The 104,976-nt window shown below is 38.4% G+C and overlaps 1 protein-coding gene across 3 annotated transcripts; it reads right to left on the bottom strand.

Moving 5' to 3' along the window:
- Window positions 1-3,889: 3,889 nt before the first annotated feature.
- Window positions 3,890-90,391, bottom strand: KIF27 (kinesin family member 27). 3 transcript variants are annotated; one of them, XM_038526969.1, is made up of 18 exons: window positions 90,238-90,391; window positions 84,848-85,232; window positions 74,697-74,924; window positions 71,434-72,392; window positions 65,025-65,168; window positions 60,502-60,708; window positions 50,881-51,050; window positions 50,361-50,455; window positions 48,929-49,084; window positions 45,319-45,524; window positions 40,705-40,902; window positions 32,943-33,056; window positions 29,115-29,291; window positions 22,073-22,288; window positions 17,252-17,458; window positions 14,120-14,318; window positions 11,465-11,629; window positions 3,890-6,840 (listed from the first exon to the last, which is right to left on the bottom strand). In XM_038526969.1, the coding sequence occupies exons 2-18, from the start codon at window positions 85,143-85,145 to the stop codon at window positions 6,362-6,364; spliced, it is 4,218 nt and encodes a 1,405-aa protein (XP_038382897.1). In that variant the 5' UTR covers window positions 85,146-85,232; window positions 90,238-90,391; the 3' UTR covers window positions 3,890-6,361. The 3 variants fall into 3 exon arrangements, with proteins under 3 accessions (XP_038382897.1, XP_038382899.1, XP_038382898.1); XM_038526971.1 differs by having other exon boundaries at window positions 74,697-74,897; XM_038526970.1 differs by lacking the exon at window positions 90,238-90,391 and adding an exon at window positions 89,311-89,617.
- Between the last annotated feature and the right edge of the window lie 14,585 nt (window positions 90,392-104,976).

Raw genomic sequence — 104,976 nt, 5'->3', positions numbered from 1 at the left:
CGCATACTCTTTAATTCATAACTCAAATAGTCATGAAGCACTTCTTATGCCTATAAAATACTCAGCCAAGTCTTTATTTTCTTTGGAGTATAGATTTCACATGAAACTTTTCCAGAGAATACTATTATTTCCACTGTTGCTAACAAATATAACTAAAACTCAGAATTTGTTTAAAAATGTTTTAGGATATATGCATGAAATAAGCAACCACATTTGTGCTAAAACATTATCCCATTTTGACAGCCAACTCTATGGAAAAGCTACTTATAATTCCATCATAAACATATATGTTTTAGTTTTCAAAGTGCTTTCACATATTTATTTGATAAAGTAACAGATTATTTGCCTTATAGAAAAATTAGCAATTTCCCTCCCAATTAAATGATTACTTTGAGTTGCATTTGAAAGATAAGATTTTTATTTAAAATGCGAGGGAGTGGGGGCACCTGGGTGGCTGAGTTGATTAAACAACCAACTCTTGATCTGAACCCAGGTCTTGATCTCAGGGTCATGAGTTCAAGCCCTGCCACGCCCAGTGCGGAACCTACTTTAAAAAGGTAGGAGAGGAGCACCTGGACAGCCCAGTCAGTTAAGCATCTGACTCTTGATCTTGGCTCAGGTCATGATCTCAGGGTGGTGAGATTGAGCCCACCCAGCTCTGGGCTGGGTGTGGAGCCTGCTTAAGATTCTCTCTCCCTCTCCCTTCCCCAAATTAAAAAAAAAAAAAAAAGTCCTATAAAATGCAGTAGAGTGATTCATAAATTGTTTTTTTGTTTAAAGAACAGGCTGGTGTTTCAGAAAAACATCATTATTTAATGTACTCCCATTAAAATTATAACCTGGGACATTCTGGTCATGTTGTGGTCATGTTTTACAGCTGGTGACATCTGATGCTAGCTGGGAAAATGTCCAGTGAAACAGAGAGGCTTAGTTCCATTCCAAGCTTCAACTGGAACAATTCAGATGCTGCCCAACCCCCAGGTGATAGGAATTTCAAAAGGAAATTGGCCTCTCGGTATACAAATATGTCGCCCTGTTCCTGTTTTTCCCATCTAGGAAAAAAATCATGCTAGAAAAGTAAAAACAAAACTTTGACCATTTTAATACTTATGAATTATTAAATAAATAAGCCAAATTTCAGATTAATTCCTCATTCCTTTTTATGGTAGACAGTTAAATGCCACCGCAGGCCACAAACAAAAATGAATAACATCAATTCAGCCTCTCAGGCAGGCCAATAGCTGCTGGTTTAATCATGAATAGGAGTCTTTTATCCAGAGGTTTTTCAGTAAAAAAATTCGGGGATATTTTAGCAGAGAGAAAAATTAAGCAAAATGGTTATGTATTGCATAAATCCTGGCAATTTTGCCTACAGTGTTTGTTTTGGCATATTATTCATGGCTCTTCGATGGTAAAATCACTTGTTATCTTTTCTTTGGTTTATGTCTTGGTTGTTGAAATTTATCCAAAACTGTTTCTTCTAATTCTCTATTGAATCATCCCACAATTTCCATTCAAATTATCTAGGGTGGCTTCTTTTCATATAATCCTGAATTTTAGCAATCATAGGAAGAGGACCCAGTATAACAACTAGGATATATATTTTCAAATGGCAAATCCAATAGTAGCGGGGAGCATTCTTCAGGGTTTATAGATAGCCACAGATTGAACTTAAATTTTAATGTTGTTGCCAGGAAATAAAATATATTCTCTCACAATATTTTTGAAAATTCTTTGCTGGTCTGTAGAATGTTTTAAAATAAACCTTTTTATCTTTTGTTCTTATCAGAACTACTTGAATCCTGGAACACTGTGGGGAACGAGGGGTAAGTAAGTCATAATTGTCATATAATTTGTTTTTGGTAATTGGAGAGGAGAAGGTGGAGACCAAGGAGTGGTTCTCTTAAAAGACCTGTCAGATCAAATAAATTCTAGCAGTATTTAGCACTTTGGACTTGAAAAATTATAACTCCCTTTGTATATACTGTAATAAACTTGAAAACACATTAATATACATTATTTCAAAATATATTTTTGTGCTACTTTAATTATACAAGTATTAACTAAAAAATGGAGTTTTAAATTTCCAACAATCATTAAGTGTGAATTTCTTTTTAATGTTTAAATTGTTTTCTACTCTTCTGTGTGAATGATCTAGGTCCTTGGCCATAAAGGATCTTGCTCATTTTAATTGTCTATGAGATTGTTGTATTTTTTTTCTTTTAAAGTACTGTAGAGATAACTCAGCAGAAGTGTGTGTAATAATTTACCAGTAGAACCTAATAGTCTAAGTCAAAACATTTAGGTTTAATCATATTGCACTGCTAGTATCTCACATACTATCTATCCTCTTGATTCACTGTGGAAATTCCTAGGGAAAAACAATATTAAAAGGGACAAAGAACTATGGAAAATATCCAAACTTAATAACATCAAGTTTTTCTGAGCTTTTTAATAATTTCTCTTGTTCTAATTACCTCCATGTTGGGGTATTACTGGAGTCTATAAAAATCAAACACCATTCTAGTAGTTGGTACCATGTATGTATATACACTGCATTCCAGAAGCAAGGAATGGAAGCAGTCATTCCTGGTGCGGGTGATAAAGGGATGCATTATTAGTAGGGGATTTGAAACATCAAAACTTATGAAAAGTCAGTTTGCTTTTTACTGTCAGCATTAAGGTAAACAACGAGTGACAAAATATTTCTCCCTATTGGGCAAATGTCCTACCACACTTTGAAACATGACTCCCATACGAGCTAAAAAACATTACAAATCTAATGCATTTGAGATGATTATTATGGAAGGATTTCATTCCCACCTTCTTTTTCAATTTTTGAAAATAGAAATCTAGAGGGCGCCTGGGTGGCTCAGTCGATTTGGCATCTACCAGGGTCCTGAAACCCAGCCCTGCACTGGGCTCTCTGCTCCTCAGGGAGCCTGCTTCTCCCTCTCCCTCTACTGTTCCCCCTTCCTTGTGCCCTCTTGCTCTCTCTGTCAGATAAATAAAATATTTAAATATAGAAGAATGTGTTAGTACTAATGAAGGCAACCCGAGGCCAGTTATAAATTGAAATGTAAAATATACGTAATTAGTATTTTTTAATATTCCAGTGAAGTTGAAAGAATAGTGGACAAGTGGACACTGAACTTTCAGATACTGGAAGATACTGCCATGTTTTAAATAGTTAACAGATATGTGCCTAAGGAAATAACTGAAAGCAAAACATGTCATTCTGGCATTTGGTGAAACTTATGCAGACAACAGAATCAAACTCCTACTAAGGATCTGACTCCCTTGCAATTTACTCTAAGATTTAGTATAAAACCTTTATTAACTTCTTTCATACAAGACACCAATTCTTAAATGAGCACTTATGTTATTGACCTGAAAAAAAAAACATCAGAAGAAAACGAACATTAAAGCACCAAAATCACCTTCACTGATATTCTTGCCACCCAAAGTTTCTGTACTTACCTAATTCTCCAGTTCTGTTAGCTTTAACACTCTGGAGTTAGAGAAGGCACTAGCACTTTACAGAGGCAAGTATATTCCCTTCCAAATGCTCCATTTTAACTGGGGGAAAACCCCATAATGAACAACAACAAAAAAAGAAAACCACAATGATATTTTATATGTGTAAAAAAGGGGCAGCCCTGGTGGCTCAGCGGTTTAGTGCTGCCTTAAGCCCAGGGCCTGATCCTGGAGACCCGGGATCGAGTCCCACATCGGGCTCCCTGCATGGAGCCTGCTTCTCCCTCTGCCTGTGTCTCTGCCTCTCTCTCTCTCTCTCTCATGAATAAATAAAAAATAAATAAAATCTTTAAAAGAAAATGTGTAAAAAAGGCAAACACAATGACAAAATGATTAGACTAAGGAAAGCATGTGAAACAAAGTAAAATTTATTACTAGTATATGTAAAAAAAAAAAACTTACTTGCCTTGGGGGAGGCCCCTTAATTTTTCTTTCCTTTGTGAGAGCACTAAACTGGAATGACAAGAGGTTCACTTCCAGAATGTATTTATTATTCAGGACATTATTTATGTGTGTGTGTGTGTGTGTGTGTGTGTACATGGAATCTACTGTAGCATTTAAAGGATGTATGTTTAACCCAAAGGAAGAAAAAAATTGTACCTTTCTTATTTAGAAGTCAGTTCACATTTGCATTATCAAATCTAATCACTGTTGATTTGACATAAATTTTCTTGTTTTGTGAGTTGGCTTTTAGAAAATGTATTTCCAGAGGTAAAACAAGCATGTGTCAATTTCTTAGGCAAGCAAGATTCTAGGGTTAGAATATATTCTTATGTGAATAGTTTCTAAATTACTTAATCTTATAAGGAATTTACAGTTAGGACCTTCATTAATAAAAATATCATTGTTGTGCTCTGTGAAGGCCTTAGTGGCCTTTGCCACTCTATATAGTATACACGCACACACACATTACATATGATATATATATATATATATATCATGATGATATGTATATATATCCACATATACATATGATACATATCATCATGATATATATATCTCATACAAACTAAAGGCAAAAAGAAGAAGCTAGTTTAAAACCAGAATCTGACTTGTAATAGTCTCTCCCAAAAATATATTTTTTGAATTAGTTTGTAAATTTCTAGTCTAAAGCAGTTTCTCAGTGGGCCAATGCTGTACATTGTGGTTCAGTTCCCAGGTAAGCCCATGGCACAGTCTATTTAACCCACAATTTATATGCATTTCAGTACCATGCTTAAGAGATACAGAGGCTGTTCACCTATTTAGAAGTTTGTTTTGGTTTGGTTTTCTTCTCCTCTAGGAAGTGGTTTTTAGCAATGGAAACAAGGAACCCTACTCCCTCAGGCCTAGAAACCAGAAAAGAAAGCCCTAAGTATTTGAGCACAGAGTGACAGTTGGGGTCTTAGGTAAGATGGGTAGGGTCAGTAACAACAAAGAAAGAGGATACAAGAAAAATATTAGTAGCCGCAGCACTGAAGAAAAACTGGACTTGGCAAGGAAGCAGGTGACTCGAATTGTATATGTGCTGCCAAAGCGAGCACAAGGGTGACTCAAATTGAATAGATATCCACATGTCAGGGTGGTTTTACCACCGCCCCACCCTTACAGTAAGTAGTTTAAGAAACAACTCTATTTTACAAGTGAAAATTTGGAAAAGTAACTAGAATAACAACACAAGTAACAAAAAAGTAACAAAATACCTCTGGTCATTATAATGGGATGTTTTCTGTGATTAAAAAGTATGATGAAAAAGTACAAACTATTTATTGGGCAAATCAGTGTTTTAGTTCTTAATCCCAAACTGAAGTTTATATTATACAATATGATTTAGACTAAAAAAATCTCGAAGAAAAATTTCATTTACATATTTACAGCTCCAATGCAGTCTGGCCTGCCTGTGCTAACCTGAGTAAGCAGGCTGTAGAGAAAAATCTCCGATTAGGCCCATCAGATTATTAGCTAAAGAGCCTCTGGCGAAGGCTTCAAGCTTTACAGGCATACTCCATGTGAAAGAGAAAAGAAATGCTAGAATGCTTTACAGCTACTCTATCATTATTTCCCTGTGGCATGGAACTGCATTCTTTTCCCCAAATCTAGTAGCCTAGTGAGAGAGAGAGAGATGTTGAATAGACAGGGTAGGAGTGAGATGAAAACTTACATTCCATAATATTAGCAAACCAACAATAATGATATTCTAAAAACAATCCCAGAAAAAGAGCAGAGTACCATGTTTAAAAAGTCACGACTGAGCACTCAAGTTCTGTGGACTCTGAGGACCATAAATTAACTTCAACCCATAAACTTCGTCAGTTGTCTTAAACCCACAGACTGCTTTTTTGGCAGAGATTTTCAGCTGTGCCAAAAGATATGCATGCAGTAGGTGATTCCCCCTCTCATACAAGCAATATTTAACTGAGTATCTTCAAAATAACAAATATATTTGAGAATGACAATAATATAAGCTTATGAGATAGAATTAATGTATTCTAACATACTTTTATACTACATAGCAATACACATTTGATGGATAGTTTACTATTCTACTCTTTGTTTTGTTCTCTATATATGCCTGGATTTTAAAAGTGGAAATATTTAAATGTTCCATTACTTAATAGTGTTAGAAAACAGGTTCATTTAGTTATTGTAGAAAAATCTGCAAATAATTAAAACTCCTCAAATATACCAAAGAAGATATACACATCTCTAGTATACAAAAGGATTCCTTCCTCCCTTCCTTCCTTTATTCTGAAGGAAGAGCTAGTGAGCATATGCCTTAATTTCTAACAGGTCAGACAAAAGAATCTTATGCCTCTACTAAATTAAAAGTTCTATTATTAAAAGCCTAAGTTTTTAAGTCACTCGGTTTCCTAGCTACTTCAATGGAATCAGCAGTCATAGATCCAACCCCAACTCCAAGACTAGAACGCCGTAATGATAGTTCCAAGGCAGAAATCTGACGTAACTCTTTACGACACAACTTTACAGAAGTGACACCATGAAGCTGTCCCACATTTCCCACTAGCTGAATGTGGGGTGATGATTCACTGTGAGATTTTGTAAAATGATTTTCATCTATTTTATCCTCACTGTTCAATAAATGCCCACTAGTGGGTGCTAAAGAACCACAGATCGGAGGTAATTCTGGGTCATCTTCCCAGAGCTTCTGAGGATTGGACTGTATTCTTAAACTGTTTGCTGAACAGTCTAATTCTCTTTCTCTTCCACTTAATTTCATAGTTTCAGTTCTGGATGCCCATTTTAATTCTTCTGGAACCATGCCTGCTTCTTCAGCATTTGGGACTCCATCCCCAGCATCATGATCTAAAAATAATACAAAAAGCAAGAAAATAAATTAGAGATTTTCTCAAAAGCATATATTTTAAGCGTGGTATCCCAATATAGCTATATTATTATCACTCAATGTCAATGATGTTTTTCAGATTTTTTGTTGTTGTTGTTAAGTGACTTCTTTTAGACAATAGAAGTTTCACTTAAAGGCATTTTGCCTGTAAAAAACTGAGAACTTCTAATTCAAGCACGAAGTTAAGAAAATAGTCATCTAGTGATTTGTTTTTCTCTGGAAACACAGGAGTCCTTTGGGCTTCTCTGGTGTCCTTCTACACCTGCCTTCCACTGGACTTGCCACTGGTGAATCAAAGTCCACACAGTGGCTAAGTGAAGCCAGAACTGCAGAATACTGGCTCCATGTCCAGGGAATCTTTGGGGACATGGCATCATGTATGTGAAAATCTAGTCTTGGTCAGAACTCCCAGCATGATGGTGGTAAGGTTCTGCTCTCTGAAGGTGCTCTGGGGATCCACCATCAAAATGGAGAGCACAGTGCACTCCCTCGGTGGGATACCCTGCTGAAATGAGTGAAGAGCTCAAGGCTTAGTGAGTGAAGTGAAGAGTGAAGAGCTCAAGGCTTAAGGTCCTCAAATCATAGAATTATCTAATATCAAAGACAAAAATTTACTTAAGACAAGTCCATATAGGCCCAAGACCTAATATGATAAAAAATGCCAACTTCAACATACACTGACATGTGATTAATACACTTCCAGTCCTATGAATACCAAGTACCCTGGTAGTCCCTAGCCAAATCTGGCCCACAGACATGTTTTATTTAACCTCTGAATAACATGTGACCCCCAATTTTTTAATTGGAAAGTTTCATATAAAAATACAGATTTCCATCTTTTCTAGACAAAACAAGAACTGACAACTAGCAACAGCAGCTGGAGCAGAGCTGCCCCTGCCCGTTTAGACAACTGCTACATTATCTACTGCTTGCTTTGGCTCCCTGGCTACTGAAGGCTTGTGACCCGTGGTTGGAAGCATAACTGATTTCCTAATTTTTAAAATACTCTCACAAACCAACCACTTGAGCTAACAAATGACATAGATCCTCTCATGGAACTGGCAGATATTCACAAAGTTGACCATTGACGGTGGTTCCCTAACTGCCACACATTAGTCACCAGGAAGCTTTTAAAAACTGAGGCTCCAGGGGATCCCTGGGTGGCTCAGCGGTTTAGCACCTGCCTTTGGCCCAGGGCGCAATCCTGGAGTCCCGGGATCGAGTCCCGGGATCGAGTCCCACGTCAGGTTCTCGGCATGGAGCCTGCTTTTCCCTCCTCCTGTGTCTCTGCCTCTCTCATGAATGAATGAATGAATGAATGAATGAATAAATAAATAAATAAATAAATAAATAATAAATCTTAAAAAAAAAAAAAAACTGAGGCTCAGGAAGCCCAGGTGGCTCAGCAGTTTAGCGCCGCCTTCAGCCCAGGGCATGATCCTGGAGACCCAGGACTGAGTCCCACATCAGGCTCCCTGCATGGAGCCTCCTTCTCCCTCTGCCTCTCTCTCTCTCTCTCTCTCTCTCTGTGTGTTTCTCATGAATGAATAAATAAATATAATCTTTTAAAAAATGTTTTTAAATAAATAAATAAAAACTGAGGTTCAGGTCCCAGTATCTGGGGAAGGGAACCACCAAGCATCTTATTTTTTAAAGCTCAAATGTGAAAGAGCAGAGATGGGCTCACTGGAGAAGCTAACGCTCTACCCGACTTGGATATTTCACAGTGGAAAGTTTCCCTCTTCCAGAATTTTACCACTAAAGAACAAACCAGAGAAAGAGTAGTTCACCTGAGGTCACAGAGCAAGGAAAAGAAGTTAGGATTCCAATCCTCACTCTTCTGACTCAAGCATCCTCACACAGAATTTTATAGTGATTTAAACTGATACAAGGATAGAGTTTTAAATACTAAAATAAGTACACAGACTGCATGTCCATATAAACTGATTTTATCCTCACATCCTAATGTATTTGTTAGAAAACAGATACACTATATCAGAGGCATGACTAAGAGGTTACCAAGATATTTTAGTCCAAAGATGAATCTTTCTGCATTTGAAAATGCTAAAAATACTCAAGATAAATAGAAGTGTGGTATGCAGACAATGAAAAGACTATTATCAAAAACCAATGAACTGAATACCAAGAGAGTTAACTATTAAGATCACTAATCTTAATGTGAGTAATTCTTTTTAGGAACTCAGAATTTGATATAATTGCTATATTTGTAATTCAAACAAACCTTGTTAAATGTCATTATATTAGAGTAGCATTTTGAGATAGTATATATATAGAACAAGCTGTATCTCCAATATGATTCCATGTAATTTTTTTAAAGCATGGGGACAAGACTGAAAAGAATTATGCTAAATGTTAACAGTGGTGGGTAGAATTATGGGTGACTTTTTCCAGTTCTTTTTCTATATTTTCAAAATTTTCTACAATGACTATTATTTTTTACAGATGCTTCTAGGTGGAACAGCAAGGTAGCTGAAATATCTTCAACATTAGTATCAAGACTAGATTGCCTGGGGTGCCTGGCTGGCTTAGTCAGTAGAGCATGCAACTTGATCTCGGGGTCATGAGTTCAAGGCCCACGTTGGGAGTAGACTTTACTTAAAAACAAAACAAGACTAGATTCCCAAATAAGTTGGTCAGACATGTCATCACTTTACATAACTCCAAGATTACTTAACTTTTTCAAAGTTTTTTGCATTTGTCTCATTAAAGAGCAGGATGAGATATTAAACCTAACACCCTACCACAATGGCATTTTAAGAGATTGATTCATACTATAAACATGGGCCATCTAAACACTAGATATCTAATTTCGGATGTCTCAAGTTTGAAAGTGGATGTTTTTAAAGCTAAAATGTTCAGTTTGTTCTGTTGCTGATTGTCCTGTTTGCTACTTAATGCCTGTGTACATTTTAATTTTTTGTTAAGTCATGTTTCAAGGAAAAGGTTCAAGCTATACAGTGCAGGCAATATTCCAATTAAGTGTTTTAATTACATTAGTACCTCTGCATTACTACACTGAAAATCAGAAAGCTTAGTGTCTCTGGCAGGATCTGTATGTTTGTATCACATCTCTGGCCTAAAACAACTGTTATCCTAGAGTATTAAACCAGAAATCATAAGATGAAGGACCTTAGACCATGTTCTAATTACCGTTATGTTTATAAGTTACTTGACCTAAGTTTCAATTCTCTTTTCTAAAAATGACATTAGCAGACACTAACCTACCTTGGGTTAAATAGAACTACTTGTGAGGGGCGCCAGGGTGGCTCAGTGGTTAAGCGTCTAACTTAGGCTCAGGACATGATCCGAGTCCCAGGATTGACCCGCATTGGGATGTTCGCATTGAGCCTGCTTCTCCTCCCTCTGCCTATGTCTCTGCCTCTCTTTCTCTATGTCTCTCATGAATAAATAAATAAAATCTTAAAGAAAAAGAACTACTTGTAAAAATGTCTATTTTATAAATATCCTAAGTATAAGGCAGCATTAGAACTACTTTTCTAAGATATTACTGTTTTAAACTTTAAAGCTATGTTAGTCCTGCTTACATTCTATACTCAGCATGTATCTTTTCATTATGCATACATAAAGTTTTTACTGGTTTCTTTACAGTCTTGTTGTACCCATCTTAAATGGTCTTCTTTATTAGGTACAAAATAGGTCTATGTTCCTAACAGGTTGTAAAGTCAGCTTTGCATAAGCCATACCTAACTTGGTAAAAGAATACTTTCTCTAAAGAAAGAGTAATTCTTTAATAAAATATAAAATATATTATGTTAGAAGTATTGATTCTTCTCTAATAGGCAGACTTAAAGAGGGTATATTTTAATCATGGCACTTTCCAGTTTAGTTTTGTCGTGTTTTAGGCTGAAGCAGACAGTTGTCAGGCAGACAATTATTTTTATTTATAGAAACAAATACAAGTTCAATATCTAACTCTAAGTAACCAAATCAAAACATTTGTTCTGTTTCTTACATTCCATATAGGTGTGAGATCATTTCGTATTTATCCTTCTCTGACTTACTTCACCTAGCATTATCCCCTCTAGATCTATCCATGTCCTTGCAAAAGGCAAGGTTTCATTCTTTTTATGGCTGAATGAATATTCCATTAAAAGTATATACCACATCTTCTTTATACATTCATATATCAGATACTTGGGTTGATTCCATAATTTGGCTATTGTAAACAATGCTGCAATAAACACAGGGGTGCTTATATCTTTTCAAATTAGTGTTTTCATATTCTTTGGGTTTGGATTCCCACCAATAGCACACAAGGGTTCCTTTCTCCACATCCATGCCAACATGTGTTGTTTCTTGTGTTGCTGGTTTTAGCCATTCTGACAGGTGTGAGGTGATATCATACTGTGATTTTGATTTGCATTTCCCTGATGATTAGAACGAGATAACTATTTTTGTTTATAGAGACAAATATGAGTTTAATATCTAATTCTAAATAACCCAGTCAATTGGGAAAGGCTAAACTATAAGTGAGGCACAACTTCACCAAATACTAGATATACATATCCTATTAGCATGACAGGTTAACACTAAAGGTCTTACGTTCAGATGGTACTAATTGCCGTCGAACTGCTTCCCCTATCAATTCCTTAAGTTTCTTCTTAAGATCTCTGCTGGTCTTCTTATAAAAATAAAGATCTTTTTCCAGTTGCTGGATTTTATCTTCATATGCTCTTAATTTTTCTATAAGTCCTTCTCCATCTTGCTCTATGAAACAGAGATTTACATTTAAAATCAGTTTAAAGGACCAAAAATTATGTTCTAGCCCAGTCTCCAGACTATATTTAAAGGGTCAGATGTATGTTACATGTACCTACATGGATTTGTTTTCAGCTACAGTTTGGATTCTTCTGCCCTGAGTCACCTTCTCCACCCTTCCCGCTGCCAACTACCGCATCTTCATGATTGATTCATAAACAATTTTTGAGGGCAGCCCAAGTGGCTCAGCAGTTTAGCACCACCTTCAGCCCAGGGCCTGATCCTAGAAACCCAGGATCGAGTCCCACATTGGGCTCCCTGCATGGAGCCTGCTTCTCCCTCTGCCTGTGTCTCTGCCTCTCTCTTTCTCCCTGTGTCTCTCATGAATAAATAAATAAAATCTTTTAAAAATATAAATAAATAAACTTTTTGAGGAGCACTAACTAGATTTATCCTTAGAACAGCAGAAATAATGTGTTTTCTATAAAAAAAATTCACTTTTGGAACTCTGTCCATTGGGTGCATTGATATCTTTATTTAAGGGAGCTCCTGGGTGGCTCAGTCAGTTAAGCATCTGCCTTTGGCTCAGGTCATGATCCCGGAGTCCTGAGATCAAGCCCCACTTTGGGTTCCCTGTTCATCACCTGATGAAGAGGGAGCCTGCTTCTCCTTCTCTCTTTGTCAAATAAATAAATAAAATCTTTTTTAAAAAAAATAAAAAGTTCCTACCGGGAACTGTGGATATATGGAAAGTCATAGGCTCAGGCTTATAGGCCCAAGAAATCTATAGCCAAAAGACCCTAAAAACCAAAAACCTGTCAAAAGAGGGAGATTACAAAAGAAAACACCATATAAAAAGAGGGGAAATAGCATAAGTTGTAGTTTATGCTACAATATAACTTAGAGCTTCTAACTAATATTTATGAATGTCTGAAACTATCCCTACTGGGTAGGTGTTAGAACCAATAAAACCTCGTTAATTGACCTTCTAAAAATACTACTCTCAGATACTCTTTCTTATTGGTAAATTTGTAAAATGATCCTACTGGTTTTAATGGTCTTTTGCTGTAACTGGCTGTTTTGAAAATTTTATCTAAGTATATTGGAGAGTTTAAATTAACCCATTAAAATTTTTTTAAAAATTAAAAAAATAAATTAACCCATTATCTCATATTTAAAAATACTTTAAAGGGAGCCTGGATGGCTCAGTCAGTTGAGCATCAGGCTCTTGATCTTGGCTCAGGTCATGATCTCAGGGTCATGGGATTGAGCCCTGAAGCAGGCTCTGCGCTCAGTGGGGAGTCTTCTTGAGATTCTTTCTCTCTCCCTCTCTCTCTGTGCCTTTCCACCACACACTCACTCTCTAACAAATATTTTTAAAATAAATAAATAAAAAATACTTAAATAACACCATAAATCAGAATCCCCATAAAGAATATCATATATGTCAACAGAATTTTATATAACATATTCAAGTGAAATTAGAAAATTCATAAATTATCATTTTTAGCTGCAACTTTGTTATGAAAAACTTATCCCAGCAATAAAAATGATTTTTAAAATGTTCTCATTTGGCTGTAGCATGAGCTTTTGTGGTACGATGTCAATTACTCAAAAAATACATGAAAAATTATATTAAAATATTACTTTATAGAGATGTAAGACAGAACTATAAATAAGGAAAGGAGAGCATGTTTGAATGAAGTGATGTATAGGATCCTGTCAGGAAATCCTGTCATCAGGCAACTGGTTGCTAAACTGGTTATAGAATTAACTTAGAGGTAAATTGCCTCAACACTCAAATTTATATATTTTCCAATTTTCTGCTTACTCAGGTTGTTTCTCCAGCTATAGATTCACAAGAATCAAGACTAAGCAGCTAAGCAGCCTGGACCAAAGCATCACCAGTACCGGTGGGCAATGATTCTGTTGCCATAGCAACTCTGCGTACTGGCCAAATGCCCAGGTAACATGAAGACCAACTGCTGTGATAGCTCTTTCCACATTGAACTACTGTATACTGATACAGTATGTGTCCATAGACGGTAGACTAATTTTGACCTAAGACATAACCTTAATGCATAAAATTGACAATCGACTGAAAATTATAACAAGAACTTGAACTAGAAATCTGACAGAGCCGATCACTTTAGTTATGTGAAGGGAGAGTAACTTAAATATCAAAGTACTATGTCCTTGGGAGGTAGAAACTTTTCAACCATACGCCATGAAGCCAGAAATCCCACTTTTGTACATAAAAAACGGGCCGACGACAAACAGGGGGATGTGTGGCACTGGGGACAGGCAGAGGGATGGCATTTCAAGAACGAAAAGCCCTCCGTCAAAGTCAACCAACCCCACATGTGGTAACCTAAACATGTAAAGCACAAAAACAAATGAAAGTAGTAACTATTTATTCATGTTAGACTTTTCTGCAATCAAATTCTGTCCTGTCCTCCTGTCCCAGCCCCTCCACAGCTGACCAGAAGGGGCAGGTACCTTGAAAATGATGTAACAGCAGCTGCATTTTCTGCTCATGTTCCTTTTGCTGGAGGGTCAGTCTCCGGTCACATTGCAATTTCAGAGATTCCAGGGCAGATTCCAATTCACAAACCATATTATCCCGTTCCAGAACCTTCATTTTACTTTCTTCATTCTGTAACTGTAGCTTCCGTTCGGTTTCTCGCAAATTGACCACCTAGCAAAGACATTTTTTTTATCTTTTAAGTGTGTCTTAGATAGCCAAATGTAATCATCCACTTCTCTTAGACTGCATGAAGAATCTCCTTAGTCACCATGGTGTAAATAAGCAAATGCTTTGTGACGTACCTGACAAAATAACCTAACAGCCTTTTTAGTTTATTAGGATTCTGAATTGGTAACAACTTCATTTTAAATATAATGTTGTTCTATCACCCCTCCATCATCTCTCAGACATGGTCGCTGCAATTTACATTTATAATCCTATATATAATTCTATTTCTCTAGTCTAAGAAGAGAATGGGAACCTAAAGACTCTGGTAACATCTAGATAACTCCCAGTTTTAACTCCAACATGGATGTTGTAAATAAGTAACAGAATTTTTAAAACTATAAACACAGAATTCAGTCTCAGATTATGCATTTATTTTTTTTTATTTTTTTAAATTTATTTTTTATTGGTGTTCAATTTACTAACATACAGAATAACCCCCAGTGCCCGTCACCCATTCACTCCCACCCCCCGCCCTCCTCCCCTTCCACCACCCCTAGTTCGTTTCCCAGAGTTAGCAGTCTTTACGTTCTGTCTCCCTTTCTGATATTTCCCACACATTTCTTCCCCCTTCCCTTATATTCCCTTTCACTACTATTTATATTCCCCAAATGAATGAGAACATATAATGTTTGTCCTTCTCCGACTGGCTTACTTCACTCAGCATAATACCCTCCAGTTCCATCCACGTTGAAGCAAATGGTGGATATTTGTCATTTCTAATAGCTGAGTAATATTCCATTGCATACATAAACCACATCTTCTTTATCCATTCATCTTTCGTTGGACACCGAGGCTCCTTCCACAGTTTGGCTATCGTGGCCATTGCTGCTATAAACATCGGGGTGCAGGTGTCCCGGCGTTTCATTGCATTTGTATCTTTGGGGTAAATCCCCAACAGTGCAATTGCTGGGTCGTAGGGCAGGTATATTTTTAACTGTTTGAGGAACCTCCACACAGTTTTCCACAGTGGCTGCACCAGTTCACATTCCCACCAACAGTGTATGAGGGTTCCCTTTTCTCCGCATCCTCTCCAACATTTGTTGTTTCCTGCCTTGTTAATTTTCCCCATTCTCACTGGTGTGAGGTGGTATCTCATTGTGGTTTTGATTTGTATTTCCCTGATGGCAAGTGATGCAGAGCATTTTCTCATGTGCATGTTGGCCATGTCTATGTCTTCCTCTGTGAGATTTCTGTTCATGTCTTTTGCCCATTTCATGATTGGATTGTTTGTTTCTTTGGTGTTGAGTTTGATAAGTTCTTTATAGATCTTGGAAACTAGCCCTTTATCTGATATGTCATTTGCAAATATCTTCTCCCATTCTGTAGGTTGTCTTTGAGTTTTGTTGACTGTATCCTTTGCTGTGCAAAAGCTTCTTATCTTGATGAAGTCCCAATAGTTCATTTTTGCTTTTGTTTCTTTTGCCTTCGTGGATGTATCTTGCAAGAAGTTACTGTGGCCGAGTTCAAAAAGGGTGTTGCCTGTGTTCTCCTCTAGGATTCTGATGGACTCTTGTCTCACATTTAGATCTTTCATCCATTTTGAGTTTATCTTTGTGTCTGGTGCAAGAGAGTGGTCTAGTTTCATTCTTCTGCATGTGGATGTCCAATTTTCCCAGCACCATTTATTGAAGAGACTGTCTTTCTTCCAATGGATAGTCTTTCCTCCTTTATCGAATATTAGTTGCCCATAAAGTTCAGGGTCCACTTCTGGATTCTCTATTCTGTTCCATTGATCTATGTGTCTGTTTTTGTGCCAGTACCACACTGTCTTGATGACCACAGCTTTGTAGTACAACCTGAAATCTGGCATTGTGATGCCCCCAGATATGGATTATGCATTTATTTAGTCCAGTGGGTTCTTCTCTGCACTGCTACGAAGTGAATATACTGCAATGTATGTGTCACAGAATTTGCTAATGTAGTGACCTTCTCTCTAGAAAACTACTCATTTCTATGAAGGGTACCCAGGGTCAGAAAATCCACTCACCATGGCCTGGGTGCTTTGAGTTAAGAACCCTTTCTCTAAAAATACCAGAAAAGAATTCTCTATGTCAAAGCTTCAGACAGCACTGCACCATTTTTCTGCCCTCCACTCATGCAGTGATAGGATGCATTCTTATGAATAATAATAGCTTACTACCACTACTACTACTATTACTGTCAGTAGCTACTGATAGTCATTATCCTAGAGGAGGGCTGTGTATAATATTTCCATTAATTTTTTCATCTTTATGTCACTTGTCTAACAGAACTAGAACTTTATTTTAAAAGTCCAGTGTTTTATTTTCACTAACTGTCTGATATTCCCTTAAACTGAAGATACCTTTCAGAGAAAAAGAGTTACTATTTGCTTAACACTTCACAATATATACCTTAAGAGAAGAAATTATTATTCAGGTTAATGCTAAAATCTATTATTATCTTTGTCATTGATGTAACACTTCATCTTCATTTCAATTCATAGGTATGATGATAAAGTACAGGTACCCCTACCCTATAGCAATGAAAGAAAGGGAGCCGAAACTTGGAGGGCCCTTGATTTTTCATGAATGCTGAGTAACAACAAGCAAATCTAGAAAATATCCAAGAAACAGTGACTGAGGAATATAACTTGAATTTTTAGTTTTTAAAACTATTTGAGAAAGCCTTTCTTTCAAAGGCCCTTCCAACTTTAAGAGCCTCCCAAAGTCAGGCCTACATACTTGGGATAAGCACACAGCTTCCAGATGACCACATTCAGTATTGTATGGAGAAATCATGCTTAAATCTGTAGTTGCACTATCAAATTTTTAGGACTTTCAATTTCTTAAATGTGAGATATATAAGCATCTTGACCCCTCTCCCCCCATATAAGAAAATCCTTCTAAGAAACAAACCTTATTGAAATATCTGAAAAGAATAGCTCTAATCTCAACAGGACGCAGGCAAATTAGTTTTTCTAAGACATTTGCTTCACTATGAGAGAGGTTTTGGAACGAAGCTCTGAGCGAGTTCTGGCGACTCTGGATGCTTTCATTCTTGTATTCAATTGCAGCTTCCAAAGCTTCAATCGCTTCTTCAAGTTGGAAAAGAACATGTTCCTCCTAGATATAACAGAAATCACTCATTTTAAATGAAATAATGTAACTTGGACTTTGTCATACACTAAGATCTCACTATGTTTTCTTGAATCTAATGGGCACAGTTACCATTTGTCTATTAAATATTAAGAAAAATGTTTACTGAGTGCTTGCCATGCTACACAGTGCAATATGTGTACACACACATATATAAAACATACAATCATAGAATCCTCGCAGTAAACCTTGTGTATGAAATGTCTCAAGGTCATGGAGCAAATGCCGATAACCAAGGAATATACTTGAACAAAGCCTCACTCCTCCAGGACCAGCACTATTGCCATGTATCTCCCTCCACAGCTCTTAGTGCATATTATGTGTCACAGAGATCTGGAGACTCTTTGCTATCCCTTCAAGGATCTATCAAAGTGATATACTGCCAGGAGGGAAAGAAGAAACAGATTTAGAATAATTATTAGGAACTAGTTATCAGGGACGCCTGGGTGGCTCAGCGGTTGAACATCTACCTTTGGCTCAGGGTGTGATCCTGCAGTCCTGGAATTGAGTCCCGCATTAGGCTCCCTGCATGGAGTCTGCTTCTCTCTCTGCCTATATCTCTGCCTCTCTCTCTCTGTCCCTCATAAATAAATAAATATAAAATAAAATCTTAAAAAAAAAAGGAATTAGTCATCAGAAGAGAGTCTCTAGGGAGAAAAGAGTATGACATAAAAAAAAAAAAAGCAGGGAGAGGGCACCTGGGTAGTTCAGTTGGTTAGGTGTGTCTGCCTTCAGCTCAGGTCATGATCCCAGGGTCCTAGATCAAGCCCCACACCAGACTCCCTGCTCAGCAGGGAGTCTGCTTCTCCCTCTCCCTCTGGCCCTCCACCCCACTTGTGCTCTCTCTCTCTCTCAAATAAATAAATACAATCTTGAAAGAAAAAGTGAGGATTTAAGGACATAAAACATTTCATAAACTTTCTGTAAGATGTCACTACAGAGCAAAGGCATTAAAAATAGCAACAGTATAGCATTTTTTTCATAAGCTAGGAAGATCTCCTTTGTAGGGGGGAAAAAACCCTGATGAATCCCTGTCAGAAAACCTAGAAGTTCTCTGAACTAACCAAACAATGTCTTATTGGGGGCAGAGGGTGTTCAAATTTCTGGTAAGAAATTATTTCAGACTTGGTTAGATATTTCTGTATATCTGTATGTATGGTGGAGGTTACCAAAAACTTAGGTTCCTTGAAGGCAGACCATCTTGTCTATACCCATGTCCTTATTGCCTAGCACAGTACATATCACAGTTTCTACTAAGTATCTGCTGAATGAGTTAATGAGGGAAAAGGAGAAAAAAATACTTTCACATGTCTGATTATATGACCCAAATATTTCTCTCCACTCCTTCCCCCAGTACTTCATAGGAAAATAATGTGAATACTTCTGATCTACCTAAAGAATAGAGTGACTTGCTGAACTCCTTTTCTGGAATTCAGGGAAAAAGTATGTGATAACCTATTCCAGTGGGAGGTTGAGTAAAGCCATTGGTTTTAAATGGTTTAAAAATGGTTTTAAATGGTTTTAAAAGCCATTTTATAAAAATATCCAGAAAGAACCATTTTGAAAAAAATATTCAACAACCATTTTGTTCCTCTGGGCAATTTCTAACCATCAAGAATTTGATGATTTGATAATCACTCTGTTGAGAAGAAAATAAGATGCACCTTTTTAAGAAAAACAAACCTAAGTCCTGAAAGCTGCATCAATGAATGGATAAGAAGAACCAGAAAATAAAATGATTTATTCAAAGAACATACCTGACTTTCTGAATAATGCATACTATGATATTTTACCAAAAATGTGGAAAGTGTTTGCCTTTATATATGTCTGAGAACAATTTGGAACAAATTGAGTTTCTATAGTTTTGGACCTAAGTTAGGGAAGTCCTGACATATGTCTAAGACAGTATGACTCCAGAATCTGAGGATGGCCCACTCCAGTGAGGCTACAGCATGTAAATATTCATGCTTCTCTCTAGCCAGCAATAGGTGTGGCAAGATGAATGTCAATGAAAAACTGACCCAGGATGAAAAATCTGCCATAATGCAAACAATATATTATCAAGAGTTGACTATGCTCTATCAGAGAGCACTGCTTTTTACAAATGCACCAGGGATCTTGTTAAAATGCAGATTTCTAATTCAGCAGGCCTGCGTGGGGAGGCTCTGCATTTCTAACAGGCTCCCAGGTGAGGCTGCTGTTGATCCAGAGACAACACTGAGAGCAGCAAGGACTTAAATGACCACTTAAAGCAGTGGTCTCCAAACAGTTTAGATCGCACATCCCTATTAATAAAACAAAAAAACAGGAACAAATAAAGAGAAAACTTTTAAGTATTCATTGCATATTTGTATATTTCTCCATATACTATATGCACATTCTAACAATAAAACATGAAATTCAAAGTGTAAAAGATGAAATAAACATAGATATAATAGTTCTTATGTTTTCTTCCTATATCCCACTTATTGAACTGCTCTACATTATTAGAAAAATGGGGTTGGAACTATTTTTTTAAATTTGTTTCTAGAGTTTACCCAAAACAGAAAGTATCTGTCTATATTAAATTGTTGGGTAATCTTGTACTCATATAGTAATCTAAAATCTATCACTTCCTGTTAAGGAGTACAATTATAAAAATGATTCTGATTTATTGTGGAAAGAGAAAATAATCCTAAACTGGTTTAAAGAGATCAAAATAGCAAACTATTCCACCTAGATTTTATTGATGTCTTGCGTCACAACAGAATCTCATGTTCCCAATCATCCACGATTGGCAGATCTATCTGGTAATAGTAATCCTGACATTAAGACAGTGGTGAGAGTAGAGCCCACTCTGAGTGACACTGAGAAGAACCAACTTTGTGGAAGAAGTCTGCAGAGGCTCACATGGCTAATGGAACCCCACCAACTGCAGGAGGCTCACAATTCCCTCGAACCAATCCATACTGGCTGCTAAACAGGTATTATGCATGATGCTGTATTTTTCACCACAAACCCTACAGAGTGAATTTTGGTTACAGAATTCCACATGAAAGAGAAATGTATTTCTGGATGAGGATAATGGGGCCTCTACCCTTCTGCAAACATAATTTGTTCATGCCCTTCTCTGTACCTTATTTAATGGTGTTCTACCTTACAGACGCCTTCTTTCTTCTACCAATATTATGGTTTTCATAATTGCGCCCAAGATTCCAATCCACCAAAGCTGCCTTGATGAGTCTTCCCCCCAAATGACCATTGCATTGTTTTGCATAAATAATGTAACAAGTATGGTTTTATTACATTATTATATCTTGCTTTTTTTTATGTTTAGAGTTTTCTTATATCTCTTATCCCCAGAGAGAATATGAATTTTTCAAAAGAAGCATAATGCTATTTATTTATTTATTTATTTATTTATTTATTTATTTATTTATTTATTCCATGGGATCTAGTAACAGTCCTGGGCAGGCAGGAATTCCTCAAAAACTCATATTTTGTGGTATCTTGGGCTCTCATACCTTCAAATATACAAGGCCAGTTTCCAATTCAACACCCTCAGGAGGACAGCCTGATTCTGTGATCCTCTGCACAGCTATGCAGACCCTACAACGGGGCAGTGAGGCTTATTATGCCACCCCCAATCAAGTTAGTTTTCAATTCCCTTCAACCGTGCAGGACACAACAGTCTAATTTTATGAGATTCTTGCTCCTGTTCCTCTTAACCAGCCTCCTTAACTTCTTCTCCAATCTAAAACTATCCAAGATTCAGCAAGGTGCATGATTTCCAGCTACTCACTTTCTCTTAGCAATTTTCTCTTGCTTTGGTCATGACAGGACATCGACAATAAACATTTCCAGAGAAAATTCATGCTCAAAAATTCAGACTTGTCTGATAAAATAAGTGATGAGCACCATTGCCAACTGATGTAGAATTTTGACAAAAGACAAAGTCTGAGACAATCTGGCAGCTAATAAATGTACTATCTTTTACATAGTTTTAAAAAGTAAAGGTGAGAGGAGTCATATGCTCCTCTAAATGAACTCATATTCAGAGGTATTTTTATTGGGATTTGAATTCCACGCATCTGCTTGGCTGGAACATGCTCTCGAAGGTTGGGCGTCTCTGAAAGAATTAACCTTGAATGCCCTGGCCATCCATAGTCTGTAACAGATGACCTAGTATCAGTCAAGAAAGAAGTAGAGAGAGAAGGTAGGTGCTCTCTTTGGTAGAACTGAGGAAAAAGAGTCCTTCGAATCATTATGTGTTCTGTGAGGTCACATAAGAAACCCCGGCTGAGAGGGGGTTAGGAGTTAGGGTTAGGATTAAGGGTTAGGGTTAGGGCCCTACTCGAGGTTAGGGTTAGTTTCCCAGGCCCTGGCAACGTTCATAGACTCCCGTGTGAGGATAACACAGTTTCTAGGTAAGCATGGACTGTGGCACTTAATAGGAGCCAGGTAAACTCATTATATCTGACAGTCTCAAGGAAACAAAGTTTACCAGAGTTCTCATTTTTATGTTTTAGTTAACAAGGACAGAAGAAATCATCCCAGTGACCCATCATAGAGTACTTCCAGTTCTAAAGAATACTGACTTACTTCAGGTGTTAACACACTACCATTTTTAAGTTTCTCATCCACACTATTTCTTCGTCTCTGTAGCTGATCCTTTTCTTTCTGGAGGGCTTGGACTTGTTCTGCAATCTTTATTTTCTCCTCAGCTGTGCTGTGTTGAAGCTCGGCATTCTTTTCACACAACTCTTGATCCAGCAAGTTCAGGCGAGTTGATATTTTCAAACTATCTGTGTTTAAGATCTAGAAAGACACAATCAACCAAACACCCCAAAAACAGTTACTCAAAAGCCAGACTGCATATAAATTTTAAAAATAGGGAAAATTACTAACTGAATATATTTATTTTTAGCTTCCACATTATTGTTTTCCCTTGTGGGGGTGATTTTGGTTTTTTTTTTAATCTTAAGTTAAATGCCTTAAAAAAAAAAAAAAAAAAAAAAAAAAGGAGATTCAAGGAGTGCCTGGGTGGTGCAGTCAGTTAAACAACTGACTCTTGATTTCGACCCAAGTCATGATCTCAGGGTTGTGAGATCAAGCCCAGCATGAGGCTCATGGAACCTGCTTAAGGTTCTTTCTCTCCCTCTCCCCTACCCCATGCTCTCTCTTTCAAAAAAGAAAAAAAAAAGGAGTGGGGAGATTCAAATGTTGAATTTACTGCCAAGTATTGCTTGCCCACACCAGACTACAGAATATTGGTTTTGAGAGCTAGTATTTTTCCTTTTTTTTATTATTTCCTAAATTAAACTTTTCTTCCTTGGTCTGTTACATAGTTATATGGCCTGTAACTAATAATGTAATTTCCCTAAAGGTTGAGATTTGGTTTGTTGCTGTTTAAATATACAATTTGTTTCTACTCTTATTTCACTCTGGTCAGAAAACACACCAGTTAAAGTAATGGAGATACTTGATATGGTCTAACCTAAGAGAAATCTTAAAATAAGTTTTGCATCTAAGTATGTATGTATATATACTACAGGTTTATAATTTTTTTAAAGTAATCCCCTTTAACCTGAGTCTCACTCCCCAGAAACAATCTTCAACCTTTCTAGATGTTTCTCCTGGTGTTAATGTTTCTAAATAACATTACCAATTTCACATACTGCCTACAGACTGACTATTGGGGAAGACAAGGACCTGGCTCTATCATGCCTCCTCTACTTCCCCTCCTCGAGTCTCCCCATATAAGGTATATTGCAGTTTTATGTTAAATCAATCAGTTTACATGACTTTGTGAATATTATTCATAGTTGAATTACCTAGTAGTATAAAAAAACATTTTCCATAGGATACAACTTTTGGTACTACCTACTAACTCTTCTCCAACAGAACTATACAATTCCTTTCAACACTGTTTTTTTCATTTGACCAAAACGTACATCAGGAAATTTTTGTTTTATTCTAGAAACATTTATCCCAAAGTCTCCATCCATGTGCTCCAAACTAGTTGTTCTAGAACTTCCTTTTGGTGTTATCCTGGGAATTTCCATGTTGGTCACACTTTCAAGACGCTGAGCCTTCTTTTTTCATAGTTGATGCCCTCATTTTTGTGAAGCACAGCCTCTTAGTCGTTTTCTGAGACAGGCTAGGGTGGAGATTTTTTCACCTGAAAATGTCCTTATTCTGCCTTCATATTTGATTCAGAGTTAGGCTCAAAAGAGAAGTCTTGTTTGGAAATCACTTTCCTTCTGAGTTAGAAGACTGCTGCGGGTCTTTTAGTTTCTACTAAAGAAGACTGAGAGGTCTAATTCCATTCTGATTGTTGAGATTTACAAAGGACTCATCTCTTCTAATTGGTAACTTTCAGAATCTTTTCTTTTCCTTGAGATACTCAAAACTTCTCAATGGCAAGCGTTTGGCCCTCATTTTGCTGGGCCCCTGATGACCTATTTCGATCTAGAGTCTCACATCTTCAGTGTTGGGAAATTTATGTTGCCTCTGATAATCCCCTCTCTCGTTTTCTGCTATATCTTCCTGAAATTCCTATTTCTTGGATGTTCTACTTCCTGGATTTATCTGCCAACTAAAGTTTTTTCCTCCTATTTTCTATGTATCCTTTTATTTGCTTTCTGGGATATTTCTTCAACGTTATCCTCCAAACTTTTACATATTAATTCTCATTTTACGATAAAGAGAGCATCATCTTTGAGCACCTTGAGGATATTAAGGGTTTTTGGAAGCTTTTTCAGCTCCTTCCCCTATCTCTAATGTCTCTGAGCTTCATTTTTTCTCTTGGTCTCTCTCTTTCACATTAGTAGCATTCCTGCCATGGCTGTCCCACTTAAGAGTCAAGCATGAAAATGGTAATACATTGTGTGATGGGTATGCTTTGTCACAACAGGATATATCTAGGGTCTGGCCACTTAGTTGGGGGGCCCAAGGGTGTTTTTAGGTCTTTTTTTCAGGGACGGTTTCAGAAAACCCACCAATGACCTGCTGGGAAGTATAAATCTGGCTGCCAGCATTCGGGGATCTAAATAAGGATTCAGGAAATAAATGGCTATCTCAGGATTTGTATGTAGACTAGGCTTTCATTCATTCCCTGTTTTGAGTATTTTGATTTACTCCAACCTTCTGCTGTACCTGGTTCAACCTTCAGAAAATAAAGCGTTTAGCCTCAGAGTGAGAAAAGGATGGTTTCCTGATGATGCCCTGCTTTCATCTTTATGCTTCAGTCCTGCCTTCCAAAAATCTGGATCACTTTGTTTCTGAGTCTTTTTTTTTTCTTTCAGGTTTTATTTATTTGTATAGAGAGAGACACAGCGAGAATGCACATGAGCAGGGGGAGAGGAAGGGAGAGGGAGAGAGACTCCTAGGCAGACTATGTGCTGAGTGCAGAGCCCCAGAGGGGGCTGGATCTCACAACCATGAAATCATGACCTGAGTGGAAGCCAAGAGTTGTACAGTTAATGGACTGAACCACTCAGGTTCTCCTCTAAGTCTTTTTTAATTCTTTTTTTAAAAGATTTTATTTATTTATTCATGAGAAACACACAGAGAGAGGCAGAAATAGAAAAGGCTCCCCATGCAGAGCCTGATGCAAGACTCGATCCTAAGACCCCAGGATCACAACCTGAGCCAAAGGCAGACGCTCAACCACTAAGCTACCCAGGTGTCCCATCTTTTCTTATTCTATGTGAATTCTCTCATAAAGCTGTTATTATTTTAAAAATAAAAAAAAAAAGCGAATGCTACAGTCAGCCTCTCCTTCACGATCCTCTCAAGGCACTTGGATTTCAGCCTCCCCCTGCTTAGTAAGCACTTATCTATTGCCTTCCATTTTACATTTCTTGGTAATCTTTTGTATCTTTTTTTCCCTTTATGGCCATACAGCTTTTTTTTTTTAATAATAGCTTTACTGAGAGATAATTTACATGCAGTTCACCTATTGATTGATTGATTGATTGAGACTTTTTAAAAGTTATCTCTATACCCAATGTGGGGCTCAAACTCACAACCCCAAGATCAAGAGTCACATACTCCACCAACAGAGCCAACCAGGCACCCTTAAGTCGCCTATTTAAAGGATATAATTTGATGGATCTTAGTATATTCACAGTTGTGAGTTGCACAGTTGTGCATCCATCACCATAATCAATTTGAGAACGTTTTCATTGCTCCCCAAAGTGAAACCTCATGTGCACTAGCAATCATTTCATTTCTTCCCCAATCCCTGACCCAGCCCTCAGTAACCACTACTCTACTTTCTATCTCTATGCAATTGCCTCATCTGCACATTGATATAAATGGAGCCAGACAATATGTGTTCTTTTGTGGCTGGCTTCTTTCCCTTAACACAATGTTTTTGGGGTTCATCCATGTGGTAGCATGGATCAGAACTTCATTCCTTCCTCTTGCTGAGTAATATTCCATAGTATGGATATACCACTTTATCTGTTCAATATCCATTCTCTTTATCCATGCAATAACTCTGTGTTTAACTTTTTGAGGAACTACAACGTAGTTATCCAAGGCAACTGCACCATTTTACAATCCCACAAGCAGCGTATGAATATTCCAATTCCTTCATATAGTCACCAACACTTCTCATCTTTTTTTCTGACCACAGCTATCCATCCTAGTAAGTGTAAAGCAGGGTCTCATCTATGTTTTGATTTGCATTTTCCTGATGGCTAATAATGTTGAACATTATTTCATATGTTTATTGGCCATTTGTATATCTTATTTGAGAAATGTCTATTAAATCTTTTGTCCATTTTTTAATTGAGTTGTCTTTTTATTATTAAGTTATGACTTCTTTATATATTCTAGATACAATTCCTTTATCAGGTTTATGATCTATAAAAATTTTTCTCCATTCTGTGGGTTGTCTTTTCAAAACCCACTTTTTTTGATGGTGGCCTTTGCATAACAAATGCTTTTAACTGTGATGAAGTCCAATTTATCTGTTTCTTCTGTTGCTTGTGCTTCAGATATAATATCACAGAAACCATTGCTTAATCCAAGGTAACAAAGATTTACACTTTAGTTTTCTTCTAAGAGTTTTATAGTTTTACCTCATATTTAGGTCTTTGACTCACTTTGAGTTGAAATCATAAATGGTATGAAAATAGTTTTTTTATATCATGTTCCTTGTCCAAAATGCATAGGACCGAATTTTGATTTCTTAAACACTGAAATAAATGTAATCTACTTACACCTTTTGTTCAGAAAAGAACCCAGCAATGTAACAGTCTCAAATCTCTCTTCTGTTTCATTAAAATGATCTTCAAAGAATCAATTTTGCTTTGCTCTGCTGGGGTTTCATTTATCTGTACTCTACTTATTTCAATATGGTATTAAATTTTACATCTTGTTGGAAGTAGAAAACTTCATTTTTAAAAATTTATTTTGTTGTTGTTAGATCACTAATAAACTTATTTCAGGAAGATTTTCCTCCTCATTCCTTTTTATTTTTTTGCTCTTTATTCTTTGGTGATACAGAGCATATAATAAATGTCCCAGTTTATTTTCTATTTACTCACTTGATATATTAGTTTGTTCATCTCTTTTGCTGTCATTTACATGTTTTGGGAGATCGCTTTTAAAACTTAACCCTGACAGGCAGTGTGCGCAAGCTACCTGGATACAGCACCAGCAACTAGGCTGGTCGGAGGGGCTGCTCCTACCCCTGTGTCCCACAGCCTAGTGCTAATAGCTATTCAACATGACTGGGGAATTGAAGACAGAGCAGAGGTAAATACAGGTCTCCATGTTTGAAATAGAGAGGTTAAGAACACACCACCATCATCTCAGATCCTACTGACCTGGCTGAAAGGCAGAATAAGCAGGTCACTGATCCCCTCTGTTCTCTTTCTTAACGTGTAATCTGTTTTTGGCCTACTGGGTAGAAAGTCCTCTTCATGTCTGGGGCAAGCCAGCTTCATTTTCAGATGCTACTGGTGCTATTGTTGAAAGTATCTATAGCTACATCCAAAAGAGTATCTCCTGGTTCTTCTACTCTCTCCACAATCATTCCTTTTCAGAACTTGAAATTGAGACAAATTCCTTCATAAAATCAGTTTTTTGATTCATATAACCCAAGTTCTCCAGCCAAAGTTCTTATAAAGGTCCCCAAGTTGTCATAAATTGAAAGTGAACAAATCTTAATTACATAAAATCTTTCTTCTAGAGGAACCCTGCAAATACGTAACTTTGGGTAGCAGTAATAGATCATTTTTAAGTCTATTTTTCCAAATTACCAATGCTCTCTACACAGCATCAAATGGTACAATTTATTTCTTAAATATCCACTTATAAAGAGGTTGCCAGGGGAATCTCTTGGTTCATGGTTATAGACTTTGTGTTTGGGTCCATAAAATGTTTTGGAAATAGGGTGACAGTTGTATAACACTGTGAATGTGGGGATCCCTGGGTGGCTCAGCAGTTTAGTGCCTGCCTTTGGCCCAGGGCATGATCCTGGAGTCCTGGGATCGAGTTCCACGTCAGGCTCCCTGCATGGAGCCTGCTTCTCCCTCTGCCTGTGTCTCTGCCTCTCTCTCTCTGTCTCTCATGAATGAATGAATGAATGAATGAATGAATGAATAAATAAATAAATACAAAAAAGCACTGTGAATGTAACTAGTGTCACTGAATTATATACTGAAAAATGGTTAAAATGGCAAATTTTATGTATATTTTACCATAATTTTTAAAATACCAAAAAAGATGAATGGATAAAGAAGATGTGGTTTATGTATACAATGGAATGTTACTCAGCCATTAGAAACGACAAATACCCACCATTTGCTTCGACGTGGATGGAACTGGAGGGTATTATGCTGAGTGAAATAAGTCAATCAGAGAAGGACAAACATTACATGGTCTCATTCATTTGGGGAATATAAATAATAGTGAAAGGGAATAGAAGGGAAGGGAGAAGAAATGGGTAGGAAATATCAGAAAGGGAGACAGAACATGAAGACTCCTAACTCTGGGAAACGAACTAGGGGTGGTGGAAGGGGAGAGGTCAGGGGGTGGGGGTGAATGGGTGACAGGCACTGAGGGGGGCACTTGATGGGATGAGCACTGGGTGTTATTCTGTATGTTGGCAAACTGAACACCAATAAAAAATAAATTTATTATTAAAAAAATAAAATAAAATAAAATAAAATAAAATACCAAAAAAGTTAACAATAAATCATACTTGGCAGAACACTTAACACTGGATTTCAAAATTGCAAGAGATTTTACCCGTACTCATTAAATAAACACTAACATGGAAAATACATTGAAAACCAGAAGAGTTTTCTTTTTGGTTTCTTTTTTTTTTTTTTTAAGATTTATTTATTTATTTATTTATTTATCCATGATAGAGAGAGAGAGAGAGAGAGAGGCAGAGACACAGGAGGAGGGAGAAGCAGGCTTCATGCCAGGAGCCCGACGTGGGACTCGATCCCAAGACTCCAGGATCGCACCCTGGGCCAAAGGCAGGTGCTAAACCGCTGAGCCACCCAGGAATCCCTCTTTTGGTTTCTAATTTCACAGTGGTATGATTTACTTCTTAGGAAAAAAAATCCCAGTTTCAATGGCTTACAACCACAATCAAAGAGCATAACAAAGAGAATACCTGACTTGATCTCAACTTCTTATTCTCCAGGTGGCTCTTCTCCTTTAACAGGGCCTCCTTCTTACAAACTATGGCCTCTCGCTTCTTTAAGTCTTCTTGCAGCTCCTCCAATTCTTGGCGTTGGTTCAGGACTTTCTCTACTTCTTCATCTAACCATTTCTTTTGCTCGTCCAGTTTCTATATTAAAATCCCAAAGAAATGTTACATCATTTGTTTTTCTTCTGCCATAAGATGTACATGGTAATAACATAACTTCTGATTGGCTAAAACACCTCAAGTGAACATTTTTTAACCATCTGGAAGACATTAAGTGAACACTGAATAACTCTCAGTGAGAATACTAAGACAGTGTTCCTGTCAAAACCCATCAAGAAGTGGTTCTGGTTAACACCTTGCTGTGTTTTATAAGGAATTAAGATGTATTCCCCAATATCTGTTCGAGCCTGGGATTTTCTAGGCTCACTGAGAAAGAGCTGACAATTTTCTATGTATATATTAAGAGACAGTTCTGAGAACATGCTCGGGATCTTTTTCTCTGTCGCAGAGGAGCAAGCATGCCTGCATCACAGCACTTACGCTGCTGGCTGCTCTACAGTCTGTCTCTGCTGCTTGAGCTCCTTGATGGACTGCAGAGACTGTCTTCTCTCCCTCTCTATCCCCAGTGCCTGGTATACTTCCTAGCCCATGACTGGCCTTCAATAAAATGTTAAATGATTGGATGAATGCCTGAATCCATCAATTTATCAATGAAGTGAATAAATGAATACACACAGTGGAAGACACATATGATAAGAGCATGGAAATATACTCTACACTCTAACCTGTCAACATCAAGGAATTATAAGATAAACAGAGCTGGAAAGATTTCTAAAACAAGCAGCTTAGTGTTCTCTTGAATTGAGGACACCCAGAAACAAAGAAAACAAAAATATGAATGGAATATGAACTTTACCAAGCACCCATCTGCACTGTGGACATAGTAATGAAGCAATGCCAGCTAAGCAACAAATAATACGAAAACAAATCAATACAGTACTATTTTCTAATTCTTCTCCAGATTAATAAAAATGGTGCCTAGAAATCTATATTAAAACAATGAGTGAATATGCATGAGGAAAAAAAAAGGCAATGTGGCCAATACAAACTAGATCCAGAGCTAGGTCCTCCATCCAGACCTAGATAGCATGATCCTATATGCACTATCCCATCCAAATAATATTGAAACCTAAAATAGTAGCTCTATAATCATAAGGAATAGGAAGGATATCCCAAAGCAACTACAGAAATACTTTAGTTTTGTTATATCTGGCTCTACCTTAGAAACTCCACATATAGAGACCCTACTGACAGTCTACCAATTAACTAAAACATATTCTACAAACACTCCTTGACTGTGAGTAGGATCTGAAAGATGAATAACAGGTCTTTTGTAAGGTCCATTCCCAGGACAGGAGAGAAACCCCAAAAATATGTTGATAATAAATACTATATATACCTAACTCCTAGGTACCATGTCCATAAAAATGGAGGGAGAGATTGGCTCTGTCTGGGAAATGGAAGAAATGTCAGTACTGGCCTCACAGAGTAAGTAATATTTTAGCAGTGCTTTGAGGATGGGTAGGAGTCCATATAATACATATTTTTTAGGGAAAAAATGTGAGTGGATTTTTCTGCATTTGACATAAAGGTTATGATTTGTATAATTCACTGTATCTTAGTAAGTTTTCTGAAAATTTCTTGATTTGTCTTTTTTTTTTTTTTTTTTTTTAAAGATTTTATTTATTTATTCATGATAGTCACAGAGAGAGAGAGAGGCAGAGACACAGGCAGAGGGAGAAGCAGGCTCCATGCACCGGGAGCCCGATGTGGGATTCGATCCCGGGTCTCTAGGATCGCGCCCTGGGCCAAAGGCAGGCGCCAAACCGCTGCGCCACCCAGGGATCCCTGATTTGTCTTTTTATAGCAAAGGTTCCTATTACATATTTCCAATTTTATGTTTTCTTATAAAGGAGCTTCAGAACAAATCAATGTCCTAAGCTCTTCAGATACCCACACCAATTATCTTATAATTTTGTTCTTGTTTAGGGTCAAATTCTAGAAAGTGGGTTTTTTTTGAAGTATTAAAAAAATACCAAGCTTTGTTTTTTATTTATTAATATTTTTAACCCAACACAGTGCCAGCTGTGGAAATCTTTTTATTATTATTATTTTTTAAAGAACAAATGACAATTTTTTTTAAAAGATTTTATTTATTCATACATGAGAGACACAGAGAGAGAGGCAGAGACACAGGCAGAGGGAGAAGTAGGCTCCATGCAGGGAGCCCGACGTGGAACTCGATCCCGGGTCTCCAGGATCACGTCCTGCGCTGGAGGCGGCGCTAAAGCACTGAGCCACCGGCTCTTTTTATTATTGTTTTTAAAATCTAGATCTTTAACATTTTGAAAAGCAGTTCTCATTATTCTATGCATTCCTACCTCTCCTATTCCCCAACATACCCTTTCTGCCCAGAAATGTTATTGCCAAGCAGCACAGAATGTCAGTGACAGCACTTTAACTAATGTCGAAAACACCAGTAAAATAAATAACTGGGAATATATTTATGTCCTAAATTTTACTACTAAGATATACATAAAATTAAAGAAAGAGTAAATAATTTTTTTAGAATTAAGGTGATAAGTTAGTATTTGAGTGTAATTGAAGTTTTAAGTGCCTATTTTTCTTTCAGTTAGATTTTTAGAACTGCCATTTTGAATTTACATAAAACTAAAATTTTATTTCTGTGATCAGTTTATGGTTTTCTTTCTTTCTGTCTTTTTTTTTTTTTTTTTTTTTTTTTTTGAGAGAGAGAGAGACAAAAGGAGGGGCAGAGGGAGAGAGAATCCCAAGCAGGCTCTACACTCAGTGCAGAGCCTGATGCAGGGCTCAATCTCAAGACCCTGAGATCATGACCTAAGCCAAAATCAAGAGTCAGATGCTTAACTAACTGAGCCATCCAAGTGCCCCTTGATTTCATTTTTCAAATGTGACACTAAAACAAAAATTTTTTTAATTCATCATATATGGTGCATATACAATTTGGTTATGTAGGAATGGGACGGCTCTGATTTTAGAAATTTATTGTTTCCAAAAAAAAAAAAAAAAGAAATCTATTGTTTCCATGGGAATAAAGCAGTCTTTATTCCCATATCAATCAAGTGAACATGGATTTCATGTTAACATTCTAAAACCTTCAAATAAATCCATTTCTACTGAAGTAAAAATACAGTACATTTCTGGATGAGAGTAAATTTTTTTTCAAGATTTTATTTATCTAAAAGAGAAAGAGGGATCCCTGGGTGGCGCAGCAGTTTGGCACCTGCCTTTGGCCCAGGGCGCGATCCTGGAGACCTGGGATCGAATCCCACATCGGGCTCCCGGTGCATGGAGCCTGCTTCTCCCTCTATGTCTCTGCCTCTCTCTCTCTGTGTGTGTGACTATCATAAATAAATAAAAATTAAAAAAAAAAAAAAGAGAGAAAGAATGAGTAAGGAGGACAGATAGAGAAGCAAACTCCCCACTGAGCAAGGAGCCTGATGTGGGGCTCGATCCCAGGAACCCGAGACTATATGACCTGAGCCACAGATGCTTAACCAAATGAGCCACCCAGGCACCCCTGAGAGTAATTTTTTAATGACAGAAAAGTTTTGGGAGAAATACTAGAAAATGTGCACTCAAGTGGTAAGTCTAGTGCTTAAAGATTTTATTTAGAATTCGCTACTTTTACCTCTATTTAGACAATCATCAGAGCAAAGAGAAAACTGCAAACACTAAATAGAATCGACAAACCTGGAGTTGGTCTATACTTCCAAACGAACCTTTTCTCTTTTTCATCTTAAATGCATCAGGGTCCTCAGGTTTCAGTTTCAGAGCTTCTTCCTGTTCTGTTTTTAACCTTAGTTCCTGCAGAGAACAGAAATTGAAAACACCTTACTGCTTGTACTACCTGGCCATCATTAAATATTTATGCAGGTAATCATTTTCTTAGCTTTTCTTTACTTCATTGCAAAAAGAGAAAAAATGAGTAGATGAAGGTTGGGGCTATTTGAGAAGAAAATAATGTAAGCTCCTCACAGAAGCAATACAATCTCACAGCAAAAATTAGGGTTTATTAACAAAACTAGGGTTTTGTTCCATTGTCTGCCAGGGTTACAAAACAGCATAACAGGGATAGAGTCTGAAAATTACAAATGTGGTTTTCTAGTCTGCCTTTCTGAGCTCATGACATTTAGGTGGGCCACACAAGGCACCCATCTGGACAGTAGAAATATGGAAAGTAATATTCAGTTTTGGGCATTGAGAAAGGATTTTGCAGCAGCACCTGGGTGGCTCAGTCAGTTAAGTGTTTGCCTTCAGCTCAGGTCATGATCCCAGGAATCCAAGGGTCCTGGGATTCAGCCCCATGTTGGGCCCCCTGCTCAATGGGGAGCCTGCTTCTCCCTCTCCCTCTGCCTGGTGCTCCCCCTGCTTGTGCTCGCTGTCAAATAAATAAAATCTTAAAAAAAAAAAAAAAAAAGAATTTTGCAGCATGAGAGTAGCCTTTCAAGATAGATCACAGTCCTAAGAAGAGTATTTTCTAAATTCCTTCCATTTCCATCCACATCTTAAGAGGCCCCAGGTGCTCTCCTGGGGTTTAGAGAAGATGCCACTGTCTACCACTAAGGCTTAGCAGGAATTAGGAAGGAGGCCATGAACCAAAGTGGGCTGCTCCCCATTACTATTTCTTACTGGCCCATGATGGATAAGTACAGAAATTGAACGTGTTCAGAAACCTTTGTAACATTTGGACAGAATAATTTCTATGTCTATTGAATATTAACAGTAATAAGAAATACAAAAAAAAAATGGGCTTACTACCAATTTCCAGCCTTGGGAGAGGCAGGAAGGAGAAAAGAGATGGTAAGAGAGATGTGTGTCCCAATTTTCCTGAGATCTGGCCTCTTGAGTTCTGGCCCCAAAAGAGGGTGATGAGGAATCACAGAGGGCAGAGAGAGGGCACAGATGGCAGAGCTGAGGTCCGACACCTATTCAGGACTGCCCAGCCTCACCGACAGAGCTGGAGTACAATCAGGAAAGACAGACTAATTATAGAATCCTTGGCCTCAAGTGACGTGGATCCTAAGAGCCAATGGGAGTCCGTTATTGTGGGACACTGACCCCAAAACTGAAGAGGAAGACAGGCCACTGGGCTAGCAAGCTAGACAAAAGGCCTTGCAGCCTCAAGGGGGATTTGTAATGCCATGAGGAGGCGAGATGAAGCCAAAACACTTCTGTGCTCTAAACTGAAAGCAAGATCAGACTACAAGTTATATCAACTCTGGGCTCCACTGTTAGGGCCCAGCAGAGAAAGGCAGATGAGGGAGGGCAGTCACACCCAAACACCAACTGAAATTCATGAGGTCGCCTTCTCTTCAATGCCATATGAGGCAGTAAAAGCTATAGACCCAACCATCACATACACTCGACTCGACTCAACCCTAGGGACAGAAGCACAGGGTGGAAGAGGAAAGAGGCTAAGAAACTGAGTATTCTTATGCAAGAGAGCTGGTAATTATTTAAAGAACATGGTGAAATTACCAGAGCAAGGTCTGAACAGACTGGGAAAATACATGGTTAGCTCCTCTATTTCCAGTAATTATCATGATGTGGCCTGGGCAGGGCGAGGGGTGGCGGTGTCATACAGAACACAGGTCTGCTACAGACTAAAGACATTTTCTCTGCTCACCTGCATTGCATTACAAGTGAATTTGACCCCGTTATATTTACCCATTTGTTTTTTCATGCTGCCCAGGCTCTGGTCCATAGTTATAACTTAGCCCCAGTCAGAGTCACAGCAACTCCAAGATGCGAAAATAAAGGTCCCTTGTAGTTACTGGGACCAGACTCTCTGCTATTCCTCTCCTTCCACAAATGCTTTTAAAAGTAACTGCAGTAGGTCTCATCCTCTCTGCTACATGCTGCTGTAAGCCTTATTGCCTTTGTCTTATAATATAATCCCCCTGCTATAATATTAAATAAAGTAACTGTTCACTGGGTACGACGCTAGGCTTTTCACATCTATTTTAATTATCCCCTTATATCCTCACAATAATCTTATGAAATGGAGACTATCTAAAATTCCATTCTATAGATGGGGAAATTGGTACTTAGAAATTTCTATTTCAGGGGTTCTCATACCTTCTCTTTATAGTTTATCCATAGACTTTAGTTAAGAACTGCTTCTCTAAGGAGAACCTACACAGAAGTCCTACTATTCTCTGGAAATGTTCAGTCAAATAGGGAATGGACAAACAGGAATTTTAGAAAGTTAGCTCCAAACAGAGGACTGTGAACAGGTTTTCTATTTTTGCATGAAGTAATGAAAACTTCCCTATTACCTTTGGGGAAGACTGTTCTTTTTTCTGGAATACACATTCACCCTTTAAATAGGGTCATTTCCCTAGAATGAAAGATACGGCTAGAAGCAAAACTGCCCTAGAAAAAAAATGTAAAAAGTTTAAGTTACAGGCAGATTTGCATTTCAGCAGACTATGCACTGTTTAGGGAAAAGAAAAAAAAACTTTTGTTTCAAGATTTACAGAGTGCTTATGTTTTGTTGGTTTAAACCATCGTCTATGAGAGATGAGAGGCTGAGACTCAAAGATCACATGACTGACATGCAGGCCTAATCCTCACATTGGAGGAAGGATCATAACAAGGAGACTAGGTTGTTGGCAGTAGTATTAAGAAATAAACAGATTTGATATTCAGAAGCTATAATCTTTAGGACTTAGTGCTTCATGGGTAACAAGGAAGAAGACAGAATCAGGGATGATTGCTAGTCTACCTATATGAATGGATCAAAAGATCAGGAAAAGCACATAGAAAACTATATATTCTCCCCCCATGAAGGGAGTAGTAAGAGGGAACTGTGGGAAGATAAGTAAGGAAAATCGTGAATTCAGCTATAAGACAATCTCATGAATTAGATAAAGGAACCCAGAGCTCAAAGGGCAAATCTGGGATTAAGGATTAAATTTGGAAGTTGTCAGAATTTAACTGTAGCTAGGGGAAAAGATGAAGTATCTAAGACAGTATAGAAGAAGCATAAAGCCAGAGCTTTGAGGAGTTCTCATATGTAAAGGAGTGATAGTGTAGGATGAGTTAGCAAAGATGAAGCACAAGCAATCAGAGAAAAAAAAAAAAACAAGGAAAATGTAATTTCACAAAGGCAAAGGGGAAAATATTTCAAGATGCAGGGAGCAAACTATGCCAGATGCAGCTGAAGTTTTAAGGGCTTTAGTGACAGAGAGAGCACTAGGAATGCCTCAAGAGCTTTAAGTGGATGGTAGAGCTAGGAGCCAGACTTCAGACTGGAAAGGATGAGAGAAGGAATGGAAGCAGAGGAAACAAAAACAGATGCAGTCAACTTTTCCAATAAGTTTGGTTATAAAGCGGAGAAGAAAGAGAAAAGTATTTTAAGATGAGAAAAATCTAAGATGTTAAAGAAAGAATCTAGGAGAGAAGAAAAAGTTGAAAATACTGGAGGAAAAAAAGAATTACATGAGGTAAAGCACGTAAGTATTTAGAATGGGGCAGCCCGGGTGGCTCAGCGGTTTAGCGCTGCCTTCAGCCCAGGGCCTGATCCTGGAGACCCGGGATTGAATCCCACATCAGGCTCCCTGCATGGAGCCTGCTTCTCCCTCTGCCTGTGTCTCTTCCTCTCCCTCTGTATGTGTGTCCCTCATTAATAAATAAATAAAATCTTTCTTAAAAAATAAGTATTTAGAATGGTACTGAAGACAAATGTTACTGCTATAATAACTATTATATTATTAAGAATGAGTAACTCAAGAAAATTAAGAAAGCAACTCCATTTACAATAACATCTAAAAGAATAAAATATCTGGAAATAAATTTAAACAAGGAGGTAAAAGACTAGTACATTCAAAATTAGAAAAGATTGCTGAGAGAGATTAAAGAAGACCTAAATAAAAGACACCCCAAACTCCTGAGTAGGAAGACTTAATATTGTCATGATGTCAATACACCCTAAGAACTCTACAGATTGAGTGCAATCCATATCAAAACTCCAATGGCCCTTTCTGCAGAAAAGGAAAGGCTGACCCTTAAACTCATGGAATGCCACATGGCTTCCAAAAACCAAAACCATCTTGAAAGAGAACAACTAACTTGAAGGACTTATTTCCAATTTCAAAACTTAGTACATAGCTACAGTAATCAAAACTGTGGTGCTAGCATAAGGACAGACATAGAGACAAATGGAATAGAACTAAGTTTAGTAATAAATCTGTTAAGTCTATGCCAACTGATCTTTGACAAGGGTATCAACTCCATTCAATGGGGAAAGAATAGTCTGTTTAACAGATGGCACTGGCATAAATAGATTTCTACATGCAAAAGAATGAAGTTGGATCTCTACCTCACACTATATATAAAAATTAACTCAAACTCAATCAATAACCTAAGAGCTAGGACCACAAAACTCTTAGAAGAAAACAAAGGGGTAAATCTTTGTGACTTTATATCTGGCAGTGAATCTTTAAAAGACACCAAAAGCACAGGCCACAAAAGAAAAAAATAAATTGTACTTCATAAAAGTTTGCTGCATCAAAGAATATTATCAAGAAAGTTTAAGGGACGCCTGGGTGGCTAAGTCAGTTAAGTGTCTGACTCTTGATTTTGGCTCAGGTCATGACTTTACGGTTGTGAGATCGAGCCCTGTATCAGGCTCCACACTGGGAGTGGAGCCTAAGATTGTCTTGGGGTGCCTGGGTGGCTCAGTCAATTAAGTGTCCAACTCTTAGTTTCGGCTTAGGTCATGATCTCAGGGTCATGAGATCAAGCCCCACGTCAGGCTCTGTGCTGAGGGGGGAATCTACTTGAATATTCTCTCTCTCCCTCTCCTTCTGCCTCCCCTTCCACTCACATGCTCTTTCCCTCTCTCTAAAATAAATAAATCTTAAAAAAAGATTCTCCCTCCCTCTCCTTCTGCTGCTCTCCCACTCATATGCTTGCTCTCTCTCTCTAAAATAAATAGAAGCACCTGAGTGGCTCAGTCCATTGTGCATCTGTCTTTGGCTCAGGTCATGATCCCAGGTCCTGGGATAGAGTCCTACACTGGACTCCCTGCTCAGCAGGAAGTCTGCTTCTTCCTCTCCTCCCTGCTTGTGCTGTTTCTGTCTCTCTTTCTCTCAAGTGGATAAATAAAATCTTTTTAAAAAATGAAATAAATAGGGATCCCTGGGTGGCTCAGTGGCTTAGCGCCTGCCTTCATCCCAGGACATAATCCTGGAGTCCCGGGATCGAGTCCCACATCCGGCTCCCTGCATGGAGCCTGCTTCTCCCTCTGCCCATGTCTCTGCCTCTCTCTCTCTATGTTTCTCATGAATAAATAAACCACAAATAAATAAAAATTAAAATGAAATATATAAATCTTTAAAAAAAATTCTCTCTCCCTCTCCTTCTGCCCCTATTCCCCACCAAAAAAAAGTTTCAAGACAACCTACAGGGTCGGAAAAATATATGCAAGTCATGTATGTGAAAGAGTTTAATGTCCAGAATACATAAAGAACTTCTACAACTTAACAATAAAAAGATAATCCGTTTGGGGCATCTGGGTGGCTCAGTGGTTGAGTGTCTGCCTTTGGCTCAGGTAGTGATCCCAGGGTCCTGGGATCAAGTCCTGCACTGGGCTCCCCACAGAGAGCCTGCTTCTCCCTCTGCCTACATCTCTGCCTCTCTGTGTGTCTCACATTAATAAAATAAGATCTTTTAAAAAAATAATCCATTTAAAAAGTAGACAACTTGAACAGACATTTCTCCACAGAAGATACAGAAATAAGCACATGAAAGATCCTCAACATCTTTAGTCATTAGAGAAAAGCAAATCAAAACCACAATGAGATATCACTTTACATGCACTTGGATGAGTATGATTAAAAAAAAAAACAAAACAGAAAATAACATGTGTTGGCAAAGATATGGAGAAATTAAAACTCTCATACATTGCTGGTGGGAATGTAAAACGGTGCTGTTCACTATTGAAAAAAGTTGGTTGTTCCTGAAGAAACGAAACAGAATTATCATATGATCCAGCCCACTCCTAGGACTTGAACACATGAAGGCCAATTTTTACCATGGTATTATTCACAGAAGCCAAAATGTGGAAGCAACTCAAGTGTTTACCAACAAACAAATGGATGAACAAAACGTGGTATATACACACAACGGGGTATTACTTGGCCACAAAAAATAATGAAGTTCTGATACGTGCTACAACATGGATGAATCTCGAAAATGTTATACGAAGTGAAATAAGCCAGACACAGGATAAATATTGTAAGATTCCGTGTTTATGAAATAGCCAGAATAGGCAAATTCAAAGAGATAGCAGTAGATTAGAAGTTATGGGGCTGAGGGAAAGGGGTGAATTACTGCTTAATGGTTACAGAGCATCTATTTAGAGTAATGAAGAGATCTTGAAAATAGCTAGTGGTCTCAGCTGTACAGCACTGTGAATGTAATCAATGCCAAGGAACTGTACACTTAAACTTGATTAAAATGGCAAATTTCATGTTTATTTTACCAAAACTTACAAAAATAATAGACCCAAATCCACTGAACTGTGTATTTTACATGGGTGAACTGTATGGTATGTGAAGCATTATCTCAATATAGCTGTTTAAAAAAAAGAATCACTAACTGGGCTTAAATGCTATTTAACCTTTTTTCCATCACTAAATTTTGGATTTTTGTTAAGGTTTGAGAATAGGTTATATTCCAGAGTTAAAAATCTAGAAATTAATTATGTTCCAAGCCTTCAGTTCCAAGCTTGGAATTTGACTTCTTTTCAGTAGAAAAGAAGTGTCACCTAAGTGTTTGTTACTGCTGTTGTTATGAACATTATCACCATCCTCTTTTTCAAAAGAGCCCCGTGAAGTAAGTATGATTATGGCCATTTTTAAAATAAGAATAAACAGACTCAGAAAGTCTGAGTTGTTTACTGATTTTCTCAGTGAACAATCAGCCAGGAACTGAGAAAGCTGGGATCTGAATCCATGCTAGCCTGGCCCCAGAGCCAGGTGGATGGCATTAGTTCCTCCCCAGACCAGTCCATTTTATAGAACTGCTAGGCATACAGGTCTGATCATCCTTCTGCTCATTATAAATGAAATGGTACCATTTTACCTTGTGCTTTTTCCTATGCTGCCACATGGACAATGCATGTCGAAGAAATGGAAATGGGAAATCCTATCAAATGTTAGATATTTTTTAGAAAGTCAGCTTGTGTTTTTGACAGCCTCAAGTAAAGACACTATTATGACTGTTCCTTCTTTTATGAAGTCAAAGCCTTCAAGACAGTACTCAGAATTCAATAAATAGGTTTTACTATGTAGATGACCAAAGCTTTAAGTGAATGAGGACAGCAGCCAAGGACTAGCCAAGGTTAGATACCTCAGAAGCCACGTGAATCAAGACCTTGGCTTGGTCAGCCCTAAGACATTTAACATTTCCTATTATGCTTAGCAGGAAAGTATGACAGTATTACTTTGATTTTTTGTTGATCCCGTTTGATTTCTGCATCCAGTTGCTTCCTTTTTTCACTTTCTTCTCGAAGTCTTTTTTGCAGCTGTACCTTTTGACATTTCATGTGATCTACATTCTGCTCTAGTTCATTAGCACGTTTCTCATTTTGGATTGACAGTGATGCCAATTTCTTACTATTTTGTTGCTTCTTCTGTAAGACCTGTGAATCATATGCAATATTTCTAAATGAAAAATTGCATCCATTAACAAATCTCAAGTAGACTTAAACTTTTCATTCTATGGCAAAGGTAGGCATTTTGCCTAGATTTTCAATATTTCTGACAGGCTCACAATTGTTTTCTACATGTCTGCTTTGACAGTTGGGCCACCATCATTATTTTCACCAGATACCATGAATGATGTGACTCCATGATACTGACAGCCAAAGAGAACAAAACTGATATCTCTTTTTATCATTTTAAAAAATGAAAAAAAAATTAAAATACAAACCTGGACTCCTATTTTAAAAGACTTATCTCAGACCCCAAATCTACCGTCCTGCTTCCCAACACCAAATTACCAATTTCTTATTCTTCCAGAAATAATTAATATGCATGCAAAGAACTTCATATATATTCTAAATAGACTATTTTCACCTCCCTTTTTTTCTACTTATCTTAGAGGTCTTTTCACAGAGATTTGTTCTATGTGATTGCAAAGTAGTCTACTGTGTTCCTCTTTTGTATCCAGCTATAGCCTATTAATTAATCCCTGAGTTAACATGATCAGACGGATACCATTTTCCTTACAGTGGTCAACCATTTATGATTACCATTTTAATGATCTTAAATAAAGCTTCTCCTCATCTTGCTAAAATGATCAATGAGCAGCATAAAAAACTTGTGAACATTTGCAAAGAGTTTATACTCCAAATAGAAAATAACAGTGTTCCAATTTATTCCTGATCAAGAAACATATTAAACTTACACTTTGTACTTTAGCATTGCACTAAGTACTTTTTATGTGACATTTAAAAAGTAAGGTCATTTGTAAATTATGCAGACTACAGTTATTTCCTTTACCTTGGCAATAAATTGATGGCAAAACACATTGTTTTCATTAAACTAGGTATTCACAGAGGCATCATAGCTCAGAGCAGTACTACTCAAAGTGTGGTCCATGGACCAGTACCAGTCACAGATTGTTGTTGTCAGCCTGTACCACTAAGCACACCTTTGGGTTCAGCTGACATTGTTTGCATCAAGACTTTTGATGAAGGGAGCTGTGCTCCCATTTGCCTTTAAAATCTCATCAGAGACCAATAACGAATAATCTGTAGATGAATGACTGAGTACCACCAGCCTGAAGGCCACAGGACTCTAGTTTCCCATCCTTAGACTGGACACTGGTTTTGCCACTGACTTCGGATAGTAACTGCAATACTGGAGCAAAAATGATAATACTAGCATTTTGTCTCTCCACCTAATACTGAAAATATCAGTAGAAGTATTGATAATCTAAGTGAGACAGATTGCCATTGTCTTTTGTACTTATCCCACAGATACTCTAAAGTGCACCTTACTGTCAGCATTCAGGTATTAATCCATTACAGTTGTCTGTATGAAAAAAAAAAGAATTGTCTGTATGTACTTAGACATAAAGAATACAGATTTTAGATTTTTTAAATAAAAAAATTTAAGCTTTAAAAACTTCAAATAACTTCATTATATGAATAAAAACAAGTATTTCAACATTTAAAAATGGCATGAGAGGTTAGAGAATTGCAAACTGTTGTCATCTCAACTATGCAACTCTTAATGAGTTAACTTTACCTTTCTAAACCTTAGTCTTCTCATTTGTAAAATACACTAAAAATACTCTCTAAAGAGTTAAATAATGATTAAATAATACACATGAAACATCTGGTATGTAGATACTTAACCGGTAACTCTCATCCTTGTCCCCAGCCCCACCACCATCCTCATCATCTTTACCATCCCCATTCCCATTGGGTGTGCATTAACTGGTCAAAGGCACAGGCATTTCTAAAACTACATGAGAATCCTGTTTCAGTTCCCTGCTGTGGGGGATGTTTCTTTTGAGTTTAATTATGTTCTCTGTTTTCTTTCTCAGTGCCCTTAGCAGAAAAGGATATGCAACAAGAAACATGGAAAACAAAAGAAGGTGATAATTCTCAAACCTTATTAATAACTTTTCATTTAATCTTTTAATTCATTGTAGCTATGTGAAATACAGAATATAGAAAAATAGCCTTTGCTTTACCAATCAAAAAGTAATGATAATCTTTGCTAATTCAGGCCTTTCTAAGAAGCAAGAAAAGTCTCAAAATACACAACCTAACCTTAAACCTAAAGGAGCTGGGAAAAGAACAGCAAATAAAGCCTAAATCCAGCAGAAGAAGGGAAATCATAAAGATTCGAGCAAAAATAAACGATATAGGATCCCTGGGTGGCGCAGCGGTTTGGCGCCTGCCTTTGGCCCAGGGCGCGATCCTGGAGACCCAGGATCGAGTCCCATGTCGGGCTTCCGGTGCATGGAGCCTGCTTCTCCCTCTGCCTGTGTCTCAGCCTCTCTCCTCTCTCTGTGTGACTATCATAAATAAATAAAAATTTTAAAAAAATAAAAAATAAAAAAAATAAACGATATAGAGATTTTTTTAAAATGAGTAGAACAAATCAACAAAACTAGAAGCTTGTTTTTTAAAAGAGAAAACTGATTTTTTTTTCAGCAAAACTGAGAAACCCCTAGCCAGACTTATCAAAAAAGAGAAAGAACCCATATAAAAAAAAAAATCACAAATGAAAGGAGAGCCCAATCAACCCTGCAGAAATATAAACAATTAAAAGAGAATATTATGAGCACTTATGTGCCAATAAACTGTGCAATATGAAAGAAATAAATTAATAGAAATGTATAAACTACCAAAACTGAAACAGGAAGAAATAAAAAACTTGAACAGACCCACAACCAGCAAAGAAATTGAATCAGTAATCAAAAACCTTCTAACAAACAAGAGTCCAGGGCCAGATGGCTTCCCAGGAGAATTCTACCAAACATTTAAAGACATGTTAAGGGGCCCCTCGGTGGCTCAGTCGGTTAAGCATCTACCTTCAGCTCAGGTCATGATCCCAGGGTCCTGAGACTGAGCCCTGTGTCAGGCTCCCTGCTCAGTGGCAAGCCTGCTCTCCCTCTCTCTCTCTCTCCCTCTGCAGCTTCTCTCTGCTTGTGCTCACTCATGCTCTCTCTCTCAAATAAATAAATATTTTTTAAAAAAGATGAGTTAATACCTATTTTTCCGAAACTGTTCCAAAAAATAGAAATGGAAGGAAAACTTCCAAACTCTATGAGGCCAGCATTACCTTGATCCCCAAACTAGCAGAAACCCCACTAAAAAGGAAAATTACAGACCAATATCCCTGATTAACATGGATGCAAAAATTCTCAAGAAAAAAAAAATTCTCAACAAGATACTAGCACTGAATCCAACAGTAAATTCAAAGAATTATTCACCACGATCAACTGGAATTTATTACTAGGCTGCAGGAGTGATTCAATATCTGCAAATCAATCTATGTGATACACTATATTAATAAAAGAAAGAACAAGAATCATTATGATCCTCCTCTGAATAGATGCAGAAAAAGCATTTGACAAAATACAGCATCGATTCTTGATAAAAATAAAAAAAAACCCTCAAGAAGTAGGGATAGAAGGAACATACCTCAATATCATTAAGGCCATACTCAAATCCCACAGCTAATACTGTCAATAGGGAAAAACTGAGACCTTCTCCCCTGAGGTCAGGAACACAACAGAGATGTCCACTCTTACCACTGTTGTTCAACATTGTTGAGGCTAGAAGTATTAGCCTCAACAATCAGACAACCAAAAGAAATAAAAGGAATCCATATTGGCAAGGAAGAAGTGAAATTTTAACTCCTCGCAGAAGTACTATGAAGGAAAGTAAAATGGGTGATATGTACCACTACCATGTCCTCCTTCAAGAAGTCCATAACAGATTATGGGTGAAAAAAATGGAGACAGCATTCCAACAAATTCATTATAATCAGACTAATAAAGCACTCTGGTCATCTCAAAAGCATCTGAAAATGGCTCCATTATACACAGAATCTATGTCTCATAGAATGACATTTTTAATGATAGCTATTTCTAAGGCCATAGCTAAATCCAGCATTAGGAAATCAAGAATGAGATGTCATAGTTATTAACCTTTCTTAAAGCAACCAGTTGTTTCAGAAAACCCTATGAAATAATTAGCATTTGTTGAGTGTGTCTGCAAGGTGCCATAGACATATCAGAAGACTTATATGTATTATTTAATCATCAAGCTTTTGTCCTTCAGAAAAGAATACAACTTCTGTGGTTATCTTTATTTCTATTTTTATCTTTTTTTGATAAAAAGTTTAAAATAATATAGTTCTCAGATGAAGAATGTAGCACCTGGATTGAAAGGAGGCAAACGTGCCAGCACACCAGGAAAGGAAAGCTGCCATTCAGCTTCTCTTGCTGGTGAAAACCGAATCCTACTTCTTTCCTAACCAGGGACGAAAGTGGTAAAAGCCTTAAGTTTGCTCAATTACATTTTTAAAATTACCTGGACTCTTAGCTTTGCGGCATCCATCTTTTTACGGAACTCCTTCTGCAATTTTACCTTCAAAGCAACGTCAGAAAGATCTTTGTTTTCTAGTTCCTGTAGCTGCTTCTCTGTTTCAGTCAATTCCACCTTCGCCTGTTCTGCTTCGTGTTCAAGTTTTGTTACTTTCAGAGAATACTGTTTGCTTACAGACTTGGCATCGTTACCTTCACCACAGTAATAGTAATAACAATGATAAGTTATGCTTTAAAAAAAAGCACCAACTAAGTAAAACATCAAAAAACCTAAAAATGCTCTATTCTTCAAAATCCAACTGGAAAAAAAAAATCCAACTGGGCAGTGTATCTATTTAAGGTCTAGCAGTATGAACCCAGCTGTCCCCACGCATCCCCATCAAACACAACTTGCCACCTGGCTTCGTAATAATCAGCTGCTTACTGACTGCATCTGGAGCCATTCCATCTTCTCACAGGCTCATCTCTGCGTTTTAGTGTGACATTTCTGATTTTCTAAATTTGGCGTTTAGCTTTGCTGCCATCAACCTCCAGGTAAGAAAAATATTTTAGGTGACTCTGGCGTTTTGCTAACTACACTTTGGCTTCTTGCTACCTATAATCTTGTTTTCTCTACTACGAAAAATTTCCAACATACCAAAGTAGAAAAATGATGAACCCCCATCACTGAGATTTCAGAATTGTCTAGATTTTGCCACAGTTGCTTCATCTATGCCTTTCTTCTGTTTCAATTTGCTGAAGAATTCTAAAACAATCTCAGATATAATGTCATTTCACCTACACATACTTCAATAAGCATCTGTACCAAATATGGATATAACCAAAAATTCTTTCACACCTAACAATACTAATCCCTACCTGACCCTGTCCAGACTTCCCCAATTGTCTTAAAATGTCTTTTTTTTAAGATTTTATTTATTCGTGATAGACATGGAGAGAGAGAGAGAGAGAGAGAGGCAGAGACATAGGCAAGGCAGAGGGAGAAGCAGGCTCCATGCTGGGAGCCCGACATGGGACTCAATCCCGGGACCCCAGGATCACGCCCTGGGCCAAAGGCAGGCGCTAAATGGCAGAGCTACCCAGGGTTCCCCCTAAAATGTCTTGTACAATTGGTTTATGGTAAACATCATCCAAACAAGGCCCACAATACATCTGATAGTTGTCTCTTATGAACCTTTCATTCTAGAACTGGCCCCCTCTTTTTCCATTCAATTGAACTTTATCAAAGATGAATTTTTCAATCATTTTCTTATATTTGGAACATAAAGGAAAACATAATACAGATATTTCTGTATCTTTTTTCATTCTAAGCTCAACTACTAACCCTAAAAACTTGGTTTTGATTTGTTCTGAACAGCCAACTTATCCCTGAACTAGACTAGCAGACTCACAAAGGAAAAGAAAGAATCCAAAGCTCGTGGGATAAATTATCATGAGGGGAAGTTTGTTCTATCATTAAACTGAAAAAACTGTATTTTTTTTAATAAAAAGGAATTACTGAACTAAATGCACTGAGTTGTCTTCTGGTTCTATGACTCTCTGATAACCTACCTTTACCATACCCGTATACCCGTGGCTACTATATTTTAATGAATTTAAGACCCTATATATTGTTCAACACACCAGCATTTTGTGAGTCACAAAGAAAAAAGGTTGAGTGCCAATTATACAAAGATAAAATGCCTGGATGCCACTGCAGGTAAGATGCATCCTGATTTCAGAGATATTAAAATGTGAAAGAATATGATTAGAATTGATGAAACACAGTGCAGTTGTCACTTATTGTTGGCTGAAATAATTGCTATTTAGGGGAAGACTTTGGTGCAGAGGCTTTGAAAAGCAAACACACACTAACCCTTTTGCAAGTCACCATGTCTAAAGAAAGCTCCAAACTGCTCTTTGTTCTAAGGAGTAAGAAGAGGACCTTCTCTGTGTTAAATTCACTTATCCTCTATTTTAAGGCAACCAGGATGAGTGTACTGGGCTACAAAAGTGTGCTTGTTTAGTGAGAGAGCCCATGGTAGCATCACCTAACTAAATCATTTTTTCCAGAAGGGCACATATCCTTAACTTCCACAGGCAGTGCCCTGATGGAGAAGCTATTTTAAACCCCTAGGGGTGGTTCGTGGCTTAGTTGGTTAAGCATCTGCCTTAAGCTCAGGTCATGATCCCAGGATCCTCGGATGAGTTCTGGGATCGAGCCCAGGGTGTCAGACTCCTGCTCAGTGGCAAGCCTGCTTCTCCCTCTATCCCCCCCTACTTCCCTCTTATGTGCTTACACTCTCTTTCTGTCTCAAATGAATAAATAACAATCTTTTAAAAAAATAAAATACGAACACCTGGCTTTGTGGTTGAGCATCTGCCTTTGGCTCAGGGCATGATCCCAGGATCCTCGGATGAGTCCTACATCAGGCTCTCTCCACAGAGAGACTGCTTCTCCCCCTGCCTATATCTCTGCCTCTCTTTATGTGTCTCTCATGAATAAATAAAATCTAAAAATATATGTAAAATAAAATAAATCCCTAAATGTGTTCCTAGACACTCCTACGAAAGACTTACTGGTATTGATCCTGCCTCTGAGGAAGGAGCACGGTCAAGCTCAATTAAACATCTGGGACAACTGGAGCCAGAATGATGCATAACACATTTGTCACTAGGACTGAGGAAGGAAAATGCTTTGGGACAGCAGTTAGGGAGAGAAGTTGAGAAAAGAGGCCAGCCAGCCAAAAAGCAAGCTTGCCAGAAAGAGGAAGGAAGTGAGAAGGCAGGTTGCCCCTTGCTGGCAGAGATGCTGGGAGCCACCATAATTCATGTATTCTGAGTGTGATTTTAGCCTTGGGCTTAAAGAAAAGGAAGACAATATTTCCTTCAGTTCCCTTAAATGTGACCAATGTTTCATTGGAGGTGAGAAAAAGAAATGCTATTGTCTATTATTCCTTGAATTTCATAACAAATTTCAAAGCAGTCAAAGCCCACACCTTCAGTCTATTGGGGGGAAAAACAACGAAAAAGCCTGAAACATGTTTTTCAGGGCAAGCCTAATAATTTATGTAGCTAAGGGTAAGGAGAGGATGTGGCACATACACCCTACTAGGAAGAATTTGAAACTGCAGGAAAGAGCTAAAAGCTTGGCTAAGGGAATAGCTCTCAAGGATAAATTCTTACATCTTTAGAGAAATAAAAATTATCTCTATTTTAAACATAAAGTTTATTAATGTTGAAAACAAACCATCCAAAAGCATCAGGACTAATAATTTAATATTAAAATGAGTTAGAATAACAGCTCAAACATTTTCCCAGATACCTAGTATAATGTTTCTTAAAAAGTGGCAAAAAATTTTAAGCGCCCATGAGTCTCAGCACAACACAGAGTTCACAGTGGTAGAACAATTCATAGATGAAATAGCAAAGTTCTTCTGAAACCTCCATCAATTGGTTGTGAAACACACCTTGTATATCAAATTCCAAGCTACACTGAATAGTCCTCAGTGTCAATTTTACTTTTTGTTTTAACAACTAAAGTAAATGTTACAACATCAGAAGCAATTTTAGAAGCTTCTCTTTCTCATATAAGCTGGTTTACAGGACAGTATTACCTGTTTTTATTAATTCTTTAATTAGATCTTCCTTCATCTTGATGTTAATTGTAAGTTCTCTCATTTTTTGTTTAGCTTCAGTGAGTATGAGTTCTGAATTCCTTAATTTTTGCAAATTCAACTCTTGACTTTGCTGGAGACATTCAATCTTTACATCTTTAAAGAAAATGAAGCACAATTGAGAAATAAAACTACCTGTTCATAAAGTGCTCAGCAGCAGAGGAATTAAATAAGAGAAGCCGACAGAGAAACAGTCTAGAGGTAACAGAGGTCGAGACAAACAGAAAAGGAAAGAAAGGAAAAAAATACATGACAATTGGGATTTTAATTTTCTAGCTCACAGTGAGTTTTGGTCATATCCTGTAGGTTCTAATACATAGTTTTTCATTGCCCTTAGATAATGCGATTTGAGTGTTTCTTTAACCTGAGTTATTTAAGAAAGGTATAAAATCTCCAGGTGGGTAGACAGTTGAAATTTTTTCCCATTAACTTCTACATTTATTGTAATCAGAGAATGTGATCTACACCAGACTACTCAAAGTGTAGTTCAGCACTGTTGGCTATTGGAACATAAGTCAACTATGTCACTGTCTTAATTCAGCTAACTTCTTTTTTTTTTTTCATATCAAGACTTCCTTGGTGAAGAAGCTAGTACACTGATTTACATTCTGGCATAAGTTTCTTACCTGGTTGTAGACCAGTAACAAATAGTTCAAGAATGGCTACTTGAGTAGCACCATTTATACATTTATAGCACTATCTATACTATTTATGCATTTTCAAATGTTTTATTTGTGAAATAGCCAATTTTTTGTTAATATGACACTCAAAGGCTCTCTAAAAGTTAAGATACTCTCTATTTTCATAGTGTAGGACTTATCTATCATGTAATTGGCATTCCCTATGCTCTTTCTTTTTGTGTTTTGACCACTCATAGACCAAGAGAAATGAATTAAAAATCATATTTTTGGCAATACAAACATTTTGATGCTGTTTTTTGATGCATGAAAATTCTCATCAGTTGTATACTAGAACATTACAAGCACTCAGTTGACTAATCTGACTCTAATGTTGCATGCATCACTACATAGGCAGGTGTGCCAGTGAAGCGGTAGACACCTAGTAAATTACTTAAAATGTATGTTAAGGTAGTCAAGAGTACAAAGCAAATATCAACTCAAGTTTGGATACAAAATCCCCATTTTTAGACACTTAGCTTACAACTCTAGCCAGAATTGATTGTTGGGAAAATTGTTTTATTGAGGAGTTGAGAATGAAAACTTAGAGAACATAAAGAAGTCCTACCAACCAGTAAAGCACTCCCACCAAGTTTCCATCTTTGAGAATTCCTAGATGTTTCTTAAATTATTGATAAAGAAAAAGAGAAGTGTCATAAGCAGTAAGTCTAAATTATTTGAGAAAGTCTATGTACCTTCATTCCCTTTTCGTGTTTGATCCTGAACATCATTCAATTCAACAAGAGAACAAACAGAGGCTGGCTTTTGAATCCATGAGTGACTTCTATGTCTAAGGAAAAAAAAAAAAAAAACAGATCAAAGGTAACTTGTCTGTTGTTTTCTAATCTAATTTGCCCTCAAATTAGTTTCCCCAAAATAAAAGGATATCTCCTCCAAATAAAAGGATATCTCCCTCAAGTTGAACTCAGTGGAAAATTCATCATGTTTGTTGCCACTGTGGCAGCAAAATCAAGAAATCCAAAAACATTCTCTCTGAAAATTAAAATCTACAACTACAAAAGCCCTAAATACAAAATTATTTTTCAATTTTAAGATTGATGACTTGTGTTAAAACACTGTTTATAACACAATAGTAGTGCATTTAGCAAAAACTACTTACTCTTAAGTGGTAAAGAATATGTTAATGAAAAAAAACCTACATTATATACATTCATTACATCATAAGTTTATTAAATCAGTCTATATTTAACATACCTAATTTCAGAGTTCTCTTGGCCTTCTGATTCTTCATCATCACTGTTATCAGAAAATTGGCAGTGGAGGACTTCATCTTGTTCTTCTATGTGACCCAGCAGCATCTGACTTCGTGTTCGAAATCCAGCAACTACTCGATCCAGAGAGTACACAGAAGGACTTGTGTAGACCTTACAAGTGATTACCCCACCCAAAAAAAAAAGTTATTTTTTTAAATGTTTGTTTTTATCCTATTACTCAAGATGTTTTTAAAGAGGTTATTAGATAGTTAGACCGAAAATAGCCAATCACTGGAAATATGCAAATGCCAAAATAAATTCCAGGATACTCTTGTGCACGTGGACACATACATCTTTTGGAATCTATACAGCTCTTCCTCCTTCTAGAAAGCTATCTTCAATTATATCTTCATGAACCAAAGAGAGGCAGGAATGAAAATATTACAGCTCTTAAACATAGCATAGGCACTCCCAAACAAATGTGAAACCCATACACAGTGGGTTTCACTCTAGGAGGTGACACACCCCAAATGTATTTACTCATACTTTACATATGGTGGTTAGGGATGGCTGACTTAGTGCTCTAAGTGACATAGTTAATATGTATCATGGATAAATAGATTTTCAAGGGGCTACCCTGGGAACTTTCTATACTATAATGTGCTTCTATTGGCAAGGTGCTTTAAGCTCTCAAAAAATGACCTTGGAGGGACACCTGGGTGGTACATTCAGTTAAGCATCCAACTCTTGATTTTGGCTCAGGTCATGATCTGAGGGTCAAAGGACTGAGCCCAGCATCAGGCTTGTGCTCAGTGGGGTGTCTGCTTGACTGCTTGAGACTCTCTCTCTTTCTCCCTCTGGCCCACCCCATGCTCACTCACGTACTCTCTCTAAAATAATAAAATAAATAAATCTTTTAAAAATTTTATCTATTTTTTTAATAAATTTTTAAATGACCTTGGAAAATAACAAAAATTAGAAGCTGCTCGTATACTTTTATTCTAGTTTTTGTTACCAAATATTTCCTTCTTTCTATAACCAAACCTCAGAGTCTTTTCTCAAAAAGGTAAGTAGAATATTAGAGGAGACATTCAATTTATTACTAGAAATCATTATAAGCTATTAAAACTGTAACAGACAGCAGAATATGTATATCATATGGTGTCAAGATTCAAGTGATATACGTCTTGCATATAATCCCTCCCAGAAAAGCCTGCCTCATGCTAAAGATTCCTTGATATCTATTTTTTGTGGCTCCGCTGTTGGCCACCTAGTAAGACCATCTGTCACGTTGGTACCATGATGGGTGCAGAATAAAGTTTTCTAGGTGGACTCCCTACCCTGGGGTATGAGGGAGTAGGGAGGGGAATTATTTACAGAAGAACCAACTCAAGAAGTATTTATCAAACAAGTACAATTACCGCATGTTCACTTTGCCCCAGAACAAACAGGCATCAAGGTTTCTCTTTGTCAAAAGAATGGAAATTATTCCAGGAGCAAATAAAATTTTTTGTTCAGAGTCAAACTTTGTTCTCTAGAATTATAATCTGCTTTTGAAATTTCTTTCTATAAAGAAAATCAAATGATCCAGCTTAAAAATTAACACCAAGTAAATTCCACAACAATTGGGGCACCTGGGTGGCTTAGTGGTTGAGCATCTGCCTTTGGCTCAGGTCGTGATCCCAGGGTCCTGGGATGGAGTCCTGCATTGGGCTCCCAGCAGGGAGCCTACTTCTCTCTCTGCCTATGCCTCTGCCTCTGTGTGTGTGTGTGTGTCTCATGAATAAACAAAATCTTAAAAAAACAATTCCACAGAGCAGCCCGGGTGGCTCAGTGGTTTGGTGCCACCTGCAGCCCAGGGTGTGATCCTGGAGACCTGGGATCGAGTCCCACGTTGGGCTCCCTGCACGGAGCCTGCTTCTCCCTCTGCCTGTGTCTTTGTCTCTCTCTCTCTCTCTCTCTCTCTAATAAATAAATAAATAAATAAATCCACAACAATTAATGATATTTAGCAAATTAATTCCTCAACAGTTGTCCTACCCAATACAATGGCTCTTTGCTCCTTGTAGGCTCATAAAGCCGTCTATAACGGGGCCCCTTCCCACCTAAGTACTGGGTATTGCTTCCCTGAAGTTGCTTCTCCATTCCATGGTCCCTGCTTTAGCATTTTCAACCATACCCCGGACAGTACTGATGATCACTATGTAGGTACTCAAATACGCTGGTTAATAATTCAGATAACTGAGGTGTATACAACTACATGCCAATATTTCATTCTAACCATTTGTTCCTAGAATTATATTATCACAAGGCTAGAGAGAACTTTAAAGCTTACTGAGTTCAACTATTCATCCCATATCTGACTCTCATCTATAACATAACCTCTGCTGAAACATCTGCTGCAGGGGCCCTTACAAGCACTAGGGCCTCCCATATCATCTCTCGCAGTTTTCACTGACAAACATTTCTTTATATTCTCTTAGCACTTCTTCTCCCTAGTCCTCCTTCTAGAGACAAAATGTAACAATAATGACAAGGTTTCAAATATCTTAATTTCATTTGTTTATTTGTCTATACAGAGAGAGCATGAGCAGGGAGAGGGAAAAGCAGACTTCCCCCTAAGCAGGGAGCCAGATGTTGGGCTCAATCCCAGGACCTCAGGATCATGACCTGAGCCCGAGGCAGACGCTTAACTGACTGAGCCACGCAGGTGCCCCAAGCCTTCAAATATTTGAAAACAGACATCATGTCCCCTCTGAATCTCAATAAGTCTAGAGTTACTTCAGATGGTCACCAAGGACCTTTAGCAACTTGGTTGTTCTCTGAAAACACTTTAATTTGACTTAAAGTGCTGTACTCAGACCTGAACTTGATGTTTCAAATCATCATACAGTAAGATAATCTCTTCTCACTAGTGATGCATTTGATTTGGATTTGCCAGATATGTGGCAACTTTGCTTAGCTCATTCACCATAGACTGGTTTTCATAGATCAACTCTGTACCCAAGTTGCCATCAACAGTTCCACCAAGGTCCGTGAGATATCATTTGTCATTCTGCTACTGTGAGATTGGTGTGTTCTGCTGGAATGAGGCGCTCACATAGCAAAGGAACCTGGTTCAACCCAGGCAGACACATCTCTGTGCTGTGTTCACTCTTCATCTTGAACAATGATGTATGCAAAGAATTAAAAAACAAAGCCAAACAAAAACTAATTATTTTGTGAGGGGAAAAAAAGGGGGCCTTTGTGTGAGATAAAAATCTTAATGAAAACTGAAGAAGCTGTTAACATGTAGTGTGGGGGTTACTCACAGGAACTCTGTGACTCCACAAAAATGTAATTCATTCAGGAAAAAGTGAGATTTTACAAATATTTCCACTTTTGTGAATCTGGAGATTCCAGAAGATTTTTAAAATATATCCTTTAAGAATATTTTGGTTGGGGGGTGCCTGGGTGGCTCAGTGGTTGAGTGTCTGCCTTTGGCTCAAAGTGTGATCCCAGGGTCCTGGGATTGAGTCCCACATCAGGCTCCCCACAGGGAGCCTGCTTCTCCCTCTGCCTATATCTCTCTCTGTCTCTCATCATAAATGAATAATTTTTTTTAAATAAAAGAATATATTTTGGGACACCTGGGTGGCTTAGAGGTTGTGCATCACCTTTGGCCCAGGGCGTGATCCTGGGATCCAGGATCAAGTCCTATATCAGGCTCCTTGCAAGGAGTCTGCATCTCCCTCTGCCTGTGTCTCTGCCTCTCTCTTCTCTCTGTCTCTCTCTCTGAGAATACATGTCTGTATTCTCATGAATAAATAAATTTCATGAGAGACAGAGAGAGAGACAGAGAGAAGAGAGAGGCAGAGACACAGGCAGAGGGAGAAGCAGGCTCCATGCAGGGAATCCAATGTGGGACTCGATCCCAGGACTCCAGGATCATGCCCTGGGCCCAAGGCAGGTGCTAAACCACTGAGCCACCTAGAGATCCCCTCAAAAAAGAATATTTTGGTTAAGTTCTCTTAGCACACAATGGTGTGAAGTACTGAAAGCGGTATTAGTTACCTATTGCATTTACAACCACTTTATATCATACTTCATCAAATCTAAAATGCCATCAACTTAAGACACACCATTATCTTTATTCCATCAAGAAAGAAAAAGCTGTCAAGCCATGGCATGCCATCAATTATAAAACATACCTTGCTGTCAAAGATGATAAAATGTGAAAAAAAAATGTGAGTCTTACAATCAGTGAAACACGGCAGATTTTCATCAGCATTTGTGATATTATATTATACCTAAGCATTTCCTGAGACCACATCTGTAATTTTTTCTTTCAGAAGTGCCCTTGGAATGTAGAATACTGGCTTTCAAGTATATCATATTTACCATGTTAAAGTAGAAACCTGTTATACTTTTTTTTTAAGTTTAAATCAAGATTTGATTTTACATTTCATCAGATAAGATTTTGGTCTACTGAGACAGAGGAGTTTTTTTCTTTTTTCCTATTAATTTGATAACTTGAAAACTTTTTCTTTTATTTACCTATATACTATTTAATTATGAGAGGCAATTTCTTTAGGAATTTTGTATAAGTAGGTATGTTCTATAATTTCATCTTGGTATTTAACTCTTCAGATTAAGAGATAGTTGAAAACAAATGTGCAACAATAGGAAAAAGTACACAATTGTTTTCCCCTGGTATGCCTGTGTGGCTCAGTGGTTGAGCATGCCTTTGGCTCAGGTCGTGATCCCATGGTCCTGGGATAGTCCCACATCGGGCTCCCCATGGAGAGCCTGCTTCTCTCTCTGCTTATGTCTCTGCCTCTCTCAATGTGTCTCTCATGAATAAATAAAATCTTTAAAAACATTTATATGCCCCTAGGATAAATATTATTCAGCCATTAAAGATCATGATGTTATAAAAAATATTTAATGACTGTCAAATGTTTGTGATAAATTGAAAAGAGTCATTAATAAAAGTATACGCATAAATATAACAAACAATACTTTTAAAATTAAATAAGAGCTTTTTGCTCTTTCCCTCCAATGTGTATAAACAAGCATGTAAGAAATATTTCCTTGGGACATTTTGGTGGCTCAACAGTTAGCACCTGCCTTCGGCCCAGGGTGTGATCCTGGAGACCCGGGATTGAGTCCCACATCAGGCTCCCTTCGGGGAGTCTGCTTCTCCCTCTGCCTATGTCTCTGCCTCTCTCTGTGTGTCTCTCATGAATAAATAAACAAAATCTTAAAAAAAAAAAAAAGAAATGAGGGCTATCTGCACTTCAAGAAAATATGTGAGCTAATGAACTCTAAATTATCAGGGCTAGAAAATATTAGGTAGACTTCTGCCAAGGAGGCAAAAATCCAGGGAGAAAATGAAATAGCATTTGAGATGTCCTCTTTGATGTAATTCAGTTAGTTTTGGCATTCAATACAAAAACCCTCCCCTCACTCTCAGAACAATGGAACAGTAAGCAGGACTTGAACAAGGCTTGCTGCACAACATGTCTTCCCACACAAGCCTGCCTCCTCACATATGCTGCAGTGACCAGTCCAAACAAGAGAGGTGGCCTGGATTCCTGGACACATGGTAGGGACAAGAGAATCCTCAAAACTGCTGATCTTACGACTTTTCCATCTTATTTATTTTCCCCCTCCTTTTAGTGGCCAGCAGGGCAAAAGGAAGATTTTAAAAACAAAACTAAACTAAGAATTTGCAAATTTGAAACAATAACCACGGAAATCGGAAATCGTTATTCTAGTCATGTCTGTTTTGGGTCTAATCAAACAGCTGGCGGCAAGAACCCTGAGGGCCTAATCTTTTTCAAGAGCCTACAGAACTCTATGTCCTCAAAGAGTGTACATCTATGTATCAATATCCAGTAAAAAAGAGAACTAGAAACTGAGAAAGTATAAATATGTACAACTTTTGTAATCAGGGAGGAAAAACCCAAATGTTATTTTTAAAAAATAAAAGAAACAAAATGCTTTCATGTTACTAGCCAATAGCAAATAAGTAAATATAGAAGATATATAAAGTTGAATTAAGAGCTATCAAATTTAAAAAAAAAAAAGAGCTATCAAATTTGAGGGGCATCTGGGTGGCTCAGTTGGTTAAGATTAAGAGCCTGCCTTCTCATTCAAATTGGCAAAGAAGTCAAACTTTCCCTCTTCGCCGATGACATGATACTCTACATAGAAAACCCAAAAGACTCCACCCCAAGATTGCTAGAACTCATACAGCAATTTGGTAGCGTGGCAGGATACAAAATCAATGCCCAGAAGTCAGTGGCATTTCTATACACTAACAATGAGACTGAAGAAAGAGAAATTAAGGAGTCAATCCCATTTACAATTGCACCCAAAAGCATAAGATACCTAGGAATAAACCTAACTAAAGAGGTAAAGGATTTATACCCCAAAAACTATAGAACACTTCTGAAAGAAATTGAGGAAGACACAAAGAGATGGAAAAATATTCCATGCTCATGGATTGGCAGAATTAATATTGTGAAAATGTCAATGTTACCCAGGGCAATTTACACGTTTAATGCAATCCCTATCAAAATACCATGGACTTTCTTCAGAGAGTTAGAACAAATTATTTTAAGATTTGTGTGGAACCAGAAAAGACCCCAAATAGCCAGGGGAGTTTTAAAAAAGAAAACCATAGCTGAGGGCATCACAATGCCAGATTTCAGGTTGTACTACAAAGCTGTGGTCATCAAGACAGTGTGGTACTGGCACAAAAACAGACACATAGATCAATGGAACAGAATAGAGAATCCAGAAGTGGGTCCTCAACTTTATGGTCAACTAATATTCAATAAAGGAGGAAAGACTATCCACTGGAAGAAAGACAGTCTCTTCAATAAATGGTGCTGAGAAAACTGGACATCCACATGCAGAAGAAGGAAACTAGACCACTCTCTTTCACCATACACAAAGATAAACTCAAAATGGATGAAAGATCTAAATGTGAGACAAGATTCTATCAAAATCCTAGAGGAGAACACAGGCAACACCCTTTTTGAACTCGGCCATAGTAATTTCTTGCAAGATACATCCACGAAGGCAAAGGAAACAAAAGCAAAAATGAACTATTGGGACTTCATCAAGATAAGAAGCTTTTGCACAGCAAAGGATACAGTCAACAAAACTAAAAGACAACCTACAGAATGGGAGAAGATATTTGCAAATGACGTATGAGATAAAGGGCTAGTTTCCAAGATCTATAAAGAACTTATTAAACTCAACACCGAAGAAACAAACAATCCAATCATGAAATGGGCAAAAGACATGAACAGAAATCTCACAGAGGAAGACATAGACATGGCCAACACGCACATGAGAAAATGCTCTGCATCACTTGCCATCAGGGAAATACAAATCAAAACCACAATGAGATACCACCTCACACCAGTAAGAATGGGGAAAATTAACAAGGCAGGAAACCACAAATGTTGGAGAGGATGCGGAGAAAACTCTCTAACACTGTTGGTGGGAATGGTGAAGCCACTCTGGAAAACTCTGTGGAGGTTCCTCAAAGAGTTAAAAATAGACCTGCCCTACGACCCAGCAATGGCACTGCTGGGGATTTACCCCAAAGATGCAGATGCAATGAAACGCTGGGACACCTGCACCCCGATGTTTATAGCAGCAATGTCCACAGTAGCCAAACTGTGGAAGGTGCCTCGGTGTCCATCAAAAGATGAATGGATAAAGATGTGGTTTATGTATACAACAGAATATTACTCAGCCATTAGAAATGACAAATACCCACCATTTGCTTCAACATGGATGGAGCTGTAGGGTATTATGCTGAGTGAAGTAAGTCAATCAGAGAAGGACAAACATTATATGGTCTCATTCATTTGGGGAGTATAAATAATAGTGAAAGGGAATAGAAGGGAAGGGAGAAGAAACGGGTAGGAAATATCAGAAAGGGAGACAGAACATAAAGACTCCTAACTCTGGGAAATGAACTAGGGGTGGTGGAAGGGGAGGAGGGCGGGGGGTGGGGGTGATTGGGTGATGGGCACTGAGGGGGGCACTTGATGGGATGAGCACTGGGTGTTATTCTGTATGTTGGCAAATTGAACACCAATAAAAAATAAATTTATTATTAAAAAATAATAAGAGCCTGCCTTCGGCTCAGGACATGATCTCAGGGTACTGAGATCAAGATCAAGCCCCACACTGAGTCTCAGGTTGGGCTCCCTGCTCAGCAGGGAGTCTGTTTCTCCCTCTCCCTGCCACTCCCCCTGCTTGCGCTTTCTCTCTCTCCCTCTGTCAAATAAATAAATAAAATCTTTAAAAAAGTTATCAAATTTGAATCCTGCAAAGAATTTGCCCTTGTCCCATATGTTCCATGAAAATTTACTGTATATTCAACCATAAAGAACATGTTAATAACTCTACAAAGTAAAGCTGATATTAATAATAACAGCGATTTTAATAACAGTGATTTAAATGTTGAACCCAATCTCTCAGAATTGAAAAACACACAGGTAAGGAGAGCATCTGTCTTACTCTGAGGCACCAAGCCTGGGACACTGTAGAGGTGCCCCATGGGCGTATCCTAAAGACACAATGTGTCAGGCAGTTTCAGATTCACTATCTCATGTAAATCCTCCACATCCCCCATGACGTTTCCCCCAGTCTGACTGATAAAAAGAACCTGGGGCCCACAAAGGTTTCGGCATACATACAAGCTTATGCACAGTGGTGGAGTTCACATCCAAGCCTGCCTGACTCCACAGCCTATGACACCTCTCATATTTCTTATCCCTTTAACTGTAACCATCATCAAGACCTCAAACAAATCTTTTCCCTTCATAAAATAAATAGAAACCAAAATTCATGAATCTGCTTAGTCTTTTCCATCAGAAATTTCTATTCCAGTAGAGATTCCTTGTTTTTCAAGAGAAATCTGTGTGCATATATATCATCCACAAACATATTTATAAATAAAAATTAAAATGAAATTTCATACTGATCTTCATAGTCTTGATTATGTCAGCTTGGCAAGGCCAAATAATAGATAAATATCATTTTGAAAATAATAAAGCAGGCCAAATAAATCAAAGTATATACCCTCCAATTTCCTCTCAACCTGGCGTGGTTAAAGAAAGAAAAAACTTCATGAAGGTATCAGACTAGCAGTGCCTGAGTGGCTCAGTTAGTTAGGCATCTGCTGGTGGCTCAGGTCATGATCTCAAGATCCTGGGATCAAGCCCTGCATCGGGGTCCCTGCTAGATGGGCAGCCTGCTTCTCCCTCTCCAGCACTTGTGCTCTCCTGCTCTCTCCCTCTCTCTCTAATAAATAACTCTTAAAAAAAAAAAAAAGGTATCAGACTCAAGCATGTCTGAAAATATGATGACAAAGGATAGCTTTTTCTCCTTGGTGAATACAAGACATCATCTTTATTCCTTCCAAATACAACTATATATTCTCCTATGTATTATTATTTAAAAGAAGCATGATTAAAAAAGAATACACATAAAACTTCATGAGATCAAGCAGAAAAAAAAAACCTGCTGAAACCATACAAATACACTGTGATACTATACATAATATTTTTTAAATCTCAACATCAGAAAGAGATTGATGTTTAGACATTACCTTCCTGGAATCTGATCTGGCAGGGTTATAAATATAATGCCCCAAATGAGTATCAAACGGTACAGTATATGGCCTCTTCGCATCTGTCCTGGCATCTGGCCCATCTCCACAGGTTTCCGTAGCTGAAGAGGTCATTGACAGGTTAAGTTTTGTTAGTTCTTCGCTCAGTTGATCCACAAGAAGTTGTTGTTCTATTATTTTTTCATTCTTTGTAGAAGAGAGATAAACATATTTAAAATAGAGAACCTCAGTCTGTGCGTAATGGTTAAAAATAAATTGTACATTGCCCCAAATCACAACTATCTTAACACTACCATAAAACGTCATTTCTCCATAGAGTACTCTTTTGATGTTCACCAGCATCTAGGATTGTTTGGAATGGTAAAACCTCTGGAAGAGTAAGCAATGACAAACAGAGCCTAAAGAGTTAATACTCAAAGAAAATGCCCTGTACAACGTGATTGGTTGGTCTGCCAATGAGAAGCACTTTGTTTAGTTGGCCTTTCAGAGGGAAATCCAAACAGTAACAAGAGAGAAGAAAGTTGAAAAGTGGGGAAAGAATTACAAATGGCAGAGGTGGCAGCAAAGGAAACTAACTGGTCATAGTATAGTGAAGTGAAAGCCTTTACTCAGTGCAAAAGAAAGCCTACGCATAGAGAGATAACAGACCGGTAACTGATAGCCAGCCCTGGGAAAAAAAAGAACTTGGAAATAAAAGGCTGAACAGGGACGCCTGGGTGGCTCAGCGGTTTGGCGCCTGCCTTAGGCCCAGGGCGTGATCCTGGAGTCCTGAGATCACAGTCCCACGTCGGGGCTCCCTGCATGGAGCCTGCTTCTCCCTCTGCCTCTCTCTCTGCCTGTGACTCTGCCTCTCTGTATCTCTCATGAATAAATAAAATCTTTTTAAAAATAAATAAATAAACAAATAAATAAATAAATGGCTGAACAAACTGTGTATCAGGAGTGGGGGTAGTGGGGAGGCTTAGCTTTCTATGTATCCTCTAAAGAAACCTTTTGAAGTATATCCAGTCCAGAAAGCTCTAACATCAATCTCTGTTTTATGAATTATGTAAACAAGAAGTTGTCATTCATCTTACTACTTCCATATACTACAATGTTTAAATAGGAAAAAAAAAACTAAAGTTTTACAGTGCTAATGCTAAGCTATAAAAAGGCACCCTTCTTAAAAATTCATATATTCAGGGGTACCTGGATGGATTAGTGGTTGAGCATCTGCCTTTGGCTCACTTCATGATCCTGGGGTCCTGGGATCAAGTCCCACATTGGGCTCCCCACAGGGAACCTGCTTCTCCCTCTGCCTACGTCTCTCATGAATAAATACATAAAATCTTTTAAAAATTCATGTATTCAGATAATTAAAATACATGTCAATGACATATATTGGAGTCTTTATCTGGGAAAGGGTAAAAATACCAATAATATTGGACTTTATTAAATAAAGAGTGCGTAGTATACTCTCCAGGATAACCACCAAAACCAAAAAGAGTAAATGTATAATACTTAAGCTAATGAAGTAAAAATAGAAAAATTAAAAATACACAATCCAAAAGACGATAAGAAAGGAGGGAAAAAAGAACACAGAGCAGGCAGGATAAATAAAAGGACAATGGTGGGATTATAACCAAAAGAGAATAATAATTATGTTAAATTCATAAATGAACTAAGTAATCCAATTAAAAGATTACAATCCATCCGAGAGGATTATAAAGTCATCTAACTTGCTGCTTACTAAGAAATACAACTAAAATAGACTCACAAAGATTGAATATAAGATGGAGAAAGAGACATCATGTAATACTAATCAAAAGAAAGCTGGTAGAGCTATGTGAATACTCAAGTAGATTTTAAGGTAAAAATCATTATAAGAAGTAAAAAATATTAAAAAGGTGAATTTACCAAGATGATGTAACAATCATGCATTTTTATGTACTTAATAACACAGTTTCAACATGTATAATGCAAAAACTGTCAGTACTTCATGGAGAAATAGCACAAACCCAAAATCATAATAGGAGATTATAATATACCTCTAAATTGCTGATGTAACAACCCCAAAATAAGTAAAAATAGAGATGTGATGGGGCGCTTGAGTGGCTCTGTTGATAAAGCATCTGACTCTTGATTCCGGCTCAGGTCATGATCTCAGGGTTGTGAGATTGAGCCCCGAGTCAGGCTCTGTGCTGAGTGTGGAGCCTGCTTAAGATGCTCTCTCTCCCGGGATCCCTGGGTGGCGCAGCGGTTTGGCGCCTGCCTTTGGCCCAGGGCGCGATCCTGGAGACCAGGGATCGAATCCCACGTCGGGCTCCCGGTGCATGGAGCCTGCTTCTCCCTCTGCCTGTGTCTCTGCCTCTCTCTCTCTCTCTCTCTCTGTGTGACTATCATAAATATATTTAAAAAAAAAAAAAAGATGCTCTCTCTCCCAGGCAGCCCAGGTGGCTCAGCGGTTTAGCGCCGCCTTCGGCCCAGGGCCTGATCCTGGAGCCCCGGGATCGAGTCCCGAGTCGGGCTCCCTGCATGGAGCCTGCTTCTCCCTCTGCTGCTCTCACTCTCTCTGTGTGTCTCTCATTAATAAATAAATAAAATATTAATCTTTTTTTCTCTCTCTTCCTCTCTCCATTGGCCCCTCCCCTCGTGCATGCACACATCACACTCTATCTCAAATAAATAAAATCTTAAACAAAACGTCCATCACCAAGAAAAAGCCCATCAAAAGAATAGAAAAATCAACTGCTATATAGTCATATAATGAAATCCTATATTCATACAATGAAATCCTATATAGCTATAAGCCTAAATAAGCTAGTCACGTTGTGGATGAATCAGAACAAAAAACACTCAATAAAAGCAACTATACACCAGAGAATATATATACTGAATAATGAAATATATAAAAATTCCAAAATGTAAATTGTAGTGTTCAGGGATACATAGTAAAACCATAAAGCAAAACAGGGAAAGCATTACTATGAAGTAAGGAAAGTGATTCTCTCTGAGCAGGACCAACTCAGGACTTCTGAGGAGCTGACAGTTTACTATTTCTTCTGTTTTTTCTTTTTTTTAAGATTTATCTTTCATTTATTTAAATTCCATTAGTTAACATACAGTATAATATTAGTTTCAGGTGTACAATACAGTGATTCAACACTTACAACACCTGATGTTCATCACGAGTGCCCTCCACAATCCCCATCACCTATTTCACCCATTCTCCCACCCATCTTCCCTCTGGTAACTGTCAGTTTGTTCTCTATAGTTAAAAGTCTGTTTCTTGGTTTGCCTCTCTTGCTTTTTCCCCTATGCTCATTTGTTCTGTTTCCTAAATTCCACCTATGAGTAAAATCCTATGGCATTTATTTGAGAGAGAAAGAGAGAGAGAGAGAGAAAGTGCCCATGCCAAGGGGCCTGGTGGGGGAGTGGGGGAGGAGTGAGCAGAATAGAAAGAGAAGGGCAGAGGGAGAGAGAGAATCTCCAGTCCCACAAGCCAAGATCACAACTCCAGCCAAAATCAAGAGTCAGACTCAACAGACTGAGCCACTCAGGTGTTTACTATTTCTTGACCTGGTGGTAGTGGTTATCCAGCTGCTCTCTTTGTGATAAGTCGCTGAACAGTACATTTTGTTTTGTATATGTTTTATGTTTTAAAATTTAAAATTACTCTAGAATTGGAAGAGTTAAAAAAGAAAACAAAAATGAAATGTCAAAATCAGTATCTAACTTGTGCTGGATCAGGTTATTCCTTGGGACAGTAGCTGCTCCCTGATAGGAAGCTAAACCCTTTAAATGAAATTAACAATTTGGGAGTGCAGGAGATGGAGGGGGGTGTTCACAGACAGGGAGTATAATATTTAGGGACATACTACATTCCATACAGGCATATTTGGTTTAATAATAGGGAGGCTAAGTTGAAAAGTTGAAAGATTTAACCAAAGTTAAAGAGTAAATCATTGATGGAATATGAAAGGATAATCTAATAAATTTTAAAGTATGTGTTTACCTTCCAACTCTTAACAACATCACAATGCCTGTTACCTTGGCGAACAACATAATGGAAAAACATGGAGAACAAGTAACCATAATGTGATATGCAAATTAAGTTCCTAGTTTCTTCATATTTGTAAAGGATAGATCAAGGTAACAATAAAAATGCTTTCTCCTCATACTGATTTAGGAGAAAACCCGTAATAATACTTTCAGTTGCCTGAAACTTCAATTGAAACCTGTTTTTGTGGGGGCACCTAGGTGGCTCAGTTGATTAAGTGTCTGCCTTTGGCTGGAGAACCGGCTTCTCCCTCTGCCCCTTCCCCTGCTTGTGTGCACATGTGCTCTCTCTCTCTAAATAAATAAATAAAACCTTAAACAAAATGGGTTAAAAAAAATTGCTTTCTTTAAAAAAAAAAACAACATGTTTGTAAATACTCCCAATTATCATTTAAAATGCTATTCTGTTCAGTTAAGTACTATTTCAACTAAATCTACAGCACTAGATAGTTAAGAAACTCTACCTGCAATCTATTCACTTTCTGCGCTTCTTTCAAAGATACCACATGGCCTTTGTTTTCCTGGACCATCATCTGCACTTGATTCTTTAGTTCCTTCACCTCCAGTTCTCTCTGATTAAATACAACTTCATCAGCAGCCAGCGCACACTGGGAAGAGGGAAAAAAAGCACAAGAGACTCACTATGGAAAATACTCAAGACAGCCCAGAAAATACCACAAAAACTGGGATTTAATGATGGTTTGATGATGTCTCATGAAATTTTTCTTATCCTATTCACTTTCAACTTTTTTCTGTTCTCTTTATAGGAAAGACAGTGTTGAGGACCTATTATTGCTATAACCTAAGAATTAATTATTAGTAAGATAGAAAGTTTTCCCTGGTTTTTATTTCCTGAATTTTAAAATTAAAAAGTTACTCAGTTTCTAGAGTACAGTCACTAAGATTTTTACAAGTTTGCTAGAGTTGCCATGAGATTTTTAATGTGGGTTTTTAAAAATCAAAGAGGTCACATTTTCCAAACTGACCTATAGAATTATGAGTGTATTTGGATTTTAAAATAAAGAATATTTGCTAATTTTATGCACTTTCATTATGCAGAGATATTTGGAAAATATCTAAAAATATAGTTAAACAAAGTTTTCTTAATTTCTGGTGAATTATGCCTGTTTTCAAATAAACTTGGGATATGCAAATAATACTTTTATAACAATTCTTAAATTAAATAAATAAAAAGAAATTTAACATTGTCAAGAGTCTATTTTATGCTAGTGACTTGATATTTTAAACATATCTCACTGAATAGACAGGGTTTCTTTTTCATGAAGAAACCAAGAGATTAAAACCTCTCCCCAAGATGACACAGTAGATAAACCAAATTCCTTATTCCTTATCTTCCGCCCCAGGGCCTATGTAAATCCAAAGTTCATGCTCTTTCTACTAAGCTACAGGAAAAGACAAGAACAAGTAGGTGATTTACAAAAAACTGTTCATTTCACGTAAGATATAATTCACAAAAACAGGGTATGTGCGTGACTTCTCAGGCAGTGGTACAGGGGTGGATAGGTCCCTGAACTGAGAGCCCTGGGACCAGCCTTGATTTTGTCACAGCCTTAGGGCACTTAGGGCAAGGCCCTTCTTTTCTCTGCTTGGGATCCTCAAATGACCAAATAAGGAAAGGACACATGACCCTGGTGTGCCTTATGACTCTATATGTTTATATGACTTGTGACGTATTTTTTTTTTAAGATTTTATTTATTTATTTGAGAGAGAGAGAGAGAGAGAGAGAATGAGCACAAGTGGGAGGGACAGAGAGAGAGGCAGAGAGAAGCAGGCTACCCACTGAACAGGAAGCCTGATGCGGGTTCAATCCCGGGATCAGAGATCATGACCTGAGCTGAAGGGAGACACTTAACTAAGCTACCCAAGTACCCCAACTTCTTTCATAAAATAAGATATAACTGTAATTCACGATGGCTAATAATGGTAAAAATAACTGTTGATTTGACCTTAAAATGTAATTGTCTCAGGGCACCTGGGTGGCCAGTCATGGAAGAGTTGCATCCAACTCTTGATTTTGGCTCAGGTCATGATCTCAGGGTCCTAAGACAGCTCTGTGTCATCAGGCTCCGTGCTCAGCAGGGAATATGCTGGAGATTCTCTCTCCCTCTCCCTCTGCCCCCCACTTGTGCTCTCTCTCCTTCCCTCTGTCTCTAAAATATTTTTTTATTTTTTATTATTTTTTTAAAGAGTATTCATGAGAGACACAGAGAGAGAGAGGCAGAGACATAGAAAGATGGAGAAGCAGGCTCCTCACGGGGAGCCTGATGCGAGACTTGATCCCCCCCAACCCAGGATCATGTGCTGGGCCCAAGGCAGATGCTCAACCACTGAGCCACCCAGGTGTCCCTAAAATAATTTTTTAATGTGATTTGTCTCCTAGTATGGCATATTCAACTATTTTTACATATTTATAAACTATAGCTGTATGGGATGCCTGGGTGCCTCAGCGGTTGAGTGATTGCCTTTGGCTCAAGGCGTGATCCTGGAGTCCCGGGATCGAGTCCCACACATCAGGCTTCTTGCATGAAGCCTGCTTCTGTCTCTGCCTGCCTTTCTCTCTCTCTCTCTCTCTCTCTCACCACCCCCCTGTGTCTTTCAAATAAATTTTTAATATCTTAAAGAAAAAACCCTACAGCTGTATTATTTACTATTTACTTAAAAGTGTTTAACTGTTGAATAAACTTATATTCACATATGGTTCTTATATTCAAAAGGCAACAAAGTCCTTTCAGAGACATTTATTAGGAGACAGAGTGTTCCAATAATTGACAAATGGCAAAAACCAAGGATTACAACACTACCTGAGAGCATCTAAAAAGGAGAAGATGGTAACTTCAAAGTGACACTTATTTCCCTAGCAACAATCTGGCAGTAATTCTGCCTGCAAGATGGCCCACAATCTCATCTTGGCTAAGAGCCTTTTTTAAAGTACTCACCTGCTTGTGTAATAGGCTCAGGAAGCAGGTCCAAGCAAAGAGAACGTCCATGCCTCTCCCTGCACAGACTTTCTGTCTCCCTGCACAGAGTTTACCAGGCAGCCTTCATGGGAACCCCTGTACAACTACTAAGTCCAATCATGTAGCTGCCACTGCTACATAACCTCGACCCAGGCAGGTGAAAAATAAGTGAGAGGAGATAATAGTGAGCTGACATTTATGGAGGCTTACTCCCAGCCAGGGAGTAAGCCTCTTATCGTTTTATGGGAACTAGTGCTTTAATAATCTTCACAACAATCCTACAAAGTACTTAATATTGTTTCTATTTTACAAATGGGGAAACTGAAACAGAGAGGTTAAGTATTTGCCCAAGGTCACAAAGTGAGTAAGCAGAGGAGTCAGGATTCAAATCGTGGGGGTTTGGTACCCATGTTCTTAACTATCATGTTATTCTGTCACTCACAGAAAAGGAAATTTAAGAAACAACTTTTTAAAGAGACATACAGAATGAGGAATGATAGCTGCCATTTCTCTATTTGCTACATAGAGGTAGCCAAGATTACTAGTCCTACAAGATTGCAGAACCCCCCACCCCCGAAAAAAGGAATCTATTTCTTAAAATTAAGAAATATTGAAACTTAAATCTCTCACTTTGAGATTAATAACATACACCAGCACTTTCAAAGTTCTGAGAAGTCTTGGGATTTTAACAATCTAGCTAGCATTCTCAAAATCCATCTGATCACGGTCCCCTTTTTCACCAAGACTGTTAATATCTTTGGGAAGTCTTTATCTAGAAATACATCATCTAGAGCAAGTTTAATTCAGAGTTTCCAACAGATGGAGAGAAAAAGTTACTAGCCACCCCTCATCTAACCAGGGGATTTTATAGGCTTCTACTTTCAGCCACTTAGAGGCAGGAAGAGAAAAGTTCTTCCTCTCCCAACTCCTACACCATTCCAAAGTTCAAGCTTGGGATCAACTATACGTCCTGTTCTGCCAATTTCTTATACCAAGGAGCAAGGGCCAGTCCTGCTCTATCTACAAAGAAGGAAGGGCAGAGTTACTGCTTTAAAAAACAAAACAAAACAAAAAAATAAAAAATAAAAACAAAACAAAACATGATTTTAGAAGTATTACTTTAAATGCTTATATTTAAATATCAGAAGCTTTGAGATAGAGCAACAGTCCTCATAGTGTATTCAGTAAAGACCCTTTTGCCACGTCCCTCTGGTCCTTTCATGGCATCCAAGAGATCAAAACTATTTTCCTAAAAATACTAACACAATATTTGCCCTGTTTACCATGTTGACATTTGCACTGATGGTACATAAAGGTGTGTAAAACTACTGACTCCTAGCACAAATAAACGAAGTGTCACCAGACTGCATAAGTAGTCATTGTATTCCTTAGTGCCAGGCACTCACAAAACAAATAAATGCTAGTTTCACTTAAGAATATCTTGATGAGTCAATAAAAATTATTATTATTTTTACCTCAACCTATGAGTACATTTTAGGATTCCATGTAACAAAATGGAAGGTATACCAAACGTAGTTCTGCTGTCTAATGAAGAGTGATGTTTATCTGTCGGAAACAATTTTGTGCAGCTGTGTGAGTTGTAAGCTGAACCACCCACATTGTTCACAGGGAAATATTTTTATTCTAAAATATGACAGATCAACTTTGGTTACTCACACCTTGTGACAAACATTTTCTCAAAAATGAAAATTAGGGATGCCTGGGTGGCTCAGCAGTTGGGCATCTGCCTTCAGCCCAGGGCGTAATCCTGGAGTCCTGGGATCGAGTCCCACATTGGGCTCCCTGTGGAGAGCCTGCTTCTCCCTCTGCCTGTGTCTCTGCCTCTCTCTCCGTGTCTTTCATGAATAAATAAAATATTTTAAAAAATTAAAATTAGAAGGAAAAGAACAATATTTGTTGCAAATGATAAAATTCAAGTTTCATGCAAAAATTAGAATTTTGGAAAACATTTCTGCTACCCTAAGTGTGACAGCTTCCAATACTTAAAAGACTTTGCTGGTAGGATCAGTGGGGAAGATTAGTGAATGTAATTATTTGATACTATCTAATGAAATGTGTCAACATTTGGAAGATCAACATAATTCAGTAAACAAATATTTTCCAAATGACCAATAAATGACAATTCAAAATCAAGTGAATGAAAGATCCATTCAAAGTACAAAATAAAGATCAGTGATTTTTGAGGTATAGATATTAATATTAACAAAAATAGTTTCAAACTCCACATTGCAAGTAACCTTTAGGAAATCTCTACTGGTTGAGTTTTGGTAATACCAAAGAAGAATATCCATAATTATCTGAAAAAAGCCATTAAAAGACTTCTTTTCCACCTACAAATCTATACGAGGCTGGATTTTCTTCATGTACTTCAACTAAAACAACATCATTGCAAAAATTGAATGGTGAAGCAGATATGAAAATCTACCTGTCTTCTTTTTTTGTTGTTGTTTTTTTACATTTTTAAATTTCTTTTTATTGAAGTTCACTTGCCAACATATAGTACCTGTCTTCTATTAAGCCAGACACGTAAAATGTAAAACAATTTCACTTTTATTAAACTTTTGTTTTTGGAAAATAGTTATTTTTCATGAAAAAAGGTCTTTATTTAACATGTAATTGGGTTATTATTGTTAGTTTTGAGGCAATTAATAGTTTAAATTTTTCTGTCCTAATTCTAATATGGTAACTTTCGATAGATACAATCCCCATAAACGGAAGCTCTATAGGGGACCTCAATTTTAAAAACATTAAGAAACCTCTTGAAAAAAAAAGTTCAAGAACTGCTATAATAGAGGTTTCTTTCTAATACATATAAAAAGGGATTGAGGAAAGATTTCTAACTAGAAAGCTATGTTTTTAATGATACATTTTCCTATTTTCAAAAACTGGCAGAACCATTTGCCCGATAGAATACAAATTCCATGTAGGGAGAACTATGTATATCTTGTTTTCCACGATTTCCCCAGTGATACAAAATCTTCACTTTTTTTTAATGAAAAGTGAGAAACGTTAATTCTGAACTCAATGTATGTTTATCTAATATGAATACATGTATATACCTACGTCCCTGACATACTGTTAAATATGATGATTTGTTTGTTTAAAAAAATCAACAATCCAGGGCCGCCTGGGTGGCTGAGTGGTTGAGCATCTGCCTTTGGCTCAAGGTGGGATTTTGGGGTCCTGGGATTGAGTCCCACAGGAGCCTGCTTCTCCCTCTGCCTGTCTCTGCCTCTCTGTGTCTCTCATGAATAAATAAATAAAATCTTTTAAAAAATCAACATTCCACACTCAAGGGATAATGTTTTGTTTTGTTTTGTTTTTTTCCTTCAAGAACCACTGACCCGGGATGCCTGGGTGGCTCAGCAGCTGAACGTCTGCCTTCAGCCCAGGGCATGATCCTGGAGTCTTAGGATCGAGTCCCACATCGGGCTCCCTGCAGGGAGTCTGCTTTTCTCTCTACCTATGTCTCTGCCTCTCTCTCTCTGTGTCTCTCATGAGTAAATAAATAAAATCTTAAAAAAAAAAAAAAAAAAAAAAAAAAGAACCACTGACCCAAAGAGGGATAAAGACACACTAAAGAACAATTTTGTTTTGTCCCTGAAGTTGTGTTTCTCTTCATCCTTTAAATTAATGAGCTGGTCCGCAAGATTCTGCTTCATAAAATAACAGGTTAAAATGGTAAAAGAGAAGGAAGCTGAGAAGGGTATGAATTAGGAGGACCAAGCAATAGAAAAAGGGAAGATGACACTGAGCAAAGGCAAAGGAGATTTTCCACACAATCCTTTTTAAAAACTTCTGAAATTGCCAAATGACCGTTGCCCAGACAAAATGAGTCCTTAACCAAGTCACTAATAAAAGGTGTCCACGTACCTGGCATTTCTTAAGCTCCCGCTTCAGCTGGAGAACCGTGATGTGTGGAGGCCCGTCCTCCAGGCTGCCGATGCCATGGCTCCTGGTGAAGGAGGTGAAAACCGCCTTCCTGACCTCCTGCGTCATGTTAAACCACTCCTGTAATTTATGTTGCTGCTTTGGGTTCAATCTGACAGCATCCTTTAAGTCCACCAGGAAGGTAAAGGCTTCCTCTATACAATTCTGGTAACTCAAACACTCTCCTTGTAGCTGAGCTACTTGCTCCTCTAGAGAATGGATCCTATTTTTATCAGGAGTCCCCTCTTGATGGGTCTGGCAGGCTTGGCCGATGCTAGCCTGTTGGCTTTGCAAAGCTTCTCGAAGCAACTTAATTTCAAATTCCATTTCATCCATTCGGTCTGACTCAGGGCTGAAGTTTAAGGTGGGTTTGTTTCTAATGTTGCGTGCTCTGTTGGCATATTTGAGGGAATTTAAGGACTCATCGAAATCTGAGGAGGATGGGCTGACACAAGTGATCATGACAGTCTTGGCACTGCCTCCCAGGGAATCTTTCAGAAGCCGGGTAATTTTAGCATCTCTATATGGAATATGTGAACTCTTCCTACGGGGGTCGCCCAGAGCGCTGATTACATTTCCTAATGCCAGCAACCCACTGTTGATCTGAATGGATTCTTTGAACCGTTCACCAGTATTCCCTGTTTTGGTTACTCTTTCTGAACCAGCCAAGTCCACAAAGTGGAACTTTGAAACAATCTGCCGACAAGAATACCACGATCCATCTTTAGCTGCCTCGATGTTTTTCTCCACTTGACAAATGCTGATTGTAAAAATTGCATGTGATCTACTGGAGTGCTCATTCATTTGGGTGGTACCTGTGTGCCTGGCTGCATTCCCCATCTCCAGGAGACTCATCACTTCATCTGCACTCTCCACCTGGCATTCTTTGGCCCCAACAATCACTTAAAACAGCAAGTTTTTAAACCAAATTTTAATCAAAACCCAGTATAGTTAAATTACCCACACAACAGTTACTATTTGATAAACTGTAAAAGCTAAGAAAATCTTTTTTTAAAAAATCAATAGTATTTCGGGATCCCTGGGTGGCTTAGCGATTTAGCACCTGCCTTCAGCCCAGGGCGCGATCCTGGAGTCCCAGGATTGAGTCCCACATCAGCTCCCTGCATAGAACCTGCTTCTCCTTCTGCCTGTGTCTCTGCCTCTGTCTTTCTGTGTGTGTCCCTCATGAATGAATAAATAAAATCTTTTAAAAAAAAATCAATAGCATTTCAAACAATAGTAACATCAGCAAAATCATTACATAATTTTAGATGATTTCCCAAAGGAACTGTTTTAATAGCACTCATTTGGATATTTATATTCTAAAAGAAGTAATATATATTTGGTTTATTTGGAGCCACACTCAATTCTTTAAGATGACTGACAAAAGAAAAACTCTTTATTCCAGTATTTTGACTTGTAGAGTCTAAAAAACTTATTTTAAAAAATAGGTTAGGGATCCCTGGGTGGCGCACCGGTTTGGCGCCTGCCTTTGGCCCAGGGCGCGATCCTGGAGACCCGGGATCAAATCCCACATCGGGCTCCCGGTACATGGAGCCTGCTTCTCCCTCTGCCTATGTCTCTGCCTCTCTCTCTCTCTCTCTGTGACTATCATAAATAAATAAAAATTTAAAAAATTTAAAAAAATAGGTTAAATATATAATTCAAAAGAATTAATCAGTAGTAGATTAATTAAAAGAAATTAGCGTCTTTGAGTTTTGTTAATATTCAAGCCATCCTTAGGTTTAAGGTTTTTAGTATTGTGTGGTCATAACTAATGATAAATGACAAATTTCAGTATAAATAAAATTGATTATTCATTTTAAAAACAGGTCTGCCCTACATAATAGCAGAGTACAAGGTAAACAAATATGATGGCAATTCAAAAAAGGCAAAGTTTCTATTTCAAGAACAGAATAAGAACCAAAAATAAATCAAAGCTTACTACCCACATGATTTATTTTTATCCAAACATACTTCAAAACAAAATAGGTGGATTTAGGATTTGAATCAGAACAGTAAAGCTCCTGAGTCTGTACTTGAATTACAGTGTCATGTTTCCTCTTCAGTCAGATCCTGTTATGTCACTGTTTTCTTGAAAAATAATCATTTTGCTTTCATTATTTCCTACATGACACCTTTTTTAAACAACCTAGTATATTGAAGTTCTAAAGTGCCTATACTACAAACAGGGAACGCTACAATACAATCTATTATAAAATATAACAATGTAACTATAAATCAAAGGATAACTTTCATAAATTTTTGTTAGGCTATGGCTTAGCACTATCTATGGTCCTCAAACCCATCTGCAAATTACCTGGAAGCTTTATAAAAGAGAAAGTACCAATGCCCAGGCCCCATCTCAGATAAATTCATCAGAATTTCTGAAAAGTAGGGCCTAGCTATCAATATTTCGTAAAAAGCTTCAACGGTGAAACTAATTGTGCAGCATCCAGGTTGGATACCAACCACTGCTTCACACAGAGGAACTAAATAAATATGTTAAACAAATACATCTGGGTTGTGAGTAGAACATTATATAAGACACATAGCAATATGTCATAAGACAAATTGTGCATCTTTCCAAAACTTTTGCAGAATTGATATTAGTTACGAAGTTTATCAGGAGTGATAGTGTATATTTCTGCATTATTTATTTTACAATAAACATGTTATTTTTGTATTTTCTTAACAAAAGATAAAAAACATTCAATAATTACATTTTATACGATACAGAAGTTCAAAAAATTGGCCTGAAAAGATAAACTTTACTAAATTATCTATTAAAACCATAAACTACGATGTGTGCTTTCTTTCTAAAAAGCAAGACAAAAACCAGTTTCTCCAAACATCCAGGAATGCCAGGGCTTCCAAGACAAGGCCAAGAAGTCGACAAACTTCACTGTCCCCTGTAGGCAGTCTCAATAATGTTATTTTTCTATTTTTCTAACTGCTAAGGTATTCCCCCAAGGAATTAGTCACTCCTTGGGCAGGATCCTCTATCTCCAAGAAGGGTTCTACCTAAGTATCTTTTCTAAGAGAGAAACACATCCATGTCAGTGTTATTAATAATAATGAAAATAGCTAAAATGTCCAACAATGGAATATTAAATGTTAAAGACTGTTTGGAATACGTCCAGAAGCTGAATTCAATCACATCTATTTGCTAATGGAGGCTATCAGTTAAATAGGCTACTTTATACCTGTGTTTCCTTTTTCATCTTCTCGGATGTGAAGATCCTTCATAGATGTTTCCAATTCAAGAAGATCTTTTAGGTCTTCCTTGTATACTTCTATATAAGACACTTTAATATTAAAATCAATGCTAGGATTTTCAGAGATGTTTTGAAATATTTCTTGGATAGCTCGAGGAATGATACCCTTTTGACCCTCCACAACTGAAGCTAAAAATTTAAAGAAAGAAAGTACATCTGAAAATTAAAATATAAGAAATGCTAAAATCCAAAATTTATTATATATTTTCATACATACCTATATTACTAATTTTTAAACCATAACTGCAAAATTCATGTGTGAAAGTTTCTACAATTTTTTTAAAGATTTTATTTATTTATCAATGAAAGACAGAGAGAGAGAGAGAGAGAGAGAAAGAGAGAGAGGCAGAAACACAGGCAGAGGGAGAAGCAGGCTCCATGCAGGGAGCCTGATGTGGGACTTGATTCCGGGACTCCAGGATCACACCCTGGGCCTGGCGTTAAACTGCTGAGCCACCCAGGGATCCCCAGTTTCCACAATTTTTTTAAAAATATTTATTTATTTATTTATTCAGAGAGAGAGAGAGGGAGAGGCAGAGACACAGGCAGAGGGAGAAGCAGGCTCCATGCAGGGAGCCTGACGTGGGACTCATCCCAGGTCTCCAGGATCACACCCAGGGGTGCAGGCGGCGCTAAACCACTGCGCCACCGGGGCTGCCCAGTTTCCACAATTTTTAGAAACATTAAATACAGTCTAATACATTCAGAAGGCAAATTACCACATGACCACAAAGAGTCGTAAGTTTGAAAAATATTTAATAATATGGGAAAATGCTCACAATATAAAGTGAAAAAAATAAGATGCAATGTTATATGTAGAATTGCAAGTGTATTACAAACAATTTATATGTAAGAAAAGCTAAAATCCAAAATTTATAATATATTTTCATACATATCTATATTACTAATTTTTAAAAACCATAAACTGTAAAATTCATGTGTGAAAGTTTCCACAATTTTTTAAAATAGTTTAAAATTCTTAAATAAGTAAATGAACAAATTGAGACTTAAGGTTAAATAAGCTAGGCCAATTTAGAAATCTACCTACTATCTGTGGCATTATTCCATGGAAAATATATTCCAAGTTATAAAAAGTTGGCTTTGCAAATGAACCTTAAGAATAACTTGCTTCCAGGGATCCCTGGGTGGCGCAGCGGTTTGGCGCCTGCCTTTGGCCCAGGGCACCATCCTGGAGACCCGGGATCGAATCCCACGTCGGGCTCCCGGTGCATGGAGCCTGCTTCTCCCTCTGCCTGTGTCTCTGCCTCTCTCTCTCTCTCTCTGTGTGACTATCATAAATAAATAAAATTTAAAAAAAAAAGTAAAAAAAAGAATAACTTGCTTCCAAGTTGAAAATTACCAATGTTTAGATCTTGGGCAGCATCCTAAAATTCCAAACATCTATTAACTTGGACTGCCTTTCACCTAATTTAAGATGCAAGACTGCCATCATGTGGCAAGGAAAGGAAGCTGTAAGTTTTTCTAACACAAAGGAATAAATGAAGACTGGAGATTACTTTTTTTTTTTAAGATTTCTTTCAGAGAGAGAGAATGTGTAAGCGGGGGAGGGGCAGAGAGAGAGAAAGAGAGAGAGAGAAAGGAAGCACTTCCTGCTGAGTGTGAGCGGACAGGGGCCTCCCTCTCAGATCATGCCCTGAGATCATGACCTGAGCAGAAATCAAGAGTCTGTCACTTAAGGGATTGAGTCACCCAGGCGCCCCTGAAGATTCCTTTTTGAGAGTTTCCAGGAACTTGTCAACAGCTTTATGTATTAATTACAGTGCAATATACACATTGTAGATTAGTGAGAATTTAAGGCTAAATCAAAATATCTCATTCATTTCCCACTCCAACAGAAAACAAAGCACAAAAATTTAAAACTTATCAAAATGCTGAATTTCAAATAATATTTATAACAAAGCTTCAATATGTATTTTAGTAACCCAAATATCCCATTTTCAATGTTACATGTACATTCCTGAGATAAACTGCTTCAGAGAGAAATTGTAAAGTTTTATATCTTAACAGTCATTATTTAGCTATTATATGTTATTTAAAGAACACACAAGAGTTTCTAGAAAATGTTATGCCTGGTACAAGTCAGCAAACCCAAAGTTCTGAGAAGTAGGAAGATGAATATTAGTAATAAAGTACCATATTGAAAAATAAGAGATTATTATTCTGCCACAGTGCCTAGCATGGTACCTTAGACACTACAAATGCTCGGTAACCTATTTATTAGAGGAAAAAACGGCATTATTTAAAAATTAAAAGGCAGGGCAGCTGGGTGGCTCAGTCGGTTAAGCATCTGCCTTTGGCTCAGGTCATGATCCCAGGGTCCTAGGATGAAGCCCATGTCTGGCTTCCTGCTCAGCGGGGAGTCTGTTTCTCCCTCTCCCTCTATGCTTTCTTTCATAAATAAAAATAAATAAATAAATAAATAAATAAATAAATAAATAAATAAATAAATAATCTTTTTTAAAAAATCAAACAGCAGATGACTGACCCAGAATTGGTGTCCTTAACAACCTGGGAAATAAAAAATGTTTACCAATTTCACTAATACACCAAGAAATGTAACTTCAAACAACAAAGTACAATTTTTCACCTATTAGATGACAAAAAATATATAGATTTATAATGTCAAGTAACAAGTACACGAGCAAATGGCTTTCATATATTGATGGTAGGAATCTAAACTGCTACACGCTTCATTGGAGTGTGACTTGTCAATATCTATTTATATATTTTTTAAGATTTTATTTTTTTATGAGAGGGAGAGAGAGGCAGAGACACAGGCAGAGGGAGAAGCAGGCTCCAGGAGCCCAACGAGGGACATGATCCCAGGACTCCAGGATCACGCCCTGGGCCAAAAGAAGGCGCTGAACCGCTGGGCGGCTAAGCCACCCAGGGATCCCCTCTATTTACATTTTAAATGTGCATTCCCTTTGACTCAAGAAATCCACTATAGGAATCTTTTTTATGCAAATACTAACACATTATGCAAAGTCAAATATATAAAGATATGCACTGCAATTTTTTTATCATAGTAAAAATCAGAAACAACCTAAATGTCCGTTAATACTAGAATGGAGGAACTATGGTCCATTCAAACTGTGGAATATTATATAGTCCAAAAAATGAGGTGAAATTCTATGACTCAAATGGGAAGAAATGAAATACTTTATATTGTTAAATGCAAAAAGAAAGTTATAAAATCACAGGTATAATAAACCATTAAACAAAACAACACGGGATCCCTGGGTGGCTCAGCGGTTTAGCGCCTGCCTTTGGCCCAAGGCGCGATTCTGGAGTCTGGGGATCGAGTCCCGCGTCGGGCTCCCGGCATGGAGCCTGCTTCTCCCTCCTTCTGTGTCTCTGCCTCTCTCTCTCTCTCTCTCTCTCTATGTCTATCATAAATAAATAAATAAATCTTTAAAAAAATAAAAATAAAAAATAAACAAAACAACACAAGAAAAAAAATGTGTATTTCTAAAATGCCTAAAAAAATATCTAAAGATGGGGACACTCAAAATTACTAAAGGGGAAAAATAAAAACCAGCATCACAGAAATGTGACAGAATATTATGAAAACCTTTATGACAACAAATTGGAACAACTTAGAAGAAACATATAAATTCCTAGAAACATATAACCTACCAAAATTAAAGAAGAAATAGAAAATTGGAACAGACCAATCACTAGCAATGAAATTGAATCAGTGATCCAAAAATTTACAAAAAAAAACAAAAACAAAAATCCAGGACCAGTCAGCTTCACAGGCAAATTCTACCAAATATTTAAAGAGTTGATACCCATTCTTCTCAGGGCACCAGGGCTCAGTGGGTTAAGCATTCAACTCTTGATTTCATGATGTTGGGGTTCTGGGATCAAATTCCAAGTTGGACTCCCCACTCAGCAGTCAGCTTGTCTCCCTCTCCCCTCCCCCTACTCTCATTCTCTCTCTAAAATAAATATTCAAAAAAAAAGGTTAATACCCATTCTTCTTAAACTATTCCAAAAAAAAAAAAAAAAAAAAGAGAGAGAAAGAAAAACTTCCAAACTCATGCTATGAAGCCAGTATCACTCTGATACCAAAACTAGATAAAGACACCACACAAAAAAGAGAACTACAGGCCAATGTCCCTCATGAATACAAATGCAAAAATCCTCAACAAAATATTAGTAAACCGAATCCAACAATATATTTTATTTTTAAAGATTTTATTTATTTATTATTTATTTATTCATGAGAGACACAGAAAGAGAGGCAGAGACACAGACAGAGGGAGAAGCAGGCTCCACGCAGGGAGCCCGATGTGGGACTCAATCCCAGGACTCCAGGATCACGACCCGAAGCAAAGGCAGACACTCAACCGTGGAGCCACCCAGACATCCCAGCCAACAATGTATTTTAAAAAATCACACACCATGATGCAAAGGCAGTTTAATATTCACAGAACAATAATGTAATACATCACATCAATAGCAGAAAGGATAAAACCATATGATCATTTCAATAAATGCAGAAAAAGCATTTGACAAAGTACAACATCTATTCATGATTAAAACCCTTTGCGGGGATCCCCGGGTGGCTCAGCGGTTTGGCGCCTGCCTTTGGCCCAGGGCGCGATCCTGGAGTCCCGGGATCAGGTCCCGCGTCGGGCTCCTGGCATGGAGCCTGCTTCTCCCTCCTGTGTCTCTGCCTCTCCCTCTCTCTCTCTATGTCTATCATGAATAAATAAATAAATCTTAAAAAAAAAAAAAAAAAAAAAAAACCTTTGCAAAGTAGGTCCATAATAAAGGCCATCTATGGGCAGCCCCTGTGGCGCAGCAGTTTAGCGCCGCCTGCAGCCTGGGGTGTGATCCTGGCGGCCCGGGATCGAGTCCCACCTCGTCGCTCCCCCTGCATGGAGCCTGCTTCTCCCTCTGCCCCTCTCTCTCTCTGTGTGTCTCTATGAATAAATAAATAAAAATATTTTAAAATAAATAGATAGATAGATAGATAGATAGATAGATAGATAGATAGATAGATAGATAGATAAAGGCCATCTATGAAAAGCCCTCACCCAACATCACACTCAATGGTAAAACTCTGAGAGCTTTTCCCTTTAAGGTCAGGAATAAGACAAGGATGTCCAATTCACTTTTTTCAACACAGTACTAGAAATCCTAGCCTCAGCAATTAGAAAATATAAAGAAATAAAAGGCATCCAAATTGGTAAGGAAAAAGTAAAACTATTTCCAGATGACGTGATATTATATAGAGAAAACCCTGAAGACTCCACCAAAAAACTGTTAAAACTGATAAATGAATTCAGTAAAGTCTCAGGATACAAAATCAATGTTCAGAAATCTGTTGCATTCCGATACACTAATTATGAAGCAGCAGAAAGAAAATTAAACAATCCTATTTAAAATTGCACCAAAAACAATAAAATTCTAGGAATAAACCAAATAGATGAAAGACTTGTAACTATCAACTTGAAAGCTATAAAACACTGATGAAAGAAACTGAAGAGGACACAAAGAAATAAAGATGCTCCATGCTTATGGATTGGAAGAACAAATACTGTTAAAATGTCCATACTATCCAAAGTAATCTACATATTTAAAGCAATCCCTATCAAAATACCAACAGCATTTTTTAAAAGATTTTATTTATTTGAGAGAGAGAGAGACAGAAACAGTACAAGCAGGGGTAAGGGCAGAAAGAAAAGGAGAAGCAGACTCCCTACTGAGCAGGGAGCCTAACAGGGCTAGATCCCAGGACCCTGGGATCATGACCTGAGCTGAAGGGTGAAGTTTAACCAATTGAGCCCCCCAGGCACCGCACCAACAGCATTTTCACAGAACTAGAATAAACAATCCTAAAATCTGTATGGAACTACACAAGACCATGAATAGCCAACACAATCTTGAAAAAGAAAAACAAAACTGGGAATATCACAATTCCAGACTTCCAAGTTATATTACAAAACTGCAGCAATCAAAACATGGTCCTGGCACAAAACCAAACACATAAATCAATGAAACAGAATAGAAAACCCATAAATAAACCCATAATTATATGGTCATTTAATCAACAAAGGAGGTACATTTATACAATGGGAAAAAGTCTCTTCAACAAGTAGTGTTGAAGCTACACTCAAAAGAATGAAACTGGAACACCCTCTTTTACCATATACAAAAATAAATTCAAAATGGATTAAAGACCTAAATGTGAGACCTGAAATCATAAAATTCCCTAAAGAGAACACAGGCAGTAATCTCTCTGACATCAGATATCACAACATTTTTCTAGATATGTCTCCTAAGGCAAGGGAAACAAAAGCAAATGTAAACTATTGGGACTACATCCAAATACAAAGCTTCTGCACGGTGGAGGAAATAATCAACAAAACTAAAAGGCTGAATGGGAGAAGATATTTGCAAATAACATCAATATAGGGCTATTATCCAAAATTATATAAAGAACTGCTACAACTTAACACCCCAAAACAAATAATCCAATTAAAAAATGGGCAGAAGGCCTGAACAGATATTTCTCCAAGGAAGACATCCATGGCCAACAGACCCATGAAAAGATGCTCAACATCTCTTGTCATCAAGGAAATGAAAATCAAAACTACAATGAGGGCAGCCCGGGTGGCTCAGCGGTTTAGCACCGCCTTCAGCCCAGGGCGTGATCCGGAGATCCAGGACCGAGTCCCACATGGGCTCCCAGTATGGAGCCTGCTTCTCCCTCTGCCTGTGTCTCTCATGAATAAATAAATAAAATCTTTAAAAACAAAACTAAACTAAGCTACAATGAGATACCACCTCACATCTGTCAGAATAGCGAAAATCAAAAGCACAACAAAACAGGTGTTGGCAAGAACACAGAAGAAAAAAAGGAACCTTCTTACACTGTTGGTGGGAATGCAAACTGGCACAGCCACTGTGGAAAACAGTAATGAAGGTTCCTCATAAAGTTAAAAATAGAACTATCCTATACCCAGTAATTGTACTACTATTTACCCAAACTATGGGAGCAGCCCAAGTGTCTATCAATAAATAAATGGATAGGGGATCCCTGGGTGGCTCAGCAGTTTAGCGCCTGTCTTTGGCTCAGGGTGTGATTCTGGAGTCCCGGGATCGAGTCCCACATCGGGCTCCCTGCATGGAGCCTGCTTCTCCCTTGGCCTGTGTCTCTGCCTCTCTTTCTCTGTGTGTGGCTCTCATGAATAAATAAATAAAATATTTTTTTAAAATAAAATAAATGGATGGATAAAGATGTAGTGTACACACACACACACACGATGGAATTATTCATGGAATCTTACCATTTGCAAGGACATGGACAGAGGTAGAATATAATGCTGAGCAAAGTAAGTCAGAGAAAAAGAGATACTTTATGATTTCACTCATATGCGGAATTTGAGGAACAAAAACAAGCAAAGGAAAAATGAGAGAGAGAGCATACGAGGAACAGGTTCTTAACTACACAGAATAAACTGACGGTTACCCGAAGGGAGGTAAGAGGGGATAGAAATTAAAGAATTCACTTACCATGATGAAAAAAATTTAAAAAGCTAAGGGAAAAAATTAAAAATCACTTCTAATGGTGTTATCAAGTATAATGTATTTTACAGCAGTTAAAATGTTTTAGGATAATAGATAAACTTAATAACTTTTTCCTTTAAGGTATTAAAATTGTATGCATGGCCTCTTAATAAAAGCAAGATAGCTATAATTAAGCCACAAAGCTCTAAACATTTTAGAACTCTTATTAGTATAAAAAACATATTGAGTCTTAAACATCATTAAACATTTGCCAATAAAAAAAAGGCTAGAATCCTTAAAAACACACAACTTAAAGAGTAGAAAAACTGAATTTTTTGAGATCCTAAAATAATCTACTATCTTTAATCTCCTAAATCCTGTATAACAGTGATTCTAAAAATGGGGGTGGGAGAGTATTGGGCATTTATGGCCTCTCAATTTAATCTTTGTAGTCAGGGCTTCCTCAAACCACACAACCAGCCTCCAACTCTCCCCCACAATCCCTACATGTAATAAGAAATGTTACTGAAAGTCACATTCTATATTTGAGAAGCATGAAAGTAGAAAATACATTGAGAGTCATTACACATATACAGAATACTAGCAATAATTTTAGACAATAATGCATATATATGTACCATATTCAAAAGTTTGCTTTTAGAAGAAAGATGCTAATACAGTAAACAATCTCAACAGAGGACTTAGCTTTCAATCCCAGCTGTCACTAACCCTCTAACTGAACAAGTCTTTTATTGATCGCTCCATAGCTGGAGCTCCACACTTATAAACGAAAAGAAATTATTTCCAAGTTTCCTTTTAACTCTATAGAAAATCCTAGCCATTCCACCTTTTCCAAACTAGAATTACAAGCAGGAGAAATTATTTCCTAAAATACTCAGTATTTAAAATAGAAATCCGGGGATCCCTGGGTGGCGCAGCGGTTTGGCGCCTGTCTTTGGCCCAGGGCGCGATCCCGGAGACCTGGGATCGAATCCCACATCGGGCTCCTGGTGCATGGAGCCTGTTTCTCCCTCTGCCTGTGTCTCTGCCTCTCTCTCTCTGTGTGTGACTATCATAAATAAATAAATTAATTAATTAATTAATTAATTAAAAATAAAATAAAATAAAATAAAATAAAATAAAATAAAATAGAAATCCGTATTTAGATGTGAGGTGATAATGTGTTAACTAGATTGGGGGAATCCTTTGACAACATATACATTCATCAAATCATCATGACATACACTTTAAATATGGTACAATTGTCAATTGAATCTCAATAAAATCGAAAAAGTAAAATAAAAATCTGACTTTAAAAATAGGAGAAAAAAGACACCTTAAGCCATGTGGCTTAAATTCCTCCTACTGCATCAAAGTTCTGGTCACAGGACTCTTGATTTTTTTTTTAAGATTTTATTTATTTATTCATGAGAGAAACAGAGAGAGAGAGGCAGAGACACCAGCAGAGGAAGAAGCAGGCTCCATGCAGGGAGCCCAACGTGGGACTCGATCCCAGGTCTCCAGGATCAGGCCCTGGGCTGAAGGCAGCGCTAAACCGCTAAGCTACCCGGGCTGCCCAGGAAGCTTGATTTTACAAGACCATGTAAAAGATCAATATCTGGTCATGTTAATTCATTTCTTTCTACTTTAAATTCTGTTCAAAGCAACAAAGGGTTGCCAGAAGCAGGCAGTGGGGGAAATGGGTGAAGGTGGGTCAAAACATAAAAACTTCCAACTATAAGATAAAGAAGTTCTAAAGATGTAATATACAGCATGGTGACTGTAGTTAACAATACTTTATTGTATATTCGAAAATTGCTAGGGGCACCTGGGTGGCTCAGTCAGTAAAGAATCTGCCTTTCGCTCAGCTCATGATCCCAGGGTCCTAGGATGGAGCCCCACTCAGCTTCTCCCTCTCCCCCTGCTCGAGCTTGCTCTCTCATTCTTTCTCTCAAGTAAATAAAATCTTTTAAAAAGAAAAAAGTTGCTAAAATATTAACACCTTAAAAGATCTTATCACAAGAAAAAAATCACATATAACTATATGATGTGATCAATGTTAACTAAACTTATTGTGGTAATCGTTTTGCAATATATACATATATCATCATCATAATGTATGTCTTGAACTAATATAATGTTATACATCAATTATATCTCAGTAAGACTGGGGGGGAAATGGCAAAGGGCTGAACACTAAACATTGTCTTAAACTTGTTTTCTTAAGCAAATATAATCAAATTAAATTGTTGAATGAAACTTCAATATTTAAAAGTCTTTCAAAGATGATGATCTTATTAACACATCTGATTCCTATACATTATTTCATTCAATCAATATGCTGAACACCTACAAATAAGTCAGTTAAGCAGCATCTGCCTTTGGCTCTGGTCATGATCCTGGGGGACGGGGGGGAATCCCTGCTCAGGAGGGAGCCGGTTTCTCCCTCTGCCCCTCTCTCCACTCATGCTCATTCTCTCTCAAATAATTAAATAAAATCTTTTAAAAAAGGAAAAAAAGTATGAGAATCTTACCAACATGGCCTCCTCCAATGGTGTAGGTCTTCCCAGATCCAGTTTGTCCATAGGCAAAAACGGTTGCATTATAGCCCTCAATGAGTGACAACACTAGTGGTTTTATACACGTATTATAAACTTGATCTTGAGTGGAATTTTTGCCAAAAACAAAATCAAAAGTAAAGACTCTATCTCTCCCAATGATAATTTGCTGGGTATTTGGAATAACTCTCACACAAGCTTGATGATTATGAAGAACTTCTTTGCATAGCAGAGGTCGGATTCTTACAGCAACTTTTACTGGTATTTCTTCCATAGCAGCTTAGATTTTGCTAAATAACTTTCTATTAAATATTCAGTATCTAGTGTGAGAAATTTTCCATTTTATGTAAGATCTGGACTCCTGTGTACAAAAATAAAAACAACATTTAATTATGTACTTCTCTATCTTAATAAACTAACCACCTTCTAAAACAAAATCAATTAAAACAGGTTTTGTTCAAAATGAGATAGTTACAACAAGTAAATCTATCTTGTAAAACTATACCTATAATTTACAGATGAAATGATATGAAATGTCCAATTTTCTGCAAAACAATCTAAAGGGTATGGGCCATGAGTTGGTAAATGATGAAGCTAAAAAAAAAAAAAATGATGAAGCTAATCTGTGTGCATGGAATTCCATCATGCCACTCTCTAGAGCAGTAATATGTTTCCCAGTTCCCAGTTTAATATTAAATTAAATATTTAATAACTGGAGAGTTAGAAAATTAAGGCAAGGAAATAACTGAGTAATTATATACATGTGCTGAAATGCTATTAGATTTTATAGCTATATCTCTTTGCTACAAATATTAAAAGTAAATCCAAGAAAACAGCTTTAACAATTTCCATAATGTAACTTTAAATCAATTTTTTTAAATAATCAAAACTAATTGAAAAAATGCTTTTCTACTCTTATGTTGTACTTGTTTCTGGAAATCACTGGAAGAATACATTAAAATTAAACTGGTAGCTATATTTGCAATGAATCTGAAAAATAAATTAAGAAAACAATTCCATTTATAGTAGCATCAAAAAGGATAAAATACGGGCAGCCCAGGTGGCTCAGCGGTTTGGTGCTGCCTTTCTGTCCAGGGCCTGATCCTGGAGACTCGGGATCGAGTCCCACGTCAGGCTCCCTACATGGAGCCTGCTTCTCCTTCTGCCTGTGTCTCCGCCCCTCTCTCTCTTTCTCTCTCTCTCTGTGTGTCATGAATGGATAAATAAAATCTTTTTTAAAAGAAGGATAAAATACTTAGAAATAACTTTACTAAAAGACATGTAAAACTTACACTCTGAAGACTATAAAATATTGTTAGTAAAGAAAATCTAAATAAATGGAAAAACATCTCATGTTCATGAAAGACTTAACATTTTTAAAATGACAGTATCCTCTAATTTATCTACAGATTCAATGCAACTCCTATCAAAATCCCAGCTTATTTGCCAGAATTGACAAACTGATCCTAAAAATCTTTTTTTTAAGATTTTATTTATTGATTGATCTAAAATTCATACGGAAATTCAAGGGACACAGTTTAGCTAAAATATTGAAAAAGAACAAAGTCGGAGGACACACTTCCCCAATTCTAAAACCAAGCAACAGTAATCAAGACAGTATGGTACTAGTATAAGACAAACTTAAAACCAATGGAAAAGAACTGAGAATCCAAAAATAAATCCTTGTATTTATGGGCAAATGATTCTTAACAAGAGCGCCAAGACAATTCGATGGGGGCAAAAACAGACTTTTCAACAAATGTTCATGAGATAACTGGATATCCACATGCATAAGAATGAAACTGGACTCCTACATCATACACAGAAGTTAATTCAAAATCGTTCACAGACCTAAGTGTAAGAGCTAAAACTCTTAGAAAAAAACATAGGGGTAACTCTTGGTAACCTTGGGTTTGGCAATGGTTTCTCAGGTGTAACACTAAAAGCAAAAGCAATAAACTTTATAAGGAAAAACAGAAGAAATGGATTTAATAAAATTTAAAAGTTTTGTTTCTCAAAGATATGACAAATGGCTAATAAGCACATGCAAAGATGCCCAAAATGATTAGCCAGCAGGGAAATGCAATCAAACCCACAATGAGGTATCATGTCACACTTGTCAGAACAGCTAGAATCAAAAAGGTGGGAAATAACAAGTGTTAGCAAGGATGTAGAGAAAGAAGGAATCTTCAAGCATGACTGGTGGGAATGAAAACTAGTGCAGCCACTCTGGAGAACAGTATGGAGGTGCCTCAAAACATTAAAAATAGAACTACCTTATGATCCCCTAATCATCGCACTACTGGATATTTTACCCAAAGAATACGAAAACACTAACTGAGAAGATATATGTACCACTATGTTTATTAGCATCATTTACAATAGCCAAGATATGGAAGCAACCCAAGCATCTATCAATAAATGAATGGATAAAGAAGATGTGGCACATATATACATATACATGTATATATGTATGCAATGGAATATTATTCAGCCATAAAAATGAATGAAATCTTGCCGTTTTTTAACAACATGGATGGACCTAGAGGGTATTATGCTAAGTGAAATAAGTCAGAGAAAGACAAATACCATGGTTTTTTCTTTCTTTTTAATGTTTATTTATTTATTTAAAGTAATCTCTACACCCAGTGTGGGGCTCAAGTCTCATGTGAGACTAAGAATTGCATGTCCCACAGACTGAGCCAGCCAGGTGCCCCCCATATGGTTTCCCTTATATATGGAATCTAAAAAACAAAACAAACAAATGAATAAAAAGCAGAATCAGACCCATAAATAAAGAGAACTGATGGTGGCCAGAGGATAGCCAGTTGGGGGGGATGGGCAAAATGGGTGAAGGGGAGTGGGAGATAATCTTCCAGTTATGAAATGAATGAGTCGCAGGGATAAAAAGTACAGGATAAGGTGAATGGTATTGTAATAGCATTATATGGTGACACAGGTTAGCTGTGCTTATGGTGAGCATAGCATACCATACAGACTTGTCTCTACACCTGAAACTAACCTAACAGTGTGTGTCAAATACACTTCAATTTTTAAAAAGATGGATATTAATATATTTTTTAAAAATTTTTTAAAGATTTTATTTATTTATTTGGCAGAGAGAGAGAGACAGTGTGTGCACAAGTACACAGAGCAGCCAGCAAAGGGAGAGGGAGAAGCAGACTCCCCGCTGAGCAGGGAGCCTGATGCAGGGACTCAATCCCAGAACTCTGGGATCATGATCTGAGCCAAAGGCAGATGCCCAACTGACTGAGCCACCCAGGTACCCTTTAAAAATGTTTTTAAAAGACAGATCAAAACAAGTGTTGGTGAGAATGTTTAGAATATGGAACCTTCACATACTCCAGATGGAAATGTAAAATGATGCAACTAACTTTGAAAAAGAGTCTGGCAGTTCCTCAAAAAGTCAAAACATAGTTATCATTTGACCCAGAAACTCCACTCTTGAGGTATATACCCAAGAGAAATAAAAACATATGTTTTCATTAAAACTTGCACATGAATATTCAGTTTGTGCTGGATAAAGTTTACACCATATAAAAGATAAAAAGAAAATGTAACAAGTAGTCTCGATAATGTTTAAATGCAGATAATGAAAAAATAATCAGTTCAGGATGTGGCTGGGCTCTTTGTAGAAGGGGAGTCTTGCATAGTATCATTAAGTATATAGTAGACTATCAATAGACTAAAATAACATTTTCAGCCTTTGCTATGGAAATGTTAATAAAGACATATTTAATACTAGCCTTTAAAAGACTCTGCAGCAGTATAATTACAATTTTGTGAGTGGACATTATAATTTTGTGCATTATAATTTTGTGAGTGGACAGTCTGAAAGGGATCAAATAACAAATACATCACTCTACTAAAAGCCCACTGAGAGTAAAAACAATATCAGCTCCCTTGGGCTGCAAAATCCCAGCGTCAACATGCTATATTTAATGATCACAACAAAGAGATGCACCTAACCTTACCAGTTTTAGTCATTCTAGTTAGAATCAGCTGTGAAAAAATACTCCTATGAATGAAGTAACTTTTCTTGGATCCTAAAGGACTCCACAATCACTTGGAAACTCTCCCAAATAAACAAGGATGCTATGTGAGTTGGTTCTTCCAAATGCCCCTAAACATGTAACATTTGAAGTCTTTATTAAACAGATTATTTTTTAAGCCATCACATTAAAACAAAAGTCATGGTCTATCTTAAGCCAAACCTAAGTACTTCCAACAAAACTGCTAATAAAAGATGCAGTGTAAGTGGGATATTTTCACTTTCTTGGTCTTTATAATGGGAAAGTTTTGCTACAAGGGCAAAAGAAATTCTATCTATTCTAATAAATAAGGGCCCCCAAACCTATGGATTGCAAAAAGTTAATATTCAAGAAGAATTCAAGCATTAAAAAATCCGTAACACTTACACTTTAGAGTTTGATCAATTGCAGTCATCAGAAGCGTATGTATTATGTCACCAATAAATTTAAGAAGGGTGATATTTAGGCAGACTGAATGGGGTTTTGAAATATGAGAAAGACAAGAGAATCTTAGATCACTGATGCCATGTCACTGATAAAAAGAAGTGTCTCCAAATACTGCTGCCATCCAGTGCCCCTGGTTTTTCAGTGGTAGTGGTTGTCTAAAAATTGTGGTTTGCTAATAATGTTAACGTAGGAAACTTCCCAGCAAATGAATGGACAATGAATCGCACAAGTATCTGAGAAAAGGTTCCAAATGCATAAATAACTAGACAGAGAACAGAGGCAGTAAAGTGGAAAAACAAAACCTGGAGAGGGCGAAGTGTTATGTAAAAGGTGTTTCAAAGTACGAACTCGGACACCCTTTCTTTCTCAATCACATCTGCCTCCGAGGGAGGGGACTTGCGCTTGGGTAGCACCAAAGTTTCAACGTCCGCGAGGAAAACACAAGGCCTGTGGCAAAACGAAAGCCCCATGAGGGTAGGTCTTCCCATGGCCTCCAGCTCCCGCAGCTGGAAGCACGAGCGCCACAAACTCCGGATCGGACTTCGTGGGGTTCCGTCCGGCGCTCCCGCGCGTCCCTGGTGAGGTCCCCGGACCTGTCTACCTCCAGGGGGGCCCCACCTCCGCCCGCGGCGGGGTCCCCAGCGCCGACCCTAGCCCCCCCTGACGCCCGCCCCGGCTTAGCCGGCGCCCCAACCGCCCCCTCCCGCAAGCCGTCCCGCAGCGGCCCCCGACCCCCCACCCCGAGCGGCGCCCCCTCCCCCGCAACGGCGCGCTGGACAGGAAGGCGGGAGGGCGCCGCGCCGCACCCGGCCCCGCCGGCCCCGCCGGCCCCGCCGGCCCCGCCACTCCTGCCCACCACTCACTGACCGGCTCGAGAAAGCCCCGGTCCCCGGCGACCGGCACAACGCAGGCCTCCCCAGCTTCGCTCCGCCCGGCCGCCGCCGCCGCCGCCCCTGCCGTTCGCGCCTTTTGTTGTCGCGGGTTCTCCCGGCAACCGGCGAAGCCAGTCCCGGACGCGCCCCCTCCCGGCCGGGCGTTCCCCCGGGCCCTAGGCCCCGCCCCCGTCAGGCCCCGCCCCCGTCAGGCCCCGCCCCGGCAGGCCCCGCCCCCGGCAGGCCCCGCCCCCGGCAGGCCCCGCCCCCGGCAGGCCCCGCCCCCAGGAAGCGAGGGTCCCGCCTAGCTGCAAAGCCAGCTCCGACGGCCTCTCTGCGGAGCCGAAGTAACTCCCCGCCGTTTGTAAAGTGAATGTGACGAAGACTCACGTTGCGTTTCAATATTTAAGTTGCCAGTTTATTTTTTTTTACTTTTTCAGATTATTTTTTTTTAATTTTTATTTATTTATGATAGTCACAGAGAGAGAGAGAGAGGCAGAGACATAGGCAGAGGGAGAAGCAGGCTCCATGCACCGGGAGCCCAACATGGGATTCGATCCGGGTCTCCAGGATCGCGCCCTGGGCCAAAGGCAGGCGCTAAACCGCTGCGCCACCCAGGGATCCCTAAGTTGCCAGTTTAAAAAAAAAGTTGCCAGTTTAGTTATTTTTATTGAAATAAAGTTTGTATAGCGAACATAAACCGCTTTAAGGTGTGCAATAGGCATTGTCAATGTTGCGCAAACATCACCCCTGCTTCCAAAACCTTTTCATCACCCCAAAAGGAAATCCCCGTGTGAGTGAGCAGTCCCTGGCAACCACTAATCAATTTTCCCTGTATGGATTTACCTGTTTGGGGCGTTTTGTATTTACCCAATCACAAAATTTGTGGCCTTTTGTGTGTGGCTTGTTTTGCTAAACAATGTTTTCCTCCTCCACCCATGTTGTCACTTGTTTCAGTAATTTTATTCCTTTTTATGCTGAATAATATTCCATTGTGGGACGCGTGGGTGGCTCCGTGGTTGAGCGTCTGCCTTTCGCTCAGGCTGTGATCTCAGGGTCCTGGAATCAAGTCCCGCATGGGGCTCCCTGCATGGAGCCTGCTTCTCCCGCTGCCTGTGTCTCTGCCTCTCTGTCTCTGGGTCTCTCCTGAATAAATTAATAAAATCTTTTACCTCAAACCAGAATTCAGAGTCGGGCCTGACAAGAATCTACTAAGGAAAGCCATGTTGTATATTGGCCAACTGTGTGCTGGAATTGCCTGTGTTCAGAAAATTCCATTCAAGGATGTTATTCAAATGATCATCGTGAAATACTTGAGCATCATGTCAAGGGTCAGAAGGAAAGCTGCAGTTATTATTGATGGACAGTATAATAATGGCATTTTCAGATATCATTTCTGGGCCGATGAAGTAATTGGGCTTATTTTGAAGATCGAGGATATGCAGGTTCATGTTGGTTTTGGCCTTAAGTTTAAAGACTGAAGAAGTAAATCATTTTTTGAAGGTTGATTGGGTATTGATTTTTCTTGTAATAATGTCATTATTTTATAAAGTGACCCAATATATTAAAAAAAAGAAAAAATCTTTATAAAAGATTTTATTTATTTATTCAGGAGAGACACAGAAAGAGGCAGAGACATAGGCAGAGGGAGAAGCAGGCCCCATGCAGGGAGCCGGAAGTGGGACTCGATCCCGGGTCTCCAGGATCACACCCTGGGCTGAAGGCAGGTGCTAAACTGCTGAGCCACCCAGGGATCCCCCTAAATAGAATTTTTTATTTTTTATTTTATTTTTTTTAATTTTTATTTATTTGTGATAGTCACAGAGAGAGAGAGAGAATGAGGCAGAGACACAGGCAGAGGGAGAAGCAGGCTCCATGCACCGGGAGCCCGACGTGGGATTCGATCCCAGGACTCCAGGATCGCGCCCTGGGCCAAAGGCAGGCGCCAAACCGCTGCGCCACCCAGGGATCCCTAAATAGAATTTTTTAAAAAAATATTCTGTTAAAAAAAATTATATTGTGTGGGCATGCCACATTTTATTTATCAGTTCATCATTTGATGGACATGTGCACTGTTTCCACATTTTGGCTGATACAAATAATGCTGTTAGGAATATTCATGTAGGAGTATTTGTTTAATATCTGTTTTCTTCTTTTGGTATAGATCTAGGAATGGGATTGCCACGTCATCTGGTAATTCTGTGTTTAACTTTTCCAATTTAGTTTTATTTATTTCAAATATTTTATTTATTTATTTATTCATGAGAGACACAGAGAGAGAGGCAGAGACATAGGCAGAGGGAGAAGCAGGCTCCATGCAAGTAGCCCCATGTGGGACTCAATCCGGGGACCCCAGGATCATGGCCTTGGCCAAAGGGAGGCACTCAACCGCTGAGCAACCCAGGCGTCCCTCCAATTTAGTTTTAAATGCCTCAGTGCTTCCCATTTTTAGTAGCACAATCCAAGCATTTTCTCCCAAGAGGTTTTTCTTTTCATTTTTTTTCTCAGTAATCTATATGCCCAACATGGGACTCAGAATCACAGCCCCAAGATCGAGAGTCAAACAATCTACTGCCCAAGCCAGCCAGGTGCCGCTTATAATCTAAGCATTTTCACAAACCATCCCTTCTCTCATGAAACTTAGCAATGAAGGTGAGAAAAAAAGCTACTTAGTTATTAAATTGAATTACAGGTATCCCCTGCTTTTCAAAATTCACACTACGGCTCTTGGCTGAATGACCTACATTACTACCTCTGTTTGCCAACTGGAAGAAATTTGAAGAGGATTTTTCTTTTTTTTTTTCTTTTTTTTTAAAGATTTATTTATTTATGATAGACATAGAGAGAGAGAGAGAGAGAGAGAGAGAGAGAGAGAGAGAGCAGAGACACAGGAGGAGGGAGAAGCAGGCTCCATGCCGGGAGCCTGACATGGGACTCGATCCCAGGACTCCAGGATCGTGCCCTGGGCCAAAGGCAGACGCTAAACCGCTGAGCCACCCAGGGATCCCGGATTTTTCAATTTTACAATAAAAGGTGAAAGCCACAATAAGGTTCAGCATTTGTTTTGCCGCCAACCCTTACAGAGGCAGTGGGCACCCCAGGAAAGGACAGTGGCCCCACCAGCAACCTTCCAGGGAACTACACTCAGCATCTGGGCAAAAAGCCCCTGTAGTTTTGAATGTATCCGTGAGCATCTGAACATCAAAGCACCTGTGACTTTGGGCACAATGACACTTTTTTTTTTTTTAATCTCACCATACGGGTACTCTGACCTGCTTGGAAGAGGCCAGTGGGGCATCTTTGGAAGGACTGAGGCTCCCGTGACGAGGTGCTGGGGATGCAGCTCTATTTAGAATCATCTTCATGGCCCCTGATACTAGAATCCCACCCGCAGATAATTACCTTTGAAGTCTTAGGTGAGCAGCATTGCATATTTATTGGAATTCCAGGGAGAATGGAATGGATAACAGGAATCCTTAGGTTGTATGCTGAAAAGTGTGAAATGTAAACCCTTCCTCTCTCTCCCGCAAAATCTTCAGTAAAGTCTGTGTTGCTAACCAAGGCATTTGCGACAGAGGGTTGTTTGTAGGAACTTAAAAATATGCCAGTTTCCCACAAATGTTGCAGAGGATGCAGAGAAAAGGGAACCTTCTTACACTGTTGGTGGGAATGTGAACTGGTGCAGCCACTCTGGAAAACTGTGTGGTGGTTCCTCAAAGAGTTAAAAATAGACCTGCCCTACGACCCAGCAATTGCACTGTTGGGGATTTACCCCAAAGATACAAATGCAATGAAACGCCGGGACACCTGCACCCCGATGTTTCTAGCAGCAATGTCCACAATAGCCAAACTGTGGGAGGAGCCTCGGTGTCCATCGAAAGATGAATGGATAAAGAAGATGTGGTTTATGTATACAATGGAATATTACTCAGCCATTAGAAATGACAAATACCCACCATTTGCTTCAACGTGGATGGAACTGGAGGGTATTATGCTGAGTGAAGTAAGTCCATCGGAGAAGGACAAACATTATATGTTCTCATTCATTTGGGGAATATAAATAATAGTGAAAGGGAATATAAGGGAAGGGAGAAGAAATGTGTGGGAAATATCAGAAAGGGAGGCAGAACATAAAGACTCCTAACTCTGGGAAACGAACTAGGGGTGGTGGAAGGGGAGGAGGGCGGGGGTTGGGGGTGACTGGGTGGCGGGCACTGATGGGGGCACTTAACAGGGATGAGCACTGGGTGTTATTCTGTATGTTGGTAAATTGAACACCAATAAAAAATAAATTTATTTTAAAAAATAAAAATAAATATAAAAATAAAACTACGTGACAGGATAATCAAACGCACACACACATACACAATATATATATGTATATATATATAAGTCCAGTCTAGGGCTGGAAAAAAACAGAGATTGACCCTGTGAACCTGGAAGGCAGAAGATTAGAAAAAAGCTGAAGTCTGGCTTGCAGGCCAATGACATTTGACTTCACTAATAAACCAAGCAATGCAAATTAAAATCACAAACCATTCTCATCCATAAAGTTGGCAGCAAATTTTCATAATGTAACCTACAAGCATTTAGCAAGAGTCACTTTTATACATAATCTGTCATCTTCCTAAGAAAACCGATGCATAGATAAAGAATCACATGCTTGGGGCACCTGGGTCACTCAACCGTTAAGCATCTGACTTTGACTGAAGTCATAATCCCAGGGTCCTGGGATCCAGCCCCACATTGGGGAGTCTGCTTCTCCCTCTCCCTGAGCCTCAATCCGTTCCCTCTTCCTGTTCTCTCTCTCACATAAGTAAATAAAATCTTTTTTAAGAAAAGAATCGTGTGGGATCCCTGGGTGGCGCAGCTGTTTGGCGCCTGCCTTTGGCCCAGGGCGCGATCCTGGAGATCCGGAATCGAATCCCACGTCGGGCTCCCAGCATGATGGAGCCTGCTTCTCCCTCTGCCTATGTCTCTGCCTCTCTCTCTCTCTCTCTCTCTCTCTCTCTCTCTCTGTATGACTATCATGAATAAATGAAATCTTAAAAAAAAAAAAAAAAGAATCGTGTGTGGGACGCCTGGGTGGCTCAGTGGTTTGGCGCCTGCCTTCAGCCCAGGGTGTGATCCTGGAGTCTCAGGATTGAGTCCCACATCGGGTTCCCTGCATGGAGCCTACTTCTCCCTCTGCCTGTGTCTCTGCCTCTCTCTGTCTTTGTGTCTCTCATGAATAAATAAATAAAATCTTTTAAAAAACTAAAAAATAAAAATAAATAAAATTTAAAAAGAATTATGTGAAAGAATGTTTACTATACTATTTGGTAATAGCAAATTCTTGGAAATTACATAAATGTTCAATGAAAGGGATTGATAAATTAATGGTACATTTATAAAATAATATTATCTATTCATTGAAACTCATATTTACAGAAAGTTGGTATAGGAAAATGCTTACAGGGATCCCTGGGTGGCGCAGCGGTTTGGCGCCTGCCTTTGGCCCAGGGCGCGATCCTGGAGACCCGGGATCAAATCCCACGTCGGGCTCCCGGTGCATGGAGCCTGCTTCTCCCTCTGCCTGTGTCTCTGTGCCTCTCTCTCTCTCTGTGACTATCATAAATAAATAAAAAAAAAAAATTAAAAAAATTAAAAAAAAAAAAAAAGGAAAATGCTTACAAATTCAAGGATACAAAATAGTATCAAGTTTTTTCACCTGAAGAATTAAGATAAAACTTTCCCTACTTCATAGAGTTCTTGTGAGGTTTGAAAGTAGGAATAATTGTAAAGCATAGTGAATACCATGTACTCAAAAGTTGTTAGGTAGCTAGAATGGTGATAATTTTTTCAATTACGTTCAGGGGGAAGACACAAGATAGTAAAAATATTCAACAAAATTCACCAAAATGATAACCACCAGCAACACTGGGTTATAGGTCATTTTTATAGTTGAATCCATTAGTCTTGGTTCCAAGGAACAGAAACCAACTCTAGATTACTTAAGAAAAAAAAGACTTTGTTGAAAAGTTTATCAATAGTGTGTTTTATGTTACAAGAAATAGAAACCCCAAATCAAATTACCTTGAGTAAGAAAATATATTTCATAAAAGTTCACATAGTAAAATATGAAAAAATTGTCTTAGAATCAATGAAATGAGACAAACTCCCACATATTCATGGGCTTATTTGAGGTTTGTTTTTTTTTTTAATTCTGTTGCATTGACTATTTCTCCAGCATCAGCAGAGATCATGTTATATCTATTTATTTTTATGTCCACATTGTTGAGCATAGTCAGTGTTTAATAGATAGTAAACATTATGTTCATTGCAGAGATTCAGTGTTTACAGAAATTTAAAAATGAAAAACAAAACAAGTAATTTGCTCAATGCTACATGGTTGGTAAGTGGCAGAGGCAAGACTGTGCCTATGTGTATCAGAGACAACATCAAACTGCCTCCCCAGAGAATGAGCTGAGGTGTGGCTTTCTACATAATGCAGCACTCTCCCTTGCTCACTCTCTAACAGTTTATTTGGTCAAATCAGGATCCAAAGATGGTCCACATGTAGCATTTCATTGATATGTCCTTTGATTTTCTCCTAATCTATAAAAGTTACCCTCTGCCTTTTTCACAATTGTGGTAAATTACACACTACATTAAATTTTCCATCTTAACCATTTTTAAGTGTAAGTTCAGTAGTGTTAAGTACATTCACACTGTAGTGCTACCAAGCTCCAGAACTCTCATTGTTTTGCAAAACTGAAACTCTATACCCATTAAACAACAACTCAAGGTTCTCAAGATTCATCCATGTTGTAGCACATGTCAGAATGTCCTTCCTTTTTAAGGCAGAGTAATATTCCAGGGTATGGATATACTACATTTTGTTTGTCCACCCATCTCTCTGTGAACACTTGGGCTGTTTCCAACTTTTGGCTATTGTGAATAACGCTGCTTTGAACAAGGGTGTGTACATATCTTTTCAAGATCCTGCTTTGAATTTTTTTGGATATATATCCAAAAGTGTCACTGCAGGATCATTTAGTAATCCTATTTTTAATTTTTTGTGGAACTGCCATGCTGTTTCCATAGTGGCCACACCAATTTACATTCCTAACAACAGTGAACAAGGGTTCCCCTTTTTTCCACATTCTCACCAATTCCCACCTTAAAAAAAAAAAAAATCCTATCTATTGAAGAAACAGTGCCCATTTGTCCCTTAGAACATGTCACATTCTTAGATTTTGGCATTCGTGTCTTTGTGTTGTTATTTAATTTTAACTTGTTCCTGTATTTCCTACATTTCCTGAAAACCACTAGTTAGATCTAGATTCCTGATTAGATTCAGGCTGTTTTTCTGGCAAGAATAATTCATACACAGGACTGTGTACTTCCTATTGCAACACACCAGGAGGCACATAGTATCTGCACATCCTGCTCTTAGTGTTTTTAAAATTACTAGTGAGTTCAGATGCCTCCAGACTGATCCATCCATTTAAAAATTTCCCCATTAACATTTTACCTAACATTTTGAACAGATATTGATGATCATTTTCCAGATCTATTATTTTATTAGGGATTCCAAAAAATGGTAATGTTCTAATATTCCTTTTCATATTTATTAGCTGGAATTGTTTTATAAAAAACAGGTTTCCCTCTATCAGGTTATCCTGAAAATAGTACTGCAGTTAGGACAGGAATGACAGGATACATGTTTGATTTTTTTTACCCTTTCATTTATTTATTTTGAGAATAATGAATTGGTCCCTACCAAGCTCTAAAGTCAACAAATAGGGTTTCTTCTTTTGGAGTGGGGGGAGGGTGATTATGATCTCACAAACTTTTACATTTTTTACTTGCTATCCAAAGACCATTTGCACCACTCCTCAAAGTATTTCTAGACTTCTTACTAAACACCATTGGGAGCTATTGTTTCTTTTCATTTTAGCTCTGTCTTCATCAAAGTTATTGAGCTTTCTGGGACACCTGGGTGGCTCAGCGGTTAAGCGCCTGCCTTTGGCCCAGGGTGTGATCCTGGAGTCCCAGGATCAGGTCCCACATCAGGCTCCCTGCATGGAGCCTGCCTTTCTCTCTGCCTCTCTCTCTCTCTCTCTCTGTCTCATAAATAAATAAAAATCTTAAAAAAAAAAAAAGTTATTGAGCCTTCTTAGTTGAATTCCATTCCTGCAACCAAAGAATACTAATTAATTCATCTGCCGACAAATCCTTAGCCTATCCTGAGAATATTAAACTAGGAATAGTGAAAGAAGGGAGTTATTACGTTTTTCCCAGATGGGAAATTGGATTAGTTCTTTCTTTGGACCAATTCCAAATGCAGCCCTATCCTTTTCCTAGCTCTTTCTCAGCAGTTCCCAACTTGCAATGATCCCCATCTGCCAAAGAATTCTGAATGCACAAAGGTTTAGGAGACAAGGTTTTTGGACTGCCTACCATTCTTCTTCCTTTCTATAAGCAGACCTCCTCTCTATTTTTTCAAGAACTGCCCCTACCCCAACTGGTAGGTCAGCCAATCACTTGGCCTTTGCCCTAGGCCCCAGGCCGGGGATGCAGGGGCAGGGGACGTGGGACTCCAGCCAGACTCATCAGCCAAGCCCCAGATTTTAGCTTGTGCTACTGGCAAAGATTTGTAGTCTGTGCCCCGGAATCACTGGTTATTAGGGCGATCTCTTCCAACAGAGCAAAAAGAAAGACATGAATAGTCTTTGTGCATTTTAATCCCTCAAGCATAACTGGGTATGGCAAAGGCTAGCTCTTTCCCTGGACTTATCTGTTTGTTTGTTTGTTTTTATCATTATATTTCCTTTTTCACTAAGGTAGTTTCAGTCTGGTTTCTTTCACTTGAAACTAAAATATACTTAGCCCTGGGCAGCCCCGGTGGTGCAGCAGTTTAGCGCCGCCTGCAGCCCGAGGTGTGATCCTGGAGACCCGGGATCGAGTCCCACATCGGGCTCCTTGCATGGAGCCTGCTTCTCCCTCTGCCTGTGTCTCTCTTTGTGTGTCTTTCACGAATAAATAAATGAAATCTTTAAAACAAAATAAAATAAGATATACTTAGCCCTGTGGGATAAATCAAAATGGAAAAGGAAAGTGGTAGGGAAAGAAGGAATACTTCACAGGAAAAAGAGAAACTTAGATGAATGCCACAATAATGTATTTCTCCAAACTTCCAATGACTTGAGTCAGTGAATTTTATACCTGAAAGGAATCTTGCAAATGATTTAGTCCTGCCATGCATTCATTAAGTTTTATTTCATATTCAATTTGAATTAGATGAGTTATTTTGTCATATGGAATATAGAGAGATAAAGACAGACATAGATACATACTCTATATCTACCCATCCATCCATCTAGAGAGAGAGAGAGAAAGAGATATTTATTTTAAGGAATTGGCTGGCAGCTGGCAAGCCCAAAATCTGGTGGGCAAGCTAGCAAACTGGATATTCAGATAAGAATTGGTGTTATAGTCTTCAGTCTAAAATCCGTAGGCCAGGGGCCCATGTGTGGCTCAATCGGTTAAGCGTCTGACTCTTGATTTTGGCTTAGGTAATGATCTCAGAGTTGTGAGATTGAGCCCTACATTGGGCTTCACACTGGGTTTAGAGCCTGCTTAAAGTTTTCTCTGTCCCTCTGCCCTTCCTCCCCACCCTTCCACCTTCAAGTGCATGCACAGGCAGGCTCTCTCTCTCTCTCTCAGAAAAAAATTAAAAATAAAAATAAAAATAAAATCTGCAGACCAAGTGGGGAACTGAGATTGAGCCCTGCATGAGGCTCCCTGCTCAGCAGGGAGTCTGCTCCTCCCTGTGCCTGCCACTCCCCCTGCTTGTGTGCTCTCTATCAAATAAATAAATAAAATCTTTTTAAGAAATTATTAAAAAAGGAAATTGGAACCAGAACTAAAAACTCAAGAATTAGATTATCCTACTTCATATTTAAATTAAATAGGCATAGAGATTTTAACTGATTTGTTTAAAAGTTGATAATGACAAAACCAAGGCAGTGAGCAGGATTCCCCTGAGGTGATCCCAGAACCTTGGATCTTAACTCTAGACATTTTATACTGTGGAGAATTCACAATTCTAGACTTCCTTACTTTGAGAGTCACCTCCCATGGTTTGGAAGCAAATAAAATAAATGAGGAAATAAAAATGTTGCTTAGGCCACGACAGCCTACTTTGTATACAACCAATACCCAAACACAAGAAAGGTTGGATGGTGACAATCTTCAACTTTACCTGAGCTCTGTATTTCCATAAAATGGTGACATTAAGAAATCTCTCAAATCTTTTGTTTTCTGAAATCTCCCACCCTTTTATGTTCTGGTAAACAGTCTATCCAAAAGGACCACCCTCCTCTAGACTTAATAAATCTATTAACTCTTTCTCATGTCTCCCTAGTTGACCTGTGACAAGGCCCAACAGAGATCTTTCCACGTCTGCCTAAACCTGCTAACACGGCCAGACACAGCCTCTCCAATCTCTCATTCTTTGTGTTGTTAATGATTAGCTAAGATTAGAACCCTCTGTCCCCCTCAAACTAGCTAGACAGAGAGATAAACACTCAGAAATTTCGTTCAGTGAACTGAGCCTTCTGACTGCAAAACAACCCCACCTGTAACTTGTCAACTACTCCCTAGAAAAGGCTAGGGCACGACATATCTGCCAAGAGACTCCAATCTTTGCATCTGGAGTGTTCTTTGTGGTGCAATGTGCCGAATAAGATCAACTTCCTTATGTGAGCAGTTTTGTCTTTGACAATGGCATCCACCAAACGGCTAAGAATCAAAACCCAAAGTTAAAAAAAAAAAAAAAAAAAAAAAAACATGATCTAAGCACACTGAGAGATGGGTCACAGACTCTCAAGGAAAAAGGTGTGGTTGCCTCAAGGCTGATTCCTGTATCACGTACAGTGGTTCATTCAATCTTGGACCTCCTCAATCAGATTAAACCATTATCTGTTCAGCTTCCAGGGAGGGAGCATGGTGAAGGGGCTCCATAAGTGATTTCTGAATGAAAACTATGAATTTCTTTAGTGCTAATCAGGGGGAAGTTAAAGGTTGTGAAAGGAACATCTGCAGCCCCTGGAGAAGCTGGCTTGGCGCTCAGAGCGCTGCATGGTATTCTCCTTGTGTGATGTGGATATTCTGTGAGGTTATGTTCAGCTGCTTCTTTATACCCTCCCCCAAATCATCCTCTTACTGAGATATGTCAAGCAGCGGTTAACCCAACCTGTTTGCTTTGGTTAGAGGGCATCAGCGTGGGCTCACGGCCAACTTCCTTGAGTTTATAGAAGGAAGAAAATCATCAGTCAGCCACTGGAAAATTAATGAAATATGGAATAAAAGTCAAAATGTTTTTGAACTTGTTACAAAGCAAAAGAGTTGTTAATGGAAATTGACTCACAAAGGAATAATAATTAATGTTGCAGGATCTGTGTCCCCTTAGAACCCTTAGTTTCTTGGTCACACCGCTTCCAAGAATGAAGAGGTAGACCAGACCAAGAGTGGCGGGCAGGAAAGTTTCTTGAGCGATAGTACAGAGCTATGGAAGACAGAGGGGACCTGAGAGGGCTGCCAGTTTGGCAGCTAAATCTAGAAGGGTTTTATGGGCCCTTTTGTGGGGGCTGTTTGAATCTGATTGACCCTCCCCGTGCCTGTCACCCAATCAGGTTTCCGTCCTCAGCTCATCTACTTATCACATCAGGTAGTTGTTCATGTGAGGAAGGTAGAGGAGGGCTCCTTGCAGGTGGTGTTTCAGAACCTCAGGGACCAGGAAGGCAGGCTGCTGCCAATACTCTCTTTGTTTAAATATCCCACTGGCTGTTGAGCTGGTGCCTGGGCCTGGGTTAAGTCACCCAAGGCCATTCCCTTTCTCTCACAGACAGGTTGTAAATCCTCCCAGTAAGAAGACTTCAAGCTGGGACACTGAGTAACACTGTCAGTAACAGGATGGGCTTCAATGTGGATGGAACTGGAGGGTATTATGCTGAGTAAAATAAGTCAATTGGAGAAGGACAATATGGTTTCACTCATATGGGGAATATAAGAAATAGTGAAAGGGATTATAAGGGAAAGGAGGGGAACTGAGTGGGGAAAATTAGAGAGGGAGACAAACCATGAGATTCCTAGCTCTGGGAAATGAACAAAGTGTTGTGGAAGGGGAGGTAGGTAGAGGGATGGGGTAAATGGATGACGGGCACTAAGGAGGGTACATGGTGGGATGAGCACTCGCTGTTATACTATATGTTGGCAAATCAAACTTCAATAAAAACAAATTTAAAAAAACACAGGGTGAAAAAATAAAATAATAAATTTAAAAAACAGGGTGGGGTCTCTTTCCCTTTTTAAGGGTAGTTCCCTCTTAGAACAGGACCCCTTCTCCCTGCCTGCCTGTCTTCCAATTACCCTTCATTACTAATGTTCCATCTCTGCTAGAAAACTGGTTTAGTGACAGTAATGAAGGAAGGAGCTGAAAGGAACCCTCTGCCCTTTCCCATGTGATAGGTGACAAAACCCTGATTGGGTGACAGGCACAAGGAGGGTTTAATCAGATTAAAACAGCCAGCCAACTAGCCCATAAAAACCCCTAGACTTTTTTTTAAGGTTTATTTATTTATTCATGAGAGACACAGAGAGACGCAGAGACATAGGCAGAGGGAGAAGCAGACTCACTGCAGGGAACCTGATGCGGAACTCAATTCCAGGACCCCAGGATCACGACCTGAGCCGAAAGCAGACGCTCAACCACTGAGCCGCCCAGGTGCCGCAAAACCCTTAGACTTAGAAATTCCAATGGCAACACTCTCAGGTCCTCTCCCTCTTCCGGGACTTTGTACTATCACTCAATAAACTTTATCAATCAAAAAAAAAAATAAAAATAAAAATAAACTTTATCAATCAATAAGCATTGCTACCCACCACTCCTCATCTGGTCTTCCTCTTCATTCTTCCAAGCAGCAGGACCAAGAACTGCATGCACTGAAAAGGAAGAAATCCTCTAGCGGTAAATTAAATTAAACACTTCTCTGAATGGAGGGCTGTGATGAGGGGACTCCTGGAGCTGTGCACATTTTTTCATTAATTGCTTTCAAGAGGGTATGCAAAATGAATCAACACAACAACAACAAAAACACCAAAAACCAAAACCAAAACCAAAACCCACCTCTTTCTAGATCCTATTTCAATATTCTCAATCTTCTGGAATGCCAAGGGCCAGCTCCATGTTACGTTCCCCCAGACTACCCTCAAATCCCTGGAGGGGTTATCCTTGCGCAAACCCATAAAACCAAAATGTTAGAACATTACTATTTTGCAATCCCCAATGACATAATAGGTCTGCAAAATGATCATCAGCTGTTAAAACCATTAGGTGAAGTGGTATTTAAATTCGTAGCTTGTATCAGGTATGAAAATAAAACCCATGCGTGGTGCTGAAAACTTGCTGTTTGGCAATATCCACTCATACTTCTTACACAACTTAGCTGGCACCCAATGCCTACAAGAGAGATTTCTTTCCTGCCCTCCTTGGCAGTTAGTTGTGGTCATATGATTAAGTTCTGGTCAGTGACACGAAGGCAAAAACGCCTGTGGTAGCTGTTAGAACCTTCCTGGCAATGCTCACACTCTTCAGCTTCATGGCTTTTCAGCCCTGCTGCCCAGATTAGGGGGTCATTTTGGGTCATCAGTCCAAGCTATTCACAGTGGCACAAGAGAAAAGACAGCTGTGTCTTGGGCATTAAAGAGCATCACTGAACTGCCTTCCCCATCTTTCCATGATGGATTAGGAAAACAGGAAGCCCAGAGCTGGCTGAGCCTGAAGGAGGAACAAGAGAGGGGAGAAGAGGGAGGAGTAGGAGGAGGAAAAAAAAGAGAAAGAAGAGAAAAAAAAGGAAGACAGGGAAGAAAAGGGACAGGGGTAGGCAGGAGAGAGAGGGGGCAGGAAGGGCGGCAGGAGTCATCTCCTGAGAGCAAGTGAATTCGGAAACTATTGGTTATGACTAATGCAAAATGATGACAATAGGTCGTGTGTTTATTCCCTCAGGAATGAAGTCCATAGCCCGGACAGGTTCAGGCAGGGCAGGGGGCGCAGGGCTCTGGCTCCACATGATGGCTACTACAGCTTCCGGTACCAGGTTTAGACAGAACACTGCTCAGAGGATGAAGAGGAACCTTCTTCTAGAACCTTCTTCTAGATCTCTTTCTTCAAAGAGACATCTTTTCCCATGAGATTTGCCTCAGACTTCCCCTCCCATGTCAGAATGAGATTATATACCCATTACTAAAGCTATCACAGGCAGAGAATAGGATTACCATAAATAAACTATTCATATTAAGTGCTCTACCTTTTGGAATGAAGATGGGATCACCTTCCTTGTGTCACACGGGGAGGGATAAGTACAAAGCCCTACTTATGGTGGTGCAAGTTGTGCAGTGCAACAGGGCGGAAGCAGGGGTGGGGTGGTGGGGTGGTATATGGGCACAAGGGCAGGGGAGGGGCACATTCACGTTCATGGTCATTTATAAGGTTAGTACGATAAATTTTCAGCAGATGGCAGTAAAGTGCTTGGGGAAAGGATACCTTTTCTCTTTCACACAGTGAAAGGAGCTAGGTTGATAGCTAACAGAATTCAAGATTGTTACAAGGAAGGTGGGGATGAAAGTGGCAAATGAGTGCTTAGTAGGTAATGAGATTGCCACAACACAAAGCAAATAATCAAACTCA

This window comes from Canis lupus, chromosome 1, assembly GCF_011100685.1.
Source record: "Canis lupus familiaris isolate Mischka breed German Shepherd chromosome 1, alternate assembly UU_Cfam_GSD_1.0, whole genome shotgun sequence".
Taxonomy (NCBI): Eukaryota; Metazoa; Chordata; class Mammalia; order Carnivora; family Canidae; genus Canis; species Canis lupus.
This window is presented reverse-complemented; position numbering and strand designations above follow the sequence as displayed.

What these genes read in the sequence shown, in the direction of transcription:
- KIF27 (XM_038526969.1), bottom strand. Translation starts at nt 85,145, where the DNA reads ATGGAAGAAATACCAGTAAAAGTTGCTGTAAGAATCCGACCTCTGCTA. An exon ending in AGATGAAAAAGGAAACACAG is followed by an intron (nt 72,393 to 74,696) that starts GTATAAAGTAGC and finishes TGCTGTTTTAAG; the next exon opens with TGATTGTTGGGGCCAAAGAA. An exon ending in TTTTCAGATATTTCAATAAG is followed by an intron (nt 14,319 to 17,251) that starts GTTTGTTTCTTA and finishes TGTCTTTGCTAG; the next exon opens with GTGGTCAATTTGCGAGAAAC.